The 139,835-nt window shown below is 39.9% G+C and overlaps 1 protein-coding gene across 7 annotated transcripts; it reads left to right on the top strand.

Annotated features, from left to right (window-relative positions):
* The first annotated feature begins 27,902 nt into the window (after nucleotides 1-27,902).
* On the top strand, nucleotides 27,903-137,916 carry SEMA4G (semaphorin 4G). 7 transcript variants are annotated; one of them, XM_081953874.1, is made up of 17 exons: nucleotides 28,366-28,493; nucleotides 81,046-81,209; nucleotides 83,530-83,667; nucleotides 84,213-84,457; nucleotides 111,136-111,293; nucleotides 115,234-115,296; nucleotides 115,414-115,512; nucleotides 122,090-122,183; nucleotides 122,997-123,110; nucleotides 123,409-123,575; nucleotides 123,901-124,070; nucleotides 130,879-131,023; nucleotides 131,719-131,941; nucleotides 132,775-132,890; nucleotides 134,600-134,754; nucleotides 136,019-136,080; nucleotides 136,789-137,916. In XM_081953874.1, exons 4-17 carry the CDS (start codon nucleotides 84,337-84,339, stop codon nucleotides 137,634-137,636), a joined length of 2,535 nt encoding a protein of 844 aa, XP_081810000.1. In that variant the 5' UTR covers nucleotides 28,366-28,493; nucleotides 81,046-81,209; nucleotides 83,530-83,667; nucleotides 84,213-84,336; the 3' UTR covers nucleotides 137,637-137,916. The 7 variants fall into 7 exon arrangements, with proteins under 7 accessions (XP_081810002.1, XP_081810000.1, XP_081809998.1 ...); XM_081953876.1 differs by lacking the exons at nucleotides 28,366-28,493; nucleotides 83,530-83,667 and adding an exon at nucleotides 27,903-28,005; XM_081953872.1 differs by lacking the exon at nucleotides 83,530-83,667.
* The last annotated feature ends 1,919 nt before the right edge of the window (nucleotides 137,917-139,835 follow it).

The raw sequence follows: 139,835 nt of genomic DNA, 5'->3' as shown, positions 1-139,835 counted from the left end.
CCACTTATTTTCTTACCAGGAGCATATTTCTTTTTTCTGGATTTATTTTCAATTAGTTTTCATTCAGCCCATTATTGGACATTTCAGGACATTAATATTTCCCTGATAGTAGATGAAAAGGCAAATGGTCCCTTTCATATTGGTATTGTGGTATCCTAAATACCCTAATGAGCTTACCCAATGGTTTCGTTTAGGTGTTGAATAACATGGGGTGTAAGAATGGATTCTGAGGAATACTGTGTGCCGAAGTTCATAAACCAAACTTTTGATGTCCAATTTCGCCACCTAAAACCAACTTCTGAAGAAGGATAGGAAGCATTTAGAAGCATTACTTTCTAAACCATAAATCCCTCTGAAGAAGTTCAGAAGACTATGATGGTCAATGGTAATGAACACTGCTGAGGAAACCAGTAAGGACTGCTCCACTCGTCTACTTCCCCTCTCCACTAGACAGTCTAAAAATATCGTAATGCAGAATCCAGAACTGAAACCAGAGTGAGGGGTCATTGAAGCTCTCTGAGCGTAGTTGTTTTCTTGCAGATGTTTCATGACCCAAACTAAATAACATCAGTGCTAGCTCACTAGCACTTATGATGATACCTAGTTCAGTAATGAAATGCCTGCAAGAAAACAACCAAGCTCAGAGAGCACCTCATTTCTATAAGGCAGGGGTGTCCAAACTTGGGAACTTTAAGACTTGTGGACTTCAACTCCCAGAATTCTGGGAGTTGAAGTCCACAAGTCTTAAAGTTCCCAAGTTTGGACACCCCTGCTATAAGGGATAAATATTCTCCTTTATTGAAACCAGAATGCAATAGATAGCAGTTTAATCCAATTGAAATCTGAATTTCGTTGTATTTATTTTCTACAATGACAATTAAGACTATACTAATTGAAATGAAGGGTTAAATAAATATATGAGGAATTTAAAATAGTTTTTTCTCAACTTCCTAAATGCTGGGAAAGTGTAGGTAGGCAAAGGACATTTCTCATGGGGATTCATAGCCTGGGAACCCCAAGGAAGGTGTTTCCTGGCAGAAGAGGCATTTCTGCTGAGTTGAGTAGCCAGGCAAGTACAAGCAGAGAGTCATCTTCAAATACAGAGGCTCCAGCATTCATGGCTTTATAGATCAATCAATCTGAAAGCTTTGAATTCCGACAGCCAGTGCGGTTTTTAAGTATAGAGATCATATGATTCTTGTAACTTGCATTTGTCAACAACCTGGATGCTGCATTTGTACCCATTACAATTTCTGGACACTTTTGAAAAGTAAGTATGCTAGCTGGGATTGTAGTGTGAAGAGACTTCCGCATCTCATAAAAGCGATCAGCTAGTAAGAGCAGTGTTTGTAGTCAAAACTGCTTTATAGGATTTCCTCTTCGTTTGCTTGATGTGCCTTCTTTGAGTTACTTCACATACTTCATTTTGATTAGATGCTGAAGGCTGTCACCACTTTCAATTCTTGATCCTTTTTTTCTGTTTTATGCTCTTTCTTAAAATTCAACTAGATCTGGAGGTTTGGCTTCCTTTCTAAATGTAATTCCCTAATCAAGTCGTTCTTTAAAAAAAGAAAAGCAACAGTCTGAAGAAATCTTTGTGCAAATTGCTCTATTACTTTTATATCTCTGCACACATATTTATTCTGCATAAAATTAATCTCACAAAAATCTATTGAGGTTTATCCAGAGTACATCTTGCTTACTTTTTTATGCCCTACTACCTCTAGTCCAGTCTCAGAGTAATTTAAGGATCATGTACACTTTGTTCAGAACTCTGTAACTATTATTGAATCTTGCTATTTGTTCTTTCCCCTTTGACAGCTGACAGGTAAAAGATTAATCCAGAAATGGATTGCTCTCAAATATTTCTGTTCATCCTTGTTCAACATTAACTTTGGTCCATTCTGATGTCTCTCTTAGTATCAGGCAGAGAATATAAAAGATATGGAAAGCCAAGAATCACTGTTTAGCTATCTTTTAACCTACTTCTATGCAAAATCCTTACAGTTCAGCTTGAGTTTTTGCCTTTATTTAACTGCAGTTAAAAGCTTGGGGAATAAAATAACAGCTTGTTGTGCCCACAGTCTAATTCTCTATAACTTTGTAGATGCCCACATAGTAATCACTGCTAAGCTTTAAACTAAGAATACATATCAGGAACCATGATCAAAGCAGTATAAATGACTCAATGAAATTATAAACTATTAATACTAAAATCTATTGTAATTAAAGTATCAATTCCTTATTTAAAATATAATTTATGATTAATTATTGATAAACTGGAAAATCATGTTTTTAGTATTTTAGATCCTTTGTTTACTAATTTGTATTTCACTTTTTAATTCTTTTTACTTACTCTTTAACTTTCTTTGCTCTTACTCTAAAATGCCTAATTAAAAGAATAAGAGAGAGAGAGGGAGGGAGAGAGGGAGAGGTTTTCCTGCTGTCAGTCAGTTGATGGCCATCTAATGCATCCAGGAATGTCCAGGATTTGAGAGCAATAGACTTCGATAACACTGAGCTACTGATTTTCCTTTTGATTCTGTAGGTAATACGGCCATTAAAACTGTTAGTCCTTGATGGTCCATTCTTCCAAAAGTGTGTCAGATAACATCATAGGTATCGAATTCCAAAAGTTAGTCTTGTACTTTTTAAATAAAAAAATAAACAAACACTCTGAATTACACCAAATTTATTGAATTGATTGTGAAAGGAGGTGTTTCTTTTCCTCTATGTTTTCTAAAGATTGATAGATTTATATCATTCCGCACTGTGTTGTCTTTTTCTCTAAGTTAGAAAGTCCCAAACCCTATACTCTTTCCTTGAAGAGAGAGAGAGTACTACTCTGTTTTTGCTTGGTGAGAGGGACAGAGAAGCTCCCCACTCTTGTACACCCACACACGCATGTATGCTTTCCCAACTTGGAAACCATATTGGCTTAGTCATTGTTTGTTTATTTGGATTTATATGCCGCCCTTCTCCAAAAGGACTCAGGGCGGCGTACAACATTAAAAAAAAAACACATCCCAAAAGTTAAAAAAAATTAAATACATATCCAAAAAACAAACCGAATTTAAAAGACAATATATTTAAAATAAGCTAAAATTAACAGGCCAGGCCGGCTTGCTGGAAAAGCCAACTTTTTAGGGCGCGTCGGAAGGACCGGAGGCCAGCGAGAACTGTGTCTGTCATGATGGTTCCTGGATATTATTTATTTATTTATTAAATTTATATGCCACTCATCTCGCAAGAGGTGGCTCTCTAGGCAATACATGGGCTACAGCAGTGGCCGACAATTAATGATCCATGGAACACTGGTGGCTTGTGAGAAAATGTTGATGGTCCGCAGAAAAAATATTTCCATTCTTTATATTGCACTAAATTAGGGGTCCTCAAACTATGGCCCCTGAGCTGGATACATGCAATTAATGTGTGTTGCTGCAGAGAATTTCCACTCCGGTGTCTTTTTGTATGGGTTGGAGGGAGGCAGAGATTCTGACTTGGGGTCTGCTTCAGCCTCCTGGTGTGAGGCTTTGGGCGAAGGCTGGAGGGAAGTGACGCTGATGGTGAAGAGCCAGAGGGCCTTGTCCATGGGACTGCATCATGGCCTGGAACTGGCTGACCATCTCAGCCCACTGAGCCTCCAGGCACCGGTACCTGGACTTGTACTCACATAGGTCTTCCCTCTGCTTGGAAAGCCTATGCTCATAGTCCTCAGTCATTTTCATTTTCATTTCTTAGATTTTTTAGACCGCCCCCTCGCCCAACAAGGGACTCGGGGTGGTGTACAGTCAATGCAAATAAAATACAGTCGTAACAATGAAATACATTTAAAATACATTTGGAGGGGGAGATAGACTGTACAGGAAATAAATTATTCTAAAACCCTAAAAACATCCCAATTAAAACCCCAAACCCAATTAAAATAAATCCCCGGGAGGTAAAACTAAGAGAGTGCCAGGCCAGCTGATTGAAATAGGTGAGTCTTTAACTTTTGACGGAAGGAGCGGAGGTCGGTGGTAGTTCGAATGTCAGGGGGGAGGTCATTCCAGAGGGTTGGGGCCATCACAGAGAAGGACCTACTCCTAGGTGTCGCCCGTTGGCATTGCCTAGCGGACGGCACCAGGAGGAGCCCCTCCCTGTGTGAGCGGATAGGTCGCAGGGATGTGTGTGGTAGGATGCGATCCTGCAGATAACTAGGTCCTATGCCATGGAGCGCTTTAAAGATGGTGATCAATACCTTGAAACGCACCCGAAAGGCCACAGGTAGCCAGTGCAGCTCGCGCAGGAGAGGTGTTACGTGGGAGTAACGTGTACTCCCCATAATAACCCGCGCGGCTGCGTTCTGAACTAGCTGCAGTCTCCGGATGCGTCCCAAGGGAAGCCCCATGTAGAGGGCATTGCAGTAGTCCAGGCGAGACGTCACCAGCGCATGAGTGACCGTGCGCAGGGCACTCTGGTCCAGTAGGGGGCGCAATTGGCGCACCAGGCGAACCTGGTGGAACGCCCCCCTTGCCACGGCTGCCACATGGTCCTCCATTGACAGCCGGGCATCAAGGAGGACGCCCAAATTGCGCGCCCGCTCCACAGGGGACAGTTGTTCGTCCCCTATGGCCAGCGATGGAGTCAGCTGGCTGAACCGAGGTGCCGGTACCCACAGCCACTCGGTCTTGGAGGGGTTGAGTTTGAGTCTGTTGTCCCCCATCCAGACCCCGACGGCTTCCAAACACCGGGACATCACTTCGACAGCCTCGTTGGGGTGGTTTGGGGTTGATATGTACAGCTGAGTATCATCAGCGTACAGGTGGTACTCAACCCCAAAACCACGGATGATCTCGCCCAGCGGCTTCACATATGCGTTGAACAGGAGAGGCGAGAGGACCGACCCCTGTGGCACCCCACAAGTGAGTGGCCTCAGGGACGACCTCTGCCCCCCTGTCAACACACATTGCTTCCGGTCGGAGAGGTAGGAGCCGAACCACCGCAAAACGGTGCCTCCGACTCCCATCCCCTCCAACCGGCGCAATAGGATATCATGGTCGATGGTATCAAAAGCCGCCGAGAGGTCTAATAGGACCAGGATAGAGGAACAACCCCTATCTCTGGCCCTCCAGAGATCATCAACCAACGCGACCAAGGCTGTCTCAGTGCTGTGCCCGGGTCGGAAGCCGGACTGGCGTGGGTCTAGATAGTCGGATTCGTCCAGGTGTCGTGGAAATTGCTGCGCCACCACATTCTCCACAACCTTCGCCAAGAAGGGGAGGTTGGAGACTGGACGATAATTAGCTAGTTCCATTGGGTCGAGCGAAGGTCTCTTGAGCAAGGGTCTCACCACCGCCTCTTTCAAGGCGGTTGGTAAGTATCCCTCACCCAGTGAGGCGTTCACCAGGCCCAGGAGCCAGCCTCGTGTCACCTCCCAGGCTGCCAGTACCAGCCAGGAGGGGCACGGGTCCATTAAACATGTGGTGGGTCGCAGCCGTCCACGCAACCTGTCCAAATCCTCGGGGGCAACAGAGTCAAACTCCTCCCAGAATGGTCTCTCAAGACTCGCTGTTGGCGGCTCGTCTGGTCCACTGACGGAGGTCCACCTGCTCCGGATCTGATCGATTTTGTCCTGAAGATATTCCCCAAATTCCTCTGCTCTACCCTCTAAGGGTGTCTCCCGCGCCCCCTGAGATAAAAGGGAGCGGGTCACCCGAAACAGGGCGGCAGGGCGGTTATCCGCGGACGCAATAAGGGCAGCACAATGTCTACGTTTGGCCGCTCTTATTGCCACAAGGTAAGTCCGCAAATAGGCTCTTACCTGTGTTCGGTCAGATTCGGAGCGTGAGGACCTCCACCTGCTCTCTAGACATCTCCTGTGGCGCTTCATCCCCCTAAGCTCCTCAGTAAACCAAGGAGCCCGGGTGGGTCGATGCCGCAAGAGAGGTCGCAAAGGCGCAACCCGGTCCAAGGCCCCAGTCGTCGCCCTATTCCAGGCAGTCACTAGGTCCTCGGAGCGGGCGCGGGACAAGGCTACAGGTATTGGCCCAAGCTCCGTCTGGAATCTATCCGATTCCATCAGGTGCCTGGGGCGGTACCAGTTTATAGAGTCTGGTTCCGCCTCCTCGCGGTGGGGGATAGCGCCAGGGAAGTCCAGCCGGAGGGATGAGTGGTCTGACCATGACAGGGGCGTGATGACTAAATCCCCTATTCCCAGATCACTCGTCCACTGTTCAGATACAAAAATGAGGTCCAGTGTGTGGCCCCCTTCGTGAGTGGGGCCCTGCACTAATTGGGTCAGGTCCATGGCCGTCATGGAAGCCATGAACTCCCGAGCCACCTCAGAAGCCGCTCCCGTTGACGGCAAGTTGAAGTCCCCCATGACCAAGAGTCTGGGAGTCTCAATTGCCGTCGTTGAGATTAGCTCGAGGAGCTCGGGCAGGGCTGCTGATGCATAGCGAGGAGCCAAGTATACAATCAGCAAGCCCCACTGCCTCCCTGGGCCCCAGTTCACACCAAGGGACTCACACCCGGGTATCTGAGGGACAGTGAACTCCCTCGGCTCTAAACATTCCCGAATAACCACCACCACCCCACCACCCTTACCCAGGGCCCGGGGCTGATGGAATGCCCGGAAACCTGGTGGGCACATTTCCACGAGGGGTAAACCACCCTCGTGGCCCAACCAGGTCTCCGTTATCCCAGCAAGGTCTAGCTCCCCCTCTGAGATCAACTCATTAATGAGGGGGGCCTTGTTGGTAACAGACCTTGCGTTGCAAAGCATCAGCCGCAGGCCCTGGCTCTGTAGCACCTGTCCACCTAGACTGCAGGGGTTGGTACAAGCGACCGGGCATAACCAACAGCCACGGTCTCCCAACCGACCTTGGGATCTTATCCTGTCCTCGCATCCCTTCCTCCCCACGACCGTTGTAATAGGACAACCCTCTGCTTGAATGACCTTTACTTTCCCCACCACCACCGCATCCCCGTCCTTCCTAGACTCACCTATTTGTCCGGCGCTGGCTCTCCTCACGGTCTGAATAGCCCTCCCCCCCCACCCTGGAACCCCCTAAAAAAGATAAAAAACATTTTACTAAAAATCCCCTTAGCTTCCGGTTCCTGCACCTCTCGGGGTCCATGAACCCGTCCTCGAGGCGGGCCCTTGAAAGAGCCAAGGGCCAAACCTGCGAGAGAGGGGCCTCCCGCAGGCGGAGCAAATCTAGCCTCGAATAAGTTATTATCAAAGTTCCAATAGGGGTTAAGGTGCTGTAGGTGGTAAGAATAAGTCAGTATGGGGGGAAGGTTGAAGGCATTAGTCCCATAAGTCAATGTGGGAGGTGAGAGGCATTGTCCTAGATAATTCTTCAGTAAAGAGTGGGGGGGAGCAAATGTCCAAATGATGGGATTAGACGGATGCGACGATAATGGTAAGAATGATAGAAAAATGGGTGATAGCCCTAACTGTAAGGTTAGTGAAAACCCTCCGTAGTCTTAGATGGTCCTAGGTGGGGATAAGCTCAGGAACAGAGGTTCAGGGTCCTTGGTGGGTGGGTGGGCAGTCTTGGCCCAGGTATCCAGATAGCCATACTCCCAGGCAGCCTTCCAGCCTCTCCATGGTCATAGGCCCGGTCCATGGCCCTTGACCAGATCTCCCAGAGGCCTCAGATGATCCAAGCCCCACAACCACCATAACCACCATCTTCTCCCATTCTGTCCTGGCTCCCACCTGAAGGGTCCAGTAGTCCAGGCTCACCCAGTGCTCACCCAGCGTTCCTAAATTCCAGGCGTTGGTCTTCCTGCGTCTTCCCAACAGTGCCGGCCTCCAGGAGTCACCAGGAGCCGACAGAGGATGATACGAAGCCTCGGTGAAAAGCCTCTGCAAGGCCCTTGGCAGAGGCATTTTACAAGTAAAAAATACAAGCAGGTCTTCTTTCAGCCTTTCCTAATCGGCTGTCTCGCCTCTCTGCCGGCCGCTCTGTCGTCTCCACTTGTCTCCTCTGCCTCTGTCTCATCTGCCGGCGTGCACGCCAGACGCCGAACACTGCTGCGCCGCCGCCATTCCTTCCTACTCGCACTCCCCAGTCTCTTCCTGCCTCTTCCTGCCTTACGCCGATCTTCTGTGGCCTCCCCTCGACCACCGCGACCACCCTGGCGGACCAAAATACATCCAAAGCCAGCCTGGGTGGTCTATGAGTCCGACTCTCGGCCCTCCGATGGAACGAGGGCCGGGAACAGCACCCATTGCCCCGTTGGAGCTCTCTGGCGTCTCCCGGAGCTCAGGAGGCGATCGCCATTACCGGAAGCTCCTCCCAAATGTGCCCATCAGTGAGGTACTTCTGTTGAGCCTCCTTCTCAGTCAGATCCAATTTGAACTGTGCCAGCTGTTTTGCCATCTCTTCCTCATGGCGGTGCCCCCCCCCCCCAAATGAGCAAAAAACAGCCCGTTTTTCGTGAAAACGGGCCCGTTTTTTGTAAAAAAAAATAAATGCATGCATAGCCTTTAGGAGGCTTATAGAGTATTCCTGGGGGGGGGGCAAAAATGAGCAAAAAAATGGCCCGTTGTTCACTTATTTCTACCTTCCCCAGCCCTCGGGAGCTCTCTGAAAGCCTTCTACAGGCTCTGCATGGCCATTATGCAAAAGGGGAGGGGTTTCAGGGGGCAAAAAATGCTGTATTCAGTGTATAAGATGCACCCAGATTTTCAGCCTCTTTTTTGAAGGAAAAAGGTGCGTCTTATACTCCGAAAAATACGTATTTATTTATGTACATCTTTGAGGTACACACATATTTGAATAACTACTGAATTCATGCTGGTAAGGAGGGGGATGGAGAAGCAAATCGTGTCTGTTTCACAGATTATTTTGATAAAAGAAAGTGGTTGGATATTCTCATCCATGTTTATAGCTGAAGAAAGCCAAGCATAACCAAAATGTTACCAATGTTCCATTATATGATTTGTTTGAAGATTTTTAGCCTAGAAAGCAAAACATATTTAACTTTGATCCTTTAGTTCTGAGGAATCAAGGAAGTTTAATAAAGCTAATAAAAACAGTAAATTAGTTGTGGAAGATTATGACTTCTTACATCTAAAACGCATTTCTTTAAGAAATATTACATATAATCAAGTTACACAGACACATAAAGAAAGATGGAAAATCTAAAGAACTTCAGCGAGGATTTAATGAATGCTTCCAGTATGCTTAATGTAGTATATATAATGGAATCTGGTATATCTGGTATAGTTTTGTTGCTGAACTTCAGAAGCAATAAAAAGAATCTTCCAGGGACCCTACAAGATTTTTGTGTGTCAGAGCTAGTGTAGTGATAAACCAAGTGTGATAAAAATTGAAGATGTGAAAAAAAAAAACCTGGGAGAAATTGTATGTCAATAGTGCAACACTTTTTCAAATGTCCACTCTCATAAACATGAAATGGATCCATTATGCCCAGGACTCCAAAGACCAGGACTTCAGAATCCGTTTAAAGTAATATACTTAAATACCGCACTCAACATGTAGTCCTCAATGGAACTGCATCTACATGGAGGGAGGTATGTAGTGGGGTACCCCAGGGCTCTGTTTTAGGACCAATACTCTTCAACATCTTCATCACTGGTTTGGACGAGGAGATAAATGGGGAACTCATCAAATTTGCAGACAACACCAGGCTAGCAGGAATAGCTAACACTCTGGAAGATACACTTAAGATACAGAAGGATCTTGACAGACTTGAACATTGGGCGTTATCTAACAAAATGAAATTCAATGATGAAAAAAGTAAGGTTCTACATTTAGGCAAGAAAAATAAAATGCACAGGTACAGTATATGTAGTACCTTACTCAATAGTGGTGACTGTGAGATGGATCTTGGAGTCCTAGTAGACAACCATTTAAATATGAGGCAGCAGTATGCAGCAGCTGCCAAAAAAGCCAACACAGTTCTAGGCTGCATAAACAGAGGGATAGAATCAAGATCACGTGAAGTATTAATACCACTTTATAATGCCTTGGTAAGGTCACACTTGGAATAGTGCATCCAGTTTTGGTTGCCACGTTGTAAAAAAGATGTTGAGACTCTAGAAAGAGTGCAGAGAAGAGCAACAAAGATGATTAGGGGACTCAAGGATAAAACATATAAAAATGGTTGCTGGAACTGGATATGTCTAGTCTTATGAAAAGAAGGATTAGGGATGACATGATAGCAGTGTTCCGATATCTCAAGGGTTGCCACAAAGAAGAGGGAGTCAAACTATTCTCAAAAGCACCTAAGGGTAGGACAAGAAGCAATGGGTGGAAACTAATCAAGGAGAGAAGCAACCTAGAACTAAGGAAAAAATGTCCTGACAGTTAGAACAATTAATCAGTGGAACAACTTGCCTCCAGAAGTTGTGAATGCTCCAACACTGGAAGTTTTTAAAGAAGAGATTAGATAACCATTGTCTGAAGTCATGTAGGATTTCCTGCCTAGTCAGGGGGTTGGACTAGAAGATCTCCATGGTCCCTTCCAACTCTGTTATTCCATTCTATCCTTAAGTATAGTAGAAGTTGCACACAGATTTCAGATTCACTGTGCTACCCAAGATTTTCCATTGAAAGCAAGCATTGAAAAGTTGGCAGACATTTCTCCCATTCTGAAATGCTATATCTACAAACTAAACTCTAAACCATATCTGTTTAAAACTGCTTAAACTGTATTTGTTAAATCAGAGAGAAAAAAGCTCCATGGGTTTGCACAGCCCCACTCACTGCATAATTGCCCTTCCAACTGTGTCTCATTTTCTTCTCTGCATTGAAACATTGCCCTTTTTTGCCTTACAAGTAGGGCTACTAAATCTGAGTTGTGAAAATCTGACTGACCAGATTATGCATCTCTTTGTTGCTTGTTGGACTTTTGAAGCTCAACTCTAAGAGCCCTATTGCAGACTTCCACTGAAGGAAGTTAAACAAGAATTTTCCAGTAACACTAACTCTTAAAGCAGTGGGTCTCAACCTTCCTAACACCGCGACCCTTTAATACAGTTCCTCATGTTGTGGTGAACCCCAACCATAAAATTATTTTATGTTTTCCGTATTTTTTTTTAATATGTGTTTTCCGATGGTCTTAGGCAACCCCAAAGGGGTCCCGACCCACAGGTTGAGAACCACTGTCTTAAAGGAAACTGTTATGTTTGTATCCGTTCTAATAAGATGTCACGTATCACAAAGTGTATTTGGTTTTTTTTTCCTCTGCAGAGGATGCAAAACAAGCATGGAGTTAAAATATTACTGGATATTTTATATTTGCTGGATACTATCACAGGAAATACTGTTCACTATCTTTATATTGAGGAAATTGCTTCTTTAACTGGGAGTTGCTTCATCAAAATGTATAAATGTATATATGCATTTGTTCAATTTATATTCTGATTTTTCCCCCATTCAGTGCTCAGAGCAGCCCCAGTGTGATGTTCAGATAGATGACTCCTAATTCAACTGTTAGTTTACAAGATTTTATTTTGTAAATCAACAAACTCCATGTCTTGACAGCACAAAATCTTGAATAGAACCAGCTTTGCCCAGGCCTTGGCACTATTCCAAACTACTCTGTTGTAAAACAAGCTAAAAAACATGGGGGATGATTGCTGTTAAATTGTCTTGGGCTAGAAGTGACGCAGTAAAACAATGAATGGATTTAATAAAGTGGTTTCTCTGAAAGGAGTCTAGTGGATTTAATTGCAGCAATGCAAACAAGTAGGAGAGGGAGCAAACCTCCCCCGCAGATTCAAATAATGGTGTGTTGCAAGCTTGACAGCACAAGGTAAAAATTGTCTGTTCCTGTAGTGCAAGGTAGGGCTGATAATAATTGCTATATTGTTCTACATTTGGAGGCAGCCAAAATAAAACACTTCCTGGGCATGGTGTTAAAAAAAACCACAGCAGCACACCATAATGAATAAAATACTCAGCCATTTTCATATACTGATTAGGTTCATGCATTATACAGAAACCATTAGGTGGTTTACTTTGTTGTAGTTTGCTTAGTAGTATAAGTAGTATATTGTTTGTAAACTACAAAATATGGCTTAGTGGCATTGGCTCATTCAATAAACTAGGATTAAAATAATAGCTTATCCAGATGTATGAATTCAGCACTGAATTTCACAAATTTCTTTATTACTAACTTTTTAGTAGTGGAAGAGAAAAATAGCAATAGCACCAAGTTTTATATATCACTCTACAGGGTGCTTTACAGTACTCTCTGAGCAGTTTACAAATGTCAGTATATTGTCCCCAACTGGGTTTTCATTTTACCAACCATGGAAGGATGGGTCAACCTTGAGCTGGTCAGGATTGAACTCCTAGCTGTGGGCAGAGTTAGCCTGCAATACTGCATTCTAACCACTTTGCTACCGCTTTGTCCCAAACAGGACAATTAATTAATAGATTCATGCAAAGAGAAGGATGAATTTTAAAGATTAGAAGCATCTTGGAAAAGCAGCTTGTTCTCTTCTTAGTATGCAATTCTTCCCAGCCTAGTGCTCCCCAGTCATGTGAGATTTAACTTTCATCACATCAGTTTGGCTGTGTATTAGGGAAACTGAAATTTAATACATCTGGAGGACACACAGTTGAAGAAGGCTGCTGGACCTGATCTCAACAGAGACAGGAATTTTTACAGTTAGCTAAATTTATGGGGGAGAAATCTGCACTATTTAATTCTGCTTTACACTTCACTGATAGGCAAGCACATCTGTGTATAACAGCAAAATCAGTCTTTCCAAGAGATTCTTAGTAATAAGTTTACACAAGGATTTAGACTTGGAATGACTGCTGCAATTATGGAATTAAAAAGAAAAAAAACACATCAACAAAGTGAAATGATATGAAATTAGGAAGAAATACATATCTCAAATGAGGATAAACAATAATGTTGTCCCAAAGACCTGAGCAAACTGTAAATGTGATTGCTATGGTAGAAAAGGAAAGCAAGATAATTTATTTTATAGTACAAGTTTAGATGAATTCTAGAATGATTGCATACTAAAAGGAAATTATTGCACACTAAAAAGATACATTAGTAGTGAATAATTAAGTCTCCATAGTTAAGTATGCTTAGCCACAGGAACATAATACATAGTTAAGTAAAGCAGGAATAACAATGATTAGCAATTAAAGAATTAAATTCAACAAAACAAAACTAGAGTTAGCAGTGTTAAAAATTCAACAAAACAAAACTAGAGATAGCAGTGTTAAAAATAAATACTGAAACCACATTTAAAGCTAAATTTTAGCTAAAACAACTTTTAATGTCAACTTTACAAAGTCTGAGCAGCATGAAGATTTATCTCCTGCAGTGTAAAATTATGGTAAATTGAAAGCCATAGTAGCAAGAAAGTTAATAATGTGTGGCTGTCATACCACTGCCTTTAAACAATTTTTTTCTTTAAATAGAAACAAAGCAGAAATTCTATTTCCAAAAAGAAATTTTGTTTAATAGTGAAACAAGATAATTAATATACTGATGAAAATAAATTAGACCCAATCCAGGGAAAGGTTAAAAATCCAGGAATATAAATGGGTCTAAGAATTCTATAAACTTTTCATAGCAGGTTTCATATAAAGGTATGGCAATCTAGCAAAAATTGTAGGACTGTAGCATGATAGGGCTGAAAACTTTCAGATGTGAAATTTTAGGATCCAATCTGAGTTAGTCACTGGGACCAGAGATTTAGTCTTCCGAGCTTTCACACCTGTGCAACATTATCTTGGGACATGTATATTTGCCTTCATTTGTTTTAAATTTTAGTTGCTCAACAACATTGTAGACCTTACCATAATGAACAGTTGACTATCATCAACATTTGAGAGTTTAAAATATATATATATACACTCAGTTTGACATCATTAACTTTAATAAGTTGTCACTTTTTCCAACCTCTGGCTTGGACCTGTGGTTTGCACTAACAATAACCAACATTAAAATCTGGATACATATATATGTTAACTTTAGTTAATATTATGTCTCATGACTTTCTAGGCAAAAGCAAACTTAAGTCTGCAATCAAGTATACATTCAAATGTATATTTCTACTCAGTGGAGAACTTACGAGCTGATCTCAATAGGAGTTGAAGACAGCACCTGCTCATAGTCTACACATAAAATTATGCTCAAAGAAGGATGTGCTACAAACATTTAGGCTCAAATGGCACCTGAGGGAGATACACAGCCAGCTAGTCTATTTCTTTCAGCAGAATGAACAGAGTAGAACAATTTTCTTTGTTTAAGATTTTTACACTGATCTGAGTTACACTATAATAAATATCATAGACAGACAGTCACAGAGATCTGTGAGTAACAAGCATTTTGTGACAACTGGCCCCTGTGGTTATGTGATATTCAGAAACGGGTCCAATAGGAATACATATGCTGCTTGTCTTCATTTATATTTTTATATGTAATGCTTACTTTAAAATATACAGGAGTACCATTGCTCATGAAAGAGGAATGAGGGAAGGGTGCACCACTTACAGTAACATGCATTTTAATAAACCTAAATTATTATCAGTTTTAACATCAGTTTGATCAACATTGTACATTATAATTTAAACAGTATCATAAACAAAGTGCTCCAAAGCCACCAAAGAATTTACAGTTTTGGGTCGTGAAGGAAATCCTCACTCAAAGCGATCAGTTGCCAGATTTCTTTTAAAGTGGTTTTTGTCCTCTGGCACAAATTGCCTAGATAATTTTAATTAAGAAAGTGATAATTATTTTCTTGTTTTCACAGATACTTTCATTCATTTGTGGACTTGGGAGGGATGGAGTAGGAGTAAGGCATAATTCCAAGACAGAAATTTTAAAAAATCAATCCGTCCCAAAGTTGACTCCACTTCTGACAAGTCAATAGGTCTTTATTGTATATGTATATGTCTTGGTATACATTTTTGTTATATGTATGTTTGTCTATATATTTATTTCCTATGTTTTATTGTACGCCGCCCCGAGTCCTTCGGGAGAGGGTGCGGCTAAGAAATAAATATTTATTATTATTATTATTATTATTATTATTTATAATACTTTTGGTTCTTGGAATTTGGCAAATCATCCTTTGACCATCTTGACTATTAGTCTTTAATTGACCATTGGCTTTACTTAATAGTTTAATAGTCTTGTACATTGGTAATCTTTATCTGTTTAAAAAGTTGTGTGTGTATGTATTGGCATAATTTATGTGTGGACCCAAGCAAGTCTTTTGTAATTGACAGATGGAAATTTGTCAAGGTGCAGTGGTGTCCAAACTTTTTTTAGTATGGCACCTAGCATGCTGATAACTACAGGGACAACCATGGCTGGTTTATTTCAAAAACTTTCAACCTCAATTTTGAAACCTTGACATTATTGTGAGTATCTCCAATTTTTTGTTTTCTGTTCTGCTATCTAGTATTGCTGCATCAATTATCCACACTTTCACTTTTTCAATCACAGTAAAATCTGGTGTGTTCTGAGTCAAGACTTTATCAGTTTATATTTGGAAATCCCACTGTATTTTAATCTGCTCGTTTTCAATTAAGTTTTCAACTATATGCTCCTATCAACTTTTCACGAGTGGCACTTGATAATCTTTACAGATGTACCAATGAATCATTTTGGTGACTGTTTTGTCATTGTTTATAATCAGTTTGTATGATCTTCTGGCATGAACTGAATATATGATCTACTGTTTCTTCTGCTTCTTTGTATAATTTGCACTTTATTGGATGATCTTTCAATTCTTGCCTTGATTGCATTAGTTCAGGGGTTCCCAACTTTTTCTATACCCCACACCACTAGAACACATCTGATATATTCTTGCACCCTTTACAAAAGTAAATAATTATATGCATATATACTATAGTTTTGAAACTTCCAAACCCACATTTTGACGCACCCTGGAATATCATCTCGCACCCCTGGTTGGGAACCCCTGCATTAGTTTGAATAGCTTCCCCTTGAAAGCAGTCAAAATCAAACCTCCAGTTTTGTTTTTCTTTTTAATTAAATGAGTTGATAGTCTGGCTCTACCTCTAAGAGCTGTCTGGAATGGGTGACCCTTCTGGTAGAATGCACTATTGCCAACATAGCTCTCAATAGCACATCACAAGGCCTTTCTTTTGTAGCTCCATGGAAAGATTATTACTATTATTATTATGGTTGGTTGCACAACCAGATATTTAAACTGGATTTGGCAAATGTCTGTGGAGATTCTCAGTCATCCAGGTCATGGTTGTCCCAAAGGTGCTTTTTCAAGAGGCAACTGGATTTTCTGGTTTTTCTTTGAAGAGTTTCGCTTTTCAGACAAGAAGCTTCTTCAGCTCTGACTGGATGGTGGAAAATGGAAGGATTTTCATTGAAGTCATTGAAGCCACTTGGAGATTTATCTGTGTCCTCAGGGATACCTGAGTAGTGCAAATGTGTATGGAACCTTCTTGAAACTGCTGAAAACTATTGAGAAAGACACCTATTTTAGTCTTCCGCAATGACTGGGATGAACAGGTGTTTTTCTTTAATAATATTAAGGGTAATGTCACAGGATGTAAGCCGTTCCAAGTAACGCTGCTTTTTGTAATTGACTGATGGTCATTTTATAAATGGCAATGGTGTTCTAGTGATGCTACAAATATTTTGAATTCCTTCCAAGCTGCTTATTATATTCCTATTACCTTTGCTTTCTTTTGTTTCAGTTATTATACTTTTTAAATATTATTTTTATTGTTATTTAGAAATCTGATTTACACTAGCACCTCCAAAATAACGGACTCACCTTAGATATATCAATATGAGCTTTAGATCACAGATGTTCAATCTGTAGCCTATATGCCATAGGGCAGGGGTGTCAAACTCACATCGTCATGGCTTCATCACATGACATATCGGGACTTTCCACCCTCCCTTTGCTAAATTGGGCACGGGTGTGGCTAGCGCATGACACATCCAGCCTGCAGACCGGGAGTTTGACAGCCCTGCCTTAGGGGATCCATTGGAGTGTGAGAGGTGTAGTCCCCAACATGCTGTTCAAAGGTGGCCTCGGTCACAATAACATTTATTTATTTGTTTTCTCAAGCATGTATAAGATAATAGTTATAAGTATATACAAGATTATGAATACATGAAATGGATACGAATAAATGGAGTTGTTAGGACAGGGACAGTAGGCACGTTGGTGTGCTTATGCACACCCCTTACAGACCTCTTAGAAATGTGGTGAGGTCAACAGTAGACAGTCTAAGTCAGGGGTGTCCAAACTTGGGAACTTTAAGACTTGTGGACTTCAACTCCCAGAATTCCCCAGCCAGCCATGCTGGCTGGGGAATTCTGGGAGTTGAAGTCCACAAGTCTTAAAGTTCCCAAGTTTGGACACCCCTGGTCTAAGTTAAAATTGTGGGGAAGAAACCACTGAGTCAGGTAACGCATTCCAGGCATTGACCACTCTGTTGCTGAAGTTGTATTTTCTGCAATCAAGTTTGGTACAGTTTACCTTAAGTTTGTACCAATTGTGTGCTCGTGTATTTTTGTGGTTGAAGCTGGAGTAGTCATTGACAAGTAGTACATTGTAGTAGATAATTTTATGTACTACACTTAGGTCAGACTGAAGGCGGCGCAGTTCTAAGTTGTCTAAGCCCAAAATTTCATTACCTTACGTCTTGTGGCATAAGATATTCTGTTGAAAGCAGTGGAGTGGAGGACTCTTTCATCTTAGCCTTAGTTGTAGAAATGGCAATGTTAATGCATAAGGCCAAATAGCATCATTTATAATATATCCTCTAAATAATGGCTCACATAGGTGAGCTGTGACACTGAGAGGACTGAAGATTTATTGACTTTGCTTTACATTCTCCCCAAGTTCTCATTTATTCAGTTACAGAATATAGCAATCTGAAGCTGCCTAAAGTTGTCTAGATTATATGTCATAACCCAATCCTTCCTTAATTAAATTGGTCCTGTATCAAAATTCACTGTTTGAAACCAATTAGCCATCAAAATAAAAATCAATGATCTTGGGAGTCATCTATTTTTGAAATATACCAGCTGGCAAAGGAATAACACTTTACAATGTCCTTGCACATACAGCATGCCATCCTATATTACATGGAAAAATATTCTGCCCTAAAACCTGACTGTGGGTCAAAAGCATCGGTACAAGAAACAAGAACTGGAGGCCGTGGAAGCAGGAAGAGCTGGCCTAGAAAGAAAGCCCAGTTGTCTTTATTCCTGTCATCTGGAAGGCTGTGATGATTTGCTGGCAAAACAGGGGGTCATCTTTTCAAACTAAGGCAGTCCAGATTTGTTTGGACTTCAGGGCTTAGAAACCCCAGCAACTTGGCCAGAGATTTTTGGAATTCAATACTGAACACAGCTGGGGGGAGGAGGGGGGAGCTGCCATGTGATGAAAGGTGAGTTTGGGCAGAAGTTAATACAGGAGGGGAAATAGGTGAGCACAGCACACCGCAATATTTCAGAATGTAATATTCAGGAAAAGGGTAAGAGATAAAACCGTATTGGTTCTTGGCAAATCTTGCTATACTAAGTGCAATTCCAGTCACATGAGGCTGGAGGGAGGGGATTGTGGGGGGGGAGGGGGGCAGAAAAAGGCAATTAAAATGACAGTGGGAGCAGCTGGATCCCTTCCCCTTTGATGAAAGGTTACAATATCTGGAGCTTGAAAGAAAGCTTAAAAACAGATGAGTAATGGGACCAAGATAGAGGTGAATATAATCATGCATATAAAGTGCCTGGAGAAACATTTATCTCTGTTTCAAGTAATACCCAACAGCAAGGTCATCCACTGATTCGAAATAGCAGGAGATTCAAGGCAGAAAAAGGAAGAAGAAGAAGAAGAAGCTTTTCTCTGTGCACTGCACATAGGTGAACTGTGTAGTCCTCTGTACGGGGATATGATAATGGGTATACTGGGATGACTTTAAAAGAGGATCAAACAAATTTAAGGTGGCTAATGAGCAATCCTAAATGGCAACACTACCTGCTCTTTCCAGAGTACAGATTTATGAAAACCAATTGTTCATTTCCAGCCTCTCAGTGAAAGAGGACTGTTGTTTTCACATATTAGATTAATCTCTATCAGCCATTTCCCCCCCGCCCTATAATTAGTTTTAGGTTTCTTTTCTGGTGAACTTTTAATCCTAAAAGGTTCAGTCATGATCCCTACTTGACCTTCAAGTGGTAATGTCTTCCAGAAAATTCCCTCATACTACATTGGTCATTTTTAGAATAGAGTTTGGGATATTTTTCAAAGGAGTCTTTCTAAAACCACGCAAAATAACATTCTCCCTTGGATTCACTTAACAAACCTAAGGTTCAATGTGAATATTATTTTATACGTACAACAAGCTATCTTCTCAAGAGGCACTCAGCAAACTTCTGGGAATAATCAAAGGGAAATATACAAAGAAAATTAAGTATATGTTAACACAACTGTTAACCAGAGCTAGAATAGCATTTGCCCAATGCTGGAAACAAAATAATATCCCCCTCGGACAAATTAGTGATACAAAATTTTTTGGATTGTGCAGAGATGGACAAATTAACACTAAAATTAAAAGATAAAGAAGAGTCGGAATATTATGAAATTTGGAACATTTGGTACAAATGGCTGCAAACCAAGAATAAAATTTATTAAGCCGAAAATCTATATATATATACTGGTCTTGTTGTATTCGGGTCTTTTTCCATGTAAGATTGAGATTGTCTTGGCAATGTTTTGGCGAGGTCTCACTCGCCATCCTCAGGCTGGTGTTTTTGGCTTAAAGCATGGTCGGAGCTGCTGTCTTTCTATAAATCTTGGTGGGAGTGTGTAGAATGCTGGCATTGTTTCAGTAAGTGGATTGATTGGCTGTGTGGCTGTATCATGATTGGTAGATTGGTGCAGATTGGTGATGGCTGTGTGTCTGTTGTTGTTTTGTATTGTAACGGCTTGGGTGGTAGGTGGAGCTCATTTGTTTACCAGGGCTGGTTTCCAGATGTCTGGCAGGCGGGAGGCATTGTCATGTTTATTCATGTTGTGGGGGTGTTTCTCTATTTCAATAGCTTCCATAATTATTCTCTTGTTGAAGTGTTCAATCCCATCACTACCCTGCACAGATCAACTCTGTAGCCAAGACCCTTATCTCCAGAACCAAACGCCTAGCCAACAAAGGCCACTTGGAAACTGAATTACACACTCTCACAAACGTAATCTCCAATGGATTCCAAAGAAAAACAATTACCAACCTAATCCAAAGGAAGACTCCCTCAAAAAACTAAGACTCAGAACAGGACAACGGCATCGCCCTCCTCCCTTACATCAAAGGCACCACAGATAAAATCAGCAAAAGTCTCCACAAACACAATATCAAGACAGCCTTCAACACTGACCCAAAAATAGCCAACATCTTAAGAAACCCCAAAGACAAGATCCAGCTAGAAAACCAAGGAGTCTACGAAATACCATGCAAAATCTGCCCAGCAACATACATAGGACAAACGAACAGGAGAATAAATGCACGCATCGCAGAACACAAGAATGCAGTAAGAAAAAAAGAAAAAACTTCCTCCCTTTTGGTTCCCTTGAAGGAACCAAATTAATATCCAAAACTTAACACTTCAACAAGAGAACACTTCAACACCTTGAACTCCCCTCAGAAGCAAACTGGCAGCCAGTGCAACTTTCAGAGCAGCAGCAATATGGGCCATTCTAGGGGTCCCAAAGACTGCTCACACTGCAGCACCTGCACTAGCTGAAGCTTCTGAATGTTTTTCAGGGTAGCCCTATGTAGAGTGCCTTTCAGCAGTCCAGACAAGAGGTGACTCAGACTAGTGACTGAACGAAGGAGTCCTGATCAAGGAAATGCCACAAATTGAAGTGCACCTGTCTCCTAGTCATGCCTGCTACCTACTCTTTGAAAACTGGTTGCAAGTCTAGGAAAGCCCCTAAGTTGCAAACTGGATCTAAACAGAGTAGGGCAATCCTATCCAGGACTAAAGATGTCAAACATCTGGATCTTGAAGCTCTATCCATGTCTAATGTTCTCTGTATCAGTGGCATATACTCTATGTAACTGGATGTCCATTCTCCCCCAAATGATAAAAAATGTCATCTTTTGACCTCATCTGATAAACCCTCCCTAGCTACTGAGCTACTGAATTTGGAAAATATCTAGCAATATACTGTTTTTTCCCCATTTATTTTTAATTTGCTTGCAATCAATATAAACTATTTGGCACTTTTGCCAATTAACTAATTTAAGGCATTTTTAAAAAGCTCATTAGAATAAATTGATAATACTCTGACATGACAGGAGAAATGTATTTCCATTATGCAACAATATTTTGCCTATAATTCATCCCCAACACCTAAATTTGAATCCTTCTGAAGCCAGTTTGGACTACAAAACTAAATTCTACATACATTTTCATATATGTAACTCAGTCAATCTGAGCACTGTAATTTTAAAAAGATAAATATATCTGGAAATAAATAGAGACACTGAAGGAACTATATCAAAATTGCCATGGATTTCACTGGATTCATGAAAGGGCCTCCTTTGCAAGGTGTCTTTCCTCTGAGAATTTGCCATTCTGTGACTATCAGAATTCTTGCTGGTTGTGATCTGAGGACAGTACACAAACTGTGAAATCCCCTGCCTTGGGAAACATTGCTTTTGTTTTGGGGGTGTACTGTGAAAATCATTCTGTGTCACATGCTATTTATTTGTATGATTGCTTTAGATTAGAACATTCACAGTATCCCCCCCCCCCCCAGTAGAATAAATCCGAATGTGTAACATTCACAGATTTTTTTTTGGGGGGGGGGGAGAACCTACCTAGTTTCAGGAAGGCAGCAAGGTAATTTTGTTATTAGCTGGCTTCTATACAGCTGTCTATTGCCCTGCAGGAGGATTCTTTTTTAGTTCAACAAAACAGACTGGTTTTTACATAAAGGGATTTTCATGTGCAATTAATTTATGTGCCTGACTACATCAAGCGTTGTAGTCTGTGATGCAGAACTTCTGAGGCAGAGATTAGCTTCTTTAGTTATTTTTGCAATATTATTCTAATGGCAGGACCTCCTGCTCTACAATACTGGTCTTGTCTCATCAGAGAGCATGATTCACTTGCAGTGTTTGTTACAAACCACATTTATGTCAAAATGAGAGCTTACATGTGATGATGTCATTATTCAAATGATGCAAGTACGTAATTGTGTTAAAATGTCTGACACAAATACATAACTTACATGTGACATCGTGATGCAATTGTCATCATTTGCCTCTGCTCCCCACAGCGCAGCAGATAGCTGTGGGCCCAAACTTGCTGATTTCCATTCCACATAAAACAGGAGTGAAGAAACTTAAGGCAGATATTTTGTCTCTCTGTTACTATATAGCAGATTAGGTTTAGGTACAAAATAGTTTCCTGTTGTGGTTATAGGCATCAAGCTAGAAACCAGAAGATTATAAAGTTGCCCTCAACTTCCCATAGTGGTTATCACATACCTAAACTGTGAAAGGGTACGCATAAGTTGCAGATGGCCACAGATGGGCTGATACAAACACCTCCCAAATCCCAACTGTATATTGTGTGGAGAGGCGCGTCCTGCATGCTAATTGTTTAATCTTACTTCCTGTTTTGTGCTTTGCTGTTTGAGTTCTCCCAGCCAGAATGCTAAAATTTGCAGATATATGAATGCAACAGCTATGCAACCATACTGAGCAAAGAGCTTGGCAGATGGTGCTGTCAATATGACATTATACTACATTCTGCAACATTTTGAATCACCGGGGACCTATGCACAGGTCCTTTTTGTGGACTCAGTGTTCAATCCCATGATTCCAGAAATTCTCTACTCCAGATCGATCAAACTTACTGTACCTACTCATATTTTTATGTGGATACTTAATTTTTTGATAGATAAGGAGGTGAGAGTAGGGAAAATTACATTTAGTATCCAGACAATAAGCACAGGCTCCCCTCAGGGCCATGTGCTCTCTTGGTTGCTCTTTTCTCTATATACCTGTGACTGCACCTCAAGGGAATCTCTGTCAAAGTTCTGAAGTTTGCAGATGATTCACTGGCCTTATCTGAAATGGTGATGAGTCTACAGATAGACATGGAGTTGAACAATTGGCCTTGTTGTGCAGCCAAAACAATCTAGAGCTGAACACTCTTAAAACTGTAGAGATGAGAGTGGATTTTTGAAGGAACCCTTCTACTTTAACCACCTCTTATCATATTTGACAGTAGAATCCTTCAAATTTTGGTGTTCTATAATCCTCCAAGACAGACACTTAACATTAGAACCAACATTAAAAAGGCACAACAAAGATTGTTCTTCCTGCGTCAACTCAGGAAGTTCAGACTGCCCAGGGAGTGGTGATACAGTTTTACAAAGGAATTGAGTCTTGGCACTTCTATAACTGTCTGATTTGATACAGCAACCAAAAAGGATAGGTACAGACTCCAACAGATAGTGAGGATGGCAAAAAGAACAATGACAACTAGCCTGCCTTCCACAGAAGACCTGTATATTGCGTGGGTCAAAAGGAGGGCTGAGAAGGTATCTGCAGACCCCTCACATCCTAGACATAAACTGCCTTGGAATCGTGCTACAGAGCATTGCAGTCAACACAACTGGATACAGATACTCTTTTTTCCCCTCAGGCCATCACCCTGCTAAACATCTAATTCTCACAGTTCTGTCTAATGTCTATGTGTATCTACCAATACTACCACATGGTTGTAGTATTATTATTTTTAATATCTTTCTCACTCTCCCCTCTTATTGGTATTATTATTATTATGAATTGTATCACAGCGGCCAGTTGTTTTGCTGGATGTGGCATTGATTACTAGTCGGGCCCCACCCAGGGGCCTAGGACGTCGTAACGTATTTTCGTAATATACGTGCGGATCCAAGCAGTGCAGCTTTTTGCATTTGACTGATGGTGATTTTGTCAAGTTTTAACTGGTTTAAATGTAATTCCAGTGCTTTTGGAATAGCACCCAGTGTGCCGATTACCACTGGAATTACCCCTGCTGGTTTGTGCCATAATCGTTGAATTTCAATTTTTAGGTCCTGGTATTTTGCGATTTTTTTCATGTTCCTTCTCATCGACCCTGCTATTGCCTGGTATTGCGATGTCTATGATTGTAACCTTATTTTTCTCAACCAGTGTGATGTCTGGTGTGTTATGCGCCAGTATTTTGTCTGTTTGTATACGAAAATCCCATAGGATCTTGACCATCTGATTTTCGGTGACTTTTTCAGGCTTATGTTCCCACCAGTTTGTTGTTGTTTTAATATTATATTTTTGCTATTATTATTATTATTATTATTATTATTATTATTATTATTATTATTATTATTATTATTATTTATTATCATCATCAACTTCTTCTTCTTCTTCTCCTTCTTCATCATCATCCTGTTGCTTTGTATGTACACTGAGATTATAATCACACCAGGCCAATTAAAGTATTCAATTCAATACAATTCACTCTCAAGGAGCCAATAAACAAAGTCAGTAGGGGAAGCTGGATACATAACTGCAACTACTCACCTACCAATGGTGGCACAAAAGATCATAAATTCAGGCACACCTCACTTAAAAGCTGCCTGCTTAGCCATTATGGCCCCAAATGGGATTTTCCAGACTACCTGTAGAAAAAAAGACATACTCAGTTCTTCATTTCCTGACTGAAAAATAGACCCTTTGTTGCTTATTAGTCATCTGTTAATTTGACCTGACATGAAATCAGTTTCCATGCAATGTGACCACTCAACAACAGGAAGTATTTGGAATTACTGAAAGGTGCTTCATTATAGAGAAACTTTTCCAAACTTAAATTTCAATAGTTTTGGTGGGTGGGTAATTTTTTTTCCTCAGCCACGTTGGCAACTGAATTGTAAAATAACATCAATGAATATATACTTTTTTATATGTACATCCATATGTGCTGGTGAGTTTATTTTTGGAAATCTGATTAACCTAAAGCACACAGGCTGCATTTGCTTGGCCCTCTTTTAAAGAACTCAATAGCCTCCTCTTTAGTGAAAGTTTCTCAGTTTGAATGAATAGTCATTTTACTTCCTTTAATCCGTGTTTAATTGTTTATATTTAACATTTCAATTGTTCATTACTTTAAGTGCCCTTGGGGCAGAAATTTAAGTGCCCTTGGATATAAATTAAACTAACACACACACTCCAACCATCATCACCTGGGTAAAATGAAATTCATTGTGTTGTGCAATACAGTCAAAGACTTCCTTTTCTGTGAAACAGTCAGGAAGGTGAATCAGAAAATCCTAGACACCTTCCAGATGCAGAGCACTGCCTCTCCCCTGCCAAAATTGTGTTGCAAATCATTGCTGAAGACAGAGGGAGTGAACATGTAGCTTTTTGTTTGCAAAAGCCATTGGTTTAATTGGGGAAAAAATACAGTTGAAGAATTAGCACTGTTTCTCTTGAGGGTAAAATATAATTATAAAGTTCTGAACAAGAATATGCTGCTTCATATACATCAAAGAGTTAATTTCTTAAATAATGCATCTAAAAGCCGATGGTGTGATTTCTGGTTTTCCAGGTACTGTGATGTGCGTTGGTAGCAGTTTTTCCCTTGCCAAAACTCACCCACTTCCTTTCTGCACACAAATAAGTCAAGTACAGTATGTGAATTCTAGGCTTCCAAGTACTTTAATTTTGGGCAGAAGGGAGCAAGAGATTTAATGCTTTCTTTCTTTTCAATTGTCTGATGGAAAATGTCACCCCTTGACTTGCTCTTTGCTCAGAGTTGCCTTTTGTAATACAATCTTCAGAAGCTAAATTAACTGTGAGTGTGACCCACGCCTCCTGAACGCCTTTTTGTGACCTAGTGTTCCCAGACTGTATATATTATGACTACCCAATGTAGAAGGATAATGGACTCCAGTACACCTAAAGAAAACCTAGATCCAGAAAAAAAGATTGATAGGCCATCTCTCATTACAGTTAGTCCTCAGCTTATCACCACAATTGAGCCCAAAATTTCTATTGCTAAGCGAAACAGTTGTTAAATTAATTTTGCTCCATTTTACGACCTTTGGTGCCACAGTTGTTAAGGGAATCACTGCAGTTGTTGAGTCAGTAGCACAGTTGTTAAGTGAATCTTTGACTTTGCTTGTCAGAAGGTTGCAAAAGGGAATCACGTGGCCCTGGGACACTGCAACCGTCATAAATATGAGTCAGTTGTCAAGCATCTTAATTTTGATCACATGATGATAGGGATGTTGCAATAGTCGTAAGTGTGAAAAATAGCCTTAAGTCACTTTTTTCAGTGTCATCGTAACTTTGAACAGCCATCAACGCTTGTAAATCAAGGACTATCTATATTCAAAAATGCCTTCCTGCATTTTATGATGACCTGGAGTTTTGCCATAATGTCTTACCTTCTATTGTATTGCAAATGTGTGGGTGGATAGAAAAGCCCCTTCTGAACCTGAAATCATTGACATCTGGTATACCTGGGAATTAATCTGCTGCAAGTGATTTTGAATCTACACCTTTGGATCTCAGCACATAAGGCACAGAGCTCAGCGCACAAATCATATGCTGCTAATCCTCTCCTCCAACACTCCTAGAGAGTCGAAAGTATTTTATAGAATCACGTAGAGCTCAATTGGCTTTGAGGATCTTTTTTGTGGATTAAGAATCGTGAGCTCTTAACATATTCAGAAGGTTTGTAATCATAATTTTTAATTATTTTAAAATAGTTTACTTTGTATCCTCCCAAAGTGAATCGTGGCACTAGAAAGAGGTTCTAGGGCTAAGAGCTTTGGCTTGTTGTCAGTTATGGCCTTATCCGAATTAGAAGATAGGGTTATATTAATCTACGCCCTGATCACCACACAACTGGACAACTGAAATTGAAACTCCAACTTTGTATAGGGCTGACTTTGAAGCTGATTCAGAAGCTACATGTTACATATTGAGACTGGAGCAATAGGGTCCACCAAGGTCCTCCATTCCGGCAGGAAAATACTCAAAGCCAATTGGCTGAGCTGTCTGACAGCACCCTACAAAACGGCTAGCTGTCAGACAGGCCAGTGCTGTATCTATACATAGTTATTGAATAAAGAGCTGTTGTTGTCACTGAAGCCTGAGTCCTGTCTCATTCATTCACCCTATCTAACACTACACTTAACTTAACTTTAACTTTAACTTTTATTTGATTTCTAGACCGCCCCTCTCCCAGAAGGGACTCGGGGCGGTGTACAGTCATATTAAAAACAGTAAATATACATAATATAAATATAAGATAAATATAGATGTGGCTGGAGGAGGTAGTAATAGTTTACTGTACTATAGTTAAAGTTAGATTTAAAATTTTTAAAATTTAAAAATACATTAAAAAACACCCCTAAAAACTATCCCAGGGTAAAATATTTGCCAGGAGGTATAAATGGGACTATAAATGGGCCAGGCCAGCTAATTGGAACAGGTGAGTCTTAAGTTTTTGTTGGAAGGAGCGGAGGTCGGTGGTAGTTCTGATATCGGGGGGGGGGGGGGAGAGGTCATTCCAGAGGGTTGGGCCCATCACAGAGAAGGCTCTACTCCTAGGCGCCGCCTGTTGGCATTGCTTGGTGGACGGCACCAGGAGGAGTCCCTCCCTGTGAGAGCGAATTGGTCGCAGGGATGTATGCGGTAGGATGCGAATGTAGTGGTAGGCAGCCAATAAATTCAATAAACAAATAATAGTGACCAGACTATTTAACAGGGGAAAACCACAACTATAGAAAATCCCTACACCACCTATGAAAGACCCTTGAAAATACTACAGGTTACCTTTAAAGTTACATATGGCACAGCTCTCAATCACGTAACAGATTGTGGGTTGCAGTATGAATCTCCGTGATCTATGTGGACATCTAGAGGGGAGCTGCTGAAGGCCCACTTTGGTGAGGTGAGAAGAGCAGATCTTCTCAGTGGTTTGCCTATATAGTATGGGAATACGTTGCTGTCTCCTAGCGTCGAAGTAAGGGCTAAAAGCCTTCCTTTTAAAACAGTTTTGTTGCCTAAACCATGCTAGGGGGCAATTGTGTGGTTTGTTTTAAAAATGTATTTATGATTGAATTTAATGGAGGCGATAGGGACGCTCCTTTGACATTGCACACCGCCCAAACCTTTCCTATTGGGCGGCGTAAACATTGTTGGAATAAAACAAAGCAGAGAGAAATGCCTTAACTCTAATTAAGTCTCCTCGGAATCAGCGACCCGGAAGCGCGGGACCTTCTTTAAGGTTCGCCGCTAGCCTTCGGAGGGCAGCCGCCGTTGCCGCAGGAGCCCGCTAGATGGCGCCCCAGAGTCCTCCCGGGCTTTCCTACCCGTTGCCCAGCTGCGGCTTCGCGTTGACGGGCCGCCGCTCACTCCGCACCGGCTCGGGTTGTGAGTGGCGGAGGAGAGGATCTGGGTCGCGCGGCGTGTGGGCCGACAGGTAGACCTCCAGCTGCGGCCGGAGCTCAGGTGAGACAAGGGGGCTACCTCCTTGGCGGGTGGGGCGGAGCGGCGAAGCTCTGCGGTTGTGTGTTACGCGTGTGTGTGTGGGTGTACAGTTGGAAGGATTTCGGAGTAAGAGGCGGGGGATGCGGAGAGTCCCCACGAAATGCGCTGGTGTGTCGGCGGGGCGGGGTGGGTGGGTTTGCTGAGGTCTGCGATCTGGAGGTGGGCGGGTTTATACCTGGATGCAAGAAAAGGTCGGGGGCGGGGGGAAAAAGCCGAGTATCCTGTAGATTGGGGGGGGGGGTCCGCGCTGGTCACGTTTCATGACTAGGTTGGGGGTGTACGTCGGAACGTCGGGGAAGATTGAAAGTGTGGAATGTGCGTTTAAGACAAGGGATAAGCAGCCTGCTATTCTCCAGAGCCCAGGCTCTTTGGACTGCAACTCCTGCAAGCGCCAGCCAGCCCTGGCATTGTCCGAGGTAAGGAGGGTTACACAGTACCTGGAGAGCCTCGGTTTGCTGTCTCCTTGCTGAAGATAAGAATGGGAAGGGAAAGACCGTCAGAGGAAGTGGAGGCTTGAGAATTGGACTATATGCCCCTCCTCCCCCCCTTGAGAAGGCACAACATTGACAAGACTTCCTGGGGAAGGGGTTGCAGGCTAAGATAGCAGTATGTGAGCGGCAAGGGAATAAACTGAGGCTGAGCCACTAGAGAGGCAGAATGAGGGCATTCAGATGCTAGATGGGGTGGTGGTATGGCATTGGGTAAAGCAAGAGTGACACTGATTACTTGAGGGATGGACTTGTCAGGGGCATGCAGCTCTTAGCATTACAGCTCATGGGGAAAACAAAACGTGCAGACTAAAGAACAGAATAAAGTTGAGGTATGGATTGCATGGAAATCCAGCCAATGCATGGATTTAACTGAATCAGGAATCTCTAGTTTGCACTAGAGTTGATGCTTGTGCACTGGAGAGCTGGACGGAGTTACAGAGAGAGCAGTGGTGGGTAGAGTGACCAAGTTATCCAAATATCAAAAAGCCTATGCCTTGTGGCAACTGTTTGTTTTGAAATACTATTTTGAAACTGAGGATGTGGAATTGCACTTTTCCGAAATAAGTTTAAAAAAAAAAGATCAGGAGGAAAAACTATCCTAAGTTCACTATTAGTCATTCATTAAGGCCTGCCAAAATGTGGCAAAGAGTTATATGCTCTTTTGTGAGATTTTGCTTCATCCTAATTTAGAGATTGCCCTAGCTGTTTTGTTTTTTGAAACTTGTAAAAATAAGTGTCTTGCATTTTGGCAAGAGCTGCGGCAGACTGAGTTGCTTCTTTGAAACATAGAAACTATTAAGAGAGGGTTATGGTTTTTACTGACATAATTAGAGGAAGTTGGCAGTGATGTGTTTACTGTATATGCATCACCAGAGAAATGTCACTTTACTTTCCCTACACAGGTGTGCATGGTTATGTTCAGATATAGGCTAAACAATGACAGCCTGCCAGTGGATGCTTTCATTTGGAGTTCTGCAACAAAGCTTAAATGATCTCTTCCAATTATGGTTCTATGGATCTGATACTAGGGGCGTTTTCTCATTGAGAGCTGTAGTTAGTATACCCACCTAATAAAATAAACACTTGTAATATTGTCATAAGTACATGGTTTTTTACTTATCCATTTAAAGCATTTATATGTTGCTCATTTTAAAAAATCTGCACTATTACATAACCTAATGAGGAAAACATCTTATGTGAAATGACCTTCAGATACTTTAAGAATAGGACAAACTGTTCTCTGAGGGCATAAGATGTTATGAAAATAGGTAATGAACACACCATTCCCTTTTAACTATGTCAGCTTCTATACTCACAATGAAGGTGGCTGAATGTTTGCTGTATAAACCTTTTTGTGATGTTTCAAAAGTGAATACTCTTGAATTTACTTCCACGTAAAAGTGGATTTAAATTCTTACTATTTCATTTTATATTACTCAATACCCACAAATACATTTGTACTCTTTCACCCAAGTCACTAAAATTTCTGGCTATGCCAGTGATGTAGGATCCTGAATTGGGACATTTTTTTCGATCAGAAAGATTACTAAAGTTAGTTTGCTGGGTTTACTTGAGGGTTTATATCAGGGCCGTCAAACTCGCAGGCTGTGGGCCATATGTGTCACATGCTGGCCATGCCCACGCTTAGTTTAGCGATTCAGAAAAGGTCCTGTTACATGTGACGCTGCTGTGATGCCGCAAGTTTGACACCCCTGGTCTATATGTTTGTTTTTGAGGGCAATGAACTAGAAAACTTCAGACTACTGCAGTCTTTTCACTAATATCAGCAGGAAGCTTGCAAGACACAGATAGGAGTCCGGGAAAAGGAAGAAATGCATAAAATTACTGCTAATGAAACTAATCTATTATGGCCGACTATGGAAAAGACAGATTATTTACTTCTGTTTACTTCTCTTTTTGTTCTTCTTTTATAAGGACTGTCTCAAATGATATGCTAAATATTTTGCCTGTGCCTTACCAAACATATCCCCTATGTTGCCAGTTTTGCTGCAGGTCCTCTTCTGTTGGCTATGTATTAAACAAGTTTATGATGTAAAGGATCTATTATCTTCCATTTGTATAGAAGAAAGAGAAAAACACCCCATTTTCCCTCAAATCTTTTTGTCTAAACTTGCAGTGCTGGGTTCTTGTGCAGTGTTATCCTTCTTCCCTTACAAATCCATCTGAACCTTTTTCCTTTATAAATGTAATGTGTTCTTGTAATGGAGTGATTTATTTAGCCTTTTTTGGCAGGCTGACTGTTGTAAGAAGAAACCACCAGAAGCACTCAAAATAATTGGTATACTCATCTTTAAAGGTTTAGTAGTGAATAGTTGCATAAGCCCTAGCACCTTATTTTGAAGCACTGTACAGCAAAGATGTTCTACCAGCTTGGCAGTTTGTGGCTGCTATACAAACTGGCATAAATATGATCTTCCAGTTACTCCAGGCATATTCTTTGAACTGGAACTAAATTGTTCACAAGTTCTTGTGTAAATTCATTATATTATAGGATAGGAATACATAGTGCCTTTTCTTATTTGACCTAACCATAGCACAAACTTGCCTTGGCAATTTCTTTTTTCTGTTGTCTGCCACTAAAAATCGTCTTATCTAGACCTCTTGAGTGCAGTTAAGTTCTCGTTGTATAATTTAAAAGAGTATTTCCCCCTTATTCCAGCACCATCCAAGGGCAGCCCCAAGATTTTCCATTCTCTTGGAATCATTAGTTAGCTGGCAGTGACTAGGAACAGAAATGGGAGTAGGATAAGAAACAGGCAATAGATGAAGCAATTTTAATGCTTAGCATAGGTTTTTTTTTGCCAAGTTAAGGATGGATGGATATAAGCATACTAGATATTTGGAGAAGAGCACTCATTTTTGACCAGTAGGCAAGAAGGAGGGCATTTCTGCTTTATAATAACAAAGTGTATGCCATATGCTGACTTGCAGTATTGAACACCTCCTGTTTTTGCATTTAGGGCAATACCACAGAATCGGAGTATAACATATCTTTCACTTTGGGGAATTATTACAACTATCTTGTGAAACAAGGAAATTAGATCATTTTCCCTCAATAGCTAAGGGAGAGCAGCTTATTTCTTAGTAGTTAATTGAATGCTTGAACAAATGGATTCCAATTTATATCCCTAAGAGAGATTGTTGCAATTCTTATTCCTTTCTTATATGTTTATACAAATCTGAATTTGATAGACGCATCTACTACCCTGTTTCCCTGAAAATAAGACCTCCCCAGATAATAAGCCCAATCGGGCTTTTGAGCGCATGCGCTAAAATAAACCCTCCCCTGAAAATAAGCCCTCTGTGAAAATATTGCAACATAGCAGCAGCCTTGAGGTGACCACACTCGCCGCCTCCTGCACCTCAAAAATAATAAGACCTCCCCCAAAATAAGGCCAAGCGCTTATTTTGGGAGTCGAAAGAAAATAAAACCCTGTCTTATTTTTGGGGAAACACGGTAGCATTAATATTCTATAAACATCATGTTTTAATTGTATATCAATAATGCAGGGACAGAAGTACTATTTATCCAGGTATTCCTTCTAAACAATTTTCTTCATCTAAAGTTAGAATATATACGTTGCAATCTTACCTCCAATTACTTGGGAGTAAATTTCATTTAAGTATAAAATTTATTTCTCAACAGACATGCAAAAATTAGCACTGTTCCCTCAATGCAGTAGTATTATTGCTTTAGAAAGAAAGGAACTTAATTACTACTGAATAAGACTATTGATCCATATAACCCAGTGTTGATGATATGTCCACATTTGTCTTTTGGGATGTCCAGTCATACTTGACATTCACTCAGATCTGAGTGTCCATGTTGGGGTATCAGTTAGTTCTACGGACAGGAATATCTTTGTGGACTCCACAAATTTAGCATCTTGAGTCTATAAGTCAGCTTCACCTTCCAGGCATGTCTCACTCAGAACCGCTCTAGAAAGCTGGAAGTGCTGCTCCAGTTCTAGAACCCAAACAGCATGGACCATTCCTGTTGGGAAGGTTGGCTCCAAGATGACTTACCAAAATAGGCTCCAGAATAATCACCATGACATTCCTACAATTTTGCTCAAAGATAAAAGTAATTTGAAATCTACATTAAACCTAACACCAATGTAGCCATCACAACATGCCTTCTGGTTCAGCCCCAAGATAATAAACATAGTTCAGTCAAATCGGTTACATTCTACCTCTGCACGGGTAATCCATTCAGCCTGCACCCCTTTAACTTCTTAAGTGAATTGCAACATAAGACTCAAGAACCAATCACTGTTAGAGTGTTCATTTAAAATTGATACCTAAAATTATAATCTAAAGAAGGAGGTGCAAAAGAAAATGGAGAAGTTCTTAGAGAAGATTGTCACTGTGTTAATTGTTTGCTAGCTGAACTGAGATACGAAACTTTCTTTGGCCCTCATCTTCTATGGCGGTTGATTTTTTTTTTATTAGAAATTTTAAAATTGTTTTTATTGCTGGCTGAGGAATTCTGGGAGCTGAAGTCCACAAGTCTTAAAGTTGCCAAGGTTGGACACCCCTGACGTAGAGCATTTGACAGTTTCTCCTTCAATTGGTTCTTTCATTCCATTTCTCCATATATGGCCAAGACTGATTGAGGCCCTCTTCTCTTGACTTTCCATCTGTCTGAACCGATGACAAATTGACATTTTCTCACCCTGCAGGTCCTTTGGCAGACTGTGACTGCACACTTTCACTTCTTTTTTGGCTCTCTGTGGTTGGCTAAAAATGCTTGGAGCCTGGGGTTCAAACTGCACCTGTTAACTGCAAGATCAGATAAGAGATGAAGGGGAGACAAAGATGGGGTTGCGATGATCTAGGTCAGAGAGAGGGGTCTGAGCTCAAGTTTAGCATGGCTTCAGTGGTTTTTTTTTATCATGGTGTTTCTGCCCAAAGCAAGATTCTTGGCTTATTTATCACCTTGACTCACAGGGCTATTCAGGCAGGACCTTTTCCGATAGTGAGTGGAGATGGTAGGATCTGAACTGAGCTTCTGAACGCTGTTACTTCATAACTTGCTCTGCTATGTCTACAAAGTTTCTTGCCAATAACCTCTGTCCAACCGATTCAGATTTTAATTGGTAACCCAGCAAAGGGTTCCAGTCCAAATAGGCTTTCCTGTGGTTAATATTTGCTGAAATATAGATGGGAGATGTAATTATATCTCTCCATCATGTTACCTAATCCAGCCTAGAGGCTGCTTCTGAGAAATCCTTATTAGTAACACTGTAAATCTAAAAATCTATTTTAAAAAAACCCCTACATATAGGCATTAATTTTTAAAGAAGATCAGTAACAATTCAAGATTTTAACACAAAGTACTCTACATTAGTCAACCTTTTGAAAACTCCAATGAATAGAAAAATATTTATAATATTTATAACCAGTTTTTTTATCCATATTTTTTGTTCTTCTCTACACCTGTTAATAACTACCTTGAAGCCATCTTCTTGTAATGTAATCCCATTAGCTCTTTTACCAATTGTAGTAGTAACATAAATCAACAGTTTTGCCGATTGCTTCTAATAGCAGACTGAAATCTGTTACCATATCATATGGACTAGTCAACCTGGCACAATCTATAGCATTTGGCCCTGATCCTGAAGTTGATGAGAGTAAGTAGTCCAACATATCATTAAACGATATGAAATATCTGAGTGGGCTTAACTATTGGCATTGCTTTGGTCTTCATAATTCCTTCAGTTTTTCATTTCCCTTTCACCCAGACTTTTCATCCAATTGGCTGTTGAAGGAGCTTCAGTTATATCACTTTCTCAAGTGCATTTTAAGGACCAGATAAGCTCAGTGATAAATTATTTACAGTACAGTGCAGTATGTACAAAGGGGGGGGCACCAATATTTGTCAGTGCTTAGGACACCAGTGATCGTTAATCCGCCACTGGCTATCGTTATAGAAAGGAAAGGAGTTTCTACTCTGCACTCCGGAAGAACATTGTATGAACTTAATTAGAAACTTCTGTAGAGGAAGATTCAACTGTGCTAACAATGGAAGAATCAAACAATAATAAGTATAGGAGATTTGTTACTATTCTACAGACCAAAGTTCTCCATGTGTTCTTCTAAGAATAAAATCAAGAAGTAAAAAACAACAACCCTGTTGTCATAATGGGCGACTACATTTACCCATACAAAGACTGGATAAATACCTATTTTGATTACAATTGAGAAGAAACGGTTATCATTATCTGGACCCTTGTCAGTCTGGTTTCAGACAAGGTTATAGGACCAAAACAGTATCAACTGGGTTTGTGGATTAACCCTGGTGGGAGTGGGTGGAAGTAATACAGGTTGTTCTCCCTTACCAACATAAATGGGACCAAGAACTCATTTGCTAAGCAATGCAATCATAAGGTGCAACATCAAATGACTACAATGTTGGAGAGAGCCCAAGGCAGAGAAAGGAGTCAAGCGAGGAATTCATCTGGAGTCATTATGTAGGCATAAGAGGGCATGGTCTCACATCCCCCACCCCCTTTGAATGCTGTGGGACTTTATCTAATCTGGCCCAGATGCAGACTCCTAGTCTGGGAAGATTTCTGTGTAATTAGCATGAGCAATAAAGTAGCTAGTTGAACTCTTCACATCTGGATCTGGTTGTTTACATCTGACAGCAACAATTTACAATGGCAGTTCCAGCAAGCTCAGTTGCTGTTAAGTGAATCCCACATGGTTGCAGCATCATAGTCATGTAATTGCCTTTTCTGGCCTCCTACTGACTTCCATCTCAACTTTGCTTGTTGGAAGGCAGCAGTAAAGGTTATAAATGGTGATCACATGACCCCAGGATGCTGCAATGTAATTGTAGGCTGGTTGTCAATTACCCAAATCGCAATCACATGGTTGTAGGGATGTTGCAACGGTTGCAACTATGTCAGCCTAGGGTCTTGAAGCCCCTTTTTTGAGGAACAAGTGACAATCATGATTTTTTCACTTTGTCTTGTGTGCCAGTTGTACCTTTTTTGGCCCGGGAAACTCTGCTCACTGTGACTCGCACTTTAGTTATTTCCTAAGTTGATTACTGCAGTGCACTGCACACAGTGCTGTTCTTGAGGAGCATTGGAAGCTACAACTGGTGCAGAATTAGCAGTGTGAACAATTACGAATGCATCTTGGTGTTCCATTGTTATAACTCTGCTCAGGTAAGAATATCTGAACTGTTATTTTTAAGGGGGAAGCTTAAGGCAGTCATGTTCAGTATTAGAAGGATGGGTCTTTATTAAAAGAAGCAACCTGTGCCATATAGATTGAGTACTCTCCATACAGGTGGACATTAGCTCCTATGATTTCTTAGCCAGTATCTCTATTGTTCCTAATTCTAAGAGTTAGTCTATATATCTAAAAGCTTAGTTGTTATTTATAAATAAAAAATAAGTAAACAAATTCCAGATTTTCTTGATCTATGGTTTTTGGGCAGTCTCTGAAAATCTGCTTTTCCCCACTGATAAATTATCTAAGCTGCATGAAAATGCAGTATAGAATCAGAAAGTTTGGAGCTGTGAGCAGTGCTTGAGGAGGCAAGCATTCCTGATGCTTCCAAGATTCCTGGAAGGGGCAAGAGTAAATCTTACCCTGGTCATGCCAAGCACAGTCTTGGACTACAGCCACATTGATATGTAGCTCGTGGCCCTTTACCTGATACTGCTCCTGGGAATAAAAGCTTGTTCATGCTTATTTTAGGTTATGTAAATATCAAGGGTGCTACTTCAGTAGAGCTTACCTAGGTAAATATATCATATTTAAACTGAAAAACAAAATGTTCTTACTATCAATTGTTTTGCTTGCCTTTATTTTTTCAACCCGTAGATAATTTATTATCCTCTGAGACAACTTGGTCTTATTGAGTGCATTGTCTTCCCAAATTGTACTGCTGGTAGGTTAGCAAGTATTGTCTACAAACACTGTAACATACAATAAAAAAAATGGGTATTTAGTTGTAGCATCAGCCTAAGGGGAGTTTTCGTGGAAGAAAAGAAATGAATGGAGTGGAGTTGAATTTCTAAGTATGAATTTGTCATTTAAAAACAAAAAACAAAAATGAGAAATTGTTCTTAGTAGTGAAAGAATGGTAGTTCCCCTCCTCACGAATTTGGACAAAGGCTTTACTTGTTGGTTATTTATTTCTGCATGCAGATGCTTTATCCTGACCCTGCATCACTGAGGATGGCTCATAACATTGTAAAAACATTACATAATAAGACACATTCATTAAAATAGGGAGGCAGAACCCATTGATAAAACAATCCTTAAATATATAAACTATTTAGCTAGCAGATATTGAAAAGAAACACCATCAAATGGTAAAAGACATCCAGATGGTTGGACCATCTGCTCCTTGTGCAGAGAGATCCATGGAATAGATTGTCATGCAAATCCTGTGAGATCATCATCAGAAGCATCAAAACATCCCTGCTGGATCAGACAAAGGTTTATCTAATGTAGCATTTTATGATACATAGAATTACACGGCAGCAGTTGGGTGTATTTGGTATACTCACATGTATGGATAGAAGCCATTGTTGGTATGTAAGACATACAGCTGTCAACACTAACAGCCATCAGTAGACTAATCTCTCGCCCATTTGTCTAGTCTTCTTTTTAAATTAAATTGGTGGTTTTCACCCCTTCATAAATCAGCAAATTCCATAGTTTAACCCAAATTTTGTAGAGAAACAATTGCTTAGATATTAACACTGCAGAAGATCCATGAAGCAGAGAGTTGTCTTCTGTCCAAAGAATCCTACTTTACGTTTCATGAATTTTTTTTGTCCCTGTAATTTGGAGGAATACAACTACTTTCCTATGAATAAGTGCTAGGATGAGGTTCAAATGTTTCATTTTTTTCATACCCATGAAGCAAAATGATAGGTATTTCATAGCTGTTTTAAATAATGGGGATATTATTTGGTGAAGAGGACAAGGAGGAAAAGTTACAATTCAGGACACTCTTATCCCTGTGTCACAACTTGTCAAAGGAATGTCCAGCATGGCTCCCTTCAGGACTGTCTTAATGCTTGGAATTTATCAGAGTCCTGCAGCATCTGATGCACAGGGGTTTCAAGGAGCACCCCACATGTGTGGCAGGGTGGAAAAGTTAAAAGTAAAGCCCACCTTCTTCATACTGCTGGTCTTTGAACCAGTTTCTCCATGGAAATTTGTTCTAAGTGACTGTCCCAAAGAGATTCATTTTCAATCACTGAAAATAGTCTTTCAAACCTGACTTCAGGTGAGGTCTTAAATCATAGGTTTTAGAAGTTTTGTTTCTGAGATGTGTCAGCAGCAATGCATTCAAGTGTGGCTTTGAATGGAAAAAGAACTATACTTAACAGGAAGGGCTGGATAATGATTACCATAGCATCAAGGATGTGAACTGATTCAATAATTTTAGTTGATTAATATTCTGTCTCCAATCTATAATGGGTTATCCACTTTTGGATAATCCATTAGCTAAATTGTCACACTTTTAGTGATCTTGGCTCTGTCTCCTGTTAAGAGGAAGGCAAGGTATAAATTCTTCCCCTTCCTTCAGAAGTGATGTTATTTATAACAGCGTGGGATAATACAGTGCCATTTCATCAGCTGAAGACATTGGGTTCGTTGAGATACCAAAAAGTTTTTTTAATCAGATTTAATCACATTTAAAATGACAGGTGGGGGCAATTTTTTAAAATATATGACTATGAAAAAAATGTGAACCTATTGGAACTAACACACTTTCTAAAAATTATGTTCTTTTCATTTATAGTGATTCAAAATTCTTCTGTGATTTAAAAATGTAGTCACATAAATTGACAGCAATAAATGGTAGATTCACTGATTAAATCAATTTTAACAGTTGCATGCCTTCTGAAAGTTCTTAAAATTAGAAGGGATATGAATATAATATGGTCTATGGGCTCTATCAGCAAAAATCAATTTGTTTCCTAGTAGCAACTGACCACAAATATAACAAAATTTGTGCTACCTGCTCAACTAATGTCAGCTTTACTAAGTAAACCAGGCTAGGAACATGACCAGATAAGCTAATTCTGTTTTATTGTGAAGCTACATTAACAGAATTTTACAAGTCTGAAAGTACAATTCTCCCACCATCGCCTTTATAACTTAGGAAGGCTGCCTCCTGAGCCTCTTGCTCTATCAACTATGCAACTGTGGGTTATGATCCCTCTTATCTGACCATTCCCTAGGCAGCATCTTTTTGTCAGACTACCAGAGTCAACCCCATATATTATTACAATTACCGGTATATTTAACTTGATTACCCCAATGTAGCTAATTCTAGAAACTTTAATTGAGATATGTGTTCTGGCTGAGTCATTACAAAATATTAGTTACTTGTAGAAATCTTTACTGAGGCCTCATGTATCTAGGTAATAAGTTGGCCCAGCTACTGAACCTAGTAACAATCCTACTACTTAACTCCTTATTAGATTCAAACATCTTGCATAAAAGCTGACTTGTTAGTTAATAGATTGTATTTAGGATTGCTTTTGTTAAACCAATCCCATCTTGTTCAGCAGATGTTAGGAAGATGAACCATCCAATCCTCTGGGTCTCTGTTCAAAAGATTTCATGAACTGAATGTGATTTGTTATCATATTGTTTAGGACAAGCATCTAAGAGTGTATGTTTTCTGCAGTAGAAGTAGTAAGTTACTGTTGTTGATTGATAAAACTTTGTAGCTTGAAAGAGCTGAATTTCAGAGTTTAAAAGTTTCTTGGAGGCAATCAGGGAACACAGAAGTAGAAAATATGCCCAGTTGTCCAATCTGCGTGAGAGTGGAGTAATGGACGATGAAAGGCGTGGATAAAGATGGTGAAGTGAAGGATTATTGTCTTTGATTGTATATTTTTTTCTGTTTTACTTTGAATACTCATTCATAGGTGTTGTTGATGATTTCTATAATGGTTCTATAATAGATTTGTAAGTTATTTATTTATTTAAATATATTGGTCATCTAACATCAGTGGGCTCTGGAGCAGTGGACAAAACTTAAAAAGACACAAGAAACAACTAAAAATATCAAATGGACAAGCCAGCCTGGACTAAAATGTCCTAATAACCAAAGCCACAAAACAAAATGGGCCATTAAACAAATAATAGATACCAACCCAGTCTGGGACCAAAGCTATGTTTTCAAAGTGTTCTGCACTGCTAGGATCCTTTTCTCTGAGGGAATGCAACAGACAGGCTTGTTTCTTTGGTCCCATAAGATGGCAAGTTTTAATGGAGGAGACATGGAGTTTACCAACTCTGAAATGATTGGAGACAGGGTCCCTCAGGCATCCAGGTCCTATGCCATACAGGGCTTGATAACAGAACCTTGATTTATAGTTGGCCAATTGGCAACCAATGCAGCTTGTGAAATGGTAGTGACACATGGTTTGTGCCTGTTATTGCTCGTGCCAATGCATTTTGAACCACCTGCAGCTTCTGGGTGTCTTCAAGGATAACCCCATGTAGAACCCATTGCAATAATCTAATCGCAAGGACCAGGATATGAGTGATTATCCGCAGGACCTCCTAATCAAGGAAATAGCTAGACTGGCACACAAGATGAATCTATGCAACGACCTTCTTGGCCATAGGTGCCACATACTCTTCAAGCTGCAAGTCCAGGAGGACTCCCAAGTTGTGTACCAGGTCAGCTCCATCCAAGACCAAAGATGGTAACATTTCTGACTCAGGCAATCCAAACAGCTAGAGACAGTATTGTTTGCATTGAGTTGAATTTGTCTGTCCCATCTAGAAATGAACAGCCTCCAGACACTGGATCAATGCATTAATAACTTCACATATGCCACTCAGAGTAGAAATGTAGAACTAGCTATCATCAGGATACTGATAATATCACAACTGGCAGAAGACTTCCCCAAGTGGTTTTATGTAGATGTTGAACAGGAGAGGGGAAAGTGTTAAACCCTGGAGTACCCCATGTCTGAGGGGTTGCGGATGTAATCTCTCCTCCCCCCCTGTTAACACTGACTGGAACCAGTCACTGAGAAGGTGAACCACTGGAGCCCGGTGCCTCCCATTTCTAATACCCACAGCCAGGCCAGAAGAATACTGCAGTTGATAGTATCAAAAGTCGCTGAATGATCAAAGAGCGTTAGGATGGATGCACCATCCCCATCAGCTTCACCAACCGTCATCAGCAAGCATGACCCATGCTGATTCTCCATTGTATTGTGGCCTGAAGCCACATTGAAATAGATCCAGATAATCCATTTCTCCTGAGAACATCTGTAGCTCTTATCCAACCCCCTTTTCCACAACCTTTACCAGAAAGGGAAGATTAGAAATTAGCTGATAATTCTCCAACAGGGAAAGGTCCAGTGATGATCTCTTGAGGGGGCATACCACTGTCTCCTTCAATGCTTGTAGGACCATTTTGTCTCTCAAAGAAGTTGAAACATCACATAAACCCATTCTGTGGTCACCTCTCAGGCTGCTTTAATAATCCAGGAGGGCCAGGATCTAACAAAGGTGGGTGAATTAACAAACAAAAGGGTATTGTCTACTTCCTCATTATAGAATCAAACTCAGTTGAGATAATATCAAAAGACTGTTCTGTGGGCAACTCATTAGAACTTTTCCAGTCAGAGTCCACCTCCGGGTGAATCTGAGTGACTTTGTCTGCCAGATGGCTTGAGACTTCCTCACCTCAGCCCTGGAAATGGTCCTGAGGCACAGGCCCTCGTCACTCTGAACAGGGCCAGCAGGAAGTGACAATAGAGAAATAGAAATGTTTGCCACGCTTATCACAACGTAGGCCTTAATATATGCTCTTACTCATGTTTGATCAGATTAACTCTTTGACTTTTTTCGGTTATACTCTATACATCTTGGTTTTTCATCTCTTGGAATTCTTCAGAAAACCAAGGAGCACCCTGAATTTAGCACACAGAGTGAGACTGCATAGGAGCAATCCAGCCCAGGTCTTTCATCACATTTACAGTGACTCTGGGCAACAAATAGTAAAAATACTAAAAAAAAAAAAACAATAATAAAATACAATTAAAACCCAGAAGTCTGGTAGGAGAGTGAACCATTAAAGCTCGTGTGCGCACGCACGCACCCACATACATTCTAACACAAAGCCTGAGAAAAGAGCTGTTCTTTTAAATATGGCCATGGTAGGGGTTAGACATATCTCAGGGGGATGATGTTCCAGAGACCAGAGCTACAACAGTGAAGATATGCTTCCTAGGTCCCATCGGGTGTCATTGTTTAATGGAGGAGACCTGGGACATACCAGCTCTGCCCAATTATACAGCCAAAAACCACGAAAAAATTATATAGTCAAGAAGAACCACAAAAAAGCAGATGGCCTTTAGGATAACTAGGACTTGTATCACTTAAAATTAATAACCTGTGCCTTGAATTGAACCCAGAAATGTATTGGTAACTAGTGTGGCGCAGGATGCAACGGTGTTTGTTGTCTATGCCGGCCCTCCCAGTTAAACCAGACAGGAAACAGGACTATATGAACGAATTCTACTTCATTGTAAGGCTACATTAACACAATCTTGCAAGTCTGAAGGCAATCTTGCAAGTCTCCGGCGGCAACGATCCACCCTGGCCCCTTGGTTTACCGAGGAGCTAAGGGTGATGAAATGCCGCAAGAGACGCCTAGAGAGTCGTTGGAGATCCTCCCATTCCAAATTTGACCGAACACAGGCACGAGCCCATTTAAGGACGTACCTTGTAGCATTGAGAGTGGCCAAACGTCAATATTGTGCCACTCTCATTGCATCCGCAGAGAACCGCCCTGCCGCCCTGTTTCGGGTGTCCCGCTCCCTCTTGTTTCAGAGGCCGCGGGAGGCCCCTTTACAGGGCAGGGCAGAGGAATTTGGGAAATATCTGCAGGATAAAATCGCTCAAATCCGGAAGGATTGGGTCCTTGTCAGTGGTCCAATGGAGACGTCCGTGGCGAGTCTTGAGGAATCGATCTGGGAGGAGTTTGACTTGGTTGCCATCGAGGATTTGGACAGAATGCGTGGACGACTGCGACCCACCACATGTTTATTGGACCCGTGCCCCTCCTGGCTTGTACTGGCATCCTGGGAGGTTACACGAGACTGGCTCCTGGGCCTAGTGAACGCTTCGTTGAGTGAGGGGTCTCTTCCGGCCGCCTTGAAAGAGGCGGTGGTGAGACCTTTGCTCAAGAGGCCTTCCCTGGACCCTATGGAGCTGGCCAATTATCGTCCGGTCTCCAACCTTCCCTTTTTGGCGAAGGTTGTAGAGAGTGTGGTGGCTTACCAGTTTCCACGACATCTGGAGGAAGATGATTATCTAGACCCGCGCCAGTCCGGCTTCCGCCCCGGGCACAGCACGGAGACGGCCTTGGTCGCGTTGGTGGATGATCTCTGGAGGGCCAGAGATAGGGGTTGTTCCTCTATCCTGGTCCTATTAGACCTCTCGGCGGCTTTTGATACCATCGACCATGGTATCCTGTTGCGCCGGCTGGAGGGGTTGGGGGTCCGGGGCACCGTTCTGCGGTGGTTCGGCTCCTACCTTTCCGGCCGGACGCAACGCGTGTTGGCAGGGGAAGAGAGGTCGACCCTAAGCCCCCTTACTTGTGGGGTACCACAGGGGTCGGTCCTCTTGCCACTCCTGTTCAACACATATATGAAGCCGCTGGGTGAGATCATCCGTGGTTTCGGGGTGGGATATCATCTGTACGCTGATGATACTCAGCTGTACATTTCCACCCCGAACCACCCCAACGAGGCCGTCGAAGTGATGTCCCGGTGTGTGGAAGCCGTACGGGTCTGGATGGATGGCAACCGACTCAAACTCAACCCCTCCAAGACTGAGTGGCTGTGGGTACCGGCTCCCCGGTTCAGCCAATTAATTCCATCTTTGGCCATCGGGGGCGTTCAACTTGCCCCCGTGGAGCGGGCGCGCAATTTGGGCGTCCTCCTGGATGCCCGGCTGTCCATGGATGACCATGTGACAGCCGTGGCAAGGGGGGCGTTCCACCAGGTTCGCCTGGTGCGCCAATTGCGCCCCCTACTGGACCGGGACGCCTTACGCACAGTCACTCATGCGCTGGTGACGTCTCGCCTGGACTACTGTAACGCTCTCTACATGGGGCTTCCCTTGAAATGCACCCGGAGACTACAGTTGGTCCAGAATGCAGCCGCGCGGGTAATTATGGGGAGTACTAGGTACTCCCATGTGACACCTTTCCTACGCGAGCTGCACTGGCTTCCTGTGGTCTATCGGGTGCGTTTCAAGGTTTTGATAACGATCTTTAAAGCGCTCCATGGCTCAGGACCTAGTTACTTGCGGGATCGTATTCTGCCCCATACATCCCTGCGACCAATTCGCTCGCACAGAGAGGGACTCCTCCAGGTGCCATCCACCAGACAGTGTCGAGGGGCGGCGCCTAGGAGTAGAGCCTTCTCTGTGGCGGGCCCAGCCCTGTGGAATGACCTCCCCCCCGGATATTAGGACTACTTCTGACCTCCGCTCCTTCCGAATAAAGCTCAAGACCCACCTATTCCAAGTAGCTGGCCTGGCTCAATCATGATCTAACTATATCGCTCCTGATGGGTTTTTTATTAGTGTAATTTAATTGAATTTTTATTGGGGTTTTTAAATATTGTGATTTTAATTGTTTTTATCTATCAGCCTACCTCCTCCTTGTACACGTCTTATATATGTCTTTGTTATATGTATGTCTTGTCCAGATATGTATTTTATATGTTTTGTTGTACGCCGCCCCGAGTCCTGCGGGAGAGGGTGCGGCTAAGAAATAAATATTTATTATTATTATTATTATAAGCTTCCCCCTGCCTTTTAACTGCTTGGTCAATTTTGGTGGGTCCTTCCTTAGGTTTCTTTCTCTGAGCATCAAGGTACTGAGCTCCTGCTTCTCTTGCCTTATTGTAATCAATAGTTGCTTACAGCAAAGTATGGATGTAGAAGTAATTGAATGTTTTATTTAAATAAAAGAGATTTTATTAAACCTTGCAAATTATTATTTTTTATTTCATTATGTAAGAAACTGCATATTCCAAACATTAAAAACTTTGGAAGTACTTCACAGTGAATTTTGTTTGATCTTATAAAATGTAATATTGCCAAAAGAAAACAGATCGTTAAACACAAAATGGGTGGTTTTGGATTTAACATATATGTCACAAACATATGTGAGAAACAGCTTGTTTCAATTAGAAGCTTTGTTTCAATATCCTTATAAACCAAGCTTCACAATGTTCTGACAGAGATTCTGTATTCAAGAAATGGTATGGGAGGGATGAAAACCTCACATTTCTTTCAGTGCAGAATTTAATATTGTAACAACTTTAAGAAGCCACAACTCATGTGTTTAGTGAGATTCTGTTTGGTTGCAATGCATTTATTGAAGTATTTTTAGGAGATTTAAAAATGATAAGCTGGGGAAATATCAGGCTCTCGTTGTTTTGACTAGTATACAGTAATGTAATCCCTAGATTCTCCTACCATTATCTTCACTCTGATTCACCAGCCATTACGGGCATCAGATATCACTGGGAAAGGTAGCACTTTACCTCCAGTGCTTCATATGCCCCAGTGCAGCCTTATTCAACCTGATACCATCCAATTGCTTTGCCCTTTAGTGCCTACTGCAGCCAGCCAGCATGACCATTGTGGCTAATGACTATAGAAGTAGTTTAGTACATTTGGAGGGCATTAGGATGAAGAAGATTGTTAATTCTAATTGTGATGCTAGAGGTTAAGCTGATACGGAGATGGAAGGCTGCTTTTCCTTTGGCTGTCAGCATGCTGCCAGAATTTGACCTACTTTCTGATGTCTCTGTCATTGTGCTCTGGCAGGTTCTACTTCCTAAGACTCGGTGATATATATTATTAAACTAACTTTACCATGATGTGCTCCTTTTATGTATAATACTTCATTATTACATGCCAGACTGGTAGGACAAATGTTTCATGTAAACCCCTGGATTTCTGGAGATTGGAATTCTATACAGCATCTGGTTTTCCAACAATACGAGGTTTTACTCATTTTAAACTACAATTAATTATTAATCTTCTCGTTAAAAAATTAAAAAGACACAGAAATCTTACATGTAGTGTTGAAACTTGTCTGGGGTATTCATTGTTCCAGGAGAAAACTTCTCTTTCTTTCATGGATTTTATTTTCTGAGCTTCATTTTTCTCCTGAGTCATGGTTTTTGTCTTGTTATTATTTCTATCTCTCCTACTTAGAGGGTGCTTATAATAATAAAACGGAGAATATTACCCTTTCTCGCTTCACCATAGATAACGAATGGGTTGCAAAAATGACCATAAAGTAGGTAACATACTGCTGGTATGAAATGTCTTCTAGTTTGGTGTAACATGGAAATAAACTCTTTTAAATACTTGGGTATTGTTTCTAAGTAAATATGTGCTTTACATTTAGAATAGGCCCCCTATGCCTAAACTAGGGCTGCAATGCCAGCTTATTTGCTAACGCATAAAAACCAGGTGTGTTTGAGTGCAGTAACATGTCAAGAAAAGGCTGCCCAAGGCCAAGAGACAGAAAGTGCTATTGTATGTTTTCCCTAAGGACTTGTTCTTCCATATATTTTATTAACAAAACTCTGTGTAGTTGAACCTTTTGAAGCTTCCCATTTTTGCGTAATTCAATTGCTAGTAATGGGGGGAAACTATGTAAACCATTAATACCTTGTCCCATAGCAGCTGGTAAAGATGCACAAAGGCCTGCTTCAGTTTTCTCAAGTGATTTCTCCAAACACTGTTGTGTTAGTTTCTAGAAACCTTATACTGGTTTTAAATGGATGATGGGACTCTTGGGATACTGACTCCAATGTCTTTCACGGTAAAGAAGCCGGATATGAGCCCTCTTAAGATATTCTTTCCTTCTGCACATTTTAAATAGACACCATACTGCAGTTAGCAAACTTGTCAGTTCAGTTCGGACAGAAACCTCTCACTTGAAATAAAATGTAAAGAAGGAAATGGCTAATCAGAATCTATCAGTCTGTCCAGGAACTTCTCAGGCATATTCTTGTTAACTTTGTGTTGAGTTGGCTGCCTAGGTGTGTTTTTCCCATAGCTGTGGATTTTATTGGATGTTCCATGACACTCCCAGCTTCCAACCAATCAAGCATGCCTCCAATGTGTATTCAGTTTAAAGAGGCATGCAATCAAGACCTTTGAACTTTATAACCGTGGATTTTTGCGTGCTTTGCTAGCTCAGAGATTTGGTTAATGTTGTTTGGATGATAGCTGATCTGCATCATTAACATTCACATTGTACTTCTGATTCAGTGGAGCGCAAAATACATTAATATGCAATTTGGCAAAAAAAGAGAGAAAGACTATAGTTGTTGGCATTGATACTGGCTTTAGAATTAATACTGATCAGGACTGTTCTTTAATTGATCAATCTGCTTCAAAAGACATATTTACTTTTAAAAGGACACTAATGTTTCAGTAATCTTTACATAACTTTTAAGACATAAGGGGATAGTTTTTCTAGATAAATGTTAATTACGCAGTCACTTGGCTTCTGGTCTAGTATTGTTTTTTTCATATTTTTCTGTTTCTATCTTTTTATCTTATTTATTTATTTAGATTTCTAGACCGCCCTCTCTCCCCGGAGGGACTCGGGGCAGTGTACAGGTATAAATTTAAAAAACCCATCCAAACAATAATATACGTCGTTAAAATTAGATTAAATTACCCCTGTACAATTTATAAAAATTAAAACTAACCCATAAAACCAATCATAAAATTTAAAAACCAAAGCTGAGGTGGGAAGGCTGGGATTAGGCCAGGCCGGCTAGCTGGAACAGGTGGGTTTTAAGTTTCTGACGGAAGGAGCGGAGATCCGTAGTCAATCTAATGTCAGGGGGAAGGTCATTCCAGAGGGTCGGGCCCATCACAGAGAAGCTCTTCCCCTAGGCGTCGCCCGCTGGCACAGCCTAGTGGACGGCACCCAGAGGAGTCCCTCTCTGTGTGAGCGGATAGGCCGAAGGGATGTATGGGGCAGGATACGATCCCGCAAATAACTAGGTCCTGTGCTATCGAGCGCCTTGAAAATAATGGTCAACACCTTGAAACGCACCCGAAAAGCCACAGGCAGCCAGTGTAGCCCACGCAGGAGAGGTGTTATGTGGGAGTAGCTAAAGACTCCCGAAATTGCCCGCGCGGCCGCATTCTGAACCAGCTGTAGCCTTCGGGTGCATCTCAAGGGGAGCCCCATGTAGAGAGCGTTGCAGTAATCTAGCCTGGACGTCACAAGCGCATGAGTGACTGTGCGAAGGGCGCCCCGGTCTAATAGGGGACGCAATTGGCGCACCAGGCGAACCTGGTGGAACGCCCCCCTGGCCATGGCTGTCACATGGTCGTCCATGGACAGCCGGGAATCCAGAAGGACGCCCAAATTGCGCACCCGATCCACGGGGGCCAGATGTTCGCCCCCAATGGCCAGTGATGGAATAAGCTGGTTGAACCGGGGCGCCGGTAGCCACAGCCACTCAGTCTTGGATGGGTTGAGCCTGAGTCCGTTACTTCCCATCCAGATCCGTACGGCTTCCAGACACCGGGACATCACTTCGATAGCATCGTTGGGGTGGTTTGGGGTAGAGATGTACAGCTGGGTGTCATCCGCGTACAGATGGTAGTCTACCCCAAACCCACGAATGATCTCGCCCAGCAGCTTCATGTATGCATTGAACAGGAGAGGCGAGAGGACCGACCCTTGTGGCACCCCACAAGTGAGCGGCCTCGAGGTCGACCTCTGCCCCCCTGCCAATACAAATTGCACTCGGCCGGAGAGGTAGGAGGAGAACCACCGCAAAACGGTGCCCCTCACCCCCAACCCCTCCAATCGATGCAATAAGATACCATGGTCGATGGTATCGAAAGCCGCTGAGAGATCTAATAGGACCAGGATGGAGGAGCAGCCCCCATCTCTGGCCCTCCAGAGATCATCCACCAACGCGACCAATGCTGTGTCTGTGCTGTGGCCGGGCCAGAAACTGGACTGGCGTGGGTCCAGATAATCAGTTTCCTCCAGGTGGCGTGGAAACTGTTGTGCCACCACACTCTCTACAACCTTCGCCAGAAAGCAAAGGTTGGAGACGGGACGGTAGTTGGCTAATAAAGCTGGGTCCAGGGAAGGCTTCTTGAGGAGGGGCCTCACCACCGCCTCTTTCAGGGCGGCCGGCAGGAACCCCTCACTCAAAGAAGCGTTGACTAACTCCTGGAGCCAGCCTCGTGTGACCTCCCAGGATGCCAGTACAAGCCAGGAGGGACACGGGTCCAATAAACATGTGGTGGCTCGCAGTCGCCTACGCAGCCTGTCCATATCATCGGAAGTAACGGAGTCAAACTCCTCCCAGAATGGTACCTCAGGACCCGCCTCCGACGTCTCTTCCAGACCACTAACAGGGACCAGCTCGCTTCGAATCTGAGCGATTTTGTCCTGCAGATACTCCCCAAATTCCTCTGCTCTGCCCTGCAAAGGGGCTTACCGCGGCCTCTGTTGGAGGAGGGAGCGGGTCACCCTAAACAGGGCGGCAGGGCGGTTATCTGCGGACTCAATAAGAGTGGCACAATACTGACGCTTGGCCACTCTTAATGCCACAAGGTAAGTCCGTAAATGGGCTCTCACCTGAGTTCGGTCAGATTCAGAGCGTGACGATCTCCATCTGCTCTCTAGGTGTCTCTTGTGGCGCTTCATCACCCTCAGCCCCTCGGTAAACCAAGGGGCCTGGGTGGTTCGCTGCCGCAAGAGAGGCCGCAAAGGCGCCACCCGGTCCAAGGCCCCAGTGGCCGCACTATTCCATGTAGCCACTAGGTCCTCCAACCGGGTGTGGGTCAGGGCTACAGGAAATGGCCCGAGCTCCATCTGGAACCTGTCAGGTTCCATCAGGCGCCTGGGGCGGAACCATCTTGGGCAATCCGGTTCCGCCTCCCCGCGGTGGGGAGTAGCGGCTGGAAAGTTGAGCCGAAGCAGTGAGTGATCAGACCATGACAGGGGGGTGATAGCTAAATCCCCTACTCCCAGATCACTCCTCCATTGGCCAGAGACAAAAATACGATCCAGTGTGTGTCCACCCTCATGTGTGGGGCCCTGAATTATTTGGGTCAGGTCCATGGCTGTCATGGAAGGTTGTGTAATCTTATTAAAGGTTGTGTAAAGGAAAGAAAGACAGATTAACTAGCCAGTGCTTTTTGACTGATAATACTAGCACCCATAGTGTGGAGATGTCTCCTGGAATTTCTTGACTGTTCTGGAATTAAGAAACATAAATTACTACGATTGGAAAATTAAATTGTGGCTATTCCTTGATATTTTGTTTGTCCTTACACCCTCTTATTTATTTTTAAACACCATGCTATATATACAATGTTTTTCTGCTGCTCTGTAATCAATCAGTCATCTCTCTGTCTATCAGCACTATGCTGTTTTTCAATCAAAAGTCCAATATGCCTTACAGTAAGCAAAAATACAGTTAACAATGCATAGAGTGAAATAATCTGTGCAGTCATGGTTTACCTCTTCAGCAAGGATATCAAAAGAAAGACTATATTTTATGACTTTAGCTGCCAGATTCTGTTTTGGATCTCTGCTGACACAGGTTTTGTTAATTTGCTTGCCAGGACAGAGTTAAAATGTAAGAACCAGAAAAGTGGCTTTGTCCAGATGAAAAGAATTGTTGAGTTTTCTTTTGGGAAGAGTTGTGTTAGGGAAGTGGATTCTTTGAGCCCTAATAAATGCTCTTAAAAGAAATAATTCATTCTTCAAAAAGAGGCAGAATAATAGGACAGAATAACCTGAAGCATTTATGGAGGGAGTTAGATGTTGTATGTGCGTATGAATTTCTGATGCTCATAGACTACAGCTGGTGTTAGCAGGAATAATTGCTTGGAATATGAGAAGGGTGTGTGTTTTAGGTTAATTATTTCAAGAATATAATTCTCTTCCTGCCCTTAGCTCTTCTCATAACTAACCTACATGTAACCTTCAGGGCAATTCCAATTTCCAGTAATTGTGTAATAACGTATGGAGAGGGGGAGTAGTGGGCAGTGACACGAAGCATCACTGCACTTTGGACTAATATAACTAGAAACATAAGCTGAGGTTTTATTTTCTTCTTTATTCCTTTACCAAGTAAGATAGGGGCTTTCCAGTCTAAATCAAGACGAGTTGCTTACTTCCTGCCATTTCAATTCTCTGTGTTCACGTTGTTAGCAACGTTAGCCCATTTTATCATTTACAAAAACCATTGTTTAAAAAAAAATGTTCTCAGAGGCAAAAGGATGCAAGATTGATCACCAGCAGATGAGCATTTGGGAAGCTGGTACAATTGCAAGAGTGTCCAAGGCTAGACATCCCCTTGATCAAGAAGGAGAAGCCCAAGAACGGCCCTGCTGGCTCATTGTTGATCTTGCCCTCTGTTCTGTTTTAAATGACGGAGAGAAGGCGCTTGCTGTTGCATGTTGTCCTGCTCTCTTTGGTTAAACTTTAGTCAGTGTTTGCTTTTTGATAAGGGAGTGCCCTGGCCTGGTTCCTTTGGAAGTTAGAGCTAGCTAGGTTTTTATCATCAGCCAATCACTTTCTATAAGAACAAACAGGTAGAGTAGCAAAGTTCAAAGCCTGTTTTCATTTTAGAGTCCTAGTAACGTTGGATGATTTTTAACGGAAAGGGGTGTGTGTGTGTGGCACACCCATGCAGTCTATATCAGTCTAGATATGCAAGGGACGTGGCAAATGCCATGAAATTTTTTTCATAGGTGATAAAGGTTTGCCAAATACAGTTTAGCCATTTTAATATGAATCTTAGGAACCATTTTCTCCAACTTAAGAGATCTGTCTGTCTCTCTGTCTCTTTATGTTCCCCCTCCCTCCAAATCTTAACATATTTTTGTTAATAGAATGCCAGGAGTTACAGTCCCATATACAGTCCCTTACATTATGAGGTCAACAGGTTGCAAAAAGACATCTTGGACATTTCAGCTTATATTTTCAGTTCCGCTGAGAAAGTGAAATACTTATTATGCATACTAACAGAGAGAGAAATGATCCTTTAGCTGGGAGGAAAAAAGAAATAGATAACATGTAGAAGATAAAGCCGGAAATTTCCTAGGGCAGGAACGGACAGAGTTCAGGTATGTTGGATTAACTATACTTCCAGAAAGCACATCAATTTTAAAAACATCTGTACAAGTATAGTCTGAAATATAACACTACAAACAGTGTATATTGTCTGTACTGTTTGCTGTTTGTTGCAAGGAGGCAAATTGCTGGGAGGCAGAGGCAAATATTTTTCCCTTGTTTTGCTCCCCAAAAGCTAGGTGCGTCTTATACTTCAGAGCATCTTGTACTCCCAAAAATACAGTATGTTGAGTTAAAGGGAAAAATACTGCCCTAGTTTTATTTTGGAGACAAAACTGCACTTCCAAGAAACAGTACCATTGCTATACCAACCCAATCCAAAATAAGTGGATTTCCTCATGGATAGGCTACAACTTTAATTCTTTAAAACTGTCCTTCACCGTTCTAAATTAAAAAGTGCTGAAAACACATCTGGGTCTTTATTCTGGATCTGGCTGCTACTACTACAGATTATCTTAAAACAAAAAAAGTAATTCTCTGCTATTTAAAAGAATAGCACTTTTTAAAACAATAGCACTGGGCCTCTTCAGATCAAGCATTTATTTTAAAAAGCTTTTTCATTTTGTTAAGTTGCCTAGAATAATAATAAAGCAGTCTTTAAAAAATAAGTCTAATAATTTGAACATTCTATAGGCATTTATAGTTGTTGACTTACCTCCTTTCAACAAACAGACTAGCACAAGAAAAAAAAAATCTGCCTCTGCCTCCCAGCAATTTGCCTTGTGGAGTTTCACTTTCAATTTCTCCCAATTATCAGCTGTTTCAGGCGGCAGGGATTGCTATAGCCCCGTGATGGCGAACCTATGGCACGCGTGCCACAGGTGGCACACGGAGCCATTTGTAAGGGCATGTGAGGTGTTGCCCTGTTAGCTGGCCAGCATGCATGCGCGCGCTGGTCAGCTAATTTCGGCCTTCTTTTGAGGCCATTTTTCGCCCTCTGGAGGCTTCCTTGAAGCCTCTGGAGCACGAAAAACCAGCCCTACAGGCAAACCGTAAGTTCAAGAACATACTTCCGGTTTACTCGTAGGGCTGGTTTTAGCCCTGCGGAGCCTTCAGGAGGCTTTCCTGAAGGCTCCAGAGGGCAAAAAACAACCCTACGAGCAAACCGGATGTCACTTCCGGAAGGCTGCTGAACTCTCTGGAGGGCTAAAACCGGCCCTACAAGCAAACCGGAAGTCCGTTTCCGAACCTCTGGTTTGCCCATAGGGCTGGGTTTTTTGCGCTCCGGAGGCTTCAGTGAAGCTCATGAAGCCTCCGGAGGGGCAGGGCGCGGAGGCTGTTTTCGTCCTCCCCAGGTTCCTAAAAAAGCCTCCGGAGCCTGGGGAGGGTGAAAAAAGCACCCCCAAAATGGGGGGAGCACTGGTCGTGTGCACATGCATGCTGGGGTTGTGCAAGCATGTGCATGGGGTCGTGCGCATAGCATTATGGGTATGGCATGGCTGCGCATGATCCCCCTGCGCTCCACCTGCTTTTGGCACGCAAGCCCCTGCTATAGTCTATTGAAGCCTTGCAAGCCCCCTTTTGGTGCAAAGAGGTAAATTGCTGGGCGGCGGAGGCCAAAGGGTTGGGGCCAGTGGGTGGGTGGGGCTACATTCAGTGTATAAGACACGCCCAAATTTTCACCCTCTTTTAGGGGGGAAAAGGTGCGTCTTATACTCCGAAAAATACGCCATATGCTCCAGTTTTTATTCTGTTCTGTTGAACATCATGCCTTCCTTTAAATGTTTTATTGTATAATAATAAATAATAAATAAAATTTTATTTGTTAGCCGTACCCTCTCCAGAAGGACTCGGGGCGGCGTACAATAAAAACACATAAAATACAAATTTTACACATAAATATACATACACATAAATATAGACGTATACGTGGAGGAGATAGACAGATAAATGGAAATAGAATTAAGATTGCAATGTAAAATCCCCTAAGTAAAATTACAAAATTAAAAACCCGTCAGGAGCGATATGATCAAACTATGGTTGAGCCAGGCCAGCTACTTGGAAAAGGTGGGTCTTGAGCTTTGCACGGAAGGAGCGGAGGTCAGAGGTAGTCCTGATATCCGGGGGGGAGGTCATTCCACAGGGCTGGGCCCGCCACAGAGAAGGCTCTGCTCCTAGGCGCCGCCCCCCGACACTGTCTGGTGGACGGCACCTGGAGAAGTCCCTCTCTGTGCGAGCGAATTGGTCGCAGGGATGTATGGGGCAGGATACGATCCCGCAAGTAGCTAGGTCCAATAGGGGGCGCAATTGGCACACCAGGCGAACCTGGTGGAACGCCCCCCGTGCCACGGCTGTCACATGGTCATCCATGGACAGCCGGGCATCCAGGAGAACGCCCAAATTGCGCGCCCGCTCCACGGGGGCCAGTTGTACGCCCCCGATGGCCAGAGATGGAATTAACTGGTTGAACCGGGGGGCCGGAACCCACAGCCACTCCGTCTTGGAGGGGTTGAGCTTGAGTCGGTTGTCATCCATCCAGACCCGTATGGCTTCTACACACCGGGACATCACTTCGACGGCCTCGTTGGGGTGGTTCGGGGTGACACAACAAGGTCTCAAAGAGAAAAAAACAAAATCCTGATATTTTTGTTAAATAGTACTTTGAATACCTCACCTCTGGGCAGGCCAAAGACTATTCTTTCATATGTGTTGCAGGTTACTGAAAACTCCATGAGCTCTGATAACAGCAGCACCTGGGTACAGATTAACCTTTGTTTTTCCTTTTGAGTTGAAAGAATGTCTTTTATGTCTCATAAAGAATTGCACATACCAAAGTTTAACTGTGCATGTACTTTCGCAACCAAAGGATAACTATTAACAAATGAGATCAGATTTAGACCATTCTTGTCTTTCCGGTTGCATTTCACAATTGATTCATACTTTTCACACAATTTGGGGCACAGTATAAATCCCGGTTCTTGTACACTTTTCAAAAGTTGAGTATTGCAAATTTGCTTCCTGTTCTTTGCTCTTTTTAAAATAGGCAGTACATCACATGAAACCTGCATTTTGTTCCACTCTTGCATAGGTAATTTTGGTTTCCCTGTCCTTGGGATCGTTCTGTTCCTTATTTTCTTATCTGTGATGAAAGTTCATATAGTCACATTTTTTAAAATAAAAATCACCTGAATTTTATGGTAGATACTTAGGCATCCGATCTGTTTGGAAAAGAAACACCAAAAGGAAATACCATATTTTGAATTCTGAAGGGAGAAAATCTGGAAATAAATGCAGGAACATTTGGATCAATATGAGACAGAAATGTGACAATGCTTGTGCAAATACAGGTTTAATCTTTGTCTACTGCTTTTGATTGACATGATTCCTTTATATTGAATCAGACTGTGCTCAGTTACCTGGAATCAATGGCCTTCCAGTTGTTACTAAACTAAGTATTTCTCACCATTGACCGTACTGTTTGTTAGTCATAGTTATAGTTCAGCAGTCAATGGAAGGTTTTCAGCCTTGTCAAAAATATCAGGTAAAGGGAACCAGGTGTGTGGAGATGCTTAATGGAGACCAATGTTTATGAGCTAAGTTGCCTTTACATACATAAGATACATAAACAATCAGTGTTTAGGCCTTCCTTAGACCTTACTTACTTAGCCACTTTGAATATGAATGTTGAGAAAAACGTGGACTTTTATTTTTCCCTCTCCTACATTCTTGCTTTTTTTCTTCTTCTGTAAGTGGGAAAGAGATTTGTGATACCGCAATCAGAATTACTGCTCCATCTTTTTCCCCCCGTTTCTCCACTGGCCACATTTCTTTGCTTAAAATTACTTTCAACCTACTTTAGTCAGTGGTTTTGAGTAGTGTTTGAGGTGCTGAGGAACCAGAAACTCTGAGCTCTGTTTCCCCCTTAGGCACAGAAGCCAGCTGGATGACTTTGAGCCACTCATACTTGGGGTCAGTCACGCTAAAAGAATGTATCTTGCTTAGATTCATTTGTGATCCTGAGGAAAGATGATATTTTTAGCTTCCATATTGCATATTTATATTTCATTAGATAATAACTTTTGGATAAATTAGGAGGTATTGTTTGTTGAAAATGTGTAAAAAATGAAATATGAATAATGGTATATTTGATTGAAGGATTCTTCAAGACTTTCTGTCGATTTGTTAATTTTTCATCGACGTTATTTTTTTCCATTTGTAAATATAATAGACCCAAAGACAGATGTACTTTAGTTTTATCAATGTGGCAGCTAACAACAAATATTGGCTTAATTACTTGTGTTGCACCATTCTATGTACTGGGGGAAAAGAACAATAAATCTGTGTTAAAATTAACTATAAAAGCTGTTGTACAATTTTTCCTGAAAAGCTTTAAATCAAAAATAGTAAGTAAATAATCACAGATATATACCAATGTTATTATAACCCTGCCATCCCAGTCCAAAAGATTTTGATTAATATAAAGTAGTTTAAGTGGGTAGAATACAATGCATGGATTGTTTCTATTGCTAATTCTTAATTTTGAAAGACTAAAATAGATTTAAAATAATTCATTATTATGAAGGGGGTTCCAGGGCAACCCATCAAGTTTAAATTTGATTAAATTTCCCCAGCTTTTAAAAAACTTTCAAGAGAACCAGTTATATTCCATATAGAGTTTTGTGTAGCATTTCATTTTTTCCCCAGTGGTATGGATATATGCTGTTTTTTTAATGTTGTCTATGTTCTTGATTCTCATGAGCCTAAGAAGAAAATATTGCAGTTGTCTCATTTGAAATGGAGCTGGGATTATTCTTCAGAATATTTTAAGAATGTACAAGTTTTTCAGTACATAATCATCTCTCTTCCCATTCCTTGAATTAATTATATTTATTTTATACTGTATGTTTAAAATGTGAGTGTTCAAGAAGAATACTCTGGGAGAAGAAGAGAAGTATCCTGTGCCTGGTGTTCTTTGGAAGGCTGTGAAATTAAAAACTTGGAGGGATCCAAATTATTTATTATTTTTAAAGGATCAGTTGATGGTATTTAAAACCTGTCATACCAACATTAAGGGTGCTTTGTTGTGCTCTCTAGTGTAATTATTGTAGGCTTGCAATTAATTAAATTACTCTGTGAAATCTCATATAGTACTTCAGACGTCCAGAGAATCTGCACTAGAAAGAGTTGGTTGATAGGATATTTATAGACATTCAGTACATGACAAGTCTCAAGGACTCTTGGATGACACTCTATCAGGATGTTCAGCAACATTGCTCTCCGTTTGTTTGGCAATATAAAATTCCTCACCTCCTCCCCCACTTTAGGTATATGTGTGTATAAAGATGATTGAGAGATGTACAGAATTTATCATGCTAGAAAGTAATGCTTGAACTTTTAGCATCATTTTTATTTTTAAGAATTTTTTCTAGATCCCATATCACATGTAAGAGGCCTTCTTGAAGAACAAATTTGTTTGGAAGAATGACTATCTAACCAGAAAAAAATATACAAAAGTAAACTGAGATGTTAAGGTATTAATGATCAGTTGGATATCTGAAGGTTTTTTGTTTTGTTTTTGATTGCTGGCTGTTCCCAGTAAGACCATTATTTTGTGAATATACATCTGCTTCTCCTGTGGCAGCAATTTCATGGGAACATGCTCTCAAAAATTTCTAGTGGGTTCACTCTTCCCAAAGATAACCTACTTACATATATATGTACTGTTGTATTTCACTTGGCTTTCTAGCTCTTGCTCAGAGAATGGTGCCATCTGGTACACAATTCAGCTGTGGTCTTAGTTGCACCCTGAAATGAGAATGCGAACAAGGGCCTTTGATTGGATTGTGCCTCTGTGAACTGCCTGTGATTGTGTGTCCAATCGGCCTCCTTAGCTTTCAGCAGGACGCAGGGAAATAAAAAGACAAGCAAAGTTAATGGGGAAGCCAGATTCACTTAACAGTGTTACTAATTTAACAACAGCAATGATTCACTTAACAAATGTGGCAAGGAAAGTTGTAAAATGGGACAAAACTCACTTAAATTTATCACTTAGCAACATAAATTCTGGGCTCAATTGTGGTCGTACATCGAGGACTACCTGTAGTCTTCTGTAGAGATCTGTTGGAAAATAACTGTTCCAATTTTCCCTTTAGGAATGTTTTATGTTGCTTTGTTAAAAATGATTCGAATAAGATGAATTGATACAGTCAGAATGACATATTTGAGTTAATAATCTGGTTGTGAAATAATGCATCTGATCTGATTGATTACTACTATACAATAGCTGAAATGCAGATGTGGTAATTATAGTGTTGGATTAGGAGGGAGGAGTCCCAGGTTCTGGTCCATTCTCAATCACAGAAGCAAATGAGTGACTTTGGCCTTTGGGTTGTTGTTATGGAGAAAAAGGGAGAGGGCCTCTACATAAGCCATTTCCTATATAAATCAGGATATAAATCTAATAAATTCATTCATCTTGATGTAAGTTCCATTGAACTCAGTGGGGCTATTACTGGGGTTGTAATAGTTTTACATCCTGCCACTGTTAAGTAATAATCCTGCCACTTAATTAGTAATAAAACAAGTACCATGTTTCACGTAATATATGTATTTGGTCCAAAGATCATGGAATAGTTGAATATAGGAGAAGAAAAATATTTTTCGACAAATGGAATGGAATGGAAGTTGAAATATTACTTAGCATTTCACAGTCCATCTTTTCATCCTTATTATTTCCTTTGCCTGATGCGGCTCTGTACTCTTGTTGCTAAAGATATATGGCTTTGTTGCTGTCTTATTTTATAAACCAGGATGATTTAGGGAGCTGGTAAAAGAGACTGACCTATAGACATATTGTTAATAACATGCCAAAACCTCATTTGTTAAGTGATAACTGATGGAACCTCCTGGATGTCCTTGTTCTTTAAATCAGCAGGCAGAAACAGTTGTGTGTATTTTATTCATTTAGAATTGCTCCCCATATAACATGGAGAGCTGTGTGTTTATGTTCAGTAGATATTTTTCGTCTCTCCCCTGTGGAATACATGGACGTAGATTTTCTTCATTGGACAGCATCCACCTCTCTGCTTTCTTCATGTTTTAAAAACAGATTTTTGGTTCAGCACTTCCTAACACGGGAGTAGATGTTGAGCAAGGCTTGATTTGCTCACTCCCGTTGCTTTTTGGTACTGTCCTTTGAGCTAAACAGGCAAATCTGATGAAAAGGTGCCTGTGGCAATAGGATTAACATGCTGGGTTAAGAGAGGCTGATAATCAGATTTAGTTTTGGCATGTTGCCTATCAGTTCCCTACCATAAGTCCTATTGAATTACATAAGTATAAATTTAAGCTCATCTGGTTTGCACAGCTATTTGAGAAGGCCAAAACTTGCATGAAGGCAGATGTTGCCATCTGCCTCAAGCGACAACAATGGTGGTGGTGGTGGGGGAGATGTGCGGCATTAAATTGGGTTAGGAAGAGTAATGTTGCTCTCAGGAGGTGAAGCATCATTTCAACTATGCATTAGGCAGCATTATGTCTTGGGGTATTGATTAGGTACAAGGAGTCAATAGTGGTTTTGTGCCGCCATTTCACTGTATTTTGTTTTCATTTACTAGTAAATGAAATATTGGCATATTTTATAAGCTACCTTATTTTAGCAGAGTTTAACTTAAGAACTTTCCCTTTTTCATTTGTAAAATCTGGTTAGTTTTATTTTACTTGGTTCCTGTCCCTTGACAGGACATGTTTCAGAAATGTTCTATATCTCACTTTGGACATCAAAATCTTAAGATGCTAAAATATATTTATACATTTATTATTATGTTGAGATAGAAGAAAATAGACTAACAAAATAAAAAAAAATCTTAGACATACGGTAGATGGAGGTCATTTGTGTATTTGTTTTTTGAATAGTATTTAAAATGTATAGTGTGTAATGAAGCTAATCTTATTTTGTGTCCCACTGATTTTCAGGTGAAATAACTTCAGTAGTTTCTTATTCCTCCCATTGATTTTTATGAAGAAAAGAAAAAAGACTGAATTCTGAATAGATATTGTCCATAATGTTTAGCCTTATTTTAGATTGGCTTTCTCAAATCACTGTTGCCAAGCATTGAAGGCAGAAACTTTACTTTAAAATTCAATGGCTATTTTTAAATACCTCCTTCAGATAAAAGTTTTTGGCTTGTTAATGTTATGACCTTGTTGCTAGGACTAGGTCATAAAATAAGTCCCATCCCTAATGCCTGGTATCAGTGAATATTGGTGGGGGATGGAATGTTTCACTGTGACCTATTTCAGAATTTTGTCATTGTTAGGTGAGATAGAAAAATCGGTTAAGTTTAGATCTTATTTGCAGGCAGTCTTAAAACAGATTCAGTGACAATGTATGGTGCTTCCTGCATACATAATATAGTGGAGCAATCTTAAATTCAGAAAAATCTGTCTAAAAATCTAGAAAACAGTTCAAAGTAGAGTAGAGATTTCTGATTAGATAGGCAGTCAAATATAAGATAGCTGACTTTAGTCCTATATACAGAGAAGATCATGTCCCAAAATGAATGTGGCCTTGTATAGTTCTTGCAAGGGAAGGACGATATTACATCATCATATACTTTCTTTTGAAGGAGCCTGATCCATCCGGGAACTATTCCAAGATACTGCACAAATGACTTTCACCAGGTTTCTAAGTATTCCCTTTTTTGAAAATTGCCTGTTTTAAGGCAAAGAACAGCAAATCCTATCATTTTATTCACTAAAATGTCAAAGAAATGTCTCAGGGAGAAAGGGCAACATATTCTTTGATATGTCCAGCTTTAGTTTTTCTGGCAAGTTCCTTCTTTGCAGGTGTTAAGATTGCAACATTGCTTTATGGCATGAAAAACAACGGCTTTATTTGTTCATCCTTTCACAATAGAATTTTATATAACACCTGTGTAAAGCTCCTGGTAGAAGTCACCTGTTAATTTGAAATGGTAAAAGGTAAAAGTTCCCCTCGCATATATGTGCTAGTCATTCCTGACTCTAGGGGGCGGTGCTAATCTCTGTTTCAAAGCTGAAGAGCCAGTGCTGTCTGAAGACGTTTCTCTGGTCATGTGGCCAGTATGACTAAATGCCGAAACAGCATGGAATGCTGTTACCTTCCCACCAAAGGTGATCCCTATTTTTCTTCTTGCATTTTTACATACTTTTGAACTGCTAAATTGGCAGGAGCTGAGACAAGTAATGGGAACTCAGTCCGTTACGCGGTGCTAGGGATTCAAACCACCAAACTGCTGATCTTTCTGATCGATAAGCTCAGCGTCTTAGCCACTGACCCACCACGTCCCTATTTGAAATGAGGTGTCACTAATTTGCTGATGACTCTCAGCTATATATCATTACTTCAGACAGAGATGGCGAACCTGTGGCACGCGGAGCCATTTGTCAGGGCACATGAGGTGTTGCCCTGTCAGCTGGCCAGCGCGCATGCGTGTGCTGGCCAGCTGACTTCGTCCTTCTTTTGAGGCCATTTTTCACCCTCCCCAGGCTTCAGAGGCCTTATAGGAGCCTGGGGAGGGTAAAAACAGCCTCCCCTGCCCCCTCCGGAGGCTCTCCAGAGGCTTCAGTAGCTTCCCTGAAGCCTCCGGAGCGCAAAAAACCGGCCCCAAACCAGAAATTCGGGAATGGATTTCCGGTTTGCTTCTAGGGCTGGTTTTAGCGCTCCGGAGTCTTCAGGAGGCTTCCCTGAAGGCTCCAGAGGACTTAAAACAGCCCTACGGACAAACCAGAAGTGACTCTATTTTTTATACTTCTGTGTACTGATTCTGAAATACCCATGATACTTGTACATACTTTCTGGGAGAGGGGGCGGTCTATAAATCTAATAAAACTTAAAACTTAAAACTTACAACATTATTCCAGATGGCCCATTGCGATTTATAGCTCCAATTAGCTTGGAACAGAATAGCATTTTCCTGGAAAAATATGATATTGACATATCACTGGTCAAATGTGTGAAAAATACAGCACCTTCATCCAGAAATGTTTTCTGGATGGATGCTATATAAATATTGTACAAGCATATTGAACATTGTAAACTGATCATCTTAAATCTTGAACTAAATCAACAGTTTATTATCTTAATTTAGAATTATCTCTCTTCTGTCTTTCTCTAATATTATTAGGAATGGGAAGGAAAAATACACATTTTCTGGAGATACCTCTGGAAATGGGTTAACTTATATCAATACAATTCTATTTTGAGACAGACGTTTGCCAAAATATTTGCATTGTATTCTTCTAAAATATTTTTTTCAACTTTATAGTTTAGCCTACAGCGTTAAGATTCCCTAATCACTTCCTCTTCAAGTATTAACCAGACTGGTCTTGAAAAAGCTTGTTCATGTTTTCTGATCAGGCAAGGATGACATTTCATAATTTCTTTTTAGGAAATAATTCTTATGAATGGAAATTTAGAGCAGCTACAGTTAGTGGGTACTATTTTAAAAAATTAAATCAGAACAACTATTTTCAATTGGATCTTGCTTGGAGCAATAGAGAAGGTTTTAATCATTGTCTGCAAGTTCAACTGCCCAAAAGTAATACATAGATTCAAGTATTACTTTTTGACAATGTGAATCTCAGGTCTACAAAGATAGCTTGGTATTGCAGCAGCAGGACAAAATACACCAAATGTCCAACCTCTCCTCTTCTCCCCTCTCTTTCCAAGCTTCACTCTGGATTAATTCTGCATTTCAGATTAAAGTAGTTAGATGATAAATAGATTTTTATTAAGCATGTAAACTCATCAGTTCTATTGAAAAACTACAGTATATCAACCTGGAGGAACAACAAGAAATATTCCAGTAAATTTTCCCCTTCTTTTATTAAGTTTTATAAACAGTTCTTTATAGGAAGAATTTCAGCAACTTTCTAGAATTCCTATTGTAGCTTTCCTGTTTATTAATTTTCACATTCTGCTGTACACTACTTCTCACTTTCCCCTTAGAATCATAACAATTTTTCTTTATGAAGGCTCAGGATATATCCCACTCCCTGTTGATGTCACTAAATAATGTATATTAAACATAAATGCCTCATGAAAGAAATCTTTACACATACAATGTGCTTATGTTGGCTCAATATGGGCCAAGATTCTATTTGATCACTATTCTAGTTCATATAGTATGTATAAATTTGTACATGTGATTTATTTCCTCCTGTGGCTAGATAAACTCAAAAATAAAACTGTTTGCAGATTTGCATCATTTAAGTAATACTGACAGGAGGGTTAGCTAGAATCTCACATGATAAGCAATTTGGAATTGAAGATTGGGAGTCTCTTGGATGCTGCTGTGCTGCATAATACAGATTTAGTTTAGTTGTAGAATGGCATAATCTGTGACCTAAACCATGGTATGTCAAAGATCCCTCCAGCTTTTAAAAAACCAGAAATTCATATCTTTAAGCAAGATTGGTATGAATTATAAAATAATATTCTGTTGATTAATGATAACCCAGGAGGAAAACCTAATTTTCATGAATGAGAAGAGGTAATTGTTTTACTACCATATGGGAGAGCATTTCAAAGCTGATAAAATTGAAATAAATTCAGAAAATATTATCTTTATCTGATTAAAAATACTTGAGTTGTCAAATAAAGACATCTGTTATTTCTTTGTTATGAAATATTGTTCTAGAATCTGTTGAATGTTACATAATTCATTACTAAATTTGCATAGTTTGCAACCAGTAGTAATGAGTTGCAAGACTCTCCAGGAGAGATTTGATTTTGTATTCCAAATAAAAAAAGCTAAATCTAAGAAATGACTTTCTTTCAAAGCTGACACCTGCAGCTTTCTTTCTTTCCTGAAGCCAAATTTAGTACAAAGTATTGTGTGTTAATTACCTACAATGGAGCAACCTGTGAGTCTATTCCTATAAACCTCTCCTTTCTCCTTCAGCAGCTTCTTGTTTAACTTTTCAGACAATAATTTCAGATGGTAATTTGGGCTGCTTTTACAGTTTATCTGAGAAATATTGGTCAGGTACATTCGTTTCAGGTATGATATCACCATGAACATATTTTATAAGAAAAAACTTTGATCAAACTGAAGGCCCTTCTGTCCAGCATTCTGTTTTTCAATGAGTCATCACTTCCCTCTGAGAAGCCCTTAAGCAAGATTGAGATAGAACAGTCTACGGTCTCTTTCTCAGTAATAAGTACTGTAATTACATGCACTCTGCCTAGAGTAATGTAAAGAAGAACAGGAGGGAGAAATAAGGGCAATAGAAACCTGTGCGGGTGTGTTTATGTGACAGGGGTGGGTGGGTAGGGGAGCCCTCAAAAGATAAACACTACTGGTTTTAAGTAGGTTCTGGGTCAAATAGGAAGCTGGTGAACAACTATATAGCACAGTGATGGTGAACCTGTTTCTTACGGCGTGCCAAAATTTCGTTTGCGCACGCGATTGCACACACGTGCATGCCAACGCTATTGTGTGCACGGGCATGCCCATGCTATTGCATGCATGTGCATGCCCACCCATTCTCCCTGCCCAACTGCTCATGTGTGTGACTTCCCACCCTGTGCATGCTCTGGAGGCTTTCCTGAAGCCTGGGGAGGGTGAAAACGGCCTCCCCCGGCCCTTTGGAAATGTGAAAAATGAGTTGGCCAGCACACATATGCGCGTTGCAGCTGATACCTGGCATGCTACCAAATATGGCTCCACGTACCACCTGTGGCATAGGTTCGCCATTACGGGTATAGTATAATAAAACAAGAAAATGACTTGGAATATCCGGAACAATTAAGCAGCACTGAAGATGAAATGAGGAAGTAGGAACACTTGCCACAAGAGTATCATTGCAATAGTAGTGCAACTGAGATTAATCAATAAAACAACAGCCTCCCCCACCAGAAACTTTTAGATTATAAAGTTATGAATTGCTATGAAATAAAAATGAAAAACTCCTGCTAACATTAATAAATGGGCAGAGCTAATCAATCATTGTTTAAAAAAAGCCGAGCCTTCAAGTGGAAAAAACCTGAGTGAATCCAAAAGCATGGAGACAAATGTGGTTGAACACAATAAAGAGCAGGAAGGACAATCAGGCTAAATACCGCCATCTTCATCTTATCCATGTTCAAGTTGAGGCAATGGAGGACATTCAAGAATATTTTGATACTGTTGACCCTCAAGAATCAGAAAACCTGATGTTTTCAGTATAACAATTATATCAAAGGACTCATCAGGAATGATGGCACTAAGAGGAAGAGAATAAATATAATCCATGATTAATCCCCAAGGGAATTCCCTATAATAAGAAATTCCTGGCATTGTAAGACTTTAACCACCAAGTGCATAGTTAGTAAATGTTAACCATCTCACACGCTAAACCAGCAGAGGAAACTCCTGGGACATCTTTTTTTTTTTTAACCAAGAGTATAGCTTTATTGAAAATTCCATATGGGTACAGAATTCGAAAAGCCAATTCTAATGGATTTGTGCGCAAACAGCATGGGAAAACTTACCTTTTCCCCTTGCTCCTCCCACTGCCCATTTGTCTAGCCAATAAGTACACTCGCTTGTTTTGGGAACGGTCTCTCGTCTTGGTCTTTCCCTTCCGATGACCTTGGGGTGCTGGATTTGTTTCAGGCTTCAAGTTGCCACACTTGCATTCCTTTGCCCTCCCCAGTCTGTCCCTCTGCATTGCAATGACTTCCCTCCCCCCTCTTGTTGTTGCTGTCTGGTTGTGAGTTGGGGTTGTGTAGCAACCCAACCCAACCCAACCCAACCCCATTACTGTGGTTCCTGACAGGAACCATTATCCAAACAGCAGTAATTGGTGGTGAAGTATATCAAAGATACTGTACTCTAATTGTGAAGGAGCAGGGCAGAAGTAAGGCACTGAGGTTTTAACTACTCATCATTCAAGAACTCAAGATTGTATTTTCTCGAGCTACTGTACCTGCTTGAAACCCTGATTGGTATGGATCTGATTATAAAAAGGAAGCAAATGCAAACTGATAATTTGAACACAAAGGTGGTTTCAGAGCGGGTTGCTTCAACAAAGGACAAAGAAAATTATACTTCAAGAGTCTTGAAAATTGTCAGTAGTTAAAGAACAATTTCCCAGTCAGATAAAACAAGACAGAAAAACAGGTAAAAGTGTAGGTGGCAGGCAGGAAAGGGATCAGCCAAGAGTGATAGTGTAAGAACAGCCCTGCCTAGTTTTTGGAATTTTTTCTCTGAGACAGGAGTGTATTCAAATACTGTAAGAGTAGAAGACAGTTTAAAAAGGTGGAGGAGGAGAGCTGGTGGAAGAAAATAAGGAACAGTGTTTGGCATTTTGTTAGAGAAGAATTCTTGTAATCCTTCAACTGAAAGCACCTTTTCCAGCACAAGAGTAAATAGCACCAATAGAGAATGAAAGCTAAAGAAGAGCTGCTGAGTCTTGCCCAGAGACTGAATGGAGCATGAAAGAAGAAGGCCTGCTTTGCTTCTGATAGGTGAGAAGAGGAACTTCCCAGACCTCTTTCTAGCCTTCTAACCAGACCTCTCTCTCTCTCTTCAGAATTGCAGATCTTCATAGTCAGTGGGGGGAGGCACATAGCACAGGTTTAAGATGAGGTACTCCCCATCTTCCAATCCAGAGGAGTATTTTTGACATCAATGGTTTGACTACAGAAGTGAGGTAAAGGAACAGCAATAGTAGTTTCTATGGAACAGGAAGAGAGGGAGGCAAAGAAATGCAGAAAACCCCCGGAGAGATTTCTCTGAAAGCACAACTGAAAATAACTCACATATGAGATCCATGAATAACCACACAACATGCCGTACCTGTTAGGTGGAAGTTGAGATTGAATCCTGAATCTCAATTCATGTATTAGTTTCATTTAAAAGTCTGTCTAGTATCAAAATATTGGGGAGGGGGACAGGAAAGCCCTTTGATTTAATTATTTTTCCCACATCATATATCGTTTAATTATCATTTACACATTTTCCTCACGATCCCTAAACTTGCTTTAAAAAAAAAACCCTAAGAAATCCCAAGACTTTGCAGAATTTCTGTAGTCTGACAATCTTTTTGGTTGTCCTATTATGACATATTTTTTCAGCATTCTTTCTCAGTTTGGTGTAGTCCAAGAGTGATTATGTTATAAATAGATACAAAGGCATTGTGATATTGGAAGTTTTATTTTGGATTTCAGTATAAGATGCACCTTTCCCCCCCTAAAAGAGGTGAAAATTTGGGTGCGTCTTATACACCGAATGTAGCCCCACTCACCCACCAGCCCCCACCCTTTGGCCTCTGCCTCCCAGCAATTTACCTCCTTGCAGCAAACCGGGGAAATGGGGCTTACGGTGGCGGCAATAGGCTATGGCAATTCTTGCAGCCTGAAACAGCTGATGATCAGGAGGCCCTACTGAAACTGAAAATGAAACTTGCTGTTTGCTGTGCCAGGCAAATTGCTGGGAGACAGATTTTTTTTTTCTTGTGCTAATCAGGCTGTTTACTGTTTGCTGCAAGGAGGTAAGTCAATAACTATAAATGCCTATAGAATATTCAAATCATTAGACTTATCTTTTAAAGACTGCTTTATTATTGTTCTAGACAATTTAACAAAATGAAGAAGCTTTTTAAAATAAATGCTTGATCTGAAGAGGTCCAGTGCTATTGTATCTTCTTTTAAATAGCAGAGAATAACTATTTTTTTTAAACAAAGTTTTATTGGTTTTTAAAAAAATAACAAGGAAAAGGGATGGTGGAATAGGTTACAAATTTTGGCAGTTACAATATGTAGGAAGTGTTCCCTCTCCCCGTACTCATAGTTTTCATTTATACATAGATTAGTTTAATACTACATAATAATATTTTGTCAGCATATAAACTTTTGTCTTCAAATATTTTCAATCAATTTATGTCAGGCAGATTTTCTTACTCATTTTTGTGATCTGAGTTTTCTTGGTATTGCCCCTTCTCCCCCCGCCAGCAGAGCTCCGGCCCCTCCCGTGTCCTGTGAGTCTGGTATAGGATCGTCAGATTTATCTATGAGTTCTTTATTTTTTCCATAAAGGCCTGGGCCTCTGTGGTTGTGTTGATTCTAACTCTTGTATCCTCCCAGAATATTAGCATGCCCTCAGGCATCAACCATCTGAACCACACCCCTTTCTGGTATAACTTCTTCGCTAATTGCGAATAGTTTTTTCTTTTCTCTCTCACTTTCTTAGGGATCTGCTTCAAGATGGTTATTTCTCTATCCTGGTATTTTAAGGCTTGCCCCCTTTGTGCACTCAGAATCTCATCTCTTGTAGTCTTTCTAAGAAATTTAATATGTACCTCCCTTGGGACATTATGTGTTCTAGCGTATGCAGAATTTACTCTATAAACCAGGTCCAAGTCCCACCCCATCTGTTGTTTTTCTTTTTGAATGTATTCAGCCAAAATGTTTGTCATGATGTCCCTTAAATCTTCATCATCGGCCTCTACCACATTTTGAAACCTAAGAAAAAAGGACATTCTTTCAAATTCTGTTTTTATCTGGTGGTTCTCAAGCTCTTGGTTCCCCTTCCACACACACCCTATCTCCCCCCTCATCTCAGCTGTCCCCTCCTCCAAAAGATCCAGTCTCTGTGAGTTTTTGTTCGCCTTGTCTTGGTTCTCTTTAAGCTGCTCATTCATCTCCTTTAGTTGACTTTTTAAATCCTCCTGTCCCTTTAAAATTTGTTGAAACATCTGCTGGAAGTCCGTCTCCGAAGGCTTTGGCTACAACAAAGAAGTTAAGGTCTGTTGTCCACTGGGACTGGACGCTGATGATGTCGGGGCAGAGACAGCAAAGCCCGGCTTCCCCGGGGGTGGTCTTTTAGGTGGCATTATAGTGAGCAGAAAAAGTACAAAGTCAATACAGAAAGGAAACAATTAGAGAGAGAAACAGCCAAGAGAGATTAGGAGGCAAGGAGTCCAAGCAGAAGGGAACTTTTTCTGGTTTCAACTTCTGGCAATAAAGTAATAAAGTCCTTTTTTCCAAGCGGAGTCCAATAACAACAAGAGATTTATCTGAGTGTCACGGAGACAAAGACAATATGCCCGAAGCTCCTATGGGTGGAGTCAGGTTTCAATGTCTGTAAAGACAATGGAAGTGTGCCATCTTGCCCTGCCAGCTTCGGAATCAGAAGGCATAATGAAAAGTTTTCAAAAGTTTCAAAGTTTTCAGATCATCGCCTCATTAACAACGTTGCACTCCAAAATCTGTCCTTGTTATGAGCGTGATTTCATTGCATGGCTCTCTCCCTCCTCCTTTAGGGCAGAGAGCAAAATCTTTTAAAGCTGCCTGTCCGAGGGGGGGGGGAATCCCCCTCCCTCCAGTCACACTTCTCCAGCCAGGTTGAAAGACTCTAAAAACGGCTGGCAAGTTTTTTTCCTTTGTATCGAGCAAGGGAACGGGGGAGAGTTTCCACCTCACCACACAGCAGCTGTGTCCTACAAATCCTGCGTTCTTCCAGCTGCCTCCTCACAAAGACGCCGCAGCGCCTCCCCATCATGCCTCCCGGTGCCTAGGGCGATGCGGGGAGCCCCCCAGCCGCCGCCGACTCAAGGGATTCCCCGCTACGCTGCCCCTTCGGCAGGAGCCCCTCCAAGGCATCCTGTGCCCCCCAGATAGTGGGGAGCCCACCAGAAGAGCGCGGGGCGAGCAGAGCCTGCCCATCGCGATCAGCAGCCGGAACCGGAAGTCAGAGAATAACTATTTTGATGTTTTTCTTTAATTCCAAGATTTCTGTCTGACAATATCAGCACCAGCCCCTCATTGAATCTATGGTTAGCACTTTTGCCTCTTGCAGCATGACAATAATTGGTTATATAAATGTTTAATTTTAAAGGTAATTTATTCTTCTGTGTGGAAATATGCTTTTAGAGTGCTTTGTTGTCATTAGCGAATTTTTCCATCTCTCTGCTCACATCTAATTCCATAACACTTGTGAACTAGTAAACAAACACTGGCTTTAGTAAAGCTCATGAAAGGGAGGGACACTATTTACATTCTCCATTATGAGAACTTTCAATTTATTCTTGTTTTTGGCTTCCTATTCTTCATAAATTATTGATTCAGAAGATGAACTCTCTCTTATACCATGGCTACTTTGTTTGCTGATGTCTTTTTAAATGAGGTACATCATCAAAACAATTTCACATCTGAGCAGTTTTAAGAATTCGTTGATGGGCAGCATCGGGAATGGGCGGCTTGTTTGTTTTCAGCTTGTCAATTAGCTTTAAATGGAATTCCTTCTCTTGACACCATTCTTTCACTCAGCAACTCAGCTTCTATTTCTAAAAATGTCTATTCAGGGAACAGAGTTTTATCTTTTCTGCAGTGAAAACAAAAGCAAATAATTCATTCAACTTCTCGGTCTCAAAATCCTTTCCCTTTCTATTATTATGCAATAGGTTAGCTGCTTCTACCCCTGAATTGTATTTGCAGGCAAGACCTGCAAACTCCAGGCTGTACACCAACTAAAAAACAGATGTTATGATTTAGCACAGTGTATAAACTCGTCTCTTTTCAACAGTAGGATATCATTAAACTTCAGTTTAAGCAGCTAATAATCATGGATGCCAGAAGTTATGTGACAACATCTGGAGGAACCCTAGTCCCCTGCCTTGGTTCTACATAATGCTTATAGCCTATTTCTACCCATCTGAACGATCAAAAAGCATAACTGGGCTTCTTCTCCAGACGTTACTCTTCTCAAGTACAAAGCTGTTGGCCTCATTTGGTCACAGCAAGGAATTCATTCTTTTCTGATAGGAAACCGAAAATTGATGATACTTTGCTTTATATTGCAATTATTTATGATGAGATGGTCCTTGCTTGGTTCTGTTGCTTAGGCCAACAGTGCTATAATGACTTTCTGGACACAGTCATTTTTTAAAAGTCCTACATTGATGTAAAGAACTGAATATCTAAATAAATAAGAAAAACTTCACACTTTCTTCCAACCTTTGTCCATCTTCTTTATCATGGTCCACATTGGAGTAGCAATTGTCATCTATCTATTTTGCCCATGCCTCCAAGGCAGGCAACCATTTTCTTCTATCAAGATAATTCCCATTGAGTAATCTGCTAGGCTGCATACCAGTGGTGGGTAAATCATCCAACTGATGCCTTACCACTTTTACTTTCTCTTTTGTTTCTGATCTTTGTTTCCTGTTTTTCCCTACACTATAAACTTTTGGGATGACATTCAGTGCTATCAAATAGGCTATCCTTTTAAATCATCTGATACGTTTCACGCTTTGCAGTAGTTGCAGTCTTCTGTAGAGCTATGTCCAGAAAGTGGTATTGAGAGATTGTTATTTGATAATGTATGAGGTTTTGAACCAGGGTTCCATTTTGTCCCCATGCTGTTGAATATCTAAATCAGTTGTCAGCAACCTGTGGCTCTGGAGCCGCATGTGGCCTTTTCATCCCTCTGCTGGGACTCCCTGTCACTCAAAATATGTGTCAGAACCGCCAACGCGCGACCTCAGCCAGCATGCGATTTATTGAGCTTTTTGACCCCCAGTAGGCCAACCATGGATAAATCTGTGAAAAGAAAAGTTTCAAAACAAAACATACAATTCAAGTGCGTATGCTAGTTTTGTGGCTGCTCAGGAAATAGTCAGGCATGGGAAGGGTTTTGTGGCTCCCTTGTGTTTTCTTTTATGTGGGAAATGGGTCCAAATGGCTCTTTGAGTGCTTAAGGTTGCCAACTCCTGATCTAAATGTAGGTACTGTTGGAGATCATTTGGAGTTTTTAAGAGGGGTGCCATTAATATGCTGATGCTGTCCAGTCCTTCTGCCTCATGCCATCTATTTCCAAAGAAGCAATTAGTAATGATTTGTAAAGTTCACATAATGTTGAAGGGCTAGAAGAGGGAAAACAAAAGTAAATTAAGATCAGGTACTGATGGTCAATAAGAAACTGGACTTTGGGATGGAGGCATTCACAGGAAGGGATTGTACTTCTCTTAAAAGGAATAATGATTAGATCCTCAGTTGTCACTGAAGGGCAGGTGGCAGCTATGGCAAGGAGCATATTTTTTTATAATTCCAGTTACTGTGCCAGCTTCTATTGTTCCTTGTTGGTTTGGAAATATATTCCATTCTTGATCACATACCTTGTTGATACTTTAAAAATGTCAGGAACTAGCAAGATAGATTGCTAGCTGGTGCAAGATATGGGAATACCAGTGCTGAAAGTTGGTTGCTTATTGTTTACTAGGCACAATTTAAAATGTTGTTATGGACCTCTAAAGGGTTTAATGGTTTACAGCAAGCATGACCAACCTGCAGCCTACAGGCTACATGCAGCCTTGGACAGGTAGAAATGCGAACCCACAAGAACATTTAATGTTATTTATACATATATACACATTAATTATATATTTTCTATGTGGCCCAAGCAAATTCCTCTTCGCTCAATGAGGCCCAGGCAAGCCAAACAACTGGACATGCCAGGTTTAGAGCCTAGCCTTTTGTATATCTATTAACCCTTTCAGTTCTGAGGTTTTCTGAAGGTGCCCTACTGTCAGAAACTTGTATATCTAGTATACAGGAAAAAGGTCTTATCCTAGATTATTCCCAGGCTTTGGAATCCACTCCTCAGTAATTGCATTTGACGCCCACTCTTTCCTTTTGCCAGGCTTTGAATTGTTCATTGGTGACTGCAATCATTTTTTATTATACAGTATTTATAAAAGCTTGTTTTAGTTTTCCATAGTTTATTTATGTTAGCTGAATACTGAAATTGTCTGAAAAATTATAGTAGTCAGTGAGTCAAGACTTGGATTGCAGATTGCCTTGTGTTGCCTTAGAGAGCCAAGCTTAAAATTAAGCTTTTTTCATATTTTCCCCCTCTTATTTAATGTGCCATGTATGCCATTAGATGAGAGCAATAGTGAAGTCTTACTTGATTCTTTATATAAATTGAATTGCTTGAATCCAGACTTGAATTATGTAACTTCTTAATCATTAGTGTTAGGGTTTGCATAGATCACCCTATCTCAGTGATGGCTAACCTTTTTGTAGCCGCGTGCCGAAAGTGCACGCATGCATACCCACACCCATAACACAATGTGCGCTTGACACCCCAGTACGCCCTGCCCCCCTGTGTATGCAGGACACCCTTGTGCTCCCCCCCATACATGTGCACCCCATTGTGCCCTGTTTTGGGCCTAGCAGGCACTCCTGAAGGCTCCTGGGACCAAAAATGGAGCACAGGGGGGCATGCTGCACCTCCCCATGCCCCATTTTGGACCTAGCAGGCCTCCCTGCAGCCTCCTGGGATAAAAAACGGGGCACAGGGAGGCGTGCTGCACCCCCCATGGCCCAGTTTGGACCTAGTAGGCCTCCCTGAAGCCAAAAATGGGCTACAAGGGGGAGCACCGCACCCCCTGCACTCCCCTCGCTGCTGCAAATGCACGCACTTCCCCTGCCCATTGCACCTCTTGCATGTGCCCTCCCCCATGCATGTGCATCAGAGACGCAAAAATCAACTGGCCGGCAGGAGGTGTGTGTGTATGTGCGGTGGAGCTGAGTTGGGGTAACGGCTTGCATGCCCGCAGAGGGCGCTCCGCATGCCACCTGTGGCACATGTGCCATAGGTTCACCATTATGGCTCTAATTCCTTTGCATATCAACTAGTTTATCATTTTTCACAAGTTAGTTTGGGGATCACCATATTGTAATAGTTATATTCTCATGACAAGAACTTTAGGTAAATGATAATTAATCTGTTACCATTCAGATGTATTGGCTTTACAATGTCCAGAATTCCTTTGGTCATTGCTGAAAGTTGTCTTGGCAACCCATCTGGAAGACACCCAAATTAGACGTTTTAGTCTACTCTAGACTCTAGTACAACCTGCTTCTTATTCAAAGGCGGTGGGGGTTGGGGTTAGGTTTGCCTTTTGCCTTTGGTTTCTTAAAAACATAGAAAGAGAGTGAAGCTTCAGCAAATTTTTCTCTAGAATTCTCTAGCGGTAAATGTAACATTAATAAGTTTGTTCATGACTGCTATATCACACCATTATGTAATCAAAAGCTTCAGCAAAGTTTTCTAGCTTTTAAGCTATGAATAACTTCTCAGCTTTTAGCTTGTTAATTAGAATTGCTTTAATATTGAAGAAAAAGATCTCTTTGCCATTAGAGTTTGCTTGCTTGGCCTAGCAATGTCTTTTTGTTGAAAGTTTAGCATTTTGCAAACAGTCGTTCCTTTTTAAGAAAATATTTCTAGTTCTGTCACATGGAAGGTCAAGCGGGGTCTTTCTATGACTCCAGTGTTATGTCTTTACTTTACTTTACTTTACTTTTATTTAGATTTCTAGACCGCCCCCTCTCCCAGAAGGGACTCGGGGCGGTGTACAGTCAAATTAAAACACAAATACATAGGAATAAATATAAATACACAAATCCTTAAATTAGGTGAGGAGGTTAAAAGACTGTATCTTAAAGTAAAGCTATTAAAACCATATTAAAAATAACCCCTAAAAATACCCCCAAAAGTTAAAATTATGTAATCAAAAGCTTCAGCAAAGTTTTCTAGCTTTTAAGCTATACCCAACTAAAAATATCTGGCAGGAGGTGAGATAAAACTATGGATGGGCCAAGCCGGCTAGTCGAAACAGGTGAGTCTTTAGTTTTTGACGGAAGGAGCGGAAGTCGGTGGTGGTTGTAATGTCGGGAGGGAGGTCATTCCAGAGGGTTGGGCCCATCACAGAGAAGGCTCTACTCCTAGGCGCCGCCCGTTGGCATTGCTTGGTGGACGGCACCAGGAGGAGTCCCTCCCTGTGAGAGCGAATTGGTCGCAGGGATGTGTGCGGTAGGATGCGATCCCGCAAGTAGCTAGGTCCTGTGCCATGGAGCGCTTTAAAGATGGTAATCAATACCTTGAAACGCACCCGAAAAACCACAGGCAGCCAGTGCAGCTCGCGCAGGAGAGGTGTTATGTGGGAGTACCTAGTACTCCCCATGATGGCCCGCGCGGCCGCATTCTGGACTAGCTGTAGTCTTCGGGCGCGTCCCAAGGGGAGCCCCATGTAGAGGGCATTGCAGTAGTCCAGAGGAGACGTCACCAGCGCATGAGTGACCGTGCGTAGGGCATCCCGGTCCAGTAAGGGGCGCAATTGGCGCACCAGGCGAACCTGGTGGAACGCCCCCCTTGCCACGGCTGCCACATGGTCGTCCATCGACAGCCGGGCATCTAGGAGGACGCCCAAATTGTGCGCCCGTTCCACAGGGGGCAATTGCTCGCCCCCTATGGCCAGTGATGGTGTCAACTGGCTGAACCGAGGTGCCGGTAGCCACAGCCACTCAGTCTTGGAGGGGTTGAGCTTGAGTCTGTTGTCCCCTATCCAGACCCCGACGGCTTCCAAACACCGGGACATCATTTCGACAGCCTCGTTGGGGTGGTTTGGGGTGGAAATGTACAGCTGAGTATCATCAGCGTACATATGATACTCCACCCCAAAACCGCGGATGATCTCCCCCAGCGGCTTCACATATGCGTTGAACAGAAGGGGCGAGAGGACCGACCCCTGTGGCACCCCACAAGTGAGTGGCCTCAGGGTCGACCTCTGCCCCCCTGCCAACACACATTGCGTCCGGTCGGAGAGGTAGGAGCCGAACCACCGCAAAACGGTGCCTCCAACTCCCATCCCCTCCAGCCGGCGCAATAGGATACCATGGTCGATGGTATCAAAAGCCGCTGACAGATCTAATAGGACCAGGATAGAGGAACAACCCCTATCTCTGGCCTTCCAGAGATCATCCACCAACGCGACCAAGGCCGTCTCCGTGCTGTGCCCGGGTCGGAAGCCGGACTGGCGTGGGTCTAGATATTCGGATTCCTCAAGGTGTCGCGGAAACTGCTGTGCCACCACATTCTCTACAACCTTTGCTAAAAAGGGAAGGTTGGAGACTGGACGATAATTAGCTAGCTCCAACGGGTCGAGGGAAGGCCTCTTGAGTAAGGGCCTCACCACCGCCTCTTTCAAGTCGGCAGGTAAGGACCCCTCACCCAACGAGGCGTTCACCAGGCCCAGGAGCCAGCCTCGTGTCACTTCCCAGGATGCCAGTACCAGCCAGGAAGGACACGGGTCCATTAAACATGTGGTGGGTCGCAGTCGTCCATGCAACCTGTCCAAATCCTCGGGGGCAACAGAATCAAACTCTTATTTAACCAGGAACTCAGGACATATAGAACCAAACATCTATTTTCCACTTCACAGCTAAAAGCACCCCCACACACTTACATCTGCATATCTATCTGTCCAGATTTGGTTCACACTGCAGAATAAATTGAGGCAGAGTAAGTATCATGAACTGTATCTCCTTCTGTCTGATCTCTAAGATACTACAGTTCCCACTGATTTATAATTCCAGAAAGGCAGTCTTCTCTCATCTCCTGGTGCCTTTCCATTCAAGTGCCAGGGCTTCACTTACTTCTCTTGTTTTGGGAGCTATCAGAGTGGTATATACAGTCCACTTTCCTTTAAGCACTCAGAGGAGAGAGATACCGATGTTTCATTATGTCACGCCCCACAGTATAGAACTTTAGATTACTTCCGCCACCACCATCTTAGAAAAGGACAGCATTACCCCCCCTTTTTTTACACAATGTGCATACAGTCTGATGTTTCAGTTACATTGACCAGTAGGAGGCATTGTGTGACTGTTTTTGTTCTTTTTGGAAATCCTCAGATGTGAGTAGATGTTACTTTATATACATTATATCATTGCTTGGAAAATTACCTCTTTGAGGGATTTCTTCATGTTTTGAGACCCATGTCTGGTTGTTTCTTGCAAACCTTCATTTTGTGGCTTTCCACATTGCGTATACTATATTCTTTCAGAACAAAGTTTTCTTCTATAGCTTGTTTGAGAGAGACTTACCGTATTTTTGGAGTATAAGATGCACCGGAGTATAAGATGCACCAAGGTTTTGAAGAGGCTTTTTTTTAAAGTAGGTAGGTTGATAGGGGATAGAGAGGGAGAGAAAGAGAGAAATGCAGTAGGTAGGTAGGGGGAGAGAGAGAGTAGTTAGGTAGGTAGGTAGATAAAGGGGGAGAGAGAGAGAGAGAGAGAGAGAGAGAGAGAGGGAAATATATATATAAGGAGTGTGTAGATCGGTAGAAAGAGAGAATGTAGATATGTAGATAGAGGGATAGAGAGAGAAATAGAAAGAGATAGAAAGACAGTAATACAGTAGATAGGTAGGGAGAGAGAGAGTAGGTAGGTAAGTAGGTAGGTACCCTGTTTCCCTGAAAATAAGACCTCCCCAGATAATAAGCCCAATTGGGCTTTTGAATGCATGTGCTCAAATAAGCCCTCCCCGAAAATAAGCCCTCCAAACATATTGCAACACAGCAGCAGCCATGAGGTGACTACACTTGCCACCTCCAGCACCTCAAAAATAATAAGACCTCCTCAAAAATAAGGCCAAGTGCTTATTTCGGGGGTCAAAAGAAAATAAGACCCTGTCTTATTTTTGGGGAAACACGGTAGGTAGATAAAGGGATAGAGAGATAGAGAAATACAGTAGGTAGGTAGGGAGAGAGTGAGGGTAGGTAGGTAGGTAGGTAGATAGGTAGAGGGATAGAGAGATAGAGAAATACAGTAGGTAGGTAGGGGGAGAGAGAGTGTGTGTGTGTGTGTAGGTAGGTAGGTAGATAGGTAGAGGGATAGAGAGAGAGAAATAGAGATAGAGATAGAGAGAAATACAGTAGATAGATAGGTGTTTCTGCAGGCGCAGCACTTGATCAATGTAATTCTCATCAATCAGTTAAAGAGCTTTCCAAAAGGGAAAAAAATTTTTTTGCACTCTGCAAACCTCCCCAAAATGGCCCGTTTTTCATGAAAATGGGCCCATTTTTTTCCTAAAAAAAGGCATTAATAGCCTTGGGGGGGGGGCTTGCAGAGTGCTCCCGGGGGGGGGCAAAAACGAGCAAAAAACGGGCCCGTTTTTTTGTCCCAAAAATTGCATGCATAGCCTTATGGAGGCTTATAGAGTGCTGCTGGGGGCTGGGGGGGGGAAATGGCCTGTTTTTTGCTCATTTCTGCCCTCCCCAGCCCCCAGAAACTCTCTGAAAGTCTCCATAAGGGTATGCACGGCCATTTTGGTGAAGGGGCGGGGCTTCGGAAGGCAAAAAATGCTGTATTCGGTGTATAAGACGCACCCAGATTTTCAGCCTCTTTTTTGAGGAAAAAGTGTGTCTTATACTCCGAAAAATATGGTATATTGTATATTCTATTTTTTTAATTCATGCCATCACACAAATACAGTACATGACATAAGGTGTGGATGTGTATCCACAAGAAGCAAACATCTATAACTAATGCATATGATAATAACATGGTAACACTGGTAACAATATATCACACCTCTCTCTGTATCCTGCTGCACTATAGTTCTTTTATTAAAGTAGTACCCTGAGGCAATCAGCTAAGAAACTGCTTATAGTATACCTTCCTGTATAACAAATACATTCTTCTTTTGTGCAGTCAGTATTTTTCTTGTGGATATGATTATATTGTTCAAATCAGGTGCTTCCATAATATTTTTGTTCATTTGGCAAGATTCTGACACATCTGCTTTCCGTCTAGAATCTTTTTATAGTATAGTAGTGTTTCTCAACCTTGACTACTTTAAGATGTGTGGGCTTCATATCCCAGAATTCCCCAGCCAGTATGCTATGAAGTCCACACATCTTGAAATAGCCAAGGTTGAGAAACGATTGCGTAGAACCTCTCCAATAATCTATGAATCAAATAATTGCCATTATTTAAGGGGCGGAAATCGTAGTGTCTAAATTTTCTTTTCTTGGGTATTGCAAATGATTCCTCAGTTAAATTTCCTTTGACTTTTCTCCTAACAATTATATGCAAAAAATTAGTAGAATCAGAATATAGTTAGGGGATTAGAAAGGAAGTGTCAGCCCTCCCAGGTAAACCAGACCGGAAACACAATTGATGAGTTAATTCTACTTTATTGGAAGGCTACATTTACAAAATCTTGCAAGTCTAAAAGTGTTAACTTCCAGCTGCTACTTTTAACTGCATAATCCATTAGAGCTGGCGCTTCCTAAGTTTCTTTCTCTGACAATTAAGCCACTGGGAGCTTCTTCCTATCTTGTCTGGTTGTTGTCTGATTGTTTCTTAAGCAGCATCTCTTCCCCTTGTTCCCCAGGGTCATCCACACATTCCATTTCAGGAAGTGTTTTTGATCAGCTTCCACTGAGATTCATGGTGAATTACTATAAATATTTTTGAAGGAGTGGGGATGATATTGCAGTGGAGAATGGTGACCAGAGGATTAATGTTGGCTGGCAAAATCTTTCTGATTGTGAGCTTGCCTATTTGCGCTCTAGACAGCTGCTCCTTGAAACGGAAGTTTTTGTAATAGACTCATGAGTTGAGCAGCTGGGAGTCAAAGGATTCCATCTAGGTTCATAGCCATTATGTAGTTCTAAAGCTGATACTCTTTTATTACTCATTTTGGATTTAATTAACCTACAGTTAAAAAAGATATTTTGTTTGTGGCAGGATAATAAGGAGGGTTTTTTCCCTGTATCTCAAAGCAACAGGAAAAAAAAGTTTTAAAGCAGGGCTGTCAAACTCCTGGCCTGCGGGCCGGATGCATTATGCGCTAGCCATGGCCACGCCTAGTTTAGCAAAGGGAAAAAAAGTTGCGATACATCATGTGACGCTGCCATGACGACGCGGGTTTGACTTACCTGTTTTAAAGACTTAAGAATTTCTTAAGCTTAGCAAGGAGATGATGTAAGAAAGTTTAAAACAGATAAAGGGGACAGTTATTCTGAAAGATAGCTTTTGAATAAATTGGAATTAAATTAGATAAATAACTTGAGCCTTCCTGGGAGTGTGTTCTGGTTATTATTAAATAGTGTAGGCAACTGGTGGAAATAAAAATTAAGATAAGCATAATATGAACCAACTATATTGTTGACTGTAACTATACAGATGTGGATTATATGCTGACTAATTACAGAGTGGCATTAGAGACTAAGGTATTAAAAGTACAGGGAGACAAAAGAGGAAAAAAGTGGGGAAAGCTTGTTTTTTCCTTTTCAATGTTTGCAACAATTTTTCATTTGGGTTATAATATAATGGCAAGAACTAAAAAAGTGACAAAATGTGGGGGGGGGGAGGATTGTTAGAGCAATATGCAGCAAGAAGAATTACATCATATTTTCTTCGAATTTTTTTTTAACATCAGTAAATTTGCTGAACCATTGATAACTAAATTGATCCCAGTAGCTATGGAAAAAAATGGCTGAAAGACTTTTAATGATGAAAGAGGAGATGAAAGAGGATGTTAAGAAGAGAGAAAACCCTGTAAAATGAGTTTCTAGAGATGTGAAACAAATTAATGACAAAGTGGAGATTTTGGAGAGTAAGGCAGAAGTTCTAAACAAAAAATTGGAAAGAAAATTAGATAACTTGTCTGTTGAAATTGAGAGAAGGAATTTTGATTGAGGCTTCTGAAGAGGATATTAGAGAAAATATTAAAGACTTGGCATTGGGGGGGAGAGATTCGGAAGTGGAAAATACAGATGCAGAAATTGATAAAGTTTATAGAAAAAAATTCAACATTTCCAAGAATAAGAAATGTTCTAAGGTACACTTTATCAATAAGAAGAAAAAGGGATCAAGTTTTGCAGAAGGATTTTAATGCAAGAGTGAAGTTTATATAACTCAATATAAAGAAATGTGTTTAAAGAAATTCCTGTCAAAATTTTACTGATCACAAATAGTAAAAAATGTATTTTTTAAACTGAAAGATAGAACCCATTTTGAGGGGACAAATTAAAAAATGTAATTTTTATTTTTCTACAGCAGAGATTTTGACTAAATTCTGTCCAGAAGAGAAGAGAATTTCTAGAAAAATTCAAGGAAGGGAAAATTCAAATGGAGGTGTCAGAGAAGACTACATAAAAACTTCAACAGGTCCAACAGGAAACTGAAAGTGATGGTACTGAATTAGATCTACATTTCTACAGGTATTGATTTTTTCTAAATGTTTGGCTTGATTATGGATTACAAATGCTTGACATGGAATATAAATTGAGAAAATGCTTCTCAAAGGAGAAAAAATAGTATTTGATAAACATTAAATATCAATTTGCTTACAGGATTTATTAAGACATAAAATATTTGGTTTATGAAAATTTGGGTGAATAATTTTTTGGGGGGGCAGGAATAAAAGAAAAGAATTGAGTTGTTTTGTATACTAATCTCCAATTAAAAATTCTCTTTAATTAAGAACATGGTAGATGTGCTAGAGTGGAAGTTAATTTGCATCAGGCTAAGACTTTGGAAGACATTGGAATTCATGCCCCAAATGAGAATGATGTATTGTTCCGTACATACAATACAATACAATAGCAGAGTTGGAAGGGACATTGGAGGTCTTCTAGTCCAACCCCCTGCCTAGGCAGGAAACCCTATACCATTTCAGACAAATGGCTATCCAACATCTTCTTAAATACTTCCAGTGTTGGGGCATTCACAACTTCTGGAGGCAAGCTGTTCCACTGATTAATTGTTCTAACTGTCAGGAAGTTTCTCCTCAGTTCTAAGTTGCTTCTCTCCTTGATTAGTTTCCACCCATTGCTTCTTGTTCTACCCTCAGGTGCCTTGGGGAATAGTTTGACTCCCTCTTCTTTGTGGCAACCCCTGAGATATTGGAACACTGCTATCATGTCTCCCCTAGTCCTTCTTTCTATTAAACTAGACATACCAGTTCCTGCAACCGTTCTTCATATGATGTATGGAAATAGGTTTCTTATAAAAACTGGTGCTTGATGGGGAATTGGAATTGCACAATCTCCACATAATGGGATAGAACTTCTGAGAAAAACATTAAAATCACTCAAGGTAGTTTACCAAAATGTTTTGGTTTTTATTTTTGTTTTGATTGACAATATAGGACTGGTTGATATATGGAAAGAGCAAAATGACAACTCCAGAGAATGTACCTATTTTTCAGAAAGACATAGCTCCTTGTCAAGATTAGAAATTATCTGGATTTCAAAGAACTTGGATACTAAGGTTTCTAAATTAGAAGTACTGTCAGATTTTTTTAAAGATTATAATCCTGTGAGTTTGATCTAAAAAAGAAAATATATAAAACAAAATTCTTTCACATAGAGACTACATGAAAGGTTGTTACAGAAAGAAGTAATGGAGGATTGCAAAAAGATATTAGAAGTTTTTTGTTAACATATACTTTAGGTCAGGGGTTGGCAACCTGCAGCTCTGGAGCTGCTCTCTGGGCCCTCTACTGTGGCTCCCTGTTGGGTGATCCCGCCGCTCACTCTCCACTCCCCGTCACTCTCCCCTCCCCATCACTCTCGCCTGGCCTGAGAAGGTAAGGGCTATGGCAGAGGATGGAGATGATTCTCTGGCACCTCACTCTTGCTGGAGCTTCTTCCAGCCCTTGTTGGTCCTGGGCATACCTTGGTCCCTTGCTCTCCGCCCCGAGACACTGCCTCAACCTGGCCGTGACCGACGCCAGCCTTGCTTTGCTGCACTTTGGCCTGAGCCTGTCTCCTCACTTGAGGAGGATCTCCCCACTTGTGCGCACCCTCCCAGCCTCGCCACAGCCGGCTGGGGGGGTCGCGAGAAGGAGGGGGAGGAGGAGGGTCACCAGAGCCTTAGTGCAGGAGCAAAGCACCACATTTGTGCTCAAGGCAAAATTGCGCGCACACTGAACCGGCAGTAATACTGGCAGCAACCCACCCCTGGTCCAGTGTTTTTTTAATATCTGATAATTACTTCCAAAATGCAATATGGAAGCAATAACATCAATTTGTCTTAGAAGGTCATTAAAAATGTATTTCTTAAATCAATTTTGATACTAAAAATACCAAGTATTAATAGCAACGAAATACAGATCTACATCAGAATTGTATTCCTTTTCTATGAATAAATCTTAGATTAAATAAACAATTACTGTTTTTGTGGGTTTGTATTAAAGCACAAATGACGTAAAGCATAAAAATGAAAAATGTTAAATGTATCTTCTCAGTATTTTCACCTAAGCAATTTCCATGTTTATGTTTAGGCATTTTTGTCATATATAAGATCCTTAAAAGAATTGTTTACAACTAGCTTGTTTTTCCTCCAATTTTTTAAATTTATATAATATGAGTTATTTAATAATTCAGCTATATTTTCTAATTGAAACTATTGTAATCACTGCAATAGAACAGCAATTTCTGTAACATTCAAGAGCTTACCCCCAGAGGATCCAATGCATTTGATCTATTTGTTTGTGGCATCTAGGAAAGTAAAATAGTTTTTAAAATGTCTTGCTAGGGCTATGATGTCAGTGGCTTTTCAGAGCAGCAAGCCAGTTTTCCACACGTGACAGATTGATTGACAACAGAAGAATGATTGCCTGAAATGATGGGGGAAAATAATAAGACAAAACTGAGGCTTAATACAGGAGATAAGGTGAGGCAGGGACGAGGAACTGTTCAACAGGGATGTAGAAGTTGCTTGATCTACAGGAACAGTGACCATATGTCCTTAATCATAAAGGACAGTCCTTCATTTCTTTTAGGTTTGTCTGTTTGTCTATTTTTGGGTTTTGCCCTTGAATTTTCATTTGTAAAGGAAAGTTATAAACCTAAACAGTTTTCTTATCCTTATGAAACACTTTCAGATTTGCCCCCTTTTAAAGTTTGTCCTTTATTTCTTCCATGAAAATATGGTACCTGTTATACAGTCATATGCCAAGGTTAAATCATGCAAAGTACTCAGACTGTAATTTGTATCTTTCCATTTGGGGGGAAACTTGAAAGGCACATTCAATTTGCTGTGCAGCTCCACAGATCTAGGCTGAATGAAGTTCACCTTTTAAAAGGTACGGGTTAAATTCATAGCAAATGTCTGACTTGAAAGGTGGCATAGGTTAGACAATTCTATTAGTGCACTGCTGGAATATTGCACTATTATTATTATTATTATTTTAAACTTTTATTTTTTTTTAATTTCAGGATTTTCTTTGCAACCTGTGATGCCACATGTAGAATCAACAGGAAACTTTTCCAACCATCGAAGGCAAACTTGTAGAAAAGGGCTGTCTTGCCCTGTGAGCAGCAGCCTTGGTTGACCAGGAAAATGAAAGAGAATGTGCTGTTTTATCTGATGGGTCTCTCTGTGGCCACAGTAATGGGATATTCTTCCAAGTTATCTTCCGCAGATTTGGATGCCACCCCTCGAATAACAATTGTCTATAACGGTAAAGGAAATCTCCGGTTTTCTGGAATTAATGTGACATGCTAATTTGGATGTATCTTGAATGCATGTGAAGAATAATGTGTAAGGTATGTGTGGGTGGTGTGTGTTTGTGGATATTTAAAATGCATGCCTCCTCCATGTTTTGTATAAGCAAATTTCTGGATTCTCTCTCTCATACATTTTGTGTGGCATTTTCAAGGCTAACACATTTAATTTTGCAGACACGTTGTAACAGCCTGTTTGGTGAGTAAAACAAGAAAGAAAAATGATTGCTTGCTATAAATTATGAAGTTCATGGAATTCAGTGTACTTGAATTATTGACCTCTATGTTCTTTTCATAGCCTGCTTTCTTGAAGTTGGGCAGGAGGATTGATAGTCTGGGGACCCTTTAGTTCAGATTATTCTACAGTGAACACATTGCAACGTGAAGCAAATCTTTCAGGGCAATCTCTGTAAACCGTGTCCCAGATATTTTTGTGGCAGACATTCTAATATCTTGAAATATGCAGTATGACTGTTTTGAAATCGTCAAAACTTTTGAAAGAATTGTTGGCAAAAATTTACTTCCTCCAGGATTCAAATTTGGCCTCCTCTAAAATGGCATATTGGTTTGTCAGTTTTGATTATAGGAAGTTAACCAGGGGTGGGATCCTACCGGTTTAACAACCAGTTCACTGTGTGTGTGTGCATTTAGAGAAGACTTACCTTCCGGATTACTACTTGGGAAGGAAAACAGCTGAGGCGTGGCAATCCACGCTGCCGCACGACGCTGAGAAGGTAAAGTTATGTAAAGCGCAGGGGCAGGCGGATGGGCCCACTTGCTTGTGTGAACCGGTTCGCTCCCAGTTGATCTTCGGAGCTACCGGTTTGCCTGAACCAGTCCGAACTGGTAGAATCCCACCCCTGAAGTTAACCAAGTTAACTCGTATCTCTATATACCAGGGGTGTCCAAACTTGGCAACTTTAAGACTTGTGGACTTCAACTCCCAGAATTCCCCAGCCAGCAGAGCTGGCTGGGGAATTCTTGGAGTTGAAGTCCACAAGTCTTAAAGTTGCCAAGTTTGGACACCCCTGCTATATACCAAACAGAGATCCAGATATAGAGTGAATGCAATAAATGAATTATTAAGCATTTATTCCATAGTTTCTTGAATTTTGCTGATAGGGTAGAGCTAATACAGCTATTTACAGGTATTTGCTTTGTTTATTATTTTAATGCTAAAGTGATGATAGTTGCATCCAATACTGCACTAGCTGTTTAGTTTCTGATTTTTGATTCCAATTATGGAGTCCTCACTTGATTTTTTGGCAGTAGAATTGTGATTTGCTGCTGTGGATTCTGGAACATTCACAATGCTGTGATACTGTAACTTAACTGATTTCTGAGATAATACCAAAGAGACATCATAGTTGGTTTTGTTAGGCTGGAAACAATGAGGGACTGTTGTACACTGATGATTTGCATGAGTTAGATAATCCATTAATATTAATGTGGAGAGAGTGCACTATGATGTGAATGAATCATATAATAACGGCAGTGTGCTGATTCCTTTCATCTGTTATAGTTAATGGTGCTGTAAACTAACTGTAGGAAATGCCAAAGTATTAAAAATATTAGTTTTATTACCTTCAGTGAAATATATTGTTCCATGTTGAAATAAGTAGTCATACTTTGGATAGGCGCCAACCTATATAGCCCAAAGCAGGTGATTTATTGTCAAGGACCTCATTTCTGCCCAATCAAAGAATACCCAATTGGGAAGCTCTTCCCTAAATAAACCATGGATTCTGGCTTGTTTAACCATTCATGGATTATCTTAGAGAGAGTTTGTGGCAAAAGAAAGGCTCCCTTTTGAGAGGCCCCAGTTCAGTTTGTTTCCCTTAGAATTGTTCCTTATTTTACTATGGAACAGAAAGGGAGAGGAAATCCTGCCTTAAGAGCTGTGTGAGAGCTGCCACTGATGATTACATGCCAGGTTGAAGCTGTCAGCACTGCTATCTTTCGCCTCAACATGCATGTCTGATTATATCAGCATCTTGGTGCAAATCCCCAGGCTCCACTTTCCTGGGAATCTGCATGTATTAGAAATGCATGATCAGAAGTTCCTTCATGACGGCAACGGAAAGGGGGAAGGATTCTATTTGGTTTGCATGAGCTACCTTGCCCACAGCTCTGTTTCACGTTGGCTGCCTCTGAGTAGTTACCTGGCTTAGAAGATTTAATTTGTCCATTCCAACCACAGAATTATTTAGTAATGCTAAAACTTTGAATAATCTCTGTCCTTTCCTGTTTAAGAGAACAAATAGCAAAATGAGACCAGTGAACAGTCCATAGATCAGGTCGCAGAAGCAAAAAGCAATGAGTCCGAAGGACAAGAGCACAGACTAAAACAGTAGCTACTCCAGAGGTCAGTAACCAAGCCAGGATACATGTTTAACAGCAGTATAAGCTACCAGCATTGTTCAAAAATGTTGTGAGTTCGATCACAAAGAAGACTAGGTTCAAGTACTGGAAAAATCACAAGTCCTGCAACACAGAATAAGTAACCTCAGAGCTTCATGGACCTGGAAATGAGTTCTACATCTGCTAGAACACTTTGGGGTAACTAGAGATAGATTAGAAAGAGCTTCCAAGAGTTTTAGGCAAGGTCCTAGCCTTAGAAAAAAAATTAACAGTTTTAAAACCAAGCAGCCAATCTCTCCCTTAAAAAATATTCAGAAAAAAATGGTGGGCATGGATTCATTTTGCATTATTGCCATATCCAACTAGAGCCCCAAAATGTTAAGTGCATGCTTCCACCACATGCAATTGCTTTCTTCCACCATTTCTGTTACAACATATACTGATATACTGGCTGGGTTTGCCAAGAGGCGTGATGGCACAATGGTTAGAATGCAATATGGCAGGCTAAATCTGTGTTCTCACTGCAAAGAGTTTGATTCTTACCGGCTCAGGATTGACTCAGCCGTCCATCCTTCTGAGGTGGGTAAAATGAGGACCCAGATTGTTGGAGGCAATATGCTGATTCTGTAACCCACTTAGAGAGGGCTGTACCAATTTTGGCACACTCTCTCTCCTGCTCTGCTTCCATTTCAGGGGTCTGTCCCAACGTTGTGCAGCTTCAATGGCTGCTTCTCTTGTAGCCGGAAAAAAGAGCTTCTCCTGGATCAATCAGGGGCTTTGCGATGCCCCTGAGATCAGCAGGATGTGCCTTTCTCTATCACCGTCTCTGCGGGATGGTTTAGGTCCAAAAAGGACCATCCAACAACAGAGATATCAACAGCAATCCTGGAGCTCCAAGATTGCATGTTGTGTTGTAGCAACCTCAGCTCCGCCTCCTATTGTATTATTCAGGCAATAAAATGAAGCCACAACCATTTGCTATAAGAACAAAAGATTCATGGATTTATGTTAATCTAGGTTGCATGTCATATGTGAACACAATCATAATTTCATCCAAGGTTTGCTTTGAAATGAAGACTGTGCCCCCCAAAGGTTTCATTCATTGCCATCAAGGCTATCCAGTCAGACCAGCCAGAAGGAGTGTGCAGGATCTAGGACTTGCTTTGTGGGAGCCCTTCCTTGGAGCCAAAATATCATGCAGTTCTCTGTCTACAACCTTCAGTCCTGAACTGCCTGCATTCTCAAAGGTTCAGAAGATCTGCTACTATGGGTAAAGCATCGCAGAGGGTGGGCCAGGCACAACCGCATTTGCAGTTCCTGGGCTTTATGGCCCTTTGAACTTCGTCTCATTATAGTTAATTTCTTCAAGGAATGTATGACACCAGTGAAAACGATACTATCATTTGATGCTGGTTTTGCTGAGGCTGCTGAATGCAGGATTTTCAGTATGGGTAATTAATTGCAATTGTTTTTGTCTGTACATTCAACTTCCAAGATGGAACTGGCATGCAGACTTACATTATCAATTAGAGGTACCAGGGAAGCATTTTTCATTCTAGCATTAAAGAAACAGCAAGTGGGGAACAATGAATTTGCTAAGAAGATAGGAAAAATGTGGGCTTTTTGAATTTTTTTTGACATATGTTAAAGATAGTGAAAAAGGTTGTGAAAATGGAAGCATTGGAGGTGAGGAAATCATCCATGGGAAAGGGATGAGGAAAAATGCAAACCCCAAACATTTCCTGCCTCTCTGGTCACTGATCTTTTATTCCTCAGTTTTCAACAGTTATCTGAATCCTTTCATGTATTCCTCTGTTTTTGTGAGGTCTGTATGGTTAATGAATAACAATGGATGGAATACAGTAGTGTTTTAGTCTTTGAACTTTCTCTGGGCCTTGAATGTTTTGTCAGAAGCTTCAATATTAAAAGCAAAGAGAAATATACGAAGAAATAGAAAAGGCCAGGGCCAAACATACCTTTGATTTAATTTAACTTACATTTACATTTAGCTGAAGCTTGTTTAATTAAATACAATGAATATGTATAATTATACTAAATAAGTACAGAATAGTATTTACTTTTTGTCACATTAAAAATTCCAATCCGAAGAGACATTCTAACTATGGAAAGCCCCTGGCACTACAATTAAGACTTTTGCGTAAAATCCTATCTCTCTATGTCTTTGGATGTGATTGGTTTTACAGTGTTAAGCAAGAAATGTGATTTAGTAGTAAATTCTAGTTCTAGCCTGCAGATTATTTTTTTATCATGCTATCATATAAGTACTGTATATCAGATCATATTCAGCAGATTTCAGTGAATTTTGGAAGATAAAGCAGAATTGTGGAGATAAAGGAATGGTAAATTTGATGTGTGTGTGTGTGTGTGTGTGTGTGTGTAAGTTGTTCTTTAAAAAATTGTGCCCACCATCTTGAAAAAGAAAATGAAAGCTCCTCTTAATAGAATAACAATAGAATAACAGAATTGGAAGGGATTTTGAAGGTCTTCTAGTCCAATCCCTTGCTCAGGCAGGAAACCCAACACCACTTCAGACAAATGGTAACCCAACTTCTTCTTTAAAACCTCCAATATTGGAGCATCCACAACTTCTGGAAGCAAGTAGTTCCACTGAAATCTGCACAACTTAGATCCAGTCTTCCCTTCGTAGGAAAAAACATTGAGAAAATGTTAAAAGGGTTATCTATGGAAGTTAGAACTGGATTATATGGATCCCTTTGAGTCCAGTGCCTGGCCTTGAATAGGAGATTGAAATTTTTCGAATGATATATTCGAGCTGCATAGAAAGAGTGTATCCCTTCATGTTTTACAATACTACTGAGTGAGATTGAGTGCTTTTAACCATGGAATCCTTCCGTACTCCCTCTGAGAGTTGGTGAAACTATTCCTTTTCATGATAGGCTACTTATGATTATGACTCCGCTGTCTCTAGTAGTTATGTTTTATTACACTTATAATTTCAGGTTTTTTTATGTTTACAACATATTTTTATTTTATGAGCCGTATAGAGTCTTTCACTATAGCACTCAAGTACTGTAAAATAAATGTTACAGCTTATGCGGTTATACACCTCTGAAATGGTTTTGAAACCTAGTTCCACAGTGACAACATAAAAAAATACTGTATATGACAAAGGCCAAGTGGTCTGCTGCTGAAACAAGAGGATAACTGAAGATTGAGAAAAGTAGTGATCATTGGCCAGTTTTGCTAGTGGAATATTAGATTTTCTAATGGTGTTTTAGTCAGAAGTGAATTGCTCTCTAAGGAGCTGCTCTGAATAAATAACAGACTATTTCCTAAAACAGCATCTCATTCATCTATAATTGCTATACTGAATAGGGCAGAAGTTCTGTCCCTTTTCTTCCTCTGAATTGTTGCTGCTCTTAACCTTCTCAGTGGATATTGCTCATAAGGAAATAGCGGTTCATATTCGTGATCTTTGACAGTTCATATTTGACGGTTCATATTCGTGATCTTTTTGCATCAAGGTATTCCACTAGAGTCAGAAGTTACTGCGAATATATCAGTTGGCTTGGGATTCAACGGAAAGTTTGGCATAATCTCCATGCAATAATCCTGTCCATATTAAGCTGTCAGGATCCAAATTATGTATTTCCAGATTGGTATGAAAGATGCTTCTGACTCACTGGTGTTCAACGTGTTTCAGTCATGTTGCAGTGGCATAGAATTCATTCTTGTAGAGGTAATGTTCCTCTAATATATGCATCTACATTGAAATTGGTTGTGCTCTTGACTATCAGCCATGCTATTTTCCCCCTAACATATTTACCTATGGCAATGTTTATCAGGTTTTGAACTTTTTTTGTGATAAATACAAGATGGTCATTCTTTGTAGTACTACCAGTACTTTGTAGTACTACAGAGAAAGCAAAAGAATTAGGCAAGATGAAAGATGAGGAAGTGCAAAGCAACTGCCCAGATATAGGAATGCCTATTACAGGAGAGACCATGCAGGGACACAGTCTGAGTTCAAAATTGCAATAAGGCATTATAAATAGTAGTGATACTGATAAGAGCAATAGGAGTTGGGACCATGTTGTTTATGGGATCTAGCTCCTTGAAGCACCCATTGTTAACTCATGTGGATTGCTGCTGCTTCTCGCTCTGCTAAAGTCATCTGGCATATTACTCCCCAGTCTTTTCCTTTATGTGGACCATTGCATCATAACTGGATGCTTCGGAGAAATTGTATCATTGCTCCTCAAGGTAACAAAGGCTTGTTGTAATAAGTTGCAGATTTTGAAACAGGTTTTGGAGGAGTTTTTTGGCATGGGTATCCATCAAGACAGAAGCAAATTATTGCAATATAGCATTTCATCAATATTGTGCACTCTCCAATAGTAGTCTTGGTGTCAGATTCAGAAGCACACTCAAACAGAAGGACTGTCTTCCAGTAGGGTTTATGATAAAAGAGTATTTTGGGTAGAATGATATAATCAGATTAATCGCTTTTAATGAAATACCCAAACTGGCAAAAAAAAAAAAAAAAAAAGCCAAAGAGAACCCAAAAAGTGCTGAAGTTGGAGTCCATTCATCTTAAAGTTGCTAAGGTTGAGAAACTGTTCTGGAGGCCAACAAGGGCCATATGATGAGGCTGTGGTTTTAGCCCAAGAGGTGCAGACCAAATTTGATGTCTTTTTGGAGTGAGTTTAAGAATAGGGATGGGAGCAATAAGCTTCCTGGAAACAAACCACTCCTGCCCTAGATCTGAAAAACAGACAAAAAGTGTGCTATTTTGTTGCTAAATTTTACCATGTTCTCGGAATTCTGGTGGCAGCTGTATAGAGTCCACATGTTGCCTATTTTAGGATTGGCGCATTGTTTATTCAGTTATGGTTTCATTCATAAACTCTGCTGCTGGGTTCATGCAACGCACTGAATTGCAAACCATAGTTCACTATAGATTTATTCTCACTTTAAGCCAGTAACAAGCAAAACACATTTTGGCTAAAAGTATTGTGTGCGTGGAGAATATATTATTAAATGTATTGTTGTGATTTACCACTGAATTTGCTTCATGCCATTCATTGCCCAAATATCAGAATTTCATTTGTAATATTGGTACTGCTCAGGAGCTATGTTGAGACCTCTGTTTAGTGTTTATTTTGAGAAGAAGGAAGTTTTGAAATGTCGTGTCCTTCGAAGTTTAATGTAGCTGACCCGAAAGAAGAGACTGAAATGATAGCAATAAAACATGTCAACATGTTTATAGCTGCTCTCGTTCAAGTATACAAGGCTAACATAAAATTCTTCCTGGCAAGCAGTTTGTGCTAGCAGATTCTCTTTTGGATGAAGTTTTTAAGATCTTGAACATCAAAAATAACCTGTTCTTCAGTTTCAGAGTCAGTTTCTTACCCTGGGGTTTTTTCATCCTACAACACTGAAATTCTTTTAAAGTGTGAAGAAATAAGACATTCACTCAGCTATAATCCTCTATAATAAATGACAATGGATGGCCTACGTCCAGGTCATTAAATTATGTTACCTGCCTTGATTTTGGAATGGCTGTTCATCCTGGAGTAATACTATTTCATTCAAAATGTGTGCTGAATATGTGCAGATAAGACTGCAGTGGGGAACATTGCATTGGGAGATGGCAGCTTTCTCCACTTTGTATACCTGCGTATTAGTTGGACTGAAACTGTTACAATCCCTCAGGCAATGTGGAAGCTGGGATTTATGGGGTTTTATTTCTCAGTTCTATATTTCAAACACCTTCACATAAAAAAAATAATTCCAACATTTTCTTAAGACCCAAATAAGCTTATTTTTGATGTTAAATCCAAATAGGAGGCATTCAACATGCAGAGACTACACTTATGAAATCTCTGTCAGATTGAAGCAGAGATAACGTGATGAGAAGATTGCAAGAAAATGTATGAAATAATAAGGTTAAAAACTATTTTGCAGCTTAGCTGGGTAAACAGCTGTTGATTCCTGTAATAATATCTTGATAACGGAGAATCCTAGGAAGGCCACTAAACGCACAGCAGCTGGGGATTTCTTAAGCTCACATTGGCTTGGCTAATTACCAAACGGATTTAGGATGGTCACAATCATTACTATACCGGAAGGAATTTGTTATGCAGGATAAATTAAAGAATCATTGTTCTCTCGAATATTAGGAAAATTCATTGACCCAGTGCAGCTCACAAATCTTGTCTTTGGGAAAACAATTCACATTGTTATCTTAGAGTGACTGAAATTAATAACACTTTTTTTCCCCTTTGTAGTCAAAGGCCCAGTTGGTGCTTCTTGAAACAGGAAAATAGTTGTTAACACAATATTGATTCCTGACATAGTGATTTGACTAATGGTACTTTCTCTGCATTCAGCCTATTCATATGATTAGTGAGCTGTTTTAAATCTCTTCAGTGTGGTTATTGGGATGTAAAAATTTGCATCCTTGCTGGCCATCAAGTAAGAAACAGCTCCTGAGCCTTTGGCTGTTGTTCATATTTTGGGGCAGCTGCATACTAGAATGTTCATTCAACATATTGGTAATGCCACAAAGCCGAAAGTCTATACAGCTGTGGTCATTCCTTCTTTCCTATATGGATCTGAGTCCTGGACTCTGTACAACCAGGGTCTGGCAAATGAAACAGCTGGAGAAATTTCACTTGTGCACTCTCCCACTCCATGCTCGGCATTCATTAGCAAGACCATGTCTCCAGCCTGGAGGTCTTGGGTTGCAGAGAGTCCACCAGCATTGAGTCCCTAATTATCAGAGCCAAGATGAGAAGGATGGGTGGATGACTGCCATATGTCTCACCAGTTGCTCTACAGTGTACTGCAGTCTGGGAACAGACTTTAAGGTCCACCACCCAAGCAGTACAAAGAACCACAATGTTGATCCGGCCCTCGAAGAAATCCAGTTTGGCACCCCTATCCTAGACTTTAAAAATGTATTATTGCTATTCATTTTTTAGAATTATCAATAAATGTAATCCAGGAGACTGCAAACTTTTGTTGTTATCTTCTTTTGGGTCATAGCCAGTTCCTGGTGACACTGTAGATAAAAATTATCCCAATTGCCCTGTCACTTGCCAGAGTATTTCTATAGCATCCAGATATTTTTTCCTCCTCATTTACCTACTTTATGGCTCGTTGGATTCTTCTCCTTCTGGTAATCTTGTCCAGCATTATTATCTTTCTCATAGATGCATCTTTTCCTGTGATACATCCAAAATATTACAGTGTTTATTCCATAATCCTTGTTGCCAGTGAGCACTTCATTTGAGTTCCTCTAGTATCAAACAGTTGGGTCTCCAAGTTGTCCAAGGAATCTGAAACAGCCTTCTCCAATGCTATAGCTAAAAGGAGTTGATTTTCCTCTTGCTCTTACATAAAATCCATCCTTTGCATGCATACACTATAAAAGGGAATAGCATTGAGTTGATCATTCTAACTTTTTTCTTGATTGAAATGCTGGAAGTGACTAGATGTAGAGCCAACTTTGTTGTTGAAATAATGTATTAGCCACTTACAACCCATTTTCTTTATAGAAGTCTTATCATATTGTGTTATTGTTTCTAGTACAAATTTTCCAAACATTTTCAGTGAAAGTTCCTATCCAATTTTCTACTAAAGTCATGGAAAGAACACCCCAAAAGTCTGTAATACTTGATTAATTATGGGACAATAACTTTGGCTAAAGATAATACAAATCCAGGAAATATTTCAACACTGCTAGTGTAGGTCTAGGACTCTAGGACAAATCCACAGGAAAGAAATAATCAATTAATCTAGATGAATTTCTTACGCTTTATTTTGGAATAGGCAGACTTGTTCTAGTTAAATTTACCCCTGATGATTGCTAGCTCAGTTTGGACTAATGTTGCCTGTATTCAGTTGAAGACTATAGTTTTTGTTTTAACTTCCATCTCTCAGCTTATATAAAGAAAGATTCAGCATGGTCTAACTTTCAATGACATTCGAATGAAGTAGGTTATGGATAAAACAAAAATGATACAGCAAGCCCTCGTTTCACTCAGGGGTATATCCTGCAGGGACATGCAGATGACTCATTTAATCCTTATTTATGCATCATCTATCATCAATTGCTAGTCTTCTCAAACTATTGCTGTTGTAATAGCAGAGGAGGGGAAAACCAACTATTGGTGCTCTTTGCTGATAGTGGAAACTTATTCTTATTAAATTCTTGTTAATTTTCTGGAGGTAGCCTCCATTTTGAATTTCAAATCCAAATGTGGTTCTTGTGGTTGCTCTTTGGGAAAGAAATCTTGGATAAAGATTTAATATATATAATATATTAATAGTATAATAAATTGGTTATAACTAACAAGAAATAGATATGAAATAAGTTTCAAGTCATAGTTAGGAATAAATTACTGGAACAATTATAATTGACCGATTGAAAACAATCCATATCTACAGAACATGGAAGAGGTGAAATAGTTGGAAGAAAGGAATACACTTGGGATTGACAATTGTCAAATCAACACAAGGCAGCAAAACGTTTGAGCTGAAGAATGCTTAGGTTTGTAGGTTTATTAAATAAGCTTTCCTGTAAGTCTGGCAAATAACATATAGCATTTGTGCTATGAACAGTTCTTACTATATTGTAATAAACTGACTTACTAAGTATGTATAACTGCTGATATGAATTGTTGTGAGAACCTGTTGTGTTATATGGTTAAAAAAGGAAATTGCAACAGAAGAATTGGTAAGGGAATTCATACACAATAGAAGTCGAATAAAGTAATTGTTTAACTTTTGGGGTTAAAATCTTTTTCTAGAAATCTACAAAGTCCCTTTGAAATAAGAATTAGACTTTAGCAAACTTAGAACACAACATCCTAAGGTTTAGTAATATAATGAAACTGTAAATTCCTTGCTATATATAAACATAAGAGCCGTGGTGGCACAGTGGTTAGAATGCAGTATTGCAGGCAAATTCTACTGACTGCCGATTGCCAGCAGTTCGGCAGTTCACGTCTCACCAGCTCAAGGTTGACTCGGCCTTCCATTTTTCCGAGGTCGGTACAATGAGGAACCAGATTGGGGGCAATATGCTGACTCTGTAAACCACTTAGAGAGAGCTGTATAGCTCTATGAAGCAATATATAAGTCTAAGTGCTATTAGCAATAATAATAAACAACTGATTCCCAAAACAACTTACAACTTTAAGATTGAAATATTTCCCTCTTGACCTGGAGACACTTGGCAGTTGTGCAAATAAAACTGTTCTCAATTTCTTTCAAACAAATGCTTGACTTGTAAGAACCTATTATTATAGCCTATTGCCCACATTCAGGCTGCTTAATTCTTTGTAGTGTTCTAGTTATCATGGGATGTTTATGGCATTACCTAATCCACGGGCATCAAACTCAGTTTCATTGAGGGCCACATCAGGGTTGTCTTTGACCTCAGGGGGCTGGGGTGGGCATGGCCAGCTCGACTTCACTCGTGTCGGGGGCATCTGTGGGGGTCCGAGCACTCTGCCAGCGAAAACAGGCTCCTGTGCTCCATTTTCGGCTGTGACGGCCTCTTGCAATACTTCTATCAGCAAAAAGAGCTCAGAGGATTATAGAAATAATGGAATCTGTGTACATTGAATATAGCAACCATGATCTCTGAGGAATCCTTTTCTTTTCCTTCAGAGTTCTCAGAAATATAGACTATGTGTCATTGCTATGTATCATTGTTCAGTAGTGCCTATTTCCTGCTATTAGTAATGGGTGAAAATGCAGCACAAATATTCAACACACCTGAAATAAAAGGAAAACAATACTCTTAATCCTTCTTAGAACAGAAAGGCAGATTTGCTCAATCAAAGTAGAGACCAGAACCAAGCCAGAGCTAGAAGGAACTTCTCCTGTGAAGAATAGCACTCTAATATGACTCAGGTGTCTTCTGGGTGATATATTTCTTCAGCCCAGCAGCGTTTATACTGACCAGGGTGACATAATCTCCTGACCTTCCCCAACATAAGGCTGTTCAGATGTCATGATGAAAGAGGCTAGAAAGAACAAATTGATGAACCTTTGAGTGCTCTGAGTTATGAAAAAGAAGTTAGATTTTCAACCAGTACAAAGGGAAAGGATACATACTAAAGGTGAGCAGAGTGAAAACTTCCACAGAGGGAAATTTTCTTTTCCATGCTGTGATTCAGAGCAAACTAAGTGACTGTAAAACCAGTCTGACAAGAGATTCCTCTGAACGTTAATCACCTCTACCTCACACTATACAAATATGAGGAAAGTCCTGGGAAAAGTTCGCCTGAACACTGTAAGTGTTGAACATAGTTCCATAGTGAAAAGCATTATGTGGAAATTATGTTTAACAGAAGAGGGAAAAAGAGAATTGATGGATTGTGATAAAAGGTGATAATAAACTCCTGCCCTATTGAATCAGATAGAGGAACTTTTAATCATTGGTTCTTTATTCATATGACACAATAAATTGTGAATTAGTCAAACACAATTTAGGCTAGGATGCTGTATGAACCTATCTTTGGTGATTAATTTGGAGATACTATATGACTTGCCAGTCACTAGATGATCATGAAAGGGCAACAAAGAAATAAAATTTTCAGTATCTAATAATTGTCTGGATTTTTGTAGCTCAGTTAGTAGCCACAGTTCGTATGATTCAACGAGTTATACTAAGATATTGTTATATCAGGTATGTCAGTGGTGTTTTTTTTTAAAAAAAACAAAGTTTAATCCTAGAGATATGTTTTAACTGTTCTTGTTAAAATGAAGATTCCATCAAAGATTCTCCCACTTTTTTGGCACCTGTCAGAGATTATTTTCTTAAGGGTAATTGAAGTGATGGCAGAAATTACTTTCATCACATTTATGAGGATAGATCTAAGGATCGCCAGAAATAAATCTGCCATGTATTAATAATTCTTGCCAAATGGAACACACACCCTTTGCTTCTGAACCTCCCCCCCCCCCCCAATAATAGCTGAAGCTGGTTCAAGACAAAAAACCCTGAAATCTACAGCAAAGTTTCTATCAAGATCAATCCAACTGATGAAAAATAAGCTTGCATGTTTTCAGGTCCCAAGATAAAAATCAGAAAGAAAGAAAGAAAGAAGAAAGAAAGAAAGAAAGAAAGAAAGAAAGAAAGAAAGAAAGAAAGAAAGAAAGAAAGAAAGAAAGAAAGAAAGAAAGAAAGAAGAAAGAAAGAAAAACCCAGAATAGGCAGTTGAGTAATCTCTGGGCTGTTGTGCTGCAGAGGGAATGTACTAGGTCAGAGGTCTTCAAACGTGGCAACTTTAAGACTTGTGGACTTCAACTCCAGTTGAAGTCCACAAATCTTAAAGTTGCCAAGTTTGGGGAGCTCTCTACTAGGTAGTTGTGGATAGTCAATGTTAATGGTACTCCTAGCATGTAGAGATAAAAAATAATGTGCCACCTCCAGAAATTCTGTTAAAACAGGAAAGCAATTACTCCTCACTGAAGTTTGGATTGGTGAGGAATTCTAATTTTAAAAAAAGCAGCCTTTCCCCATGGCTGAGTTGACATGTTCTCCATCTGCCCTCAAGTTGGCAGAAAAAAACTATCCTGCCATGAAATCTGCTCTCCTCGTGGCTGATCCTTAGTCTGCCTTTGCTGCCTGTGTTTTAATTCACCTGAATTCCTTCCAATATAGTAGCAGACGATAAATTAAGACTGTGTTTATTCACCATGAGGCTATTCATGGGGTGCTTTGAGAATAAGGGTGAGAAATACAATTTTAACACTGGTGCATTTGTGGATGACTTAAGCTTGTTTCTCATGAGTTTAGAATGAAGGGAAGGCAGAAAAAAGAGGTCACCATGGTTAAGTACAGGTAAGAAAAGGCCCTTGGTTTTTTTTTTTTTTTTGATAGGGTGAATTTGTGCCCCATTGCCCCATGATATTTTCTGAGGCAATTTGTAGATGCAAATTATTATATAAAGCAATGCATTTGCTATAACATTTTCTCAAGAAGGTAGTTCTGCTAGGTGAAGACCCCCACCTCTGCTCTCTTTTAGAGAAGAAAGCAACCTCTTTTCAATTCCTTTCATGTTGTGGGATTGTTCTCTAAAAAAAACTAACACTGCCAGCTGCATTGCATGCCCTGGGTGATTTATGAATCCCTTTGTTCTGGCTAACCGATACGCTAGAAGCTTTTAACTTGCCCCGTAGCCATGTTCCTCCTTCGCTGTAGGCAGAGGGCAGAGAGATACTGGCTTTTCATATGAGGTATACTTGCCTTTATATTGAGGAAACCATCCCGTTCCCCTGAGGCTCAAAAGAATGTGTGCCTATGCTGCTTTTTCAAAAGGCTGAGTGAAAAGATTAGCAGAATGACATTGACTCATGCCTGCTGCAGCTCAGTGCCATCCTTGGAAAAAAAAATACAAGAAAACAATCTATTCCTTCGGTTTCACTTGCTTGTGCGGAGAGTGTGCATGCTTAGGAACTGCACAGAGCTCTTCTTCAGATACTCATAAGATACGCATAAGAAAGATGGCGGTAAAATATTTCCTAAGAAAATGTTCATCAGTGTGTTGAATAGTTTGCTAGCAATAGGTTAAGAAATAGTTATTTTTGTGTGTGTTCTAAATCTAAACCATAGAAGAGGATAATTTCTGAATGGGATATATACAGTAAATACAGGCAGTGCGGGGTAAACTACCTTGTCTAGTGATGCTTAGAAGTTGCAACAGTGATGGAAAAGCAACTTAATTGACCAATCCTTGCCTTTGTTGCCTTTGCAGGTCTGTAAAGGGAAGAAAAGCTGAAATAAACTCATAAGCGCTGTCATGGACTAAGCTTGACTTAGTCACTGCTATGCTTATTGACCTATTTGCTAATCCCAATTGTGGTTGCTAAATGAGGACTACCTGCATGTGGAAGCAGACATACTAGTCACTCAGAAAATAGAGAAATATTTTTTCCCCATTTTCCTTTGTTATCCTTGCTATTATTAATGATAAAAAACCTTTTTTAATGGTGGTGGATATACAGGCATATAGCCCTGACTTCTCTTCTGCAAAACTGCCTTTTCTAATTGGGTACTATCAGTAAGGTTGATTAAGTTTTGGGGAAGCTTTACTAACAGTACAAATTTTTTTTAAAGATATTTCACTTTACATCAGATCACACAGTTGATAGAGGGAAGTTCAGAGCAGCGAGGCATTTATAGAGATACAAGTTGATTATCAACATTGCTTAATTGCTATCTATTTTTTCATTTTGCTGAAATGCCATCTGGGTTTAATTTTTGCATGAGACCTTATACAGCTAATGTCACCTGAGGCTAAGCCACTTGCTGTTTGTGAAAGGGAAATAAAATATGGTAATCAAACTGTGTATAATTTGTACTTGGGTTCTATACACTTTCACTGGAAGTTAATTCAGTTTAGATTGGTCAGCTTTTTTCCATGTCAGGGTTTTGTGTGCACTAGGATAGCTTATAAAAATATAAATAACTGCCTTTATCCCTTATGTCTGCAAAACTGTCTTACAAGAAAGTGTATAATTTCTCCTTTATACAAGTGGAAGAAAAGCTACTTTAGTCCGGGGCTAAAGTAGGATTTTATCCAGCTTCCAGCTGAACAATTTATTGTATATCAAGCCATATTTTTCATAGAGAGCAGCATCTTGGGGTTTTATTTGCAAGGGAGAATCCTTGTGGCCCTTTGCTGCATATTATCAGTTGCATATTACCAGCTGTATAAATGGACAAATACCTTGTAGTATCAGCCTTCCAGCAGACCAAGTAAATGCCAGGGGGATTATTGGAACCCATAATACTTCTTGGCTTTGCCCAAGGGTTAGAGCAGAGTATGGCTTACTTAGGAAGAAGGAGAGTAGCACCTCTTGCTGGTCTCTTATATATGAAAGTATTAAACTTGCAAAAAAGAGATAGGAAAGTACACATCTGTTGAAATATATATTTATGATACATAGGAACAAATACCAAATATATATTTTTTTGAATTATTAAAGCCGCTTTTTAGGCCACCTGGCTGCATCTGTATCTGAAATATACAAAAGCAAGCAAGCTGGCAGTGCATGCAGACATACTGTAGGTGAAGATAGCCAAGAGCACTTAAGAAGCCAATGGAAAAGCCTGGCAAAAAGCACCACTGCTTAAATATAAGGAAAAAAGATGCTAGGGGCATCCCCCTTCATACTAAAACACCCTCCTTTTGAAAGATTTCCACCACCCTAGTAGGAACCATCTCATTGACACCAGATAAAGGGGATGGCAGGTACTTACTGATATGCTCCCTGTGGCGGTCATTTTATGATTGGGAAGACTGCAGAAGCTGGCTTTTTTTCTTTTTTGAGAGGCTCAACAGGTTTTCAAAATTGCAAATGTGCCACCAGTTCTAAGAATGTTGGAAACCAGCCAATCCTCATTCTCAAGGTGCCGTGAAATTCTTGTTAATTCTTTTCAGCCATTGTAATAAGGTGACAAATGATAATACATCTACTGCAGATTTTTCTGACTTCGGAGGCTCCCTGGCTAGCTTTGCTGAAATAATCTCATGGGAAGTGTTCTCTTATATTGACCTTGTTCCAAAAATGTGCATATTTGGGTCAGGAGCATTGAAAGTGAGTCAATTGATCCAATCAACTAACCACAAGGGAGTTAAAAGTAGCCCTAAAATAGATTTGCTATTGCCCAGGATTAAATTCCTTCGAGTCAGCTGAGTTGGGAGAATGTCGAATCAAGTTAGTCATATTTTGTATACATAGTCTTCCAAGAAAAATTGTTGGAGAAAAGTAATAGTTGAAAAAACAAGAGTCTCCGTTACAGAACTCACTGCCAAGGCCTGGCACTATGTAACAACCTCTCAAGCACTGATTGAATGCAATATCCACTCTGCATCTACTGCTCCCTACCTGCTCAATAGGAAAGGGTCTAGTGATGTCATGAAACCTTTCTTTTTTTAAAAAAAAAGTTTTATTGGTTTTTTTTTTTAAATAAAAAGGAAAGGGGTGGTGGAATAAGTTACAAATTTTGGCAGTCACAATATGTAGGAGGTGTCCCCTCCCCCCGTGCTCATAGTTTTCATTTATACATAAATTAGTTTAATACTAAATAATAATGTTTTGTCAGCATACAAGTTCAAATAATAATTTCAATCAATTTATATCAAGCAGATTTTCTTACTCATTTTTGTGATCTGAATTTTCTTGGTATTGCCCCTTCTCCCCCCGCCAGCAGAGCTCCGGCCCCTCCCGTGTCCTGTAGATCTGGTGTAGAATCATCGGATTTATCTAGGAGTGCTTAATTTTTTTCCATAAAGGCCTGAGCCTCTGTGGTTGCGTTAATTCTAACTCTTGTATCCTCCCAGAATATTAACATGCCTTTAGGCATCAACCATCTGAACCACACCCCTTTCTGGTATAACTTCTTCACTAATTGCGAATAGTTTTTTCTTTTCTCTCTCACTTTCTTAGGGATCTGTTTCAGAATGGTTATTTCTCTATCTTGATATTTCAAAGCTTGCCCCCTTTGTGCACTCAGAATCTCATCTCTTGTAGTCTTTCTAAGAAATTTAATGTGTACCTCCCTTGGAACATTGTGTGTTTTAGCGTATGCTGAGTTTACTCTATAAACCAGATCCAAGTCCCACCCCATCTGTTGTTTTTCTTTTTGAATATATTCAGCCAAAAGGTTTGTCATGATGTCCCTTAAATCTTCGTCATCCGCCTCAACCACATTTTGAAACAGTCATGAAACCTTTCTAATATTCTCCTTCTCCAAGAAATCTTGGGACCCCAGGTCGTTCCTCAATAAAACATGGGGGTTCTGTTTGCCCATAATTATGGTTTTTGACCCAGTTTGATTCTGGGTTGTCAAAACTGCTGGCAGGAATATGTACTTGACTGGTTAGGTATGTTAAAAGAACAGCTCCTGTATCTTCCCTCTGAATTTAATTGAAGTAGGAAAAGCAGGTAAATAGATTTCTGGAAAAGTGATGGTTCAGTGGAAGATAGAACTTTGTAAGTGATGAGTGGATCAAGGAGCTGTGTGGTAAAGTGAGACAGGTGGCTTTCTTGCTGGTTTTGAGGAAGTTCACTTTCTGTCTCTACCAGTTTGGGAAGTGGGGGAGCTGCCCAGCTAAGCTCAACCCCACTTCACCCCACAGTTCCTCAATCAAGCTATTCAGCAGCTGCAGGGAATTGCTAGCAGCTGTCAGGTAGCTCTGCTCTCTTTCCCTGCCCCCCCCCCACCACCTTCCAGCTTAAGGCAAAGAATTGGGGCTGTCAGCATAGGTAATGAAAATGCAATACATTCTAAATGTATCCTGAAAGGATTGGTGGTTGCTATTGGTTTAAGTGGAAAACACTACTATCATGGCCATTTTAAAAAAAATGAACCGTGTTGCAGAACATTTGGTAATGGAATGATGAACCTGATGAACAGATTTAGTAAGCTTGGAAACCTTGAGAAGAATGTTATGAAATGAGTGAGAAAGCAGCCAGGAAAGGGTATCTAGCAGAAAGCCATCCAATGTGAATGTCATCTTTCTTCATGACATCTCAAGAGACCAATGAGGTTAATTGCTGGCCTTGAATCATGTTCTCTTTCACAATTAGAACTAACATTCTCTTGGGTGAAAGGAATGTTAGTGCTACAATTCTCTCTGCTGAGACTCATCCTGAAGCTCTGCATTGTTGTTCAGCAATGACATTTCAAAGGCAGGTATCTGCCATCTGTTACTGATCTGATCCCCCTTCGTTAGGGCTGCAGCACAACAAGGTCCCTCTCCCCCTCTCTCCCCCCCCCCTCTCTCTCTCCAGTGTTTGAGATTGTTTCAGAAAACGTATTTTCTCTAGGAAGGCAGGTGACATCATCAAAGTACAGAGATGTATTATATAGCAATTTGGTGCATTAAGACTGCCTTTTCTATTTATGTGTCATTTGCATTTGCCATAATAGTACATGCACATAAGCAGAATTGGTGTTATCATAAGCAATATGTCATTTGGGGCACTTTCTTAAATTAGTACCCTTCTCATATGTTAGACCAGTGTTTAGAATTTCTATACAAAATGATAAAAAGGCCATGTCAACTTGGAATTGTTAACATGTGATTGAATATATCTGAAAGTCATCGGACTGGAAAGAGTGCAGAATCTTAGAACATGATTTTCTATAAAGGCTGCATCTAGATGGTATAGGGCAGGGATGGTGAACCTTTTCAGCACCGAGTGCCCAAACCGGAACGCACATGCATGTGCATGCATGTGTGCACGCCAGAGTGCTGGAAACCTGAAGACCAGCTGGCCAGTGTACACATGCATGTTTTTTGGTCATTTTCCTGCACTCTGGCATCCGCGAAGACCAGCTGGCAATGGCACATATGCCCATAGAGAGGCCTCTGCGTACCACCGCTAGCACACGTACCATAGGTTCGCCATCATGGGTATAGGGTTTCCTGCCTGGGCAGGGAGTTGGACTAGAAGACCTCCACGGTACCTTCCAACTCTGTTGCCCTGTCCTGTTCTGTTTGATAGATTAGTGATGGGAAACTATGACCTTGCAGATGTTTCTGAACTCTAGCCACTACTATTGCTAGCACTGAATACTTTGGCTCAGCAGCCAAAGTATACTCAGCAGCTGCTGAGAGTTGTAAGATAATAGAATCTTGAAACCACAAATTCCTAATTTCTGAATTAGATGTATCTAGTTTTTATATATATGGGAAATTATTTCAAAGTGGTCTGAATTCCATGTTCTAGATATTAGAAAATTTCTATCAACACTGTATCATTAATACTGATGAACTAATATATGCCCTCCAATAACTAACTTCCAATATTTTGTGCAAGGTTATCTTGCTTGCCCAAATAATTGCTTATGTTCCTCATTACAGCATAAGTGTAAGAATTTCTCTATTGGTGGGAGATGGAAAAGCTCTCCCTTTCCAATAAATATTGTTTACATTTATGAAAGGTGATTATGGAATGAATTTTTGGAAATACTTGGAAAGCTCACAGATGGAAGCTAGTCTGGAGAATTATTTTTTTTACCCCCCCCTGATTTCAAACTAATTCCTAGACTGCCAGTGCTGGTATGAGCTGCTTTCTGACAAGAGCCTGAAAAGAAGGTTACGTTAGGGGATATAAATAGCACATTATGCAGGTAGCTGACTTCCAAAGGTCTTTGTGTCCCAATCAAGATGATTGTTTTCTTTCTCATTTCCCTCAAGGGATTTTTCCTTTTCTTTCTTAGAAGAGGAGGCCAAGATGATTGTTGAAAGGTATTACTGAATATAGCTTTACACATCTAGAATTGAACAAAATAGTTCAGTTATAAATCAAGCACAATTTGTGCCAGTAGTTCTCACATATGTTTTCAGTTCTTCTATAAAAGCAGATGGTATGCAGACACTTTAATGTTTTCTGTCAAAAAGAGGTGCTTTTGTTAAAAGCAATATAATATCACTAGAAGAAGTTAAATTATTTTGCTTTGCAAGTTAGAGATAAAATCCTTAGGGTTTTACCTAGGTATATTTTATATTGTTTAATGTTTTTTTCTGATGCTGTCCTAGGAAATGGAGATTTATTTTCTAAGGCAGTCATACATTGATTGTCTTCTACCTTTCATTCACTCACCCTGAAAGTTTCTGAAACTCACATTTCCAATTGAAAAACACAATCTTGATAAGAAGGAAGAAGCATCTCTTGATTAGTTTTAATTCATATTGTAGAGAACAACATTCTTAACCTAACATCCTGAAGATGCATAGAATGATAACCCCATCACTTCAGCCAGCACAGTAACATGCTGACTGAATATGTCATGGGAATTGTAAGCTCCACCTGAAAAGTTCCAAGTTTTGAAAGGCTACCATAAAACATAACCGTTTGAGGGTCTAAGCTAAAATTCAGTGGGCATGCTACCTACCTATGGCTGGAGACAATGGATTTATAGTCTAAGCCATCAGAAAGAGTTCAATTGGGAAAGCTGAAATGTAGGTCATGAGCATATGTGTGTATGCAGATAAATTCAGGAACTATGCTGGTATACTTCTGGTGTTATGTTCATATTGTGACTTTGGTAGGCATCAAGGTGGTTGACATCAAGGTCTACTCCTAATACCTTTTAAGATGAAGTTTCAAAATGACTTCAACTTAAGGGTGCTTATTTCTAAAATTATTTGTAGAACATATTCTAGAAAGTTGCTTAGTCCTTGTATCTTTTTTCTACCTATTGTCTGAGTGTTTTTTGTTCTAGAGCAGTTATCGCAAACCTTTTGGGCACCGAGTGCCCATACCGGAAGTGTGTGCATGTGCATGCCCTGGAGCACCAGAAACCCGAAACCAGCTGGCTGGCGCACACATGCCTGTTTTTGCCCAGTTTTTGGGCTCTTTTCAGACCGTTCTCAGACTGTTTTCTCAGCCATTTCCAGGCTGTTTTTGGGACCATTTTCAGTCCGTTTCAGCACTTCCAGAACTCTGGCACCCGCAAAGACCAGCTGGCCAGCATTCATTTGTGTGCTGGAAACCAGAAGAGCAGCTGGCGACTGTGTATGTGCCCACAGAGAGAGCTTTGCGTGGCACGCGTGCCGTAGGTTTGCCATCACGATTCTAGGATTTAACTTTACATATTAACTAAACGCCTGTTTCTCTCTCATTTTTACTTGTTCCTCTGAAACTTCACCTATTTTAAGAGTACATGCAGAAGAATACCAGGCTGTCTGGCACTCAGAACCTGATAATCTAAATCAAGTTCTTATTGGTACCTAATCTAAGTATTGTCCCTACATTAGTGCTGGGTCTTTGATTTCTATCTTATGGATTATTATTTTTGACTCTGAAGAAAGGAGAGAGGGGGATCTCAAGATGAATAGATTCTGCAGCATAGTAAACATTGATTTAGAATGCATAGTTTATCTTTAGAAGTCGGAAACACTTCATTGGATCAAGCGAAGCTGCTTCATAATAGCTGGCTTCACAATTTACACTAATTAGTAAACCATGGTTGAGTGATTTCACATGTGTGTGCTAAGCCATAAACCATAGTTTTGCATGCCATTATTAGGTGAATGCACAGAGCATATTAGAAAAAAAAAATAAAGCAGTATAGGTAGGGAAGGAAGAAATGTTAAAAGAATCAAAATCTACTTAAGATTGACATCATTCTACTAGGAAAAAAATGTTAATCTCTGTCTTGGGCAAAGGTTGCTATGGTTACATGGCACAATTGGTGGCAGAACAAAATCCACAGAACTGATTAAGATCAATTTGGGAAACTTAAGAATCAACTAAAAATATTGGGGGTTAAAATTTTAACTATTAAAATTAGATAACCAAAAAAGATAAAATCAAGCATGACTTCTGGACTTCTTTCCAAGTTCTTAATAGCAACTAATTCTAGATCAGTGACTGGGAGGAGTTTCAAATGAATAGTCAACAATTTTCTGGCATATTGCCTAGTAGAGGAATTTTTCAAGATTTTGCTTTTTTCTATATTTAATCTATATTTTATTGACTTCTCCCCTCTACAATAAATCTCATCCTCTTCAGTTCAGTTTAAATGTTCATTATGGTAACTGACTGGCAGGTGGAGAGATCAACCTTTTCACATAATTTCTCCTCAACACTTGTTTGGTGGGAAAGATTAAAAATGACCAATCAGTTAATTTTTAGCCATGAGTAAAATTGAGATCATTGCACTGGGAACATCAATATCAATGCAAGCTTTGATTGCTTAATGTCAAATAAAGCTTTGGTAAGAGACCAGCTTTGTCATATTCTCCCTCCAGAAAATGGTTAACAAACATGGCTTTTGCCTGTCATTAGTTATCAGCTGCTTCTCATTTTTAACAATTACTGTTCGTATAGGAAAAGAAAACAATATTATTAGATGTACCATATTTAGGCTACAAACATCAGATTATTACTCTACAGCAGCAAAGAGAAAACTCTGCTTCTATCTAGTGGTCATCTAGTGGTAGTTTTGAAGACAAATTGCAACAGTCTAAATACTAGTAACTTTACAGCAATTACTGGTTTTATTTGCAGTTTTTTTTTTCCTATTGGATTGTAAGGCTGTTAGCAGGTGAAGTTTTATTTTTCATTTATTTTTATGAATCCCAATAGAAGACCCACTCTTTTTTTAATGAATAAATAAATGAGGTGTTTATTTAAATTGATATTATAATCCAAGTCATATCATTTTTAAAATTGGTCTTATGCTAAGCCAATAATATAGATGATTTGAAGTTTTGTACAGGTAGTCCTTGACTTATGACCACAATTGAGCACAAAATTTCTGTGGCTAAGCGAAACAGTTAAGTGAACTTTGCCCCATTTTTGGCCTTTTGCCCCACAGCTGTTCAGGGAATCACTGTAGTTGTTAAGTTAGTAACATGGTTGTTAAGTGAATCTGGCTTCCCTAACCCTTTACTTGTTAGAAGGCTGCAAAAAATGATCACATGATCCCAGGACACTGCAGCCATCATTAATATGAGTCAGTTGCCAAGCATCTGAATTTTTACTCTATGACCATGGGGATTCTGCAATGGTCGTGTGAAAAATGCTCATAGCTCACTTTTTTTCAGTGCCGTTTTAACTTCCAGCAGTAACTACGTATTTTCAGAGTATAAGACACACCTTTTTCCCTCAAAAAAAAGAGGCTGAAAAAATGGGTGCGTCTTATACACTGAATACAGCATTTTTTGCCTCCTAAAACCCCACCCCTTCACCAAAATGGCCGTGCATAGCCCTTAGGAGCCTTGCAGAGTGCTCCTGGGGACCGGGGAGGGCAAAAATAAGCAAAAAATGGCCCATTTTTTTTTGCCACCACCACCACCCAAGAGCACTCTACAAGCCTCCTAAAGGCTCTTCATGCCCTTTTTTTTAAAAAAAATGGGCCCATTTTCATGAAAAACAGGCTGTTTTGGGGAGGTCTGCAGAGTGCAAAAACTTTTTTTTAAATTTGCCTCTTCAAATTCTTGGTGCGTCTCATACTCCGAAAAATAGGGTAAATGAATTGTTGTACGTTGAGGACTACCCTGTATTATTTTCAAACTAGCCATCATGGATTAGTCAACAAATCATGGTTAATAATGTGTGAACCTGCTTAAATTGAGTTCTTTAAGTTTTAACAGAATTGACTCCCAATTAAGGATATATAGAGTAACCATTAAAGGTAGCCAAACTGCAGCACTTCTGCAACATATCAATATCAAACTTACAGACTTGGATTTTATGTAAAAATAAATCATTTTAAAGTCCATGCATCTGATTTTTTAAATCACAATTTCTCTTAATTTAGAATTTACATGTATTATTTCATATATCCTGTCTTTTTAACTTGGAGTTCAAGGCAGCACACATATTAGGCTCCTCTATTATTGTCCTAGCAGCAATCCTGTGAAGTAAGTTATGCTGCAAAAGAATAAGTGACCTCCATTCCTTTGTTATGTGTAATCACATATTCAGATTTTTAAAAAATCATTGTAAAGTGTTTCTTTAGAAAACAGCAAAGCATATGAAAACCTGCATGGTTTCTTTATGCTGCAACTGTGTAACCAATTTCTTAGCAGCAGGCACAGTGCTGTGTAATAGACATGTATAAGATTGCACTTTTAGTGATTGAGATGACCTGGCTAGAAAACAACATATTTATGGGGAGACTGAAATAACTCAAATAACTGTGTCCAACAGCCCATCCTGGATGATGATGTTTTCCTTTCAAAGACTTTAGGTGGTAAGCTTGTACTTGTTTACAGACATTCATTCAGCCTGGAACAACTATTAATCCACAATAGATCACGCCTGAGACATGGGATTCAAATTCTGTTTCAGATCTAGATGCCAGCTCCTTCATCTCTTCTGGCAGTTTTATCATCAAATCCAAAAACATTTTCACGTTAGGGAACATGCACTTACTCTTCCTTCAGGATGATATATGCAGAAATGGCAACATTCAAAGACGAAAAAGAAAATTCCCTTGAACATGCTATCACGAATCGAGCAGAGAGGAGTGAAAAAGATCGATTAAGATTACAAAACGTTTGATTTCAATTTATTAGAAAATTTAGCACCATTTCTTACAGATTAAACAGCAATCACACAGTTAACCAGCTCATTAATGCAAGGATGTTTGTGTCATACCTAACTACAGTATCACACTGTTAACAGCCACAGTCTACTTTGTCTCTCACCTCTCTTCCACTGTTCCCCTTCCTTTCATTCTACCCCCCCCACGCCCCCCCCACACCTTACTTTACTTTACTTTTATTGGATTTATTAACCGCTCCCTCTCCCCTAGCAGTTCTTGTTTAAGTATATTTATGTCTTGTTTGCCTGTCTGTGTCTATCATGCTGTTTTCTTAGGACTCAGTGCATTGCTCTGCAAAACCTTAAGGAGTAATACATGTATTAATTGCTCTGGAACCACAAGCTTTTTTTGCTGCAAAAACTTGATAGGTTAACCAGTCAATCTCTCTTTGAAGCTTTGTTGTAAAGCATTTATTCATGTGAAGGTTTATAAGCTTTTCCCTTCCAGTGGCACAGACATAAAGCCGAGAGGAACCATTGTTAAGAAAAGAAAAGTACAAAATCAGTAAAATTGTTTAAAAAGCATATAAATCGAAATGTTTGTGAGGGATAATTCTTGAGTTTGGTGAGCGTCTATGTGAGATGAGTCATCAGAGCCTTTTTTGATTGTGTTAAGATGTTGGATACTTGCTGAATGATCTGACGTTCTTGGAAAAGCTTATTTGGAAGAATGGCTCCAATAGTACCTGTACTTTAAAAAAAGAGTAATTGCATGTGATGTCTTGTGGCTTTATTCGATGCTTAAGATAATTGTTCAGAATTGCATCAGGAAAAATATCATGTCATTATCGCTGTCCAGAGGAATCCTGGAACCTGATATTTTTTAATTGAATAAACCCATGGTGCAACAACATGAAACTGACAAGTAGACCCTATGGAAGATAAGTGGTCAGTCAAATTACCGGCTCTATGCTAGGTTGACCTTTAGGTTAGATCATAACCAGCACCTTGAATCACACCTGGAAATAAACTTGCAAGTAATCTAGATTTGTTAACATCATATCTAATAAATCTGTTTGAAAGATGTTATGCATATTTTGAACAGCAATGTAAGAATTAATTTGCTTGCTCCATAGTAATTCATGCCTCATTGGTTTACTTCAGTCCAGCAATATAATATTCAAGATATTAACAACCCTTTAAGGTCTCAAATATCTCTCTGTTCTTGTTTATAGAAGTTCTTTCTTTTTCTCCCTAGCTTTGAAATATGCAAGGCGTTTTAGCAGCAGTGCCCAGAATTACACCACCCTCTTGCTGGAAGAGGAGAAGGGAATTCTGTATGTGGGAGCCAGGGGGGCAATCTTCTCCTTAAGTTCCAGCAACATTTCTGACACCACTGATGGCTCCTATCAGAAAGTAAGTCTTTCCCTTGGTAAATGCACTGTGTGTGTCTATGTCTGTCTCTCTCTCTCTCTCTGTGGTTTTTAAAAATAATAATTAGTAAAGATTTTCATGTAAGTAAAAGATAAACATGATATTATATAGAAATTAAAACAGAATGAAAGATAAATAAATAGAAAAGGCAACATAGGTAGGAAAAAGAAAAGATTGAAAGAGGTGGCTTCTGATCTTCTAAACAGCATTTGCAAATAACTTCATTATATCTCCTCCCTCTTTAAAGTTCTCTTCTTCCCATTTTCAACTCTTTTTAATCAGCAAATCCATAAATCACCAATTAAGTTCGTCATGCATGATAAAATGTCCTTTCTTACTTTTCAAATATCCAGCATTGATTAAAAGTACCTTTAGACATATTTGATACCGTCTTTGGAGTCATATACCAATGACAGATCATCACTAAGCAGTGCCAGAGGGCGGCGCCCAGGAGCAGGGCCTTCTCTGTGATGGGCCCAGCCCTCTGGAATGACCTCCCCCCCGACATTAGGATTACTACCGACCTCCGCTCCTTCCGTACAAAACTCAAGACCCACCTTTTCCAACTAGCTGGCCTGGCTCAACTATAGTTTTATCTCTAATCCTCCTGGCAATTTTAAACTTTCTACACTTTAAAAAATTTAACTTGGGGTATTTTAATTTTTAACCTTATTATTATTGTTGTTTTTGTATTGTAACAATTGTTGTGACTTTATACCTCCTCCGTGTAATGTAATGTCTTATCGTGTAACATGTGATTTATTTATTGTACGCCGCCCCGAGTCCCTTTGTGGAGAGGGAGCGGCTACAAGTCTAATAAATACAAATACAAATACAAATTTTATAAAAGTTCTCTTTTAAGTTGCAACACAATTTGAATTTCAGTCCTTTTTATCCACATTTCCTCCCATTGGCCTGTCTGTGCGTTATAACCAAAGCCCATTTTACCATGCACTCTTTAAGTTGGTTGTCTTCTATTTCAAATCTTAGCAAAGGTTTATACATTTTAGCAATAACATATTCACCATTTGTACATTGTTCAATTTCAGATCATTATGTAGTTCAATACCAATTAGCCTGTTATCCATATTAAGTCTGTCTCCAAATTGTGAGCAAGGAAACCTTTGGAAACTAAATTCCTGTAGATCAGTTGTTTTCCTTTATTTCATCTTAAATTTTGCATTTTTCAGTATTAACAAACCCTAATAAGTTAACCATTTCGCTTTGCCTGTTGTTTTTTTCTAATAAAATGCTTCTTATGCCAAAGCCAATTCTGTGAAGGTATTTTCAGCACAGCCAGGGATTATGTCTTTTCCATACTCTTAATATTGAAACCTACATTAATTTTAACTAATCATACCATAGAAAACCATGCCCCCAAGCCTCAGGTTGTGTTCTGCAAATTCTAATATTTTCTTACTTCTAAACAACACCCACTCTTCATCCAAATATCAGGCTAAAAACTATTATTTAAAATCATGCAGACCTAATTCTTTTTCCTTTAAATAAAGTACTTTATTTAAATATAAAATAGCTTATATTCAAAGGTTGGTTTCTTCCCCATCTTATGAATCTAAATGTATTTTTTGCAATTGTTTAAAAGGTGCATCATTAGTCAAAACAGGTGTTGTTTGAAATAACATCATTCTGGTTGGTACATTCATTTTTTTATCACAGAAATTCTGGCAAACAGTGATAACTGCAGCTTTCCCGATCTTAACAAATCTTTTTAAATTTCATTCCATACTTTAACATACTTTTTTGAAATAAAATACAATTCATATTAGATATAGTAATAACAGATACTTTACATTTTTCTCAATCTAAAAAGAGGTCTGGATTCTGCCCAAACCCACGCTTAGCATGTCAATAACACTATCTAACCATCTCATCCTCTGCCATCCCCGTCTCCTTTTCCTTCATCAGAATTTTTTCCAATGAATCCTCTCTTCTCATTTGGTTGCCAAAGTATTTGAGTATTTAAGCTAGAAATAAGAGAGTAGAGTAGAGTAGAGTAGAGTAGAGTAGAATAGAATAGAATAGAATAGAATAGAATAAGAGTTGGAAGGGACCTTGGAGGTCTTCTAGTCCAACCCCCTGCTAGGACAGGAAACCCTACACCACTTCAGACAAATGGATATCCAACATCTTCTTAAAAAGGTCCAATGTGGGAGCATTCACAACTTCTGGAGGCAAGTTGCTCCATTGATTAATTGTTCTAACTGTCAGGAAATTTCTCCTTAGTTCTAAGTTGCTTCTCTCCTTGCTTAGTTTCTATCCATTGCTTCTTGTCCTACCCTCAGGTGCTTTTTAGAATAGCTTGACTCCCTCTTCTTTGTGGCAGCCCCTGAGATATTGAGACACTGCTATCATATCACCCTAGTCCTTCTTTTCATTAAACCAAACATACCCAGTTCCTGCAGCCGTTCCTCATATGTTTTAGCCTCCAGTCCCCTAGAAAGATGTTAATATAGCCATTATTCAATAAAATTTTTGGTCAATATTTTCCACTAAAATCAAGTATAGACCTTCTGTGGGAATTAATACTATATTTGCATGTTTAGCTCTTTTGGCATCTTTCATAAATGCATATTGTTAAGGAATCTATACAGATAATTTCAAGGAGAAAGGGATACAGCTTTGGACCGAGCTCTATTTGGTTTGTCAGCTGTTCCTCAACCAGATTCAAGAGCAATGCATATACATCACAATTCATACTTCAGAAGGATTGAATACTTTATTTTTTAGATTTTCTTCAGCTCTTTATTCCCTGAAATATTTTTATTTCAATTTAATTTGAAATCTGCATTGAGAAGGGAGGTATTCATGACTGATTGAGAGTTGGCCAATCAAACCTGTGCAATTCACTTTCTGCTTTAACTAGGAACAGATTCCCCTCCTTTCTCTCTAAATTTAGGTTATAGGAGAAAGATTTATGTGGGAAACAGATGCAGAGAATTCTTTTCCCTGGCCTTTTTAGAATAGAGTATTTCTTTTTTATTATAGTAACATGGCAATAGATAACTAAGATGCAATGTTCTGTCTGACACATGGCCTCTATTATGTCAGAATATTGTCACACAAAGGCTGTCTTCACAAGGAAATAGATATTGGGGGTAATCTGGATTCTGCAACACACATGAACTTAAGATTTCATTTATCTTGTTTATTTACCAAAGTAGGGGAAGAGCTGGGTTCTTTACTGAATATGTTTTGTTTTATTTTTAAACTATTTAACTGTTATTGGAAATTTCAAACAGTCTATAGCAGGCAAAATATGTATTACAAACATAGATTGAAACAGTAGAAAAAGTTTTGTGACAATTTTAAATACAGGAAAAAAGGAGGGCAAGAATGAAACATTTATGCTCAAAAGGCTGTCAAGGGCCACTCAAATCATATGGTTGAACTACATGAATTTCAGGGCAAAGCATTGTAAACAGTGCAATCACTTAGAAAGCCAGACTGTACATTGTGGCTTAACATGATGTGTGACCAGGGTCAAAATGGCAGGTCATTTGTCTAGAAATAATATATTTGTATTCTTATTTTGGGCTTTTATACTTACTTACCTGCTCTCTGTTTATTCAATATGAAAATGTAGCTCCTGGAGGCACTCCTTCTAATAATGATAATAAGCTATTTTTTCCCATTCCTTCACTTGACTGTTCCCTTTATGTAGCAAAAGCTAAAGCACTCATTTCAGTCAAGGACCTTTAAAAAATAAATGGGCCACATAATTCTCTTGTACTCTCCTGCTTTATATTTAGTTAAATCCACTTACTTTGAACAAGACCAAATATGAACTCTAAACGGGTTTTATGAGCTTCATGGAATTTGCTTTTTAATGTCATAATTAACTCCTGTTTCCTGTGCTGGGTTGGCTGAAAGAATAATGAACTCGTTTTCTGTTACTTTGCAGTTAAATTGGGAAGTATCTCCTGAGAAGCAAGCAGAATGCTTGAAAAAAGGCAAAAACATCAAGGTGGGTGTATTGCCTCTGCCTCTTTCTGGGTGAGCCACTAGCTTGTTTGAACCTTTAATGAATGAGAAAATGTATGAGAAATCTTATGAAAATTACGCCCTCGCTTCCTTTTTGCAGACAGAGTGTTACAATCACATCAAGCTTTTGCAGAGGCTAAATTCAACCCATCTGTATGCCTGTGGTACATATGCCTTCCACCCACTCTGTGCTTACATCGTAAGTAAAAGTGAGGGTGGTTTTCACCACTGCTCTGGGCTTTCATTTTACTTATTGGTTGTGAGGTGAGGGTGATATTCAGATCATAATTAAATAATTAACTCTGACAAATTTGAAGAAATTATTATTAACCGGTTTCTGACATTCCCAGTCATTTTCCTCATCAACCAGCTTTTTGATGCAGAATTGGGTGTACGTATATTCTATTTACAGACAGGTATCTGGAGTAATAATTCAGTCTGCAGTCCTGGCTCTTCTATTACTAATTCCTGCCAAAGAATAAAAAGATCTGGAGGATGAGAATCTATTTCTTTGGCTTGCCACGATGAAGGCAGAACACGCCAATTTTCCTCTGCACTCTGTTTTGTTGATTTTCAGGAACCAATTGACTTTAGACTAATATTTTGAGGAGCATTCTTTTAATTTTGTTCATATGAAACCAACTTTTGCCAAACTCAAGCTTTTTGTGTGTTAAATTACAATTGCAATACCTATTTTTGGAGTATTAGACGCACCTTTCCCCCCCTAAAAGAGCATGGAAATGTTGGTGCATCTTATACACCGAATACAGCCATTTTTGGCCTCCCAAGGGCTGGGGAAGGCACAAAATCCCCATTTTTGTGGAAAATGGCCCGTTTTCCACCTGTTTTTCACAAAGCCAGGGGCGTTTTTGCGTTCTCCCAGCCCTGCTGAAGCCTGCAAAATGCTCACGGGGGCCAGGGAGGACAAAAACCTTGTTTCCTTACTTACCTCTTTGAAATCTTGGTGCGTCTTAATACACTGGTATGTCTTATTGTCCGAAAAATACAGTAATTCTCATCCAGTTGTCCATGAAAGTCACCAAGATGGTGAAGTTATTTTCCCTAAAGAATACAGGAAAATAAAGATAAATATGCCTTTATAAAGTCTCTGTAAATTCATGTCTACATTAATTTATTTAATATTGGAATGCCTCCTGTTATTTGGAAAACATATTGAGGTAGGATCTGGGAGACTTTGGTTCAGATCTCCCTGAAACTTACCTTGGACATATCATAATATTCCAGCCCAACTTATCTCAAAATGTTATTAACTGTATCATATATATTCTTGGATTTTTTGAGGGACAACAAGGATCAACATCTGTAAATTTAGATATATACTTGCTAGTACTCAAATAAAGGAGATTTTGTTGGTAAAATAATGGTTCAATAGCTCTTTTATGCAATAGAGAGCAAAGTGGGGATTTAGGCCTGTTCAGCTGCTTCTTGTTATGTTGGATCCATTGTTCTTCAAGCTGGTGCATCTGTTGCAGATAAATGGTACTTTCTCTACATTCAAGTTACAATTGGCTATAGTTGGGAAAGTACGCTATATTTTCTCTTTATACTTTACCAATTGAAGTAGGTCATGTAATAAGATGTCACTAGTGATAGGATTTCTTGTTTCTATTGTTGGAACAATAGAAACAACCAATTTCTACTATTGGTTGATTGTATATAATTTCACATTCCATCATGTGAAGGAAAAAATATCAACCTTTGCTTTTTTAAGGATTATTTAATGCCAGATATGCTTATTTAGCTTTAATGTCTATCTAATTGATACCTATATCTGTATTCAATATATGGATTCAAAATATCTATAATATTGCATTCAAAGGACTCCAAGAATGTACTGAATAATTACAATTACATTAAAAACAATAGAACAGATTGATTTCTTATGAAATTAAAAAGGAATGGCTCTTGACTTCTCAAATGTAGAAAATAAATTGAATGCATTTCTAAATCCAAAGTTTTATGAGACCCCAAAGAGATAGGGTCAGGCTTAGACAAATCTCCTTGGATACTGCATTTCAAAGAACAAGAAAAGATACTGATAAGAATTGATAAAGCTTTGTTACACCTCCTTCTGCCTCTATTTTTAACTACCAGTTTCAGAAGCAGATTTAACAGATACTGTCAAATTGATCTTGGTAGGTCTCAGAAAAAGAAAAGAAAGAAAAATCATAATCCTTTAAACTGAGATGTGTTTTATCCTTTTCCATCTTTTGTTTTCATATTGATCTACAAAATCTGTTTTAAGGTATAATACAACAAGGATGAGGGATAATCTAGTCTTTTTAACATCATCCCTCCACAATAACCCTTATGAAACCTCTACAATAAGTGACAGTGCTGCAAGACTGGATGGAAGACATGTTTGTATTTCATTTTTATTAGTGAAATATAGTAAGCCAAAAATATGATACATAACAGTGATTTTAAAAAGCTAAAATGTAAAGAGAACAGAAGAAAGAAAATAAATTGTATTATCTTAGTATAAAAGTAACATAAATTTAGACACCATAACCCAGTGGTGGGTTCCTACCAGTTTGGCCCGGTTTGGCTAAACTGGTAGTGGTTTGGCGGCCTAGGTGGCTGGAACCGGCAGGGACCCAGGCCTTCCTGGCACCCCCACCCCTCCGGAACTGGTTCTCCAGCACCTACAGCGCCGCCATCTTGTTTTTTGTTTCTGCACATGTGCAGAACAATTTTTATTGTACTGCGCACTCATGGTGCACCCATGACCAAACCGGCAGTAGTGATTGCCGGAACCCACCCCTGCCATAACCTACAAGAGATATAGTAGTTGACACAATTGTCAAAAGATGTCAGAAGATTATTTTTGAAAAATAAAAGCTCTTGTTAGAGTTTGAGAAACAAAAATGAGAGAATAATTGCTTCAGTCTCTAAGTATTTACATTTAGGATGAAAGTTCTTCCTGTTGCTTGAATATTAAGGTTTGAACCACATACTTCCAAATTTGTTGAACAGAGATCTATTGTATTCTTTTTGTTCCTTTTGTTCCTCCAATCATGTGAATTATGATGCTTTTATAAATCATTTGGTTGGATTACATGTAATCTTTGGGGGATCAGAACAACTGCAACTTCTATTTTAATTCTATTCTATTTTACGTGCATCTATTTTTACTTTCTTGTCTTTTGCTATACTAACAATGATGCTTCTTTCTTGTTATGCTTAATGCCATGCATTTATCTTTTTAAAAGATCCCTATAAATAAAGGGAACTTCCATACCACTAGCATTTTTATTCTTTTAGACCAGGGGTCTCCAACCAGTGATGGGATTCAGCCAGTTCGCACCACTTTGGGAGAACCGGTTGTTAACATTCTGAGCAGTTTGGTGAACTGGTTGTTGGAAGAAATCATTAGGACAGGGAACCAGTTGTTAAATTATTTGAATCCCAACCTTGGCAACTTTAAGACTGGAGGACCTCAACTCCCAGAATTCCCCAGCCAGCAAAGAATTCTGGGAGTTGAAGTCTGCCAGGCTTAAAGTTGCCAAGATTGGAGACCCCTGTTTTAGACCATTGCACTGTCTTCATAGGCAATCTTGGATTAATTCACATCATTCTTCTACACCTCTTTCAAGAAATCAAGCTCAGTCCATTCAAATCTCACTGTTTTATGTGGCACTGGGGGGAAAAAATTGCAGACAGGCCATTGTTTTATAAAGTATCCCAATGCCTGGTATGATTCACAAGCACCTCCAATTGCTTAGTTAGCTTATCTGTGGTAGGGGAAGGTAGGGTGGAGTGCAATGGGGTTGAAGTGGAGTGGGGAGAGAAGGGAAAGGAAGCTAAATCTTAAAGCTAAGATTGTTTTCCATTAGTGCTTACGTTTCAGAGTAAACATTTTCTCCTGTATGCCTGTTGGATCAAAAATGAGAGAAGCACAAATAAAAGAAAATGTTTTTTTTTGTTTTTCCAGATCTTTTAATTTTTGTGTTTTGTGTTTTATTTTCTGTTTTTATTTTCCAGATATTTCTGAAATGTTTCTATTAGTAACTATTATAATCTAAATTGTTACTTTAGAACTAAAGGGGCAGTCTTTTTGGACCTGAGAGCTTTCCTTATATTTCCAAGTTGTAGTTGAAAGGCACAATCCCTCAAAATGACAGGACAGTATTAAGAGATGGCCTCATAAATTAAGTAGTATGATCCCCCCCCCCACCAAATTTCATTATTCTTTCTCTCCCTCCTTCCCACACACGAACACAAACACACAATTTGAAGAGGAGATGAGAGCAGCATATGTGACCTGGGTCTTTGGACTGTGTTTTTCTGCTTTACAGTGTTTTATTTTAAAATAGTGGTTGATTATTCCACGCTGTTATCAGTCATGATAAAAGAATGTTATTCAGTAGTTTGGTATAAAGCATGTTAAGTCAGTAGGTCAAGATAAAATAGTAAATCTGCCACAACATAAGATTTGGATATATTGAGACTGGTATAAGTATTTGGCACTCTGCATCACAGCTAGGTCACTTTCAATCCACATATACTGAGTGCAACTCCTCAGGCCAAGTAGCTAATGCTGATTAGTTAATGCTTAATGCTAATTGAGGCCAAGCATCTAATTCACAGAGAGGACATTAGTACTTTTGCTCAAAATCAGCATGATGATTCTAAACCCCTGAAGTAGGAAATAGGAAATCAATCCATTTTCAATTATATTTTGTTATTGATTCAACTGCCATTACTTTTAAAAACAATTTTGATATTGGGTTTGGGTAGGAGAGAGGAATAAAGGAGCAGGTCCATAACTCAAGGATCCTCCTGGGTTCATGGTTCCTGCTGGATAAGTGGGTGGAGTCTTACTTAGGACAGGAGGCTTACCTCCGGCAAGATGCTCTACATGGGGCCGCCCTTAAAAAGGAATCCTGAATCCATGCTTGGTGCAAAATGTTCATGGGTACTTGCCACTAAGTACATATCAAACTTGTTCTGCAAATTCTGGGCTGGCTCTCTCTTTTTTTTCCTGGTTGCAATTTAAAATGCAGTTTTTAACCAATATAGCTCTTTACAGCTCGGCTACTTGTAGGACTGTGTCTCCCCACTAGAGTCAGACCAAACCTTGAGAGCATTCGGGGTTGCCCCCCTAGAATACCTTCCCATTGGAGATTCTCTTTCCATAATTACCTGACTTCTGGAAAAAGCAAAAATAGGTTTTTCAAGAGGGCTTTTGGAGCCTGATCTGCTACATTATGCTGGAAAACTTAAGTCATTGCAATTTATTTGTTTCTGATATTCTACTTTTGTTATTGTGAACTACTAAGTGTCTTTTTTTGTGACTGTGGCAGGATATACATTTGATAAATAAATATGTGGAAAAACTGGAGGTGAAAGTATTTGCCTCTTGTGAAAAATGTTAATGGAAGCAGGAAAAATGTATTTATTGACCAGTAAAAATTACACTAGATTCCCCTATTATGGCAAAACAAAATATGCAACCATTTCATAGCCAAGAACCTTTGTGTGGCATCCTTGGGTGAGTTGGGGTGGAGGGTGGACATACTCCAAAAGGTAGAACCAGATCTAAAGTAAGCTTTTGTTTCATTAACATTTAATCAACATTAAATATAATTAATAGGAGAACTGGAGGCTAAAACATATAAAGAATGGTTGCTGGAATTGGGTATGTCTAGTTTGATGAAAAGAAGGAATGGGGGTGACATGATAGCAGTGTTCCAATATCTCAGGGGTTGCCACAAAGAAGAGGGAGTCAAACTATTCTCCAAAGCACCTGAAGGTAGAACAAGAAGCAATGGGTGGAAACTAATCAAGGAGAGAAGCAACTTAGAACTGAGGAGAAATTTCCTGACAGTTAGAACAATTAATCAGTGGAACAACTTGCCTCCAGAAGTTGTGAATGTTCCAACGCTGGAAATTTTAAAGAAGATGTTGGATAACCATTTGTCTGAAGTGGTGTAGGGTTTCCTGCCTAAGCAGGGAGTTGGAGTAGAAGACCTCCCAGGTCCCTCTGTTATTCTATTCTATTCTATTCTATTCTATTCTGTTCTGTTCTGTTCTGTTCTGTTCTGTTCTAATTATATTCTGATCGTATATAACATGATTTCTCTGTTGTGTCACATTAACTGGTTTTCTCAACCTAACCTACTGCATAAGGTTGTTATTGTGGGAAAATAGTAGGAAGAAGGAGCATAATGTATGTTTGCCACATTGAATTGGTAGGATAAAAATCCAACAAATAAACATTTGAAGCAATATTTAATATTTGTTGATTTCTCATCTTGATATACCACCAGAATCCAAACTGTTGAAGGTCATTTACTTGGGTAAAGTTGTATCCACACTTTTGGGGGAGGAGCTCATGCAGGCCAGGCACCTCAAGTACTACTGTGCTAAACCACAATTATATGCACTAACCAAACTGCCACCAACAGCACATGTTCTGCAGAGAGAGACGTAATCTCAGTTCTGGGAAATGCTGATCTTTGTAGCCTAGCAGAAAGATAGTGAGCTACCCACATTGATTCTGATTAACTGGAAGTATGGTTATTGTAAAAGGGTAGTGAGTATGTGGAAGAATGGGAGTTTTTGTTCCAGAAGGCACCTTGCTGCTTTTTGGGAGAAGGAGCATACAATTGATTAGAAAGAATCCCTTCCTGTCTTCCATCTTGCTCCCAGAACATGAAGTGCTGTATTTGCTTCCAGAGTGGGATAATGTCGCTCCAAGGCAGAATTCTGTATCTTAAGAATGATTTGTCTCTTCTGTTCATTTTCTGCAGGATACCAACAAATTCGTGTTACCCTCTCACTTTGAGGAAGGGAAGGAAAAATGCCCTTATGATCCTTCTCATGGCTATACAGGCCTCATTGTGGGTATGTAGTTCCATTCTCACCAACTCTTTCCCATGCTGCAACTTGAATTCAGAATGGGCAGAGTGAGAAATCCCTCTGTGAAACGTCTGTGGAGCGTTTGCATGGAGCTTCAGAGGAATGCATCATCAGTGATCATGGTTTGAGGGTCTTATGGATCTCTGCACTTAGTTTTGTGATGCAAAGCATGAACAGAATAATAACATTGGAAGGAATCTTGGAAGTCTTCTAGTCCAACCGCTGCTCAAGCAGGAGGCCCTATACCCTTCCGGAGAAATGGCTGTCCAGTCTCTTCTTGAAAACCTCCACTGATGTAATTTGATGCAGCTGCAGTCTCTTCTGGTATCATTAAACAAAGCCCAGCCATCCCTGCAGTGCCCACCTCAGGCAGGGAGTTATATAAACACCTCCCCCCTTTGGCGAAGTGATTGAATCCCCTTTTTAAAGAGTGTTCCCAGTTTTGTCATTTGTGCTACCTTTCTTCTTGGGGAGGAGGGGGATTGGTTGTCGTTCCTATATTTTTAAGTGTCCTTAATCATTTGTAAACCAATCAAACATGCTTGGAAGCAGCCAATGTACAATATAAATATTTTTTTGCTTGTTTATTTATTATAGAAATGTCATGGGTGAGAAAAGCTTGGGTGGTTCCTTGAAAAATCTTTCTGTGTCTAGCCAGGTTAAAATGGTCATGTCCTTGGCACATCCCAGTGGAAGAAATAGAGGAGAGTTTATAAAAAAAGTTTATAAAAAGGTCGATCATATACTGTAATGAATAAATCTTAAGTCCTTGTTGCTTTTGCTGCATTTGTTTCCCAGATGGCAGTTTATATACAGCAACACGCTATGAATTCCGCAGCCTACCAGACATCCGACGCAACCGGCACCAGCGGGTTCTGAGAACTGAGGAATCCCCCTTGCATTGGCTGAATGGTAGGTCCTACAGCCGTAGCTCAGGTCTTTCATCCCTCACCCTCCTAGATAGTAAAAACAATCTTGCATTTACATGGGTTGGAATTGTAGCTTACATCCATTACCCAGAAAATGACAGCCAGCCACTTGAGCTGTCTTCTGAAAAGAAAACTCAAGCTATGAACAAACAGACTCTGTCTCACTTCCTTGAAAGATTCAAGGCTCATGACTGTTGACTTGCCCTGTGTAAGCAGCAGCAGCAGCAGCCTTAGACACTTTTCTTTGAAAGACCGTGCTGACCTTTCTCCTCCTCTTGCAGACGCAGAATTTGTGGCTTCTGTGTTGGTCAGGGAGAGTACAAGGAGCTCTGTGGGAGATGATGACAAAATCTACTATTTCTTCACTGAACGTGCTGGAGAGGAGAGCACTTCAATATTTGAGAAGACCCAGGTGCCCAGAGTAGCTCGAGTAGCGCGAGTGTGTAAGGTAAAATAAATGGTCTGTCGTCAATATACACTTGCACTAATGATGGCATTTGGAGGGTTGGTTCAGGCTACTATGCAAATGAAATAGAGGCTATGGGTGCCTCTGGTCATCCCCATAATTCAGGGGTGTCCAAACTTGGGAACTTTAAGACTTGTGGACTTCAACTCCGAGAATTCCCCAGCCAGCATGGCTGGCTGGGGAATTCTGGGAGTTGAAGTCCACAAGTCTTAAAGTTCCCAAGTTTGGACACCCCTGCCATAATTTGTTCAAAAACATTAAGCTGAGGAAATAATTTGTTCAACCTGGCTTTTTTCTTTTGTTCCAGAATGATCTGGGTGGCAAGAAGATTCTCCAGAGAAAATGGACATCCTTCATGAAAGCAAGGCTGGTCTGCTACGTCCCTTACTATGAAATACTGAAAGATGTTGCCAGTCTGGATGATGGTAACTGGACCAGCACTGTCTTCTATGCAACATTCATCTTATCAGCCCAATGGTGAGTCAAGCAATTTTATGCTGTTGAATTCTGTATGGTTTTGGGACCTGACAATTTTTAAGGTTGGGGAAAATTTGGAATGTTGAGATTCCATGGGATATGCAGAACAATGAACTTATTGTTATGGCTCATGGCATTTTATCTGAAGTGAATCTCCTAAAACCAACTTTGCAGTTCTTTTTTTTTTATTGAAAAAGTTTTATACAAACAGATTTCCCCCCTTTTTACCCCCCCGACCCCCCCAACATATAATATAGATCACATACAAATACTGTACCCCCTCCCCTCCCCCCGTCTTAGAATTGATTTCTCATTCAGATATTGTACCCCCTCACCTCCCAACAATCATAATACGTTTCTCTTAAAGTAACAATAGCCCATTAACCCCATCTTCTAAATTAATTGAGCATATATAAATCATAATATAGATTTCTCTTAAAGTAACAATATCCCATTGATCCCATCTTCTAAATTAATTATACATATATATTTCCCCACCCTCCACCCTAACCCTCCCCCACCTCCCAATCAAACCCACCCCCCTGACTTCCGCTATACACCACTCTAATAATTCCAAACATCCCATATATTATTTACTCTGTTCATCTGTCAATCTAAACATTCTTACCTAAAGGCTACATAGTACTTCCTAGTCTGATATTTATTCTGTATATAATCAATCCATTTTACCCATTCCTGTATATAATTCTCCTGCTTCTGACCTTTTAAGAAAGCTGAGATTTTTGCCATTTCCGCAAACCCCGCCACTTTCTGAATCCATTGATCGATTGTCGATGAAAAATCTTTTTTCCAGTGTTGAGCAATCAACAACCTAGCTGCTGTAACCATATACAAAACCAATTTTGTTTCCCCTTTAGTAAAATCCTTAATTATACCCAATAAAAACATTTGCGGAGTAAATTGTATCCTTTTCTTAAATACATTTTGCATAACCCACCATATTTTTATCCAAAAAGCTTTAACCTTATTGCAAGTCCACCATATATGAAAAAAGGTAGCATCTAAACACCCGCATCTCCAGCATTTTGGTTGAACATTTGGGTACATGCATGATAATTTCTTAGGATCTAAATACCATCTGTAAAACATTTTATAAAAATTCTCCCTTAAATTCTGTGACTGTGTAAATTTAACATTCTGAACCCATATTTTTTCCCACGTGTCCAACATAACCGATTCATCAAAATTCTGAGCCCATTTAATCATGCAATCCTTAACCAATTCACTTTCTGAGTCTCTTTCTAACAATACATTATATATTCTTTTAACCTGTTTTGGGCCAGTCTCTTTTATCTGCTTTGATCAGTTCCACTTCTTTATCCATAAAACCAACCCTGCGATCTTCTTTCCATCTCTTCTGTAACTGTATATAATGTAACCAATTTAAAGTAATTCCTTCTCCCAACAGTTGTTCCAAAGTTTTCAACTGCCATTCATCCCCATCAGCAATAAGCACGTCTTTATATAAACACCCCCCGAGTTACTTAGTATTTGTAATCCACATGGTGTCTGCAAGATCCACCCAAAGCGGTATTTTATAATCCCAATTAGGCCGGTGCTTCTTCCATATTCTCATCAAGGCACTTCGGAGAACATGATTGTTAAACACTTTATCCACCCTATCTTCATAAAAAGATATGCATGCCATCCCAGAACAAGGTCATGACCTTCTATATTCAACAGTTCCGTTTTTGTTTTCCCAAACCAATCTGCTACATGCATCAATACCGCAGCTTCATAATACAATCGGAGGTTTGGGAGTCTGAGGCCACCTCTTTCACGAGTATCTTGCATAATCTTCATCTTTACTCTCGGTTTTTTCTCCTTCCAAACAAATTTATTTAATGTTGCTTGCCATTCTAACAAGATTTTATCTGATTTAAGCACCGGTATCATCTGAAATAAAAAAATGAATCTAGGTAGAATGTTCATTTTAATTGCTGAAATCCTTCCAAGCAAAGATAGTTGTAACTTTTTCCATACTTGAAGGTCTTTCTGTATCTTTTGCCACAACACTTCATAATTATTTAGGAAAAGTTTTGTATTTGATTCTGCAATTTGTATTCCTAAATATTTGACCTTGGAAACTATTTCGAAACCTGCCAAACTTACAAGTCTCTTTCTTTGAGTCTCTGTCATGTTTTTAACCATCATTTTCATTTTATTTTGATTTAGTCTAAACCCAGACACCATGCCAAATTCTGCTATGATATTTTTCATCTGAATTATTGAATTCAAAGGATGTGAAAGGGTAACAACCAGATCATCGGCAAATGCTCTAGTTCTGTATTCCTTTTGCCTGATAGCTATGCCATTTAAGGAGTTTGAGTCCCGAATTGTATTCAACAAGACTTCCAAGGTTAAAATAAATAACAATGGAGATAATGGGCAACCTTGTCTTGTACCTTTTTGTATCTCGAAGGTTGTAGACTAATTTCCATTAATAATAAGTTCTGCATTTTGTTGCTGATAAATTGCTCCAATCGCCTGCCGAAATCGTGGTCCCATATCCATCTTTTCCAAAGTCTTGGTTAGAAAATTCCAATTCACTCGATCGAAGGCCTTCTCCGCATCCAAGAAAACCAGCACTGCAGAGATATGCTTATTCTTATCAAGATAGTCAATTAAGTCTATGAGTTGCCTTACATTCTCCTTCATGTGTCTGCCTTCAATAAATCCTGCTTGGTCATGATGAATAACCTCTTGGATAACTGGCATCAATCTGTTGGCTAGTACCTTAGCAAATATTTTATAATCTGTGTTCAGAAGAGATATCGGTCTGTAATCCTCTGGTTTCTTAGGGCCATCTTTGTCTTTAGGAATCAATGAGATAAAAGCCGCTTTCCATGAGGAGGATATTTTACCTCCTTGTTGTATATTACAAAATAGTTCTGTAAGATATTTGATCATTTCCAATTGTAAAGTTTTATAGTACATTGCAGTCAAACCATCAGTCCCTGGAGCCTTGGCTAGTTTAAGTTGGTTTATAGCTAAAATAATCTCATTAGCAGTTATCAGACATTCCAAATTTGCCTTTTGAAGCACGGATATTTTGGTAACCCTTTTTCATTCCAAAAAATCATCTACTGACTTGTTCTGTATATTGTCCTGTACATATAACTTAGCATAATAGTCCACAAATGATTTTTTAATCAAGTCTTGTTGATATACCGTTTTCCCTCCATACTCAATTCTATCAATAATTCTATTATTCGTGTTCTTTCTCAAGGTATAAGCCAACCACCTGCCAGGTTTGTTAGCATTAGCAAAGGTGTTATGTTTGGCAAATTGTAAGTTGGTTGCTATTTGTTCTGATATAAGCATTTGAAATTGATCTTTCAACAGCTTTATCGCCATCTGAAGTGCCTCATCTTTTGGAGTTACTATAAGTAACTGTTCCTTTTTTTTATTTCATCTTCCAGTTCCATTCTCTTTTTCTGTCTGCTTTGTTTATGTTTAAAATTAATATGTATCAGGACCCCGCGCATATAAGCTTTACTTGCATCCCAAACTGTTTCAATGGGAGTACCCTTATTCATATTAAAACTAAAAAATTCCTTCATGTGTTTTTTAAGTTCATCAACATTTTTTCCATATCTAAATAAATTTTCGTTTACTCTCCAAGACCTTCTTGGCCTCTTCCCTAACTCAATCTCTAACCACACCGGGCTATGATCAGTTAGTGTCCTGGAGAGTATCTTGGTTTTCTTAGCTTTAGGAAGTAAATCCGGTGTTAGCAAAAAAAAAATCAATCCTTGAGAAGGATTTATGTCTATCTGAGTAGAAAGAAAAGTCCATCTCATGTTTGTATCCTCCAAACATCTTTGCAGTTCTTAATTGGCCTTGTAATCTGTCTTATATGTAATTTCTCTGCCTATCTGCCTAAACTCCTTGTCTTCCTTTCTTCTTTCTTCCCCCTCAGTCTCATTTCAGTTTTAACCCTACACCCCTGCAGCCACTCCATATACTGTATCTGTTGAAAGGATCAGTTGTTCACAGAAGTTTAAGCCTTTTAATAAATGATTTTAGTTTGAAAAGTTGCCTCCAGACTTCTGGTTTTTAACCAGTGTACTTTTATGCTGAAAAAAATGCTTTGCTCTGCACCATATCAGTTTTTGACGTATTTATTTTTAATTAAAACATTCTGTCTTAAAGTCAATGGAAGAGGAAAGCTGTTAGACACCAAAGGAGGTATGTGAAGGCACAGGGGTGCTCACATGTGCTATATTGGTTACCTCTGAGATAATTGTACAAGAAAGAGGTGTTGGAATGTATCATAAATGACACTTTGAATGATGTGATCCATCAGCTTTACCAAAAGGCAAGCAGAATACTTAGGAATGTTTAGGAAACAGGACAGAAACTAGACAGGAAATGCCATGGTATTGTGAGTATTGGGTCAATTTTAATCTACCTGTTTAATCTACCTGTTGTGCTGGAGAACTTGCATCCTTTAACATATAGCAAATAATGTAGAGATGTCCTCAAGCAAGAGAAGTTGATCATATATATCTGAATGTTCTAGGAAATATTTTCACAAACTGGTATAAATTAATTCAGTCTAAGCCTACAGATACAGACTCAAGCCACTTTTGAAAGAATTCTAGAGTGTATGCTGTATATGTTCTACTACTCACAAACTCATTAAACCACTGAGAAAATGATTGATGTTGATAGAGAAAAATTGGCAATTGAATTCCTAATCTTTTCAGGAGCTCTTGAGCTAACTCTTCTTGTCTTCAGATACTTCTTGAACCTTTTTTTCTTAAACACTGATGCAGCAGGATCATTCTTCTTGTAGGCTAGGCATTTTATATTGGCCACAACAGGCAGATTCTTTAACGATACACAATCCTCATTCCATGAACATCTGTGAGTGGATAGAGGAACACAAAATACTTCTTGATTGTGATTGCCAGTACAGTCATCTGTCCTTATAAATGTTTTGGTTTGTAATTGGTACAACAACCAGCCAGAATTGTTGTGGGCGTTTTATGAAAGAAATTCTTCTGGGTGACTAGCTGTGGTATAGATTAATACTAGCTGCAAATGCAAAAGGCAGTAGTGATTAGAAGGAAAATCACACCAATATTTTGGCAAGATCCCTTTGGTGCAACTGGGGACAAAGACTGCAATTTACATATGGACTGTAACTACAACCACAGCTGCATGTTTCTTTTTCTTGTTATTTTTGAACTAAGCCAAGGCCAACTTTTTGCATGTTTCTCTTAATGATAACTGTGAATTTTTACAAGTTCTCCTCAGTTAATTAGCACCTTTGCGCTTTTGTAATATTTGTTAGCTTTGAAGTCTGCATTTATAGCAAATGCCACCCAGGAAGCTACATCCCCCTTGTGAACGGACTGCATATCAAACATATTTATTAATAATCAGACCATGCCATTGATCTCAAAGAAGCGTTCAGAATGTACAAGGTGTTTTTTGTGTAATCCTTTCAAATGTATAAGACTTCCTTTTATCTTCAAAAATAAAACATATCAATCTCGTGCATCTTCAGTTGCTTTTTCCTCCATGGGTCAGTATAGTTGAATTGTGGAATTTGTTGTTAGGTATCAGAATGGCCCAAGGAATTTAGAATTTTTTTTAAAGGAGACTAGACAATTTGGGAAGGGGGGGGGGGCTACCAGTGGCAATTAATCTTAGTGATTGCTTGCTACTTCCATAATTGTGTGATACAGATAGCTGGGTGAAATGAGTCCTTAGCCTGATACTTCTGTGTTAAGATTTCAAGGTTTTACCATCCTCTGCTACTGCACCTTCCCTGTTCCCTTGTCTTTTGTAAGAGTTAGGCCTTAAGGAAGACTAATGGGCTGTATTCAACCCAGGAGATTCATTGCCACTTAGAGAATGTGTTCCATTCTTTTGACCCAGGAAGTGGCAGCAGAGAATTGATAAACACAAATCTGAAGAAATGGTGGCTTTGTTCTTCAGAGCGTGATAAGGAATGTTGAGACTTCAGATTCTTTATAATGTCCTAGATTATGACAGAAAGTCATCAGATTCAGTTATTAAGTTATTACATGAAAGAGTCTGAGACAGTTCCAAAGAATGGTATACTTAAAGAATTTGGTGTATAGTTTATGTTCTAAAACCAGACATTCATAAGATCAAGGTAGCATACCAAGACCATGTTCAAAGACCCTGTGATGAAGTAATTCCTGGCAGGTTGGCAACAATGATGGGATGCAGCGTAAAAAATCTGACAATGTTGCTATGAGTTACAAGGTGTTAAAATAGCAACATTGTAGCTGGGTGTGATCAAAGCAACAACTAATGATAGATTAAACATGCTCTGTGTTTCGTAAACCACTATTTATAGTTCAGCATGTTGTATGAAAGTCCATTGGGTTATTTGCACTGTGATTTGGCCTATTGTGAAAAGGCAACCTATATCCAAAACACTCTGGGAGTTTTAGTGGCATCAAAAGTGTAGTAACAAAATCTTGTTGGTATTTTAAGACCCTGGCAGTTGCCTGATTGTGTTTGGTGCTATTGGTAAAATTTCAGATTACTGACATCCTCTGCCAGACAAGTCGGCTCACAACCCCAGTGAATCTTTGTATCTTGCTGCCATGCTGATGACAATTTCTTGGAAACCGAATAAATGTAAAAATGAAGACCAGTTGTGTGACTGCAAAAAGGTTGCATGTCAGTCCTAAGGGAATGTAATCCTTCACAGAAATTAAAATTTACCTTCTCCTGGTTTGTGATAGATGGTTAGAGCCTTGAGATTGAGGCTTTCCCACCATTTTCCTATATTTTCCAGGAGGAGCATAGAAGTGTCTGCTGTTTGCCGATACAACATCTCAGAGGTGCGAGCGGCTTTTGAAGGGGCGTACATGGAATACCAAGACTCCTCCCGCAAGTGGTCCCAGTATACTGGGGTTATACCAGAGCCACGGCCAGGATCAGTGAGTTACATTCATCTGTATCTCATCTTCATCTTTATTCAGATGAACTATACAGGGGTTACACGTACTCCCTTGTCATAAGAGATCCAAAGATCCAGGGTGAAATACTGTAGATATGGGAACTCCCTGTGATATTTTACAGAGGAGTTATGCCTTAAAAAAAACTATAAGTAAATGATCAAAAGAGGTAGTATATGGGGAAATTATATGGGAATACATTTAAATATTTGCTACAGTTTGAAGCAGAGGTGGGTTCCTACCGGTTCGGCCCGGTTCGGCTGAGTAGGTCGTAACTCGGCCTGCCACACTGCCAAACCAATTCTCTCAGTGGCGCCGTAGGCGATGCCATATTGTGTACAAGCAATGTTTTAGTTCAAGCACATGCATATAGTGTGCATTAATCATGCGCACACGCAGAGCGCATTCCTGAGCGAACCAGCAGTAGCAGCAGCTGGAACCCACCTCTGGTTTGAAGATGTGCAAGTCCATGAGAAGGCTTTAATTTGTATGCTTTAGCTTTTTATGTATCCTTTTGAAAACTAAATTCCTCTGGTTGGTTTGGATTATGCTGCCAACATTTCTAATTGATAATGATGAGACCTGGACTAAAACATAAGTGGAAGGAACCAAGTTAAAGAAAGGAACATTAAACTTTGGATCTGGTGGGGCCAATTATAGCAGTTTTCTCCCTGCAGTGCATTACCAATCGTGCTCGCAAAAGAGGCTACAACTCCTCCCAGGACCTGCCCAATGGTGTGCTGGATTTTATCAAGCTTCATCCACTGATGTATGACGAGGTGAAACCTACAGACAGAGTCCCTCTGCTAATAAAGAAAAACGTGGTCTACACCCAGGTTGCAGTAGACAGAGTCCAAGCCCTGGATGGGCATATGTATGACATCCTCTTTTTGGGAACAGGTAATTGCAGTTAAATTCATCATGCATGTATGTTTGTGTGTACTCTAACAACTTAAGAGACTTTCGGTTGTTAGCTCCTTTCTTAACTATATCAAGGAAGGCTAATTATAATTTGATTTTTTCTTATACATTTTCCAAACCTCTATATTCTTTACAACACAGAACTCCCCTAAAACTAAGCTATCTCAGTGTCATTCAGTTATGGTTGACATACAAGTGCTGCATATTTCCTTATAGCACTTTATAGTCTACCTCCCTCTGTGTTGCTTCTGGAGGGAGTGCATCCACCCTTTCCCTGCAAACAAAGAATTCACCCCCCTTTTTTTTTCAACTTTCCCTGCTCAGATAAGCTTTCCCCATGTCTTAAACTTAATGGTTCTTGATTAAAAAGAGACAACAGATTTAACCCATAAAGAGTAATGGAAATTTTGTTCTAGAAAGGGGTAGATCATGGATACAGAGTTCTGGATAGTATTTAGAATGCTCTTAATTCAGAAATATAATTCTAAGTAATCGGAATGGGTGGACCAGGCAAATCTTTGATTTGTAGTGTTTGCTATAAATGACCACTTGAAATCTGATTTCCTCCAGAAGTCTTCAGTGCTTAGAATTTCAGCACCAAGATATTATGATGATGCAGATTTAGATGCAACACAGACTAGATCTGCATTATTAAAGTGTACATTTGCTCCATTTCAATATGGAATTGGATAGATACCTCATTTCCTGATCAGGATCAGGATGAAACACATCCTACAAGAGGGGCTAAATAAGGAGATCGTAAAGTTAATTCTTCTTGTTGCTCCTTTAAATAATTATCTACCTCTGAATAGGTAATGGATGGATTCACAAGGCTGTCGTCATTGGCTCGGCGGTCCATATCACAGAGGAGATGCAGGCCTTCAAGAACCCCCAACCTGTAGAGAACATCATCATTTCCAAGCAACAGGTATAAACAGTTGTAGACCTGCCCCCAATACCCTTAAATACAGCTCTTTAAATTACACTTCTCCTAGTGAAAAGACATGCGTTACCAAAAGAATAAACTAATTTGAATAGTTGCATCCAAATTTAAGAATCAAATCAAGACAATCTGATTTTATCACCAACTTTTGCCTAGTTTCTCTTTAGCTGGTTTCCATGTCCACAACACGCTGGAAGATAAAATAACTGATATTTTACTTTTTCATTTTTGAATGGTTTTCTAACTTGTTTTATTTTATTTCACTTTTAATTTATTTCTAAAAGTGATTTTAGCTTGCTTTTCATTATTAAATGAATCCCACTAATTAGACCCTAGAGCAAAATGTACTGAATTTTAAAACGGATGAATATTTTAGACTTCAATAGTTTATTTTCAGCTTAACTGAATTCCTTCCAGCAGTAATCCACTCATGGTAACCTTGAACTTCCTTTATTTCCCTCGTGTAATTCAGGCGTGAAAAAAAAACAGTTTTGTTGTTATCATTATACAACTGAGAAATAAAAACCAATCACCCGGCATCCAGATTTATTTTCTGTCTGTCCCTACCATTAAAACATCATAATGTGGCTTGAAACAAAGGTAGGCTGTTCTCAAGCCTTGCCTTCCATAAAATAAAGGAATAAAAATACAACTACAGTAGTGGAAGCATGGTGTGGATGAAGGTTTTATTAGTGGTGGTACCACTCCTAGGTTAAAAAAAATGCCTTGCTATTTAGTCCACCCTACGTAGTAACTACCACTTATCGAAGGACTAATCATATGGTTGCCGTTTGACAACTGTTTGAAGCTTGCTATTCTAGTTCCTAGTTCCTCACTTTCCATGATTTCTTTTCAAGGTCCCAAATGTCCTCTAAATCTTTCAAGCCTGGCTGTTTTTTTTTTTTACTTGACATTTTTCATTAGATGCTTCAATAACTGTTGGAAAGGAGGTCAACACAGGGGGATTAGTTAGGAAGTCAATACATTAGCATTTCTCCTGTTGAATTTCTCTGTTTCTATCAGGCAAAAAAGTGCTGACTTTGTTTCAGCTTTATCCCAAGTTTATTCTAGATCAGGAGAGGGAAACTATGGCCCATTTATGACTTGTGGGCTTCAACTCCCAGAATTCCTGAGCCAGCCATAAAAGGACCATGATTTCCCACCCCTGCTCTAAATGCTACAATTGATTTATGGCCAAATGTGAGAAGCTGCAGGGGGAAATAATGTTTAATCTGTATAATAGCCTTCTTCATTCTGGTTCTCTCTCCATGAACTGGATTACTCTTCATCTTCATTCAGCATGGGTATGAAGAGTTGGCATACAACACATCTGGAGGATATGGGATAGGCTGTGTTAAAACTTAAGTAGTAGTTTTGTAATACTAATATGTATTAATAACATATCTGGGCTGCAAACGTCCAAGAGATGGCAGCAAAGAAACAGATTTTTTTCTATGCTATCATCTATTGTTCATTTTGAGTTTTTCAGCCCAAGTATGATATATGTGTTATCCTAGTGAGTGTCAGCAGCTTTCAGTGGTAAAGCGGCCTTGGGATGCTGCACCTTAAGCTGCCATTCATCTGTGATTTGGCAAAATCAATACCCTGCCTTAGGGAAGGGATGGGAAAACCATGACAGATACATTCATCAAGAATAGTATGCGGAATTGGTGCTAAGCATCTTTCTTTTGCAGAGGAACTTATACGTTGGGGCCCAGAGTGGTGTCTTGCAGTTACCACTGTCTACTTGTTCACAATACATCTCCTGCTTCAGTTGCATCCTGGCCCGGGATCCATATTGTGCCTGGGATGGCAAGAGCTGCCGAGAAGTAGCTGATGTTCGGGACAGGTATGAAAATAATGATTGTGAAGAAGAAAATGTGGGTTCTGGCTTCTTGTCTTTAACTGAGATCAGTTGTTTTTTTTTGAGGATCTGCTGCAGCTTCTGTAGACATCCTATTTATTAGATCAGTAGAGTCACATTAGGTCTGAAGTATGCCTTCTCTGTCCATTTCATTCAAAAGAGAGCATCCAGTAGGATTCTCTTACTTTGGTGTTAAAATTTAGCTCATATTGAGAGCCAGTTGTAGCAACAACGATAAAGGATGTAGTTGGGGGGGGCGGGGAAAGCATATTTATTACTATGGTTGGTCACACAGTCAGTCTGGATTTGGCATTTTTATCCACCTATCAAGCTTTCCAAGGTCCTGAAATAGGTAGATGTTGTTTGATGGTGTATTAATTAAATGTATAGGCTGCCCATCTCCCAGTGACCTGAGTAATTTAAATGAACAATACAAAACACTGCAAAAACTGCACAAGACAAAAGAACAATGATGGCAAAGAAAATAAACCCAGAGGGGAACAGAAAAGAGCATTAGTTGTCTTCTCCAAAGATCTGGGCAAAAGGCCAAGCCTTGAAGCCGCTTTAAAATACCAATAGGATGGAAGTTGTTTGAATTTGGTGTGTGTGTTTGTGTGTGTGTGTGTGAGAGAGAGAGAGAGAGAGAGATCATTCTAGAGGGCAGGTGTTACTACAGAAAAGGTACTCTTCCTGACAATGCCTCTGATAAGAGGCATTGTTTAATCAGTGGAATCTAGAGCATACCAACCCAATCTCAGCTATAGAGTATTTTTATTATTATATACAAGCATATTAAAAGCTTCCAAAAATTAACAGCTCAAAAATGCAAGGCAGCTACTCATTAAACATAATTAAACAGATTATATAAATATTTTTATTTCTTTAAATAAATAACTCTTATCTATTTCTTTATTAAAATATTGTGAGTTTAGGTTCAGTTTAGGTCTCCCCAGATAGGGAAGAGTTATTTGTTTTATGCTGTTATTATATGCTGTCTGAGTAGTTAGGTCTCTGTAGAGTGATTGCACATTACACTGTGAGATGAAATAAAAAATGATGGTAAGAACTGCAGTTTCTCTTATTGTGCATATTGAAGTGCTGAGTAAACGAGTATTTATATAAGTATGTATTAAAGAATCTGCATACATGCAAAAGAAATTTCATGTGAAGTTTGCTGAATTTGCAGAGATTAAGAATCTTCTAGCTGCTGTGTTTCCTAACTGATCAGAGTCCTGCTTATTTTCACCAGATCTCTGCTGATTCAGGATGTGCTGCATGGCAACATGGGCTGCTGGAATGATTCTGTGCAGGGTAGGTTTGTCAGTCCCTTCCCTCCTTGGTCCCCTCTCCTTCTTAGTAGTTGAATGAATGATTATGCAGAAGAGATCGACTGCTTCCTAATTCTTTTGGACAGAAAGAGTAGCAGATTCCTTTTCTTCTTCTTTTGCAGACTTAGTGTTCCTAGATAACCAAATATAACCACTATAAATGTTTGTGCAATAATAAAATAAACTCAAAAGCCCAATTATCCATGCACAAACTACACATTAAGGCAACCTATATATAATACTTAGCTTTATGAGTTTCTTCTGTTTTCAAAAATAATTTCCTGGATCCTGCAAGCAAGTTCAGTGATGGGTTAGGAGAAGATAGAAATGGCAAATAGCTTAGACTCGTGGGCATAGAAGGACGCAGCCAATGGAAAAAGCTTTTGGATAAAGCAGTTGTGATAATTTCTGCCCTGAGCTTAAATATCTGGATTTCTGCAAATTCTGTTCCCAGATTGTCTTTTCTTTCCTAAAAAGGCAAGGCACTTGGTTAACTTGTTTTTAAACCGTATTTTCAGAGTTTCGAAGTTTTCATTCTTACCTGAGCACTTGGAATCTTACCTCCTTCAGATTGAGAGTCCCAAACCCCTCTTCCCTACTATTAAAGGGACACTGGGTGCTGACACTGAATGTAATAACAACAGAAATGGGGTAGTGAGAGACCTTTTGTCTATTATTGTGTTTCTTACAGCTGTGCTCAGGCAGAAGAACAGGACAGTGCTGCATGGTGGTGATGTGCTCTTGCCTTGTGAACAGACATCCAACTTGGCACGGGCAATTTGGATGGTGAATGGCACCAAAGAGCTTGCTGAGGATGGGCAAGGACACTTCCGCTTAGGTGTAGATGGATTGTTGGTGACAGACACACAGCTTGAATACAGTGGGGAATACCAGTGCTACGCTGAGGAGAATGGCCTGCAGACCTTGGTAGCCACTTATGTTCTAACTGTGCTGCCCAAAGAACTGGGGCCACAGCTGCCCAGCACTCCAACCCTCCCATCTTGGCATTTGGCCAGAGAAGATGCTGAGAACATGAACTTTATCTACTTTGTGATCATCACAGTGCTGAGTGGAGTATGCTTTGTGCTCATTGTTGTGCTTTTCTATGTCTGCTGCTTGCAGAAGCATAGAGGCAAGTATCAGCTGAAGGATGCCCAATCACCAAGCGTAGAACTGCAGACTGTGTCTTCAAATTGCCTGAGCAAAGGAAGGCAGGATGAAGAGGAGCTGAGCACCTATCCAGATGGCTGCCTTCAGATCATCCCCGGAGAAGCCTCTACCTTGTCACTATCCCCCAAAGTGACACCTCTGGCCCTCCCCCCTCCCCCTCCCCCTCTCCCTGCTGAGTTCACCAATGGCATTTCAACATTGCCCAACATGCTGCGCAAAATGAATGGCAACAGCTACATGCTCCTGCGACAGAACGAGGAGCCATGTACTTCGCCGCTGTACAACTCTTTCACCGAGGAGCTGAGCAAAATTCTGGAGAAGCGGAAACACACCCAGTTGGTAGAAAAACTGGATGAGAGCTCTGTGTAAGGGGGGAGAGAGTCCATGCGCTGAACAATTCTCTCTTGCCACTGCACAATTCCGCCTCCTCGGGTCAAAAGAACCAGTGTTAGGACTTAGCAACTACCTCCGGACTGGGGCTCCGGAGCTGCCACAGACTCCGCACTCATTTCTTTTTATCTTACTGTTGTCTTTTTTGTTGTTGCTGCTGCTGATTGTTTTGTTTTTCAATTGCTGTAAACAAAGAAATCTGTTTAAATGGGAATTATATTTATATAAAAGGCTGATCAATAAACGGGGGCCACAGAGATGTGTTGGGTTTGTCTGGTTGTCTCCTACTTCCTTCCATCATGAGGCATCTCTGAATCCTGCCCGCCAGGGGTGTCTTAAGTAAGAAATGAAGGCTTAACTATGATTTTAAGAAGTTGGTACCTAAACTTTGATAAACCACAATTTATAGTCCAATTACCTTTATGTATTCCTTTTTTTAATGTGAAAATTGCATTTAAATTGTTTTTAAGGTGAATTGCGATCATGAATGGTGATAGATGAATCCTGCTTAAACGTGATTTACCCTGAATAACTTTAGGCATTATTGTTACACACACAGTTTATATTCATAGTTGTTGAACAGTCAGCACAGTGAATGGATAGGTCATCTCTGCTCTTCCTCTGAGTAGAGTACCCAACAAGGCCAGGAGAGAGGTACTGACTGTGGTAATTCAGCTATGTCTAGAGGGCTGTAGGGTGCTCCCAGCCAATAGCAACTAGTGAATTATACTACCATCCTGGCATTTCAATTTTAATGGCCATAAAGTACATTAAATCAAGCCGTATGGCCATTAAAGGTAACTTACAAATTTTGAATGCCACCTTGCTGGGACAGAGTAAAAGGTCAAAAATGAACAATCATTTGCCTCAGAGCTACCCGGATAAATTTGGATTACAGTACTTTTTACTTATCTATATGAACTCTCTTCTGTTTCCTTCAAAGTGTTGTGTTTCTTTTTCTCTGACAATAGATCTCATGCATAGAAAAATGTGTAAAATGTGAATTTAGTGAGGTGTAAGAATAGATGCTTAGATCTTGGTATTAGGTCATATCTTTTCTAAAATCTACTACAGAGAATATTTTCTTGATTGGATTTAGTATAGCAATAGCACTTAGACTTACATACTGCTTCACAGTGCTTTACAGCCCTCTCTAAGAGGTTTACAGAGTCAGCCTATTGACCCCAACTATCTGGGTCTTCATTTTACCAACCTCAGAAGGATGGAAGGCTGAGTCAACCTTGAGCCTGGTAAGATTCGATTTGCCAAATTGCTGGCAGCCGGTGATCAACAGAAGTAGCCTGCAGTACTGCACTTTAATCACTATGCCACCATTTCCTCTACTTGCTATAAACATGAGGTTGTATTCTAACACATCTGGAGGGATGTGAAAGACTTTCCCAAAACAATCTAAAAGTCATCTAGAGCTGCCCTTGTTCTAACATGAATGAGTGAGGATCTACATTATGGAGTCAGAAAATAAGAATTTGCTAATGAAAAAGTGACTTCAATGGTAGAAAGGAATGTTTTATTTTCAATTTTGATCAAACTAATCTGAATCGCAAATGATTTCTCACTCCAGATCCCTAGAATTAATGGTATGTAGACATGGGCCGCTAATATAGGGTATTGTTAGGATTTCTAAAACATCAATATGAGCATTGAAGAATACTATTTGTGATGATCAAGTTTTTGATGGTCTTTTCTAACGTTAGGAAATCTGATTTTTTTTCCTCCATAACATTTGAACTTAGATACTTCAATATATGATATAATTTACTTGCTCCAGCTATGTTTAAGATACCACTAAGAAACTCATTAATAGCTCTTGTTTTGTTTAGATCACTCAAAAATTGCTTAAAGTATTTGTGGGCCATATTAAACTTTTCTGTTATGTTAATGATGTGTACAGCTAAAGGACAAGATATTTTTGTACTGCAGATTTGTTAAAGACCATCTGAATGAAACCTTAACAATCAGCCTAAAGATCTTAGCATATCCAAAACACTGACAGCAGAAGTTGCTGTCTTTTAAGTGTAGTTTCCATGATGGATAAATTGCAAGTTTCAGAATGTTTTCACTTCTGTTGCAGCTACAATGGACGATATGTTACCACCCTCCAACTTAACCAGGAAGTATTGCTACTTTTCTTTTACAAAAAATAAAAATACCTCCTTT

Source organism: Natrix helvetica (assembly GCF_964273705.1).
Source record: "Natrix helvetica genome assembly, chromosome: 5".
NCBI lineage: Eukaryota > Metazoa > Chordata > Lepidosauria > Squamata > Natricidae > Natrix > Natrix helvetica.
This window is presented reverse-complemented; position numbering and strand designations above follow the sequence as displayed.

Coding starts and splice junctions, on each gene's coding strand:
- SEMA4G (XM_081953876.1), top strand. CDS start 84,337: ATGAAAGAGAATGTGCTGTTTTATCTGATGGGTCTCTCTGTGGCCACA. Junction 131,942..132,774: donor CATCCTCTTTTTGGGAACAG/GTAATTGCAGTT, acceptor ACCTCTGAATAG/GTAATGGATGGATTCACAAG. Junction 136,081..136,788: donor CTGGAATGATTCTGTGCAGG/GTAGGTTTGTCA, acceptor TGTTTCTTACAG/CTGTGCTCAGGCAGAAGAAC.